Source organism: Equus przewalskii, chromosome 5 (genome assembly GCF_037783145.1).
Source record: "Equus przewalskii isolate Varuska chromosome 5, EquPr2, whole genome shotgun sequence".
NCBI classification, from domain to species: domain Eukaryota; kingdom Metazoa; phylum Chordata; class Mammalia; order Perissodactyla; family Equidae; genus Equus; species Equus przewalskii.
Genome location: NC_091835.1, coordinates 49,599,487 through 49,741,285, shown reverse-complemented (window position 1 = coordinate 49,741,285; position 141,799 = coordinate 49,599,487). Strand labels below are relative to the sequence as shown.

At 37.2% G+C, this 141,799-nt stretch overlaps 1 protein-coding gene and 1 pseudogene across 50 annotated transcripts; both read left to right on the top strand.

Moving 5' to 3' along the window:
• The first annotated feature begins 51,824 nt into the window (after positions 1-51,824).
• C2CD5 (C2 calcium dependent domain containing 5) lies at positions 51,825-140,664 on the top strand. 50 transcript variants are annotated; one of them, XM_070619268.1, is made up of 30 exons: positions 51,873-52,097; positions 52,251-52,369; positions 61,928-62,014; positions 68,427-68,598; positions 70,969-71,064; positions 73,402-73,557; positions 74,737-74,935; positions 80,822-80,973; positions 84,196-84,387; positions 85,998-86,083; positions 86,618-86,650; positions 92,127-92,235; positions 94,991-95,056; positions 103,175-103,289; positions 105,819-105,914; positions 108,974-109,165; positions 112,657-112,843; positions 116,277-116,441; positions 120,428-120,565; positions 122,549-122,612; positions 123,020-123,081; positions 123,303-123,401; positions 123,896-123,985; positions 124,483-124,570; positions 125,507-125,593; positions 134,290-134,340; positions 135,234-135,335; positions 136,639-136,829; positions 137,737-137,883; positions 139,356-140,664. In XM_070619268.1, the coding sequence occupies exons 2-30, from the start codon at positions 52,280-52,282 to the stop codon at positions 139,485-139,487; spliced, it is 3,444 nt and encodes a 1,147-aa protein (XP_070475369.1). In that variant the 5' UTR covers positions 51,873-52,097; positions 52,251-52,279; the 3' UTR covers positions 139,488-140,664. The 50 variants fall into 50 exon arrangements, with proteins under 50 accessions (XP_070475385.1, XP_070475409.1, XP_070475416.1 ...); XM_070619269.1 differs by having other exon boundaries at positions 120,425-120,565; positions 135,264-135,335; XM_070619267.1 differs by having other exon boundaries at positions 120,425-120,565.
• On the top strand, positions 71,469-72,490 carry LOC103563843 (leucine-rich repeat-containing protein 34-like; annotated as a pseudogene).
• Positions 140,665-141,799: the final 1,135 nt, after the last annotated feature.

Here is a 141,799-nt window from a genome sequence, read left to right as displayed (position 1 = left end):
CCTTTCCTCTTCTCTCCCATTTTATGAATCTGCATCTTTCAGTCTTCATTTCAAACATTTTATTTTGAAAATTTTCAAACATATAGAAAAGTTGAAAAATACTGAATAAATACCTATATACTCCCCACCTAGATTCAATAATTGTTAACATTTGCTTTCTCTCTCTTTATTTTACATTTATACATATATTTCTAAACAATTTGAATGTAAGTTACAGATATCATGGAACTTCATCCCTAGATACTTCAGCACATATCTCCTAAGAATTAGGATGTTCCCCACATAACTACAATATATTACCAATCTTAAGAAAATTAACCATTCTCTAATATCATCTAATATGCATTCCATATTAAAATTTCCCAATCATTTCAAAAATGTTTTATATAGCTAGTTTTTTTTCTAATGTGCATCTTTTAGTTTGGTAATAGATCTTTTCAATTTTAAAAGAAAGTCCTTTGTATCTAATAATATCTGTGTTTTTCTAGAACTGTTTCTGCTTGTGGAATAAAATGCTTTGTATCCAATTACCACAAGGGAAAGAGGGAAGAAAACTTGTTCATTTTTTCCATGTAATTAAGTGGATCTTTCATACTTAACATTAAATTAGAGCTAATGCTGGTGCTGAGAGTATATCGGCTTAGTGACTTTAGACAGGAAGGGGTGGATGACAGGGTATTCTGGGACTCCCTGTTCCCACCTTAGAACACAATTGACCCCTTTGATTTCTTTTCAATTTTTCAAGATTTTCTAGATTCTGCCAATGTTTATTGATTAGCTAATATGTGCTGGGGACATATAATTAAGATAGACATGGTCTCTGCCATCATGGGTGATAAATAGTTTCAATAAGAAGATAATCATCTTTATTGAGAATCTGCTATACGATAGGCCCAGAACTGGTATTCACTTAATCCTAGCCTTCAATCCTTTCATATTTTTCAGCTCTGAGATTCCCACATGTCAGACTCGGGTATCATTACCAATGCACCATCTCCCCTCTCCAGTGCCTTAGCCTGGTTGCCCCGAATTCTCCATTTCTCCTGCAGCATTGGTGTTACGTATTCACCCCTGAAGCACCAATATACAACCTCTAGGCACAAAGGTTCTGGTCCTTCAAACCGTTTGGTCTCAAGACTCCTGGATTATGACTGGGGTGAAGGCAGTGAGTGTCCAAATGTTTCAGTCAGCTATTGTTGCAATAATACTGTAGAATAAACTACCGCCAAATTCAGTGACTTAAAAATACAAGCACTCATTTTTCTTTCATAGGTCTGTGGGTTGCTTGCTCCTTGGCTATGCTAGGCAAGATTCTTATCTCTGGCCTCTGGGTTCCAAGTTCCACATTGCAGTTTGGGTTCAGGTACGCTCCATGTGTCTCTACAGCAGCCGCCCACATCAAATCGGCAAAGCACAAGAAGACAAGACAAACTTTATGAGCACATTTATAGCTAGTGCTCATATAATTTCCTGTCATATCATATTCTTTTGACCAGAGTAAATCACATGTCCACACCCCAAGTCAGTGGAGCAGAGAAATACAATCCATTCCAAGTTAGAAGGGGAGCTGAGTGAATATTTGTGTAACGTTAACCTATTACACCAAGATTTCCATGAAGAAGGACACAGAAGAGGGTAAAGAGGATAGGCTCCCCAGGGTAAGGCACAGAAGAGCTTACTTCTGGCCAAGTTTGGAGATGGAAAAGGAGGAATAGCGCCCCCTCCCCCCAAAACACCACCTATCAGGAAGTAATATGGAGGACCTATGGCAGTGGATGTGATGATAATAATGACGAAATGCTACAAGGTATCACAAAAAATCATAGACATTGATGCTGGTGAGAGAGATAAAGAATTAAATAAGAGGAAAAATTAAAACTTCTGTTGTTTTTTTTTCTTTCTTTCATTTTTTAGAAATTTTATGTGATTATATATGATGAATTACAGCTATTTGTGTGAGCTGCTTGCCTTTTATGATTCACAATCTCTAGGTACAGTAGCTACCACAAATATCATCAAATATGTCAAACTGTTATTTTAGTTATAGTAGAAAAGTGTATGTACTGAGTGTTTATAGATTTTTATCATGCAATCTGATTTTTTGCTCATGATTAGACAGATGCATGCTCTAAACTAGGGTGGAAGCTAAGAGAATAGAAATCAAAGAACATACTTAAAAGCTATTTTGCAGAAACTATGAACAGAAGGTAGTAAATAACTGGATTAGGTTTAAAGGTGATGGATGAATCCAAGATATTTCTGTACACAGCTTATGTGACTTCTCAAATCGTACAATCAACAGAAGCGAGTAAGTTGGGAGAAGTCTGAGAGAGAATCTCTGTGATATTGTGATTTATCATAAGAAATATATTTGGTCTTTCTCCCATTCCTGGCACAGAGCTTCTGAAATTCTTGTAATTTCCTAAGTGATGAGAGCATTAGGAGCATCTTTTGTTTTAATGAGGCAACTCTGAGTGGGATCTTGGGTGGTTCCTGGATGAGAGCTGGTCACCAGGAAGATCAAGCCACAATTACAAGCGTGGAATTTTCAGCCCCACACCCCATTCTCCAGAGATGGGAGAGAGGCTAGAAATGTTAATAATTAATCATGCCTGCTTGAGGAAGCTTCCATAAAATCCCAATAGTATGGGGTTTGGAGAGCTTCCAGGTTGGTGAACACATCCATGTACTGGGAGGATGACATACTCCTAACTCCACAGAGACAGAAGTTCCTGTGCTCAGGACCCTCCCACACCTTGCCCTACCTATCTCTTCATCTGCCTGTTCATTGGTATCCTTTATTATAAACTTTAGTAAACTGCTAAATGTAAGTAAGTGTTTCTCTGAGTTCTATGAGCAGCTCTAGCAAATTAATCACTGAGCAGGGGATCATGGGAATCTCGGATCAGAACCATTGGTCAGAAGCACAGGTGAAAATCTGGACTTGAGATTGCCATGTGAAGTGTGGTGGGGGCAGTCTTGTGGGACTTAAGCTGTGGGATCTGATGCTGTCTGCCGGTAGAGAGTGTCAGAATTGAACTGAATTGTGCTAAATTGTAGGATGTTCAGCTGGTGTTGGAGAATTGCTTGATGGGGGGAAATTCCCACACATTGGAATTGAATGTAGAATCTTAATCTCCAAAAATGACTGCTGGCATTTCCTCTCCATCTTGTGCAATACATGCAGCTCTTCTCATTCAGATTGCTTTGTGACTTGTTTTGACCAATGAAATATGGTTTACGTTATACTGCGCAGTTACAGACCTTTCTTTGGGGTCATTTTGAACATTGCAGTCCCAGATGAGCTCCCAACTGGATGTAGCCATAAGAGTGACCCGAGTCCACCTCATGTTGGCAGAGTTACCATTCAGTTGAGCCTAGTCAACTTACAGAGTCAGGAGAAATTATAAATAGTTGTTGTTTTAAGTCATTAAGTCTGGGGGTGGCTTGGTACTCAGTAATGGATAACTCAGAGAGAAATTGGTATTGGGCACAGAGTTCAGTCACAACAAAAATCTTAAAATATGCAGCCTTGGCTTTTGGACTGGGTAGCGGGAAGAGAATGCAAGGATGCAAGGAGACTGTTAGGGAAGGCTGGAAAAGCAGTGAGGAGGCTGTTGATAAAGACTGAAGAAATAGAAAAAATAACATTTAGTGAGACCGGAAAGGCAACGAGGAAATTATTGTTGGAGAATAGGAAAGAGGAACCCAAAGCATCTAGCGGTAATTAGCAAGCCTGCCATCTGCAGTAAGTTGGAAGAGAAGAAGTTCTCAGTGAACCTGTAGGTTTCTTTACAGAGATTTCCAGGGAGAACGTTGAAAGTGTCAATTGGTTTCTTTCAGCAACAACATGCGATAAGGCATTAAAAGAGAAGGCTGAGGGTAAAAAAGGGACTGTTCAGTTTCCAAGCTGAATGTAGAGGACATATAGAGGGCCTAGGACAGTCTTTCTAGCAAGCAAAACTTCTCAAAAGTCAGAAATATCCTCAGGCCAAAGTTAAAATCCAGAATTCTCCCAGTAAAACATAGTCAAGATCAAGCCAAGGGTGCAGCTATAAGACCCTTTGTCAAGACCTCAGAACAATTTATTGAAGTGTCTTGCAGATCCTTAGAGTTACAGGGAATGGCCTCTAAGAATCCTAAGGGCATTGTCCCATAGCAGCCTAACACGCTCCAAATACAGAGAGGGTTGTCTTGGAAAAAATTATCAATATATCTTTTGAGGCATAGAGCAAACCCCAAAAAGATTTATCTAAAGCTTCCAAAGTTGTTAAGAGAATTGCCCCGGCAAAAAAGTGACATCATCTTGCACTGAGAGACAAAGACAGTTAACATTGAAAGAAGCCTCTGGGCCCCCAATTTCTAATGGAAGAAAGCAGGTTGTGAGAATTACTTACGGAAAAAGGAAGGATGACTTACACGGCACAAAGATCCCACAGAAGCCAAAACCAAGAATCGATAGAACAATGAATTTGGAAATCTCCCAGAGAACAGAACTGGGACCTTTCTCTGGAGTTTGAGGAATGGGCCACACGCACTGGCCAGATTTCAGATTGCTATGACCCAGTGACTACTATGTGTCTTTCGTGTCCAACTTTTAGAACAAATGAGTTTCTCTTGCAATTATCCTATCCTTTTCTTACTATTGTATACTGGGTATGGTCAGGCGTGGTGGGGAGACAGCTCGTTTCAACTCACAGCTCTCTAGATAAAGATGAATGAGGCTGGCCCAGTGGTGCAGCGGTTAAGTGTGCACATTCTGCTTTGGCAGCCCAGGGTTCGCCAGTTCGGATCCCGGGTACGGACATGGCACCGCTTGGCACGTCATGCTGTGGTAGGCGTCCCACATATAAAGTAGAGGAAAATGGGCATGGATGTTAGCTCAGGGCCAGCAAAAAGAGGAGGATTGGCAGCACTTAGCTTAGGGCTAATCTTCCCCCCTCCCCCCCAAAAAAAGATGAACTGAATGAACCTAAGAATCTCCTCCACATCTGGACCTCATAAGCATGACAAGATCTTGGACTTTGAGCTAGCAGAGTAATGGCATGAGATTTGAGGGGGAGAAGGAGAGATGAATGTATTTCCCATGTAAGGGGAAGATAGATTCTAGAGAATAGACTGTGGTAGATTGTTTATAAAGACAGCTGCCAACAGTTCTTCCCATCTCTGCAGGTGCATGTCACTCCACCAATCAAAAGGTAGAATGTAATTCCCCTGGCCCCAGAATTTGGGCTGGATTGTGACTTGCTTTGACCTATAGAATGTGTTAGAAGTGACATTCTAGAACACCCAAGCACAGGTTTTAAGAAGCTTCTGCTTTTTTGGGATCCAGCTGCCGTATAAATAAGCTTGGGCTATACTACTAAATAGTGAGAGAGCAGAGACTTCAAAAGAGAAGTCCTGGCTTCCAGAGCTCCCTGCCAAGCCCCAGACATGTGAGGGAAGCCAGCCTGGATATTTCAGCCCAGCTTAGATCCCAGATGCATGAACGACTTCAGCTGACACCATATGAAACAGTGATATGCCATTGCCACCAAGCCCTGCAAAAAACTACAGAATCATGAACAAATAAATGCCCCTAATTATTTTTAAAAGCCCCTAATCATTGGAGTGGCTTACTACTCAACAACAATAAGTAAAACAGGGCGCTTGAGAATATTTTTGGGATGGTGGAATACATTTAGGGAAATAGAGAATGATTTAATAATTAGGGACTCAAATATGTGGAATTTGAGATCAGAGTGAGATATACAAACAGAAATGTGTTGCTGTCAGATTGATAACACCTTTCAGAGGAGTTAAAGAGGATTGTATGTTTATATAATACTTTAAGCATTGATTTATTCAACAACTGTTTACAGATAATCTGTTACGTGCCAGCCACTGTGCTAGGGGTTGAAAGGCAATGTGTTTCAAGATGACGAGTTAATTTGGCCAGTTAGCAATTTTCGGAATATTTCTGTAAATATTGGTAATTTCTAGCGATTAGAGGTAGGTGGGCTATTTCCCTACCCCCCCCACCCCCATTCCCAACAGCCTTGATATCAGTGATATCTTACAATAGATGTAAGTCATAAGTCACATTCTGACAAATGTACTAACGTTTATTAGAATGTCATTTTAACATATATAGTTCTTCCATGATGGGAGTGCAGAATTCCGTTAAGAAATACACATTAAGATAATGAAACAAACCACAATTGTAGTATTAATATTTTTATGAAGTTTTGGAATAAACTATTTTTCATTGGTATATTTTAATGTTTTATGTTTTAATGCTTTAAGGAGTTTGGTATATTTAACATTTTACAGATTATCCTTATAATTCCAGTATAAAAAGTTTCATTGATTTCGGTTTGCAATTTTAAGACATAAGACACATTGAAAGGCGTAAGAAAATGTTATTAGGTTTATAAATACCATTATAACTTTTAAAGTAATTTGAGATTCAATATAAATATATATACATATTTAATTTTCTAGATTTATGAGTTACGTAAATACTTGGGAAGTTTTGCCAATCGACAGTTGAAATATTTAACCAAAATTGTAAATGGGACCAAATATTAATCAAAGTTCTCTTAAAAGTAAATATTAAAAATTTGCAGATTTATAAATTAATAATTTGATCTATAAGTGAAGTTAAAAGCTTCAGAAGAAATGCTTTTAAATTTTTAACATTAATAAATCAAACATTAATTTTAATAACCTCCACTAATCTTTTCTTGTGTCATTGTCAAGGACAACAAAATATTCTCATTAACATAAAATGGATCAAGAGTTCATCAATGTTAGATATAGCTTTTGTTAAAAGGGAATAAAATGCTATCATGTATGTGTGTGCGTTCTTTTTCTTTGTTTTTCTATTTGTTTAATTTAATGGCTAAAATTTTTATTTCAATACTTAAATATTTTAAGTAATAAACTGCTAAGAGAAAGATTTTGTTTTTTCTTTTTTGAGTACTGCAAGGAGCAGAATTCTTCAAAAGTGGCCCAGAGAACTCACTGTTGGTTTCCCAGACAATAAGCAGCTCTATGTCCCAGGGGACAGGACTGTAATTGAACCCAGCTATCCGCTAGCTGGTGGCCTCTTCTACCAAGCCAGAGGATTACACTTTTCCCAAGATCTCTAGGAAGCGGTGGATCTAGGTTTTGTGGGGCCTGAAGTTTATATGTCTCCTTTTGCTGACTTTTTGTTTTTATTTACCAAATAAATCTTCTTCCTTAACCACACCATGTGACCCGGTGGAACGCACTTTTACCGTCTTCATCTCAGGTTCTACTGTTTGTGTTGCAACTCAGTGCTATTATTTTACATCTCTTTCAAACGCAGCTATGAGGGAATTAATTTGAAATTTTATCCTGATCAAATACAATGGAAGCGTAAGATATAGCCCTGCAGTCACAATTATGTGTAAAGGGAATATGAGAGACTTAGAAAGATAATTAAATTAGAAATTGTTGTTCTTATCAGCAAATTATGACAGATCTGAAAAATATCTTAAGAATAAAAGTGGCTATTGCTGCAAATTAGGTGTTTTTGCACTAGATAACCCTTTTTCATTTATGCAATTAGCTTGTCTTTATTATTAAATACAAGGTTTTCAAGAGTAAACCTATCTCGAGCTGGAAACAAAACCATCTAAGTATATGGGCTTTGGTTTCTACAAATGCCCTGGATGATAAGCAGTTTTAGAAAGAAAACTAATGAGAGTGGGTACTGGTCCTGGGTCCTGGCTCTGCCTTTTACCTGGTGTGTGACTACACTTTAGCCCCTCTTAAGTGGACATAGTACAGCTCACTCAGCCAACCTGATAAAGTTATTTCATAGCTGAACAAGTGGATGCGAAAGGATCTCTAAAGTTCACAGGAGAGGTACTACTGTACTCATCACTTAATTACAGTTCCATAATACCGAACACACAGCATCCCCTGTGCATGGGATACACTGCTCTCTCCTCTGCCTGTTGAAATTGCTCCTTCCCTGTAAGGCCGTGTTCAAGAGTTATTATCTCCTAGAGCTTTCACTGAACACCCCATCTGAAGTCTTCTTTAGTCTAAAAGCATTTACTGGTCACATGATTATTTAGCTCATGCGTTTTGCTATTTCGTTAGGTCAACTGTATTTTTTAAATATAGTATAAAGTCACATATTGAAGGGAGGAAGCACATGGTATTCAGTTTCACATGCTGAGAGGACATCTGCCTATCCTTTGCTAGGCAACGTCAGGATTCTAAGGTGAACATTCTTCCTAGTTTCAGAAGTATCATTATGTAGTAGCAGAGATGAGACATGTTGTTTATTAAGTATTCAGAGTTATTACTATTAAACACTACAAAATCATTAGCATCTAGATGGTACCTGAAGCCCAGCCGGCAAAGGAGCTTGATCTGAAAAGACAGTAGGGAGAAGAGGGCCTGGGGCAGAGCCTCAGAAATTCAATATGAAAGGGATAGGAGGAGGATGCCCAGAGTCCAGGGAAGGCTGTGAGCCTAACACTGCTCTAAAAAAAAAGTCTATTTAAAAAAATGAGCACTGAAAAAAATGCTCAAGACGATAAGTCATAAGGGAAATGCAAATTGAAACCACAATAAGATACCATTGCCCATCCATTAGAGTAGTTAGAATTTAAAAGACCTGAAAACATCAAATGTTGGGGAGAAAATAAAGCAACTGGAAATCATAGATTGCTGAGGGGAATGTAAATAGTGTGAGCATTTTGGAAAACAGTTTGGCAGTTTCTTATAAAGTTAAACATACACAGTGTACAGCCCAGGAATGCCGCTCCTCCGTTTTGATCCAAAGGAAATGAAAACACGTCTATACAAGGACTTGACCATGAATATTTATAGCAACTTTATTCATAGTAGCTCATAAACTGGATCCAACCTAAATGTCCATCAATAAGTGAATGAATAAGCAAATACATTTCTTTTTATTGCTAAGTAGTATTCCATTGTATGTACGTACCATTATTTGTTTTCTATTCATTAGCTAATAGATACTTGAGTTGTTTCTGATTTGGGACAATTATAAATAAAGCTACTATAAATATTCATGCAAAAGTCTTTGTATGGACACAAGTTTTCATCTCTCTTGGGAAAACATCTAGGAGTGGGATTGCTGGGTTATATGTTAAGAGTATGTTATTTGTGAAATTAATTAACTTTATAAGAAACTGCCAAACTGTTTTCTAAAATGGCTGAACAATTTGCATTCCAGTAGCAATGTATGAGAGTCCCAATTGCTCTGTATCCTAGCCGGCATTTGGTATTGTCTTTTTTAAATAAATGTAACGTTTCTGATAGGTATTATTATGGACTGAATTTGCCCCCCAAATTTTTATGTGGAAGCCCTGAGCCCCAACGAGACTGTGTTTAGAGATAGAGCTTTTAAGGAGGTAATTAAGGCTAAACGAGGTCATAAGGGTGGGGGCCTAATCCAGCAGGACTGGTGTCCTTCTAAGAAGAGGAAGAGATGCCAGGAGTGGAGTGCAGGCACACAGAGGAAAAGCCTAGCGAGGACACAGTGATACATGGCAGCCATCTGCAAGCCAGGAAGAGAGATCTCACAAGAAACCAACCCTGCCAGCCTCCAGGACTGTAAAAAAATAAATTTCTGTCGTTTAAGCCATCCAGTCTGCGGCATTCTGTTGTGGCAGCCGGAACAGACCAATACAAGTGTATAGTGGAATCTCATTGTGGTTTTAATCTGCATTTCCCTAGTGAATAACAAGATTGAACCTCTTTTCACGTACTTATTTGACATTCCCAGCTCTTCTTGTGAAGTATGAGTTTGTACATAATTATAAATATTAGTGTACCAAAACCACTTTTTGCTCCACAGACTTCTTAATTTAAGGTCATTGTTTTTGCCATGATTCTGTGATTCATCAGTATTTGTTTGAGTAATATTCGCAAAAATTAGGTTCCAATGCTGAGATTTTTAAATGGTATTCACAGCAGTTTCTACAATCTTGTTAGATATTTAGAAATTTCACCTTAGACAGAATGACCTTCCAAAAACTTTATTTTGATTCTAGGAATTGGATGAAAAAAACTATTATTGAAATGAACTGATTTTTGCTTTGAGGCACTGATAACGCTGACATAAAAACAGGCATCATTTAGGGAGGATTCCAAGATGGCGCCGTGAGTAGTCCTCTTTGTCTCTCGCCCTTCGAGTCTACAATTATTTGGACACTTATCGCTTGACAAAGGATATCCAGACAGCATCTCAGGACGTCTGAGACACCCACGCGACTATACATCGGAAGGCGGATGGACTTTCCTCCGGGAGGATGTGGAAATAGGTGAAAACTCTCCGACCCCGATGGGCAGCCTAGTACCCGCAAGCGGCTTTCTTCCAACGGACGCCCCCAGAGGATCCACACACATCTAGGGCAGGAGCGAGAACACAACAGAGGAGCGACGGTGGAAACAGGTGACCAGAACCCTACTTAAACCCCCTGCAATTACTCCTAAACGCAGAGGGAAACTTTGGAGTTGCACACCTGAGCCCGCGGGGAGAGTCTCTCCCCGCCCTTGGCGGGGAGACCCAGCCTGGTGCTCGGGGCGCCCGGAGGGTCCCAGAGAGACGCCTGCCCCGGGGGACTAGGGATTGCCGGAGATCTCGGAGAGGACTGGGGCGGGGGAACTTTCAAAGGCGGGTCTGGCGACCCGGTGGGGAAGCGCCGGAGCTCTGCCAGGCAGCAGACAAAACTCTCTGTCTGCTGGTAGCAGAGGGGCCACGCTGAGCATTCAGGGCTCCCGGCAGAGGCTCGGACAGAAGCCCAGAGGGCGGGGCGACCCCCAGCTGCCGTTGCCCACCCGGTGAGGCTAGGGATTGCCGGAGATCTCGGAGAGGACTGGGGCTGGAGAGAGTTCCAGAGACCCAGCTTAGTAGCCTAGGGGGAAACCCTACAGGCTCACAGAAGCCTTAGGGAAAGCCTCTGCACAGCGCCAGTAGAAGGCACCCAGCCGCCAGCCACAAGGCTGGAAGACCCCAGGGCAAAAGCAGCATAGCTAGGTGTACTAACCACAGACTGTAGAAGATGCCAATAGCTCTCCTGCGACCCATAGAGGACAAGTGAGATTTGGTGGGTGCCGACAGCAACGGAGCGACAAATATAAGTGATCCCACCCCTGGCCGCTGGAAAAGCCCATAACACCGTTGCAGACCCCAAGGAGAGAGCACATCTAGGTGGGCAACAACAGTAGGCACCTGCAGCCTGAAGCCCCCCGTGACGGCCCCCACGGCAGAGGAGGGAATCCAAAGGGCCACTGTGGCTACGAAGAGGGGCCCAGGCCCAGTTAGCAACTACGGACAGGGTTCCTGGTTGGTGAAGTATAAACAGCTGCTCCCCCCACCGCAGCAGCTGAAATAAGTGAAAGGAGCAACTAAACTCTATCTCCATGCGGAGGCACAAATCAACATCATCAAGCAATATGAAAAAATACATTAAATCTCCAGAACAGAAAGAAAGTAACAAATACACAGAAAACAATCCCAAAGAAAATGAGATATATAACCTAAATGATGATGACTTCAAAACAGCCATCATTAAAATACTCACTGAGTTAAGAGAGAATTCTGACCGACAACTCAACGAGTTCAGGAGCTATGTCACAAAAGAGTTTGATACGATAAAGAAGAACCAAACAGAAATATTGGAAATGAAGAACACAATAGAGGAGATTAAGAAAAATCTAGATGCTCTGAACAGTAGGGCCGATAATATGGAGGAAAGAATTAGCAATTTGGAAGATGGCAATATAGAATTGTTGCAGGCAGAGGAGGAGAGAGAAGCAAGACTTAAAAGAAATGAAGAAACTCTCCGAGAATTATCAGACACAATTAGGAGATGCAACGTAAGGATTATAGGTATACCAGAGGGAGAAGAGAAGGAGAAAGGGGCAGAAAACCTATTCAAAGAAATAATGGCTGAGAACTTCCCAAATCTGGTGAGGGAGATGGATCTTCAGGTGACAGAAGCCAATAGATCTCCAAACTTTATCAATGCAAGAAGACCAACTCCACGGCATATAGTAGTGAAGCTAGCAAAAGTCAATGACAAGGAGAAAATATTAAGGACAGCCAGGCAAAAGAAACTAACCTACAAAGGAACCCCCATCAGGCTATCAGCAGATTTCTCAGCAGAAACTTTACAGGCTAGAAGAGAGTGGAATGATATATTCAAAAATCTGAAGGACAAAAACCTACAGCCGAGAATTCTCTACCCAGCGAAAATATCCTTCAAATACGATGGAGAAATAAAAACTTTCCCAGATAAACAAAAATTAAGGGAGTTCATTGCCACAAAACCTCCTCTTCAGGAAATCCTCAGGAAAACCCTCACTCCTGAAAAATCCAAAAAAGGAAAGGGGCTACAAAACCAAGAGCAGAGGAGATAAGTAGAAGGACAACAACAGAGAGTAGCAGCTCTACATCAGAACAGATTAAACCATGGGACGAGAAACAAAGGAAACTGAAGAAAACCGGAAAACAAGACACAAAATGGTAGTGGTAGGCCCCCACGTCTCAATAATCACTCTAAATGTAAATGGATTGAACTCCCCAATCAAAAGACACAGAGTGGCAGGATGGATCAAAGAACAAGATCCAACAATATGCTGCCTCCAGGAAACACACCTCAGCCCCAAAGACAAACACAGACTCAGAGTGAAGGGATGGAGAACAATACTCCAAGCTAATAATGAACAAAAGAAAGCAGGTGTCGCTATACTAATATCAGACAAGGTAGATTTCAAAGCAAAACAGATAAAGAAAGACAAAGAGGGACAGTATATAATGATAAAAGGGACTCTCCACCAAGAAGACATAACACTTATAAATATATACGCACCCAACACAGGAGCACCAAAATTTGTAAAGCAACTCTTAATAGAACTAAAAGAAGACATCAACAACAATACAATAATAGTAGGGGACCTCAACACACCATTAACACCAATGGACAGAACATCCAGACAGAAAATCAACAAGGAAATAATAGAATTAAATGAAAAATTAGACCAGATGGACTTAATAGATATATATAGAACACTTCATCCAAAAACAGCAGGTTACACATTCTTCTCAAGTGCACATGGAACATTCTCAAGGATTGACCATATTTTGGGAACCAAAGCAAACATCAATAAATACAAGAGAGTTGAAATAATATCAAGCATCTTTTCTGATCATAACGCTATTAAACTAGAAATCAACTACAAGAAAAAAGCAGAGAAAGGTGCAAAAATGTGGAGACTAAACAACACGCTTCTCAACAAACAATGGATCATTGAAGAAATTAAAGAAGAAATCAAATATTATCTGGAGACAAATGAAAATGAGAACACGACATACCAAATCATTTGGGATGCAGCAAAAGCAGTCCTAAGAGGGAAATTCATCGCAATACAGGCTCACCTCACTAAACAAGAAAAAGCTCACGTAAGCAACCTCAAACGACACCTAACAGAACTAGAAAAAGAAGAACAAACAAGGCCCAGAGTCAGTAGAAGGAGGGAAATAATAAAAATAAGAGCAGAAATAAACGATATTGAAACAAAAAAGACAATAGAAAGGATCAATGAAACAAAGAGTTGGTTCTTCGAAAGAATTAACAAAATTGACAAACCCCTAGCCAGACTCACCAAGAAAAGAAGAGAGAAATCGCAAATTAATAAAATCAGGAATGACAGAGGAGAAATCACAACAGATACCAATGAAATACAAGAGATCATAAGAGAATACTATGAAAAACTATATGCCAACAAATTGAACAACCTGGAAGAAATGGACAAATTCCTAGACTCCTACAATCTCCCCAAACTGAATCAGGAAGAAATGGAGAATCTGAATAGACCAATCACAAGTAAGGAAATAGAAACGGTAATCAAAAACCTCCCCAAAAATAAGAGTCCAGGACCAGACGGCTTCTCTGGAGAATTCTACCAAACATTCAAAGAAGACTTAATACCTATTCTCCTCAAACTGTTCCAGAAAATTGAGAAAGATGGAGAACTCCCTAACACATTCTATGAAGCCAACATCACTCTGATCCCCAAACCTGACAAGGACAACACAAAGAAGGAGAACTACAGGCCAATATCACTGATGAACATAGATGCAAAAATCCTCAACAAAATTTTGGCTAACCGATTACAGCAATACATCAAAAAGATTATACACCATGATCAAGTGGGATTTATACCAGGGACACAGGGATGGTTCAACATCCGCAAGTCAATCAACGTGATACACTACATCAACAAAATGAAAACCAAAAACCACATGATCATCTCAATAGATGCAGAGAAAGCATTCGACAAGATCCAACACCCATTTATGATAAAAACCCTCAGTAAAATGGGTATAGAAGGAAAGTACCTCAACATAATAAAGGCCATATATGATAGACCCACAGCCAACATCATACTCAATGGACAAAAGCTGAAAGCCATCCCTCTGAGGACAGGAACAAGACAAGGGTGCCCACTTTCACCACTCCTATTCAACATAGTTCTGGAGGTGCTGGCCAGAGCAATTCGGCAGGAAAAAGAAATAAAAGGAATCCAAATAGGTAACGAAGAAGTAAAACTCTCGTTGTTTGCAGACGACATGATCTTATACATAGAAAACCCCAAAGAATCCACAGAAAAACTATTAGAAATAATCAACAACTACAGCAAAGTAGCAGGGTATAAAATTAACGTGCATAAATCAGTAGCATTTCTATACACTAACAATAAACTAACAGAAAAAGAACTCAAGAACTCTATCCCATTCACAATCGCAACGAAAAGAATAAAATACCTTGGGATAAACTTAACCAAGGAAGTGAAGGATCTATACAATGAAAACTACAAGACTTTCTTGAAAGAAATAGGCGATGACATAAAGAGATGGAAAAACATTCCTTGCACATGGATTGGAAGAATAAACATAGTTAAAATGTCCATACTACCTAAAGCAATATACAGGTTCAATGCTATCCCAATCAGAATCCCAAGAACATTCTTCACAGAAATTGAACAAACAATCCTAAAATTCATATGGGGCAACAAAAGACCGCGAATTGCTAAAGCAATCCTGAGCAAGAAAAACAAAGCCGGCGGAATCACAATCCCCGATTTCAAAACATACTACAAAGCTACAGTGATCAAAACAGCATGGTACTGGTACAAAAACAGGTCCACAGATCAATGGAACAGAATTGAAAGCCCAGAGATAAAACCACACATCTATGGACAGCTAATCTTCGACAAAGGAGCAGAGGGCCTACAATGGAGAAAAGAAAGTCTCTTCAACAAATGGTGCTGGGAAAACTGGACAGCCACATGCAAAAGATTGAAAATTGACCATTCTTTTTCACCACACACCAAAATAAACTCAAAATGGATCAAAGACCTAAAGATTAGGCCTGAGACAATAAGTCTTTTGGAAGAGAATATAGGCAGTACACTCTTTGACATCAGTTTCAAAAGAATCTTTTCGGACACTGTAACTCCTCAGTTGAGGGAAACAATAGAAAGAATAAACAAATGGGACTTCATCAGACTAAAGAGCTTCTTCAAGGCAAGGGAAAACAGGATTGAAACAAAAAAACAGCTCACTAATTGGGAAAAAATATTTACAAGCCACTTATCCGACAAAGGGTTAATCTCCATAATATACAAAGAACTCACACTGCTTAACAACAAAAAAACAAACAACCCGATCAAAAAATGGGCAGAGGACATGAACAGACATTTCTCAAAAGAAGATATGAATATGGCCAATAGACACATGAAAAGATGTTCATCATCGCTAATCATCAGGGAAATGCAAATCAAAACTACACTAAGATATCACCTTACCCCCGTTAGATTGGCAAAAACATCCAAAACCAAGAACGACAAATGTTGGAGAGGTTGTGGAGAAAGAGGAACCCTCATACACTGTTGGTGGGAATGCAAACTGGTACAGCCACTATGGAAAACAGTATGGAGATTTCTCAAAAAGTTAAAAATAGAAATACCCTATGACCCAGCCATCCCATTACTGGGTATCTATCCTAAGAACCTGATATCAGATATCTCAAGAGTCCATTGCACCCCTATGTTCATCGCAGCATTATTTACAATAGCCAAGACGTGGAACCAGCCTACATGCCCAGAAACTGATGATTGGATAAAGAAGATGTGGTATATATACACAATGGAATACTACTCAGCCATAAAAAAAGACGAAATTGGCCCATTCACAACAATGTGGATGGACCTCGAGGGCATTATGTTAAGCGAAATAAGTCAGTCAGAGAAAGACGAACTCTATATGACTCCACTCATAGGTGGAAATTAGCATATTGATAAGGAGATCTGATCGGTGGTTACCAGGGAAAAGGGGGGGTGGGGGGAGGGTACGGAGGGGGAAGTGGTGTACCCACAACATGACTAACAAAAATGTACAACTGAAATCTCACAAGGTTGTAATCTATCATAACATTAATAAAAAAAAAAAAAAAAAAAAAACAGGCATCATTTAACGGTTTGTAAAGCTCTTGTTCTGTTAATGGAGCCAACACATTAATAGCTATTACTCCACTTTTTGTAAGTGAACAAGAAAAGCTTCAACAAAAAATTGAGTGAAATTAGGGGCTGGCCCCATGGCCTAGTGGTTGGGTTCAGCTCCACTTCAGCAGCCCGGGTTCACAGATTCCAACCCCAGGCAGGGACCTACACCCTTGTCAGCCATGCTGTGGCGGCAACACACATACAAAATAGAGGAAGATTGGCACAGATGTTAGCTTAGGATGAATTTTCCTAAAGCAAACAGAGGAAGACTGGCAACAGATGTTAGTTCAAGGTGAATCTTTCTCACCAAAAAAAAAGAACTGAGTGAAATTAATTGAAATAGTCATTTGATTTAGTGAATCACAAAGTGATATGTAAATGGACTTTCTACACCTGCACATGTTAAGTTTTTGTCTTTGGACATAGTTCTTTTTAAATAAGTACTCGCATTTGAAGTAGAAGCCAATGCCGTTTCAACTAATTTGTGTCCTCTGGATTTTCAGTAGTCAGTGCCCTCACTATGGTCCCATGGTGGATCTAAATAGTGGCAAATGTGCCAGTTATACTTCTATGATCAATATTCTCAAGAAATGGAAAAATAATACTTAATTTCTCAATAAACATGTATGTTATGGGTTGAACTGTGCTGTGTTCCCCTCCAAAATTCATATAGGCTGAAGTCCTAGCCCCCAGCACCTCGGAATGTGACCTTATTTGGGAATAGGGTTGTTGCAGATTTAATTTGTTAAGATGAGGCCACACTGGAGTAGGGTGGGCCCCTAATCCAATATGGCTGACGTCCTTATAAAAAGGGTTAATTTGGATATAGAAACGCACACAGGGAGAATGCCATGTGAAGATGAAGGTGGAGATCGAGGTGACACTTCTACCAGCCAAGGACTTCCAAAGACAGCCAGCAAACCACCAGCAGCTGGGGAAGCGGCGTGGAACAGATTTTCCCTCACAGCCCTCAGAAGAACCCTACCTACCAAGACCTTGATCTTGGACTTCTAGCCTCCAGAACTGAGAGAGAATAAATTTCTCTGTTTAAGCCACCCAGTTTGTGGTACTCTGTTATTTCAGCTTTAGAAAACTAATCCATGAGTCCACGTGCGTTGGAGGTGACGATATAATTGGAAGTTCTCTTCACTTACTACCATGTAGAAAAAAACGATTAATTAAAAACTGACGAAAATGTGATATTCAAAGCTTACATATGCATTGTTACATCTCAACAGTATCTATAACAACAGTTTAAATAGTCAAACAACAAGAATTTTTCAGGGAGGAGTATTTTGTCGTTGCTACCGTCATGGTCCATATAAAAAATCAAACCAACTGGTAGTAGATTTTAGCATTGTTTTAAAATACCCACTTTGTGCCTGCTCCCAGGGTAGACTGCACCCACCATCCCACCCTCGGCACACCACTGATCTACACCCTTGCATAGTCCCCTTCTACACTGACTCTAGGCTTGACTCGATGATTTGCTTTGGCCAATGGTACATTATTAATCATGACACAAACAGAGGCTTAGAAAGGCCTTTGCACATTGAGGCTAGCTCTCTTTTATAGTCTTGAGATTGCCATGTGAAGAAGTCTGGGCTAGTCTGCTGCATGCGGGATCCTGTGGCCAACCAATGGATATGGCCAACCAGATATGAGAGTAAGGTCTTCTTATACTTCACCTCTAGGTAGGCTACCAGATGACTGCAGACACGTGAGTAACCCCAGGCAAGACCACCGAAGAGGGGTTGGCCCTGTGGCCTAGTGGTTAAGGTCACGTACTCCCCTTTGGCTGCCCAGGGTTCTCGGCTTTGCATCCGGGCACAGACCTACACACCACTCATCAGGCCATGCTGTGGTGGTCTCCCACATACAAAATAGAGGAATATTGGCACAGATGTTTGCTCAGGGCCTATCTTCCTCAGACACACACAAAAAAGAGCATCAGAGTGATCTTCCACTTAACCTGAGCCCAAATTGTCCTGATCCATGAATCATAAGCAAATAAAATGGATGTTGTTTTAAGCTGCTAAGTTTTGGGGTTGATTTTTATGCAACAATAGACAACTAGAGTACCATTGTAAGAATTTTGGCTTATACTCTGAGTGAGATGGTGCTATGGGCTGAATTGTGTCCCCCTGCCCAAACTCATATGTTGAAGTCCTAATCTACCATGTGACTGTATTGGAGATAGGGACTTTCTAAACGTAATCAAGGTTAAATGAGGTCATAAAGGTTGGACTCTAATCCAATACAATTAGTGTCCCTATAAGAAGAGACATCAGGTGCCAGCCCTGTGGCCAAGTGGTTAAGTTTGTGTGCTCTGCTTGGCGGCCCAGTGTTTTACTAGTTCAGATCCTGGGCACAGACCTAACACCACTCATCAAGCCATGCTGAGGAGGTATCCCACATAGCACAACCAGAGGACCTACAGCTAAAATATGCAACTATGTACTGGGTGGCTTTGTGGAGAAGAAGAAGAAGAAGAAGAAGAAAAAGAAGATTGGCAGCAGTTGTTAGCTCAGGCGCCAATCTTAAAAAAAAAAAAAAAAAGAAGAGACACAAGAGGGCTTGCTTGTTCTCTCTGGTGAGGACACAGGGAGAAGGCAGCCATCTTTAAGCCAGGAAGAGGGCTCTCACCAAAACCCAACCATTCTGGCACCCTGATCTTGGACTTCTAGTCTCCAAAACTGTGAGAAAATAAATTTCTGTTGTTTAAGCCACCTAGTCTATGGTATTTTTTATGGTGGCCCAAGCTAACTAATACAGAAAAGAGCACAGTAGAAGGTTTTGAGCCAAGGAATGACATGATCTGGACTTTCAAAGGATTATTCTGGCTTCTATGTTGAAAAAAACAAAACCATAGGTAGCCAAGGAAAGAAACAGGGAGACCGGTTAGAAAGGTGGTGGAATAATCTAGATGAGATATGATGATGGCTTGGACCACTTGGGTAGTAGCTGTGCAGATGATGAGAAATGGTAAGAATTGGGTTTCTGAATTTGCAAACAAGGGTTGCTGACAAACCGAATATTCAGTACAAAATAAAATGTCTCAAAGATTCTTTGCCTGAGCAAGTGGAGAGATGATGAGATCACCAGATGAGATGGGGAAAAATGGAAATAGCAATTTGGAGAAGGACCTAGTAAGATTAAGAATTCTTTTTTAAAATGCTTAGCTTGAAATACCTATACACATCGAGTCTACAGGAGAAAGATTCAGGCTGGAGATACATATTTAGGAGCTGTGAGCGTATAGACAACAGCTAAAGTTTGAGACTAGATTGAATTTTTTAGGGATTGAGAGTAAATTGAGAAAAGGAGATCCAAGGATTAAGTTTTGGGACACTTCAATGTTTAGAGGAGCTGTTCTCAAAGTATGGTCTGTAGCCCTATGACATTCCCTGAGACTCCTTCATGGGGTCCTGGAGGTCAAAACTATTTCTGTAATAATACACAGACATTACCTGCCTTTTTATTGTGTTTACAGTTGCACTGAAAATACAACAACAGTGGTGAGTAAATCTGCTGTCACTTTAGCACAAATCAAGACAGTGGCATCAAACTCTATTAGAAATTATTGTTGCCTTCACCATTGCTCTTTTCTTTTTGCTGAGAAAGATTAGTCCTGAGCTAACATCTGTGCCAATCTTCCTCCAATTTATATGTGAGTCGCTGCCACAGCATGGCTGAGGAGTGGTGTAGGTCTGTGCCCAGGATCCGAACCCATGAACCTGGGCTGCTGAAGCGGAGCACTCTGAACTTAACCACTATGCCATGGGGCTGGCCCCATTCACCCCTGCTCCTGTAGTTAAAAAAAGAGTGCCAGTTTCACTTAAGAATGTCCTCAAGGAGAGAGTAAACATTACTGACTTTATTAAATCTTGACCTTTCAGTACACATTTATTTAACATTCTATCAACATAGAAAGTCCTTATGAAGCATTTTTGCTATAAACCAAGATCTATGGTTGCCTTGAGGAAAGACACTTGTACCATTGTTTGAATTGCAAGTTGGACTAACTGCTTTTTATCATGGAACAAAATTTGTACTTGAAAAAATGACTAAGAAAAAACTATGCTTATTCAGACTGGGATTTCTGACAGACATTTTCTTGAAAATGAACCAAGTGACCTTGTCAATTTGAGGAAAACAACTGGCAGCATTTGTTGCCGGGATAAAATTTGAGCTTTCAAGCAAAAATTAGAATTTTGGAAAACTTATATCTGCCCCTGTGAGCTTGATACATTTCCAATACTTGTTTGATGAGATCAGTGGTGATAATAGCAAATATGGTATCATATAATGAGATATGTTAACATTTGGAATATCTGCATAATTCAGGGAAACAATATTTTCTAAATGACCAATGCATAATGTTACAATGGTAAGAGAGCCATTCCAAGTGCAAGATAGACCAATAGATTTCAATGTAATTGAGTATAAAAAGTTTATTGATAAAGTTTCAGATTGTACTTTACAACTAATCTTCAAGAAACTACCACTTGGAGTTCAGACATAGGATCAAAGGAGAAGATCCAGAATTAGCTCGAAAGGCCATTAAAATACTCCTTCCTTTTCCAAATACACATCTGTATGAGGTCAGATTTTTTTCAGATGCTTCAATCAAAACGACATATTACAATACATTGAATGAGAAGCAGAAATGAGAATCCAGCTGTCTTCCATTAAACTAGACCAGGAGTAGGCAAACATTTTCTATAAAAGTCCAGATAGCTAATATTCTAGAATTTGCAGGCCATATGGTCTCTGTCACAAAAAAGGCAACTCTTCCACTGTAATGAGAAAGCTGCCATAAACAGTATGAAAGTGAATGAGTATGTATGGCTGTGTTCCAATAAATCTGCATTTACAAAAATAAGCAGTGGACTGAATTTGGCCTGTAGGCCACAGTTTGTTGCCCCCTGGACCTCTAAACTGGAGGGTGAAGAGATTTTTCAAAAATGTAAAACAACATCAGTTGGATTCTTTCATAACAATATTATTTACGCCCTTGTTTACTGTTGGGGGGAAGGTAAATTGGTACAGCCACTATGGAAGACAGCATGGAGGGGCCTCAAAACATTAAAAATAGATGGGGCCGGCCCCGTGGCTGAGTGGTTAAGTTCGCCTGCTCTGCTTTGGCGGCCCAGGGTTTCGCCGGTTCGAATCCTGGGCGCAGACATAGCACCGCTCATCAAGCCGTGCTGAGGCAGCATCCCACATGCCACAACTAGAAGGACCCACAACTGAAAATACACAGCTGTGTACCAGGGGGCTTGGGGAGAAAAAGGAAAAATAAAATCTTTAAAAAAAAATTAAAAATAGAACTACCATTCCACTTCTGGGTATTTATCCAATAAAACCCCAAAAACACTAACTCAGAAAGATATATGCACCCTCCTGTTCATCACAGCATTATTTACAATACCCCAGATCTGGAAACAACCTAAGTGCTCATCAATGGATGAATGGATAAAGAAAATGTGGTGTGTGTGTGTGTGTGTGTGTGTGTATACAATGGAATATTATTCAGCCACAAAAAAAGAAAGAAATCTTGTCATTTGTGACCATATGAATGGACAGTGAGGAAAGCATTACACTAAGTGAAATGTCAAACATAGAGAGACAAATATCATATGATCTCACTTATATGTGGAATCTAAAACAAAAACCAAGCTCATAAGTACAGAGAACAGATTGGTGTTTGCCAGAGGCAGGGGGTGGGGGGACAAAATGAGTGAAGGGGGTCAAAAGGTACAAACTTCCATGTGACCTCATGGAGATGTAATGTACAGCATGGTGACTATAGTTAATAATACTGTATTACATACTTGAAAGTTGCTAAGAGAGAAAGTTCTCATCTCAAGAAAAAAAAATTATAACTATGTATGGTGCCGGATGTTAACTAGACTTATTGTGGTGACCATTTTTCAATATATACAAACATCAAATCATTTTGTTGTATACCTGAAACTAATATGATGTTATATGTCATTTATATCTCAATAAAAAAATTTAAAAATTTTAAAAATAGTATTTGTGTTAACATCTAATGGGTTTATAATTATTATTTTTTTAATGAATTAATAGATAATTTTTTAAACCCTCAATTTTAATTTCCAGTGGAATAAATATGAATAGATATAAGCTACATAACCAAAAGCTCTTTGAGGTTCTCAATAATTTTAAGATGCAAACGGAGTCCAAAAAGTTTGAGAACTACTGGTTTAGAAGTTGGAGACAGGAGAAGGAACCAGCAGATGAAACAGAAGAGGACCAGTTCATGAAGAAGCAAGAAAACTGGAAAGTCATGTCCTGACAGCCAAGTGAAGAAATTGCTTCAAGGAGGACGCTGTGAAGTTAACTGTGTCAACTGATAACAGTGTTGTCAACGTGCTAATGGCAAAGGACCAACAGGGAGACAGAGCTTCGAGGGAAAGGAGGGCTGATCATTTGCAGTAGGACACTGGAAAAGAGGAAGGTGGTGGCATCCAGAGCACTGGTTGAAGAATTTGCTTTAAATGAGTGAAAAGTCCTCACTTCTACTGAAAGAAGAGGTAGTAAACAAAGGACAAGGGCAACTGTAGGCAAATTTGTACATGCAAGAGCAGGAAACTGAGGGAGTGCCAATCTGATGGCTTCTATTTTTACTGAGATGTAGGTGAGGCATCTTTTGAGGTAAGTGGGTGAAGTGTGTGGAGGTTTAGAAGAGAGAAAAAATTGAAAGGAGACAAGAAAGAGCAGCCTACAGAAATTAGAGGATATTCAGGTAATGTTGAGTTTCTAGGTGGGGTTAGGAATCATAAATGTATGATCCAGTGCAGCAGTCTATAAAATTGATGGATTTTCTCTTGCAAATATTTAACAGCCCAGGTGTTGGTACAGGGAAGACAGACAACAGATCTGCTGGGCCAGGAGCAGGCAAGTTTTTCTTTAAAGAGCCGGACAGTACATATTTTAGGATTTGTGGGTCATCCAGTTTCTACCACAGCTATTCGACTCTGTCTCTGTAGTGTGAAATCAACCATAGATGATATGGAAATGAATAAGTATGACTCTATTCCAATAAAACTTTATTTACGGACACTAAAATTTGAATTTAATACAATTTTCATGTGTTGCAAAACATTACTCTACTTTTGATTTTTCTCAACCGTTTAAAATGTAAAAATAATTATTAGCTTGTGGGCCATACGAAAACAGGCAGCGGGTGAATTTGGTCTTTGGGGCCCATAGTTTGTGAACCTCCGCACTAGACTATGTGGCAGATTAGAAAAAGTTGTACTTTCTGGGAAGAACCAATCCAGGACTCTGAGTGGAACCTGGATTGCTTTCCATGTGTTACCTCTGCAGGGTGCTCTTGTGCAGTGCACAACATGCACTTATGTAAGGGATGATTCTCATAGAGTTAGAGTCTATCAGATGAGATGACAACAGGAAACAAAGCATGGGAATTGAGGATATTGGCACAAAAATGGCTGAAGTGATGTGCTACTGCAGTGTCAGCTGGATAGGAATAGAAGTGAAGATAGAAAGGGGATGATAGATACCCAGTTGAGTGGGTCAAGGACCATTAAGTCTTAATGAGCTCAAGGAACTGACATAATAGGAGTGACTGAAGGAAGAGTTGGGAGGGAAGATTAAAGTCTTAGAGTGGTGTGTTTGAATTTAAGATTTTTAGAGTGGAGGAGTTCCAGGTAATAAAAACAGGATGTGTTTGGCTCATTTAGGGGTCAAAGTCTTTGGTGAGAAAGAGGGAATGATAAAGTTGTCGATAAGTGACAGGATGACAAAGGTTAGAGGTTGATACAGCTGACAACATGAACAATAAAGGAACAGAGAGGGTGAAGGTGTAATGATCTGAAAATGGTTCAGAGACAGAGGGAGGATCCATTAGTCACTCTAACACACGCTTGACACTCCTTGGTCATCTCCTTTCCAAAAATTAGCTTCCAACTTTTTGCTCCTACACCCCAAAGAATTAGGTCCTTCAAGATCATTTTCTTTCTTCCCAAAGCACTGGTCTGGCAGGAAACAATAGTGAAGAAACTCAAAAGCCAACAGGCGAGGGAGTAGAAAAGTTGCAGTAACAATTTTTGCTTCATCCTATTCATATATTTCAATTGCCTACTGGAATCTACAGTTGAACGTGTCAGAGGCTTCTTAAACTCACTACGTCCAAAACAGAACTTAATGTCCTCCTTTACACACTCTATCATCTCCCCCATCTAAATTTTTCCCTCCTGTTGATTATATTCTCTTAGTAAAACACATCACCAACCCTCCCCCTGCTGCCGCTCCTTTCGTTGGTTTCCTTGATCCATCCACCTGTCTTCATATCAGTGCTACTCCTTTGCTTGAGGCTCTCTATTCTCTCACCTGGATGATTATAACATCTTTTCAATGATCTCCCTAATAATCCTGCCTTTATTTAAAATTTTCATAAGTCGTGCATTGTGGATTTTTTTGCATTACTTTTGATTTTTTAAAATATTGCATTAAGCTATCATTTATCTTGTTTACTGAGTCTTTTGGTGCCTCCTTAAATTGTGCATAAAGAAGTGCCTCACTCATTTCACCCTTGTCCCAGCCCTATTTACTACCTCTAGTCTTATTTTCTGTAGTTAGTTTTCCATTCAGGGAGGGCAATCAACTAAAATACAGGTGTAGGGGCTGGCCCAGTGGTGCAGCCATTAAGTGTGCACATTCCACTTCAGCGGCCCAGGGATCCCGGGTGCGGACATGGCACCGCTTGGCACGCCATGCTGTGGTGGGCGTCCCACGTATAAAGTAGAGGAAGATGGGCATGGATGTTAGCTCAGGGCCAGTCTTCCTCAGCAAAAAGAGGAGCATTGGCAGCAGACATTAGCTCAGGGCTAATCTTCCTCAAAAAAAATAAAATAAAATAAAATAATAAATAAATAAATAAATAACATACAGGTGTAATCATGCCATACTTCTGTTTAAAATTCCTCAATGGATCCCTTTCAGGCTAATTCAACAAGACCTCAATAAGATCAGCCTTTTTCCAGTCCCTGGTTACTAGTTTAGCCTCTTTTCTAGATTTCCTCCTCCTCCTTTACTCATCATCCATGACTAATATTATGTATGAGCACAGAATGAGCACACTGTTCTTAGAGATTTACATGTATTATCTCATATATGACGAAGTGGAGTAAATACTATTATTAGATGGGGTAAATAATATTTTTTTATTTCTGTATTATTTTATAGCCAAGACACTGAGCTATAAAGTTTCACAATTCCCCTCCTCTAGGTCTCAGAGTTTAACACGTGTTTCCACTGCCTGGAAGATTCTCCAATCTCTTCTGTGGTTACTTTCTGTGGTAGGCTGAATAATGGCTCCCCAAAGATGTTCACATCCTAATGCTCTGAACCTGGAACCTGTTACCTTACATGCTAAAAGAGACTTAATAGATGTGATTAGGTTAAGAATTTTGAGATGGGGAGATTATCCTACATTATCTGGCTGGGTCCAATATAATCACAGAGGCCCTTACAAGAGGGAGGCAGGAAGATCAGAGTGAGAGAGAAGTTGTGACATGGAAGTAGAGGTCAAAGTGTTGCTATTGCTGGAAGGTGGCATGAGCCAAGGAATGCTGGTGGCCTACAAAAGTAGGAAAGGGCATCCCACTACTGGGTATTCATCCAAAGAACTTGAAATCAACAGTACAAAGAGACTTACTTATCCCTGTGTTCATGGCAGCATTATTCACAATAGGCAAGATGTGGAAGCAACCCAAGTGCCCATCGACTGAAGACTGGATAAAGAAGATATAGTATACATAGAAAGTGGAATACTACTCAGCCATAAGAAAAGACGTAATCGTTGCCTTCACAGGCACAGGGATGGACCTTGAGGGCATCATGTTAAGCAAAATAAGCCAGACAGAGAAAGACAAACATCACATGATTTCAGTTATATGTGGAATATAAACACTAACGGACAAAGAGAACAATTTAGTGGTTACCAGAGGAAAGGGGGGGGAGGGTGGGCACAAGGGGTGCTGGGGCACATTTATATAGTGTTTGACAAATATTAATGTACAACTGAAATTTCACAGTGTTATAAACTATTTAGACAACAATAAATTTTTTTTTAAAAAAAAGTAGGAAAGGACAAGGAATGGATTGTCCCCTGGAGCATCTGGAAGGAGCACAACCCTGTGACATCTTGATTTTGGACCTCCAACATTCAGAACTGCAAGATAATAAATTTGTGTGTTTTTTAAATTGAGGTATAATCGGCATAACGTTATACTAATTTCAAGTGTACAACATAATGCTTCAATATTTGTAGATGTTGTGAAATGATGACCACAATAAGTCTGGTTAACATCTATCACCACACACAGTTAAAAATTTTTTTTCTTGTGATCTCTCTTAACAACTTTAAATATACAATACAGTATCGTTAACTATAGTCACCATGCGGTACAAATGTGTGTTGTTTTAAGCCACTAACTTTGTGGCAATTTCCTACAGCAGCAATAGGAAACACTTTCTCAGGGAAGCCTTTCTGATCCCCCCAAACTGGGTTAGATGCTCCTCCTCCATGCTGCCCCAACGCCCTGGCCTCGCCTCTCTCGTAGTACCTGCCTTGCTGCATTGCATTTCTCAGTTAGAAGCCTAGCTCTGCCTCTAGACTGTACGTTCCTTTGACAGGGATCATGTCGGTCCTCTGTCTTCCCAGAGTCTAACTTAAAGATACACAGCTGCCCCTCAATAGACATCTGCTGGGTGAGTGAATAAATGTGACTTCTCAATCAAAGAGGGCTGAGACTGTGTTCATGCTAAAATCACGTGTAGTGGCTATTAAGTTTAAAACGCAACTGAACTTGTCTTCTTGGCAAGAAAAAATAAAAATAAAAAAGGCACGGAGTGAGCTTTTCCCAAATGCCCCAGGAACACAGGTGGAGTGGTTACCTTGACACCAATGAGAGACCTGCTTTTCTCAGAGAAACCTATGAAGCAGCAAAGCAAGAGAGAGGGAAATAATTAAGAAATTTTGAGGTTTAACAGGGCCTTTTATGTTTTTTACAGAATAAGACACATACTTAGACCTGACATACGTGCCCTCTACCAGAAGTTTTTATTCAGGATAAGGGTGAACTGAATGTGGCTGTGCTGGGCTTGCTACTATTGGATATGACTCCAACATGAGTCAGGGCCACAGGACACTTTATTTATTCCTATTTTCATTTTGTTGTAAATCCTTGCTATGCTCTGGTTTTATGATGTAATTTAAGTATGTTGATTTTCAAAGGGAGAGGTCATTACAGAATTGTGAGGGGTCATGAGAGAGTCACCTGAGTTTCTCTCCCATCCTCTACCTCACCAATCTGTCACTGCAAAATAACCAATGACCATTCTATAGATGAGAGAGAAGGCGAGTTTTACTTGAGCCAACCTGAGGATTATAACCCAGGAAGGCAGTCTCCACAAAGGAAGAAAATGTTCTGGAGAAGCATGGTTTTCAGTACAGTTTTATATTGTTTTAGAACAAAGAACATACATTAAACACACTCAGGATACATATTCATCAAAGTTTCAAAGAGATATTCAGCTGCAAATTAGCAAGCTAACATAACACTGAATTCCAGGAAAGGGAATCTATCTTCAGGAGGACTAGTACCTGATACTGGCCAAAGTAGGAGAAGTAGGCATTCTTATCTAAAAGAGTACAATCTTTTACTTTGAGATAATGTTTAGGCATTCTTTACTTTAATGGTAAAAGCAGATGTATAGTGTATGTTTGATTGGCCACAAGTCAGGATTCTTTAGTTCAAGTCAAATCTGTTTTGAACCAGAATAGCTACCCCATACACCTCAATATGTGAAAATCTCTTGTCAAATTGTTGAGAAGTCTGGCATGGTGTGGCTGGGATCTCTGCTCAAGGCTGAAATCAAAGTGTCAGCTGGACGGAGTTTTTGTCTGGAGGCTCTTGGGAAAAATTCATTTCCAAGTTTACTGGGTAGTTTGCAGAATTCAGTTCCTTGCAGTTGTGGGACTGAAGTCCTGTTTACTCGCTGGCTGTCAGCTGGGAGCTGCTCTCAGCAAATAAAGGCTGCTCACAGGTCCTTTCCCCGTGGCCACCATCGTCACTTCACAACATCAGCGTCTGCTTTCTTCTAGGCAGTCAGAGCACAATTCTTGAACTTCCCCTTCTTCAACTAGCCAGGGAATACTCTTTACTTTTAAAGAGCTCATAAGATTAGGTCAGGCCCACCTAGATTATCTCCTTATCTGAAGGGCACCTCTCCCATGTAAAAACATAATTACAAGAGGAAAATTAATCCTATTCCCTATCCCAGGGATTATCAGGGCATGCACAACATGTGAGTGGAAAATTTGGGGGCCATTTTAGAATTGTGCCCACCATACCACTACCCATGAAAGTTTATCAGGATGAGGAAAGGGGGTGTATTTTGAAAACAAATAAACAAACAAAAAACACCTAAGGTTTTTCTTAATACTTTCCCCCACATTCCCATAGAGAACCACTCCTTTAATAGAATTAAACTTGAACTTACAATTATATAATTAGTTTCACTCGGTGTGACTAATCTAATTCTTCCAGCAAGACTCTTAACTTCAATTGATTACACAATGATGGTGGCGGGTAATTAGCCTATGCAGGCTACCCCTGCTGGCTGATGAATTCACATGAGTTAGCTAATCCATAAAACAACAACAAAACATTTTTTGGGAGAACTGACAATACCAGGTGATGGTTGTGTTATTGGACTAGAGTTTTGCAAGATGTTACTACTGGGGGAAACTGGGTAAAGGGTACATGGGATTTCTCTCTATATTACTTCTTACACCTGCACGTGAATCTACAAATTTCATCTCAAAATTAAAAGTTTAATTTAAAAAATATCTGGTTTCTAGTGACACATTAGATCCAGGTGCCACATGTCAGATATCTGGAATGCAGGCATTGGTTTTTCTCTTTCCAGAAAAAAAGAAGCATGAATGGAGGCAGGATAGAATTGGAAGCTTGAGGAGTGGAAAGAGGGTTTGTAACACCCTAAGTGAGGAATCTGATAAGAGCTCAATGAAAGATGAGCAAAAGTTCTAGACAGCCTCTTCCTCAGTTGACTTGGCAGTCTCCAGATTTTACAGAGTAGGTAAATTGACTATTCATTTTTTGGAATTTGTGCATTGTTTAGAAGATTAGAAATCCAAAGCTTTTCTAAGTTTCTATTATATTATGCAGAGAACCAGATATTTTAAGCAAAAATATTGTAACCTTTGTGACCACTTAATAGAGAAAGACAAGAAAAAACTTTTAAAGCCCCCAAGGAACAACATGCCTATTTTCTCCTGGACACTACTTCTCTGACTCCAGTCACCATTACCATGTGACAGAGGAAGCCCATCAATGTGTCCTTCTCTGTGGATAGGTTACACTCTGGGCAAGGTGAGATGAGAGCTGAAATGAGCCTTTGATTCAGTCAATTATGATTTCTACTACGAAATGTATTTAAACTATTAAATTTTGTTACATAATGAAACATCGAAATAAAAGTAGCATATTCTAAGACTGATTTCAATCTGCATAACATTTTTTCTATTTGACCCCAAGCAAAAACTTTTCAGGCAAGTTCCAGATGCCACCCATCAGCTTTTTCCTTACATCTTAGTTATTAAATCCATACGCATCGTTACTCCAAGCCTGTAATAATTGAGGTCATTGACGAAAGTGTCCTCACTCTGCTAATCTCTGCTTATTTTTCATAAAATTACTAAACTTCAGGGAATATCTGAAATCATCATTCCTATTTCTGAATCAGAAAAACAAAAAGTGGAGAAAGTTGCAGATGACAAGGACTCCTGGAACATTAACCTTCATCATGGGCCATGTGACAATCTCTATTTTACCTGGAAAGAAATAGATTTGATACACTGTCATTAGAAGTTGAAGGTGCCCCAAAGCTAGGATTATTTGATTCTCCATATGTAACTTTTAAAACTAAGACAAGGTCTAGGGAAACAGTATGAAGGATGGTTTTGTCTTTGTATCTTTGTTTCCTTTTTTGTTTTTTTGAGGAAGATTAGCCCTGAGCTAACATCTGCTGCCAATCCTCCTCTTTTTGCTGAGGAAGACTGGCCCTGAGCTAACATCTGTGCCCATCTCCCTCTACTTTATATGTGGGACGCTTACCACAGCATGGCTTGCCAAGTGGTGCCTTGTCCGCACCCGAGATCCGAACTTGTGAACCCTGGGCCGATGAAGCAGAACGCATGCACTTAACTGCTCCGCCACTGGGCCAGCCCCTTTGTATCTTTCCCTAAGTCTTGAGAATTTTTGTATGTGAAACTAGCAAACAGCCATTGATGATTAAATATCGAGGTACTAAAGTTTTTTCCTTTTTGCAATTACCAATTATAGCTTTTAGCTGTTTAACCCACCCATTGTTAACTGTGCTGCTTAGGCGATATGCTCTCTGATTCCCTCTAGGCTCCTATAGATAACATCTCCCTGGACTCTGGGCCACCACGGTAATGGGTATGTAAGCTGTTTTTCAGCAATTAGAACTCCTTGTCCACTTCAAGCTGGTTGAGACCACCAACTCATCAGCTGGGCCCAGGCAGATATCTGATAGGCGACCTTTTGAAGTCAAGAGGCTAAACACTCCACCCTCAGGCTAATGTCACCATTTGTGAACATGGGTCCTTTGAAGAGGCATGGAGTCTGACGACGCTTGTGCAGACCATCAATTACCTCACCTCTCCTCACCTCCAACTGCCGTTCTCTATACTTTAGACCACCTTGCCTCCCATCCCATAAATATCCCGGAGTCCCTATTTTCAGGGAAGCGAATTTGAGGCTCATGTTCTTGCTTCCTCTTGTGGCTGCCTTGTGAGTAAACTCTCTCTCTGCTGCAATCTTGTCATCTCGGTGTTTGGCTTTCTGGGTGGCAGGCAAAAACGAGCCTTCGGTAACAAATGGCGAGCCAGCCAGGAGCTAAGTCCAGATGGACCTTTTTGCCCGAGATTCGTGAGCCCCTTGCCAGGGCGAAGGACCTGTTGGCAAGTCCAGCAGCTGCCAGGAGTGTTTCTCCTGGGACTGTTCCTGGATTGTTTCCCGGTTTGGCATGGCTGACTGCTTGGCGCATATTTTCACTTTGCAGTAGAGAGATGGTTTCTGGGTTTGGAAGATGTCTTTTTGGTGAGTAACTTCGGTACAAGTGACTGCATTCTTATTTCTTCTTCCTTTAAGCCTGACTTCCAAAAGAAGCCTTGGTCTGGCCTTCATTGTGAGGGTCTTGGTTTCGAGGACGCTGGATAATAAGGAAGAATTAGGGGATCCACTCGCAGAAGTGCTCTTGGCTTGGTTGGTTTGGTTTTGAGATCTGGTTCTAACTGCAGCATAAGTATACTCTGACCAGCCGTGTCTAAATTATGCTAATTTGATTCCCACCTGCAGCCCCCTAGGCTGCACTCTTGAAAATGGGACAACTTTCTATTACGAGTCCATGAAAAAGAAAAAGATGGTATTTTTCTGTAACACGACATGGCCACAATCAGAGAGCTCTTAAAATGACTAGTCTTAAGAACTTAATCAAATTTGAAATCTCAGCTTCCGCTCCTGGTCTTACAGATGCTCATGAAAGCTCCACACCTCACCCCCATCCCGCCTTTGCCTGGTTTTGAAGAGTCCTCATTCCACCCAAGGAGCTCTCCTCTCCTGGTTTCACTGAGTCCTCATTCCACCCCTGGGAGCTCTCCTCTGCCTGGGTTCAGAGAGTCCTCATTCCACCCCTGGGGAGCTCTCCTCTGGTTTTTGGGCACCTGGAGTGATTCCAGGTTGGCCCTTTGGTCAATTCTTTGACTGACAATCTGGAACTCTCTTTTGGCTCCTGTGAAGAACTTGTTGAGGGGCCAACCCCGTGGCCAAGTGGTTGAGTTTGCACACTCCACTGCAGAGGCTCACGGTCTCGCCGGTTTGAACCCTGGGCATGGACATGGCACTGCTCATCATGCTATGCTGAGGTGGCATCCCACATGCCACAACTAGAAGGACCCACAACTAAGAATATACAACTATGTACTGGGGGACTTTGGGGAGAAAAAGAAAAAAAATCTTAAAAAAAAAAAAGAGCTTGTTGAGGATTTTAGGCACCTACTAAGTCAGTTGTGGGGATAGGAGACTGGTAACTTATTCTGTAAACTATCTTGCCCAGGAACTGTTGTTTGTTTGCCCTTTATCTTGATAACTCTTGGGAAGAGGCTGGCAGGGCGAGGTCTGATCACCTTTTTCCCTTCTTTGTCTGTCTCGTTTATCACCTTCTCTGTTGTCATCAAGTTGGGGTTCAGTTCAGGCTGGACCTGAGCAGAACCTAGACCTTCTGTAAAATCAAAACTTGAAAAACTTTCTGCTAGGGACTTAACTCTCAACCCTGGTATTGGGAGCCCACCCCGGCCAGCTCCAGGCCTTTGCCTCTTGCCTCCCTGGCTTGCCTTGTGCTGGCTCAGGGACTAAGTGCCTGGGCTGAATGGGACTTGACTAAATCTTATAACTATGTTGACACCTGCAGTTGGGTTCTGCACCCTTATCCAGCCCACTGTCACCCAGACACCAAGCATCCTGAGATTCACCCATTGGGTGCATTTTAAATAATTGGAAACACCTTCAACATTGGATGGATTATGACCCAGAAACTCCATCTTGGAGAAAACTTGAGTGGTTTCTCTGTGCTTTTATGTATGGTTAAACAGGTAGATCAACCCATAATGTCATTTGAGTTACAACCCAACTTATGAGAAATCAAGATCAAGTGTCCTAGGAAAATCCTTGTAAGACTGGAAATGCAGCTTTAGAGGCAGTTCCACCCATTTCCCTTACCTCTGAGAGCTTGAAAATCCTCTGCGGACTATCTAGCCCATGACTAATTCCTAAGATTGAAGGAAAATTAAAAGGAAAAAGGCCAAAAAAATGGCCAGGAGAGTGCCCTCACCAAAAATCTAGCATCTTGAGTGTTTTCTCCACAAATATTAGTAAAAAGGCTCAAAACAAAATTTGGATTCATAACTAGGGAGCCTTGTACCTGATTCATGGCAGTAATTTTAAAACAATAGCTGTGCAGTCTCTGTGTATGTGTGTCTATGTGTATGTTATATGTGTGTGATATTTTTACCTCGCGAGGTATGGCCAAAAATTAAGAGCTCTGTTTAATTGGCTTAAAGTAAGCACTTACCTAAGTTATTTCTAAATGGAAAAGAAATTAACGCAAATGTCTTTTAAGTTAACATGATATAAAATTAATCTTTGGTAAATGAAAGCTTATTTAAATTAGTTGGTTTGATTAAAATGGACATGTCCTCCAGAGTTAGCACTGGATATGATGCTGACATACAGCCTTTATTCTACATTGATTGGTCAAATAAGATGATGCTATCTCTATTATAAAACTGGTTAGCAAAAATAATAATTTAAAATGATGGCTAATTTTGTCTAATGTCTCGTGAAATTTTATAGGCAATCTAAATAATTATTGGGAATGAGTAAACTAAATAGATGTGAAAAAGATAAAAGTGCTGGGTGGACTTTTTAAGATAAATATGTCTTATGATATGCATATTTAAAATAACTTCCAAAATCTTTCTGGTAACTTGAAACTTTGAAGTGTTGCTAGGTAAAATTGAATGACAAAAAACTCACTGGGTCATTTTTCAAATAAGATAAAATACTGAAACATTATCATTAGACACATCTAGGTTTATCTACTTTTGGCTTCTTATTACAAAGAAACTAAAAGATGTTTGGGTCTATTAGTAAACATGTCTTGTATTTTATTAAGATCGTACCATGAAGTAGCATGTTTCTAGAAATTATAAAACGTATTTATAAATTTGCCAAGCCACAAGACGCTCATGTAAAGGACAGTTCATAATTGCTTAGTTTTTAGTCTTTACTAGGACCTGTAAGGATTAAAAATTCTAATTAATATATGTAATTAAAGCTACTAAAAATTAATGAGGCAAACAGCTCTGTATACGAGGAAATTAAAATGTATTTTTTCACTAAGAAAGTATAAAGAATGGCAGTATTTTTGTTTGTTGGGTTAAGAAAGATAAATTTGTCCTTAAGTACTAGGAGGAAGAAAGCAAGCATGGGACAAATTCTGAATGTAAAAAGAAAGTTATAGAAGGTTTGTGAAAGAGAAATTCTGAAAGGAGTTTTATGACTGGACAAGTTGGCTAAGATTAAAGTAAATCAAATTAAGTAAATGAGTTTTAATGTAAAAAAATATATGAGCTGGTGCAAAAATTAAAATTTGGTTTTCTCTCTTAAAAGGATAATTCTCTTGAACTTTTGGTCTGCTCTTGATAAAGAGGTTACAAAAGGTTTTTTCCTTTATTTTTGAGAAAGTCTACCTAAAAGACAGAAAATCTGTTTTGTTAAAATAATTTCCTATGTTCAGAAAGACTACTCTCTCTATTAAGATTTTTTGACTGTTTTAACTGTTTGCCCTTGACTGTTTCTATTGTCACTTTGAATAAATAACTGAGCATTGTTCCCTATCTGAGCAAGAGTTTTAAAACCTTTTCATATTTTTGACAAGCTCCCCCCTCCCCCCGCCAAAACATTCAAATCCTGAATAAAGGCTTTCTTTGGTCCTGGAAGAAGGAAGAGAATTTCTCTGAGGATTTTCAGAGGGCCCTTGAGAATTCTCAAAGAGATCTGCTCTCTCTTCCTCTAAGGAGGAAGATACTAAGCTAATTAGGCTTATTTGGTATGTTAAATTACATGGGAAGCATTGTCAAATAAGTGATGATAAACTTTCTTAGGTGGTACTATGTGGATAAATGTCATTGATATAAATGTTTTAAAAATTATATAACATTCCTAAGATTCTGATCAGTCCTGATTGTCAGCCATAATTCTGGTTATTATTTCAAAGTATTATATGTCAAAAAATTAACCAAGTTTCTTTGTGAGTTGCCATTTTGGAATCTTGTTGTTTACAGACAGTTGATGTTTTACTCTGATGCTTTTGCAAAATATGTTTCATCTTCAGAGAAATTTTTGGAAAGGACTCTGACACTCTACAGGTTTCTGATAAACTTTCAGATTTTAAAACTGAACTGGGTAAGAAATTATAGAGCTCTAACAGAGAAACTGATGACCTCATAAAACTGCCAACAGAACATTAAGATCAAGAATTGATTACATACAACTGAATGAACTGATGAGGATGGTTATGATTTATATGACTTTTCATTTGAGATATTGCTGATTGTTTGATGTTCTGTTTTGTTTCCATATTTAAGGAAGTCTTTTTCTCTCATGCTAACCATAACTTACATCAATTTGATAAATTATACCTTTTTAAGCAGATTTGAAACATTTATTTCTCTCCCTACCTGATCCCTCCAGGATTTGAAAACTCTTAATGAGTGAGTATTGTGGTTTTTCTTTTTAAAGATTGGCACCTGAGCTAAAACCTGTGGCCAATCTTCTTCTTTTTTTTTTTCTTTGCTTTTTACACCAACCCCCCCAGTACATAGCTGTATATTTTAGTTGTGGGTCCTTCTAGTTGTGGCATGCGGGACACCACCTCAACATGGCCTGATGAGTGGTGCCATGTCTGTGTCCAGGACCTGAACTGGTGAAACCCTGGGGTGCTGAAGTAGAGTGCGCTAACTTAACCACAGGGCTGGCCCCCGAGTATTGTTTTCATGGCAATATGGTTATTTGCATAAATTCAATAAGAATCTGTTCTCCTTATAACAGGACACAATTGGAAATACTGGTTATCTTACCAAAGCTTTGCCTGGAATGTCATATTTGAGAGAAATATACAGACTCAGGACAAGACAGATTTTGAGGAATAAAGGTTGACTTCCTGGAATAAAGCCACTTGGAAATATTGGCCTGGTACCTTGTTTACAAGGATTCCAGCAACCTGGGTAAGTAAGGAAGATCACTTATCTGGCAGTTGCCTGAAACCTTGAAATACTTTGGGGAACCTCAAGAGAAGAGAGGAACCCACCCAAATCTGTAGGTATTGCAGGCAAAATATGATGACAAGTCCTTGGCTTGGCTTTCCTGGCTTCAAGAAGCCTTTAAAGTTCAATCTGAGATTCCTCAGAAAGAGTTCTAGTAAAGCAGATTTGAAAGAACCTATATAATCAATTGCTATTCTTGCTGTACTTATGTAAATAATTGGGCCAAATTTATTGAAACTAAACTCATTTTGCAAACCGATTAGTCTTAATTTGGCTATCTTTGGTAAAAATGTGGGTGATTTTAGAGTGAAAAATTATGTTTCAATAAAAACTATAGTACACATTCACGGATATTAAGTTCTAGTTCTGATAATTGTCTTTGAGGTTTCTATTTTATATCTGTTAACTTGACTGGATCCTGAATTCTTCTGGCGTCTTGAAATCTCTGGCTACCAATCTCCAAATTAACGTTTTCAATTTTTTTCCATATCATTTTCATTTGGAATCATTGAGAACTGAACCTGCCCTTTTCCTGAAGCCTTGCAAACTGAAGCTGGACAATTTGATATAAACTTAATAGAGACTCATGTCTGTTGCTGTGTAAGACACTCAGTAAGATACCTGAACACCTAATGACATCATCAGAGACATTTCAAACTGCCAAAGATGCTTTGATCCTGACACCTAGAAATCTTTTGACTGGCTCCCACCTGGGCTCAGAAAGGTTTATAATTTGCTCCCACCATTAACTTTTTCTTTTTGTCTCTCTAGAAATACTTCTTATTAAATACCTGGTTACTTGCTAACACAATATAGGCTGAACTTTGGGAGCCCACCTGCATCACCATCTTCCTAAGAGAATGGTTCAATGAGATGCAACAACCTATGCCCCTCATCAACAGGATAACCCCTCAAGATTGAAGATGAACAACAAAAGGGGTGATTATACCAGTCAACACAAGGTTGACATAAGGGAAGCCATATTGTAAAAAAGAAACCATGTTGTAACTTTGAATGACTTCTGATTAACTAACCCAGAGAAGCACTGTAGATTTTATGGACCCTCTCAGCTGCTATAAGTTGATGACTTTGTTTTTTTGAGTTCCTTAGGAATGTGATGACCCCCAGGCAGAGAGTCTGTGCTGATGGCCATCATCAACGACAACTGAAAGATCAGGGTATAGGCCGTTGCTCTGGTCTCTGATGCATATGCAGTAAAACAAAAGACTATCAGGAACTGAGACCAGATGTCTGCCCCTACCTGGAGATCAGATGGAGGCCTCACTGGGATTAGGTCTATTTTTCAGGGACTTTTAAAATTTAGATGTTCTATACTTCTTATGCTTCTGTTAAGCCAGGAATAAGAGACTATTTCAAAATGAGTGCTAAACAGCTTCATTCCATTAACCCAGATCTATGCCACAATTCAGCAGGAAGTAGCTAGCTCAGTCATTACCCCGAATCCTTCAAGAATGAGGAATGGCCAAAGAATAGGGGGGATTGAAACCAGAAATCAGTCATTGATGATTAAGTATCTAGGTACTAAAGGTTTTTCCTTTTTGCAATTACCAATTATAGCTTTTAGCTATTTAACACACCCATTGTTAACTTGCTGCTTAGGCAATATGCTCTCTGATTCCCTCTAGGCTCCTATAGATAACATCTCCCTGGACTCTTGGTCACCATGGTAATGGCTGTGTGAGCTGTTTTTCAGGAATTAGAACTCCTTGTCCACTGCACGCCAGTTGAGACCACCAACTCATCAACTGGGCCTACACAGATGTCTGACAGGTGACCTTTTGACATCAAGAGGCTGAAATCGCCACCTCAGATCATGCTAAAGCCGCCATTTTGTGAACATGGGTCCTATGAAGAGGCATGAAATCTGACTACGCTTGTGCAGATCGTCAATTACCTCACCTCTCCTCACCTCCAATCACCAACCTCCACATTTCAGACCACCTTGCCCCCATCCCATAAATATCCCTGAGTCCCTGTTTTCAGGGAAATGAATTTGAGGGTCATGCTCTCGCTTCGTCACATGGCTGCCTTGTGATTAAACTCTTTTTCTGCTGCAATCTCGTCATCTTGGTGTTTGGCTTTCTCAGCGGTGGGCAAAAACGAACCTGGTTTGGTAACAAATGCATGTAACACATCAGTTAAAGGAAGCCCACCTTTCAAGACCCTAAATATAAAAAATAAAATGTTTTAATCTGATGTCATTTTAGACATGAAGTTCACTTTGCGAGGAAAGATGTGACTAGATATAACAATGGGTCCTGACTGTAGATACACTTTTCAAACTTTGGAAATAATTAAGGCAAGAAATTTCACCAGCAGATAGCTTTTGCCCTATTGGAATGCTGCCTGAAACCACTGTGTTAGACCCAATCTGTCCTACCCCAGGATAGCAGGCCATGCAGAGGAGACCTGAGACCCCAAGCTGACAGCCAGTGCCAAAGTGCCAGACCTGTAGGGCCACATTCCATCCTAGCCAACCTATATGCAGCTACATGAGTGGGCCCAGCAAAACCAACGGAGGAACCATCCAAGGAACCCACAGAACTCTGAGCATAATAAATTCTTGTTAAATCACCAAGTTTTGGGGTCGTCAAAACAGATTGGAATAGCTGAGGAAGACTTCATGGAACTCAACATGTACAGAACTAGCCTCATTTTTCTTGACTTGCAGACTTCACTTTTTCCAATAACAGTGCCACCATTTCTTTTACTCTGTTCTGAAACAGAGGCATGTTTTTTCTTTGTTTTCTCTATTTCCCTCCATGATATACAGTATCTAAATCTCATCAATTCTTCCTTAATGATTTCCTTCTCAATGCTCCCTTCTATTAATGCTGTCACTATGTTCATGTTTATTTAATAACTAAAGTACAGCAATGATTCTCTGCTTTTGGTCTTCAGCAGTTCAATTCATCCTGAATCCTCATGAAACTGTCATTGTAGTAAAGTGTTGCTCTAATTATGCTTCTTTCCAGCAAAAGTCCTTAAATGGCTTCCTTTGCCTACACAATAATGTTCTTGCTCCTTAGCCTTATCGGTTGAATCACCTCCTCCGAATTCTGCTTGTGATGTAACTTTCCAGGCATAAGCTATCTTTCTTCTGAGTTATCACTGTCAGAATTGACTTCAGCGGAGCATTTTTTAAAATGGACTCGGAGACGTCTTTCCAGAGAAACTGCCATGCTGTCTTGAACCTTGGACTGGGCCAAAACAACATCTGTTTTACAAGCAATTATTTGAGAAGCCAGCAGGAGAATGAGCATCGAGATCACAAAGACTGAGGATTGTGGACTTTCTGAAGACAGAATCAATAGTCAATCAATGTTTAACCAAGACTAGCTCTCTGAGTCCAACTCCAGTTAAAATTCTTTGTAATACAACCTCTTTTCTTTGACTTTAAAAGCCCCTGGCTTTTTTTTACCCCCTAGCAGGACACTATTTGGATTTCTACTCGAATCTGTTCTCCCCAAATTGCAATTCTTTGATCTGAAATAAATGCTTTGCTTCTTAATCTGGTTTTTGTTTTTGTAAATTATCACTTTTCTCCAAAAACCCCAATTCCAGCCACATTCGCCTAGTTATTGTTTCTAGACTATATTATAAGCATTCTTTCTTTAATACATTTGATCTTGGCTTTTTTCCCTCAAAAGAATCCCCACTATCTAGATCTTGCTCATCCAAAAATGTCCAACTCAAATTCTGCCTTCTATGTGAGGCTGCTTTCCTGACCATTCCCAGATTAATTTTTGAACTCCTTTAATATTTTATCGTCCAAGCCATTCAGTTAACACCCAGTATATAGTCATTTATTATAGTTACGTTTTTTATGAATAATAATGTTTTAGCCACACACCTAAACTGCATCCTTCTGGAGACGAAGATCCATATCTTATGCCTTGTATAAGTATAAAGTATTGTCAGTAAATATTAATTGCTGTTCAAGGAGGCAGTAAGATTTGGGAAGGTAGGGAGAGAAGGAGCATTCTGGAAGAAGAGGAACAAAGTGAGAAAATGCATGGTTTGTTCCAGAGATGGGAAAGATAACATCAAATAAAGGGTCAATTTAATTCCCTAACAATAATAACAACAACAAAAGCAGCATTCAGCTATGTTCCTCCCCTGGCTTACTTTTCTCCAAGGCACAATGGTGCTCATTTTTGCCTCAGGACTTTTACACTTGTGGTGGAAAATATGATCACCAAAATAGAATTTTAAAATTACTTTGTTGTTTGCAAGAACTGTCTTACAGGAAGGAAAGAGGGGGCGTGTTCACTAACCGTAGGCAAATTACCACCATACCCCAGTTCCTTAACATATGAAATTACAGGATCTATTTTATACCTATGCCCCTCCTCCATCTCCCCAGAGTTGCCTTGCGGTTAGCGAGGGAGGAAATGCCTTCTAACACCCAGCAGGATGGGGGAAGGGAGAGCCCCGTAGTCAAAAGTTCCTAAGAGCTCTTTAAAATGGGTGCTGTTTGCATATATTTGAAAGACTCTTATAGTTGGTCCAGTAAAACCCTGTGAAACTACTATTTATGCGAGACCTTAACTTCCTCTAACAACTGACACATAGTGCTGTCAGACAACAAACTCATTTATTCAACAAATACACTGAGTGCCCATTATGAGATAGGCACGATTTTGGGGGAAATATGCCTGACAAGAAACAAAAATTATTTATGCAAAAGTTGAAAAATTAGGAAAAAAACAGTCTATGACAATAGTGACCAAAAGAATGCTGGTTTAGCTATATTAACATAAAAGAAATACACTTTAAGGCAAAAATATTACTAGCAGGTCACTTTGTAGTCTTGAAACATCCAGTTCATCAGGAAGATGTCACAACTTTATTTCTGTATGCTCTGAATAATAGCCTCAATAATTATAAAGTAAAAAGATTGACAGAACAATAATGAAAATAAATACACCCACAATCATAGCAGATTATTATGGAGAAGCTAATTTCTTTACCATCCCTTTTCTCCTTACATCTTTGCATTGCATAGTCCCTTCCTTTTTTTCAGTTATTATCTCCTTAGAGAGTTATTTTCAAGTTATTCTATTTACTGTTTCCCTATCATTCTTTTTTGTTTTTTTGAGGAAGCTCAGCCCTGAGCTAAGTACTGCCAGTCATCCTCTTTTTGCTGAGGAAGCCTGGCCCTGAGCTAACATCTATGCCCATCTCCCTCTACTTTATATGTGGGACGCCTACCACAGCATGGCGTGCCAAGCGGTGCCATGTCCGCACCCAGGATCTGAACTGGTGAACCCCGGGCTGCCAAGAAGCAGAACGTGCACACTTAACCGCTGCGCCACCGGGCCGGCCCCTCTCTATCATTCTTTATTGTATATATATATTTGCCCAAAGTTATAGTATTCATTTACTTGTTTATTAACTTCTCGTTTACTAAAATGTATTCCATGAGGGCAGGGACATCATTTTTCTCATTCACCATAAAATTTCTGGTTCCCTGAACATTTCCTGCTACATAAAAATGTTTGTTGAATTAGAATAACTAAACAATAGAAAATAATTGTTGGACAATTCTGTGTACTAGAAACTTTAAATGCATTATCTTAATTCTCCCAACAATCCTTTATTTGACAGAAAGGGGTAAGTAACTTAATCTCACACAGTTAGCAAATGACAGTCAAGATTTGAATCCAGGGATCTTGACTCATGAGTCCTTGAAATTCCACTGGACTTGGGAATCCACCATAGGCTCATCTTACAGAGAGATGTGACATTTTATTCATTCAATAAAAGTGCATTAAAATACTTACTGTGTGCAACGTGCCAGAGATGCAATGGTGAGGCAGAAATGGACAGTGCCTGATTTCACGGGTCTTATATACCATTATGGCAGAAGAATTAAATAACTACCTACATAATTAATTATTTAGTTACAATTATTTTAGTATCAGCAGGGACAACTTAAAGTTCTATAAAAGTACATAACAGGAGAAACTGACCTAGTCTGGGGATTCAGGAAAGGTTTCTTTGAGGAAGTCCCATTTGTGTTGAAATTGATTTCTAATCGTCTTTCAGATTTTAACCTAAATGTCATGAGCGTCCTAGACACAGGGTGAGTAAAATACCTCATGGTAGAAGAAACTTTAAAAGAAAACTTTTATGGGGCTGGCCCCGTGGCCGAGTGGTTAAGTTTGTGCACTCTGCTGCAGGCGGCCCAGTGTTTCGTTGGTTCGAATCCTGGGCGCGGACATGGCACTGCTCATCAAACCACGCTGAGGCAGCGTCCCACATGCCACAACTAGAAGGACCCACAACGAAGAATATACAACTATGTACTGGGGGGCTTTGGGAAGAAAGAGGAAAAAAATAAAATCTTTAAAAAAAAAAAAGAAAACTTTTATTATTGTATGTATCTCTTGTAGGGAGATTTTTCCTTCTTCCCTTCTAGGTTCTTTGGCTGGTCTAATAACTACTTTGATATAAGACAGATTAACAGGAGAACAACAAATTTAATTATGTATGTATGGGTGCCCCACAAAGACAGGGAGACTCAAAAGGCAGTCAGGCAACTGAGGCTTACATGACATCCTGAGCTAAGGAATGGGATAGGGGCTTCAAAGGGCTGTAGGGCAATTCACAAAAAGATAAGAAAAGCAGATGTTTGGTAACCAGATGTTTGCCCTGCCATGCAGGTAAGTCTTTCAGATAAAAAGTTATCTCTGGCAATAGCTCGCTTTCTGGGCCAGGCCCCCTATCTACATTCTTTTAGGCAGTTAAGGGAGAGGTAAGTTTTCCCTGAGTCTGTTGGGTCTTGATTACCTTCAGTTCAAAATAACCCACATGCCAGAGTGGCACATTTTAGGGTGGCATATTCTGCTCCCCTTCACTCTAACATACAGAGTTAAACTATCTATAATCCTGTTATTATGCCTAAGAAACTTGATAATAAATATTATCAAATATCCAGTCAAAATTAAAATTTTTGTGATTGTTTCAGAAATGTTGATTTTTTAACACAAGGATCCAATCAGGATTCATACACTACATTTGGTAGAATTGTGTTTTAAATCTTTTAAAATATATACCATTTCACCATCTCTTTTGTTTTCTTGCAATATATTTGTTGAAGAAATTGGGTCATTTGTTTTATAGAATTGCCCTTATTTTGGACTGTCCTGATTGCATCCGCATGGTGTTATTTAACATGTTCCTCTGTCTCCTGTATTTTCTGTGAAACTGGTAATTAGGTATAGAGATTTAATCAGATTTGTCAACTCACAAAAACAGAAACCAGTTTAAGAGGCAAAGTGTTTACTTGGGATCAAAGAATTACAATTCAGGAGCACAGATTCATGTAGAGACCCAAACAGTGTCCCAATTACAGGAGAGGGTCTTGCTGTTTTTTATGGGAAAACGGGAAGATAAGGTGAGTTGTATTAAAGAAGAGATCATTGCTACTAGACGAGGTGGGGCCTAGATTTGTACTTCATAGATTGGTCTGAGTTCTAATCACCAGGCAAAAGGCTAGACTTGTACTTCATCGATTGCTTAACAATCCAGTCACCAGCAAGGTCCAGTTCCATCAGTCCTTATAGACAGGATATTCTTGCCCTTACTGATTTCTTGGAATGTTGGTGGTTTGGTCCAGTTCAGAAGATAAAAAAAACAATACTTTCAAGCCAATTCCTCTGGAATGGCAGTTCTGGCTCTCTTTTAATATGGCTCCACTCATGTCATCTTTCACAGACTCAGGTTCCACTTTTTTGACAGGAATATTTCATAGGTGTTGCATACATCCTCTTGTATCATATCAGGGGACATATTAACTTAACTGTCTCTCCTTTGTGATGTCAGCAGCCATTGATCTCCATTGCCTGAATCCAGGATTTCATGAGGGACGACAGATGGGCAATGTTTTAATTTTACCATTTCTTCTTCATTTATTAACTGGAAAATTTCTATATAGAGAAACTTTCTTTCATAAATTATTACGTCAGGTTACACTGAGGTGCAGTTCTCTGAGGAAAGGCAGGGTAAGTGCTCCATTCATTCTCTTTATTTAGTTTCTGTTTTCAGAATAATGTGTTGGTTTCCTAGCATTCTCCAAAGGGATCAATGAGGTTTTTTTTTCCCTGCTGTTCTAAATATCTTTATGGACTCTGGATTTTTACAAATTGTTTGTGTTCCTGTAAAAAAATATGTATTATTAAATTTGATGTATTCTGATAATATGTATGTATATAAATATAATTTCAGATATACAGCACCAATATTACTAAAATATGATTACCAAAACAGATTAATATTTCTTTGCAGGGCCAGCCCTGTGGCCAAGTGGTTAAGTTGGCGGGTTCCACTTCGGTGGCCCAGGATTTCGCTGGTTTGGATCCTGGGCGGGGACATTGCACTGCTCTTCAGGCCATGCTGAGGCGGCATCCCATATAGCACGACCAGAGGGATCCACAACTAAAATATACAACAATGCACCGGGAGGCTTTGGGGGGAAGAAGAAGAAAAGAAAAAGATTGGCAACAGATGTTAGCGCGGGTGACAATCTTAAAAAAAAAAAAGATTTCTTTTCAGTTATTTTTTCCTTAGGATATTTCTCAGTAGGGATGTATAGATAAATTCACGGTTCTACTGGCACTTGGAATAATTCTTTTCTATGTGGCTAATGTGCCATTTCTCTACATATTTAATTTTATTTATTTCATTTTGCTTTCAACTAAAATGTTTTGGGTTTTTTTTGCTTTATAATTATGTAAAACATTTACATGTTTCCAAAGTCTATGCTATAAAACAAGGTACTTTTCTGAAAAGTTTAGCTTTCCTATCTCACCCATCCTATCTTCTCTATGCCCCAATAGGTATCCATTTTTATTAGTTTTTGTTTACCCTTCATTTAAAAATAATATATGCAAATATGTTTCTCCATATTATTATTCCTCCCCTTTCTTAGATAAAAGATATTTGGGGGCCAGCCTGGTGGTGCAGCGGTTAAGTTCACACATTCTGCTTTGGCAGCCTGGGTTTTGCCGGTTTGGATCCCAGGTGTGGACACGGCACCACTCATCAAGCCATTCTGTGACAGGCATCCCACATATAAAGTGGAAGAAGATGGGCACGGATGTTAGCTCAGGGCCAGTCTTCCTCAGCAAAAAGAGGAGGATTGGCAGCAGTTAGCTCAGGGTTAATCTTCCTCAAAAAAAAAAAGAGATTTGCTTTTTTTTCTAAACATGCTTCTTTTTAATGCTTGCCCAGTATATCCCGGTGATTACTCCACAATAGTATATAGACATGGTCTTCATTCATTTTATAGTAGCATATTATTTAACTATGCAAAATAACATAGTTTATTCAACCAGTCTTTTTTATGATGGGCATATATGTTGTTCTTAGTCTTTTGCTGTTACAAAGAGTGCTGCCATTAATAGCCTTGTGCACTCAACTTTTTGTGCTTTTGTTATTGTTTCTTTGGCATAGGGTCCTGGAAGTGAGATGACTGGGTCAATTTGAAACTGTGCTGAATATTGCCAAATTCTTTTCCATATAGGTTATACGACTTTGCATTCCCACCAGCAATGTATGATGCCCATTTCCCCACAGCCTTGCCAACAGAGTATGTTGTCAAACTTTTGGATTTTTCCCTATCCAATGTGCAAGAAACAACAACTCATTATGGTATTAATTTGCATGTTTCTTATTATGAGCATCTTTTTATATGGTCAAGGACCATTCGATTTTCTTTTTCTGTGAACCATCTGTTTACTCTTCTTATCTATTTTTCAAAAGCTCTTTTAGAAGCTCTTTATATATCAAAGATGTTAATTTTTTGTCTGTGATATAAATTTCAATTATTATCTTGTGAGGAATACATTCAACTTTTCCTTTTTTCCATACAGCTTTCAGTTATCCCAACATCAATTATTAAGAAATGGAACATGGTGTTGCTTTGCAGTTGAAAAGAGACGAATGCAGTTGGAATAAGTCAGTGGCAGGGTCAATGAAAAATAAAGCTAGTAAAGTTGGCAGGGGCCAGATCACATAGAATCTCATAGTACAGATGAGAAATTTTGGTTTTTATCTTCATAGCAGTAGACAGACACTGAAGAGTAGTATGTGTCAGGGGATGTTTGAGCAAACCTCCCTTAGCTGGGGCTAGTGGTGGTGGGTCAGTTTCTTTACCCAAATGGGAGGAAAGACAAAGCCACAGGGGAGAAGTAGTGAGTTAGGTCCTAGGGTATGTGCTGAATTTATACTTGGAATATGTATTCAAGCCCCAACATCTTTAGTATTAAAAGACATGTAATTGACTTTTCTTGGTCCAATATGGTTCCCATAAGTATTGCTAAAATTTCAACCCACTTCATCTGAATTGCAATAGCTGTCTACATGTACGGTAGCTGTAATGTGTGAAACTACTTCCTCCTGTGGGAAGCAACAGAACCTACAGCAGGTTTAGAAATCCCTTAGGCAGCTGTCTGGAATAGAATGAATACGCATCATCTCACAGTGGGCTATGCAGGGACACTAGCCATAGATTCAGCTCGCTTTTGCTCTTCCCATCAATTGCAGTAATTAATAATTACTGCCACACTTGTTAGCACTCCTCCTTTAAATAACACTAGCCCACAGTGAGTTCAGTTTGGAAGTTAAATCTTGCTCTTGACAAATTTAGTAAATATATGTATCTATCTTTGCTTTGCAAGGTACACTAGATACATTACTGGACCAGTCCACTAACAACAGGAAAAGAATGGAAGTTAACAAAGGGGTCGGGAAAATAAGTATCAAAGTAATTAATTCAACTAATGTTACAGTTAGTGTCTCTGTGAAGATAATGGCTTATAGGATCATAAAAACTCTATTAGTGCTACCTAATTGGTCAAGGAAAAATGGTGTGCATAACAGGAAATACAGTGTCGAGTTAAAACTTCTAAGGGTCAAGTATGTAACTTGGATCCCATGAACTGAGGTGAATTGGGACCTACTTCAGTTTGTAGATACTGAAATTGAATAATTCATTCAAACAACAATTCCGTTGAAATAATCCAGCATAAGGTGATAGATTACCATGGTGAAGAGTTATAGTTTGACTTTAAACAAACCCAGCAAGGCAAAAATAAGATAAAAACCCACTTTTGACTGAGGTCTCTCCCTTTAAGTTCTGAACATTTTTACTTTCTTATAAAGAAAAGTGTCTGACAAGAATAATGGAGTGTCTCCTGATCTTGGACAAAAAATTTCCCTAAAACAGAGCAATACAAACACATTTGCTATTTAAAAAGATCACGTGGGCTGCTTTATGATGAATGGATTAGAAGCAAAAAGTGTAGAAGTGGGGATACCAGTCTTCCAGGTGATAAATAATGCAGGAAAGCAGACGGTTTTGAGAGATCCGTAGGAGTTATAAACAAGAAGACTTGGTGGTTAGTCGGATGTCAAGGGTAAGGAAGAGGAAGATTCAACCATAATGGTCAATTGTGGCTAGTTTTCCACAAAGGCCTTAAGTAGACATAAATGGAAAACTTGCAGGATTTGCAGTACAGGTACTAATAAAGGGAGCTTGTGCAGGTGCTGGCACCATAAGAAAGGCAAGGCCTAAAACCTGGTCATTACATGGGGGTGACATGGCTCACTGAGTGCGTTGACAGGAACTGATACAAAGCAATGTGTTTTGTTTCAAGAATCTTCCAATCTGGAGAACACTGTACTCAATGTGGCCACTATGCCCACTGTACATTAGACATGCCTTTATGAAATGTGAGGGAAACAACGGGAAGATGAGCCTACCTAGCTGCCTATTTGGTTCATTTTTACCCTTTACTCAACTGATTTGCTGCTTTAGAAGTAAATCAAAACAAATATAACTGAACTGAGTTCGAGCAGTTATCTGTATCCACCCCCAAACTTAAACCAGTGAGCTTCTGGCTTGGGCACTTGACTAAGAAGCTGGGATTGCTACTGTTTGAGATGGGGAACATAGTGGAGGAGGACCCGGCTTTTTATTCTGTTGTTGAAATTGCTGTTGTAGCTGCGGAGACGTAAAGAAAATAAGTTTAGTTTTGGATATGTTGACTTTAAGGTCACTTTGATATTCTAAGTGGAAATAGGAACTAGGCAGTTGCCTATGGGCACAGATCCTAGAAGAAAGTTGTGGGCTAAAGATAAAAATGTGAGAGGGGCCGGCCCCATGGCCGAGTGGTTAAGTTCGTGTGCCCTGCTGCGACGGCCCAGGGTTTCACTGGTTTGAATCTTGGGCATGGACATGGCACCGCTCATCAAGCCATGCTGAGGCGGCATCCCACATGCCACAACTAGAAGGACCCATAACTAAAAACATACAACTATGTACCGGGGGGCTTTGGGGAGAAAAAGGAAAAATAAAATCTTAAAAAAAAAAAGATAAAAATGTGAGACTCCTTTGCTAAACAGATAGAAATAGAAATTGAAATTATGGACATGAATGAGCTCACCTAGGGAGAGACTATAGTTAGAAGAGAAAAGGGCCAAGAGCTGAACCCCGAGAAAAACACCTATTTGTTAAGGACCGTGAACAGGCTGAGAAGACAGACGTATACAGCAGAATAGGTAGGAGAAGCATGGTAGCTGAATACCAAGAGAAAGAGTATTTCAAGGAAAGTGTGACCAACAGGGTCAAATGCTACTGAGAGTCATGTAAAATGAAAACTGTCCACTGAATTAAGCAATCAAAGGTTACTGCTGGCCTTGGAGAAAGCTGTTTTGGTAGAGTGATGGTAACTAAGCCCAGAAATAGTTTTAGGAGTGCCTGGGAGGTGAGGAGAGGGCACCCCTGACAAGTTTAACCTTGAAGGGATGGAGAGAGATAAAAGGAAGGTTTTAGGAAGCCAAGAAAGCAAGCCAAGAAAGACGAGAGAGTAAAGTGATAGTACGGGCGTTAAACGTTACTCAAATTTGAGGCCTCAAGCATTTGTGGATCACATGAAGGGTACAGGGCAAGGAACTGAGAAGTGAGAGATGAGTAGGAAAAGGTCCCCCCACTCAAGGTGCTCAAAGTTTAATAGAGGAGAGAGAGATGGATCAATAATTATGTATATGGTCAATGCAGTAACAGATGTACTTACTAGATTCAGCGGTAGCATATAGGTGAGAGTGGAGAGTATGTATGTTTATTAGTAATGAGATCAGGGAACACAATAGAAGTGACAGTTAAGCTGAGTTATGAATTCTTAAGTGTTTGCTAGGATGACTATGGGAATGCCATTCCAGGCAGAGAGAAAAACAGAGTTTATTGGAAAACTACACGTAGCCTTTAAAGACCATGGGTTCTTCCAATCACATTGTCTAGATACAAAACCTGACTTCAATCTTACCAGTTCCATGACTTTGGGTAATCACCATATCTTTGCCAAGCCTTGATTTCTGGTAATTCCTATCTTGTAGGATTTTAGGGAGGCTTCAAAGCTGTGAAGCACTGAATTCAGTAGCTGATACACAGCAAGTACTCAATACATGTTAACTCTTGTTATTACTGCAGGCTCTGAAATGCAAAAAGAGTGGCAAGGTCTTAAGCTAAAGAAGAAAATCAAGAACCAGATAATGACAGATTTGTCAGGAAAGTCAGCATTGTTCCCAGCAGTAATTAAAATAAACTAGTACAATTATTACAAAGCAAACTGGTCAGGCTTAATTCTACTAAAAAAAGTCTTCAGGAAGCATTTTAATTATAATCTCCTGCTGATGAAGCCTAAGGCAACAGGTATGTACAAGTACTTTACAGGCTACTAATTAGGAGCCCAACTGCTAACCTCTAATTGTGCAATTTGCAAATTTTTTTACTTAACAACATCTTGTAATACAGTGCATTACTTCCTATTGACTGTTGCTAAACTTCAGTTTTCTGATTTTTTTATGTTTCGGTATTAAAAAAAAAGAACTGCTAGTATGGTAATACTTTGACTTCAGTAAAAATGCTATTTTAACTCTACCACCAAAACAAAACAAAACAAAACACACCGGAATTAGCTGATAACATAGTGTGGCTGACCTTGAGAGTGTGGCTAAGAGTCTGCCTCCACAAACAGCTGCAGGTGGATCTAAGGAAATTTGCATGGGAACTTCAGTGGCTTCTTTCCTTTTGTCATAGTTTGAATGGATAAAGCTTTCTCTAGTCCAACAAGTCAGAGGTTTATATTTTAAATTCTTATTTTGAGGTAGCCTTTTTCTTTTCTTTTTGGGAACCCAACTTCTCACTTATGTGAACAAGACTTCCACAGGAGAAGGAATTTTTGCCTTGAAAAGAGAATTCTGCGCCACCAGTGCCTGGACCACTTAACCTGCTGAGTCATTGTTAGAGTTAAAAAGATCATCCTGATACCTTCATTCGGGAATTTTCCATTCCTGATGAATCCAGTGGCATAATCTTCCCACCGGAATTTTAATGCTGATTTTGGTATTTGATATGGCATGTATTGTTAATGCTGTTTTTGATATTCGGTATGGAGCGATTTGTGTTACGTCCTGTGTGTGTGCCTCAGTTTCCCTAATCTTTTTCTCACGGCCTGAGCCTACAGATTATGCCTCATTTTAGCCCTTTTATGTATATATATATATACTTGGGTCGATTCTTCAAGATGTTTAATTTAGCTCATCTGGTCCATTTCTTGTAGTTGACCATAATTTCCTGTAGTAGGAGATCCTGAACTCCTGCCAGCACCGCTGGTTTTTAACTAAAGATAAAGCTTGTAGACGCTTAATAAGCACACTGAGACCACCTAGGAGCACAGGGCAAACTCCTTTAAGCGGTGGCTCTGAAATTTCAAAGTTTTTGTTTTGCCCAAGCCCTACAGCAACATCTGTAACCCAGTGCACAGTACACGTGTATATGACTGAATACAAAATGTTACTCTAGAGCACTTATTCGACCATCCGAGATGTCCCTGAAATTTCTTCCTCTATTTCATATAAAAGAAAAACTCCACTCCTTCCAGGTAGAAAAGTTAAATTGATTTTAATAACCACTAATGGGTCGTGAAAGGCAGATTGAAATAGGTCCTCTAGCAGTCTCCACGGCTGCTTCTTCTGTCACAGCCCTTCGGAAACGCGTCGCTGGCGGGTGGCGTGGCAGCGGCCCGCGGAGAAATCACTGAGCCACACCAGCGCCTGGTCCCGGAGGACGGAGCACGTTTTCTGCAGGGCAGCAGGAGACTAAGCTACAGCCCCGACTCGGTGGATGATGCAGGGCTCGACCCATTTCCCTGTCCTCCAGCTTCCTCGAAGTCCGCCCCTCCCCCTAGCTCTTTTCTCCGCGCATTCCATTTCTCCCCCGCGAAGGGGGCCGAGCGCCGAATGATCGATGCTTCCTCCACGCCCCGAGAGCCGCCATCTTGGGGGGAGGAGAAACACTTGTCTGGGCGGCAGACGCTGAACGGGATGTTGACTGGCTTTTGCTTCTCTTGCCAGCATTGTGGGACCGGGGCAGAAGAATCCACCAGGGCCACTCGTCCGGCTGCCTCTCCGGAATGAGGCCTCGGCTCCCGCGCCGGACGTCCCCCTTCCTCCTCCGAGGGTGAGTGGCCGCCGCCGGCGCGGCGCGCCCCTGCGCGCCATCCGCTGTCAGTTACCCCGCGCGCTCCCGCCGGCGCGCGCCGCTCTCCGCGCGCTCCCGCCCCTCCCCCGCCCGCTTGTCGCTCGGCGCAGACTCGCTTGTTTGTTTCTGCAGGAGCCCGAGGAGAGGCCAAAGCCGAGACGATGCCCGGGAAGCTGAAGGTGAAAATCGTGGCCGGGCGCCATTTGCCCGTGATGGACCGAGCTAGTGACCTGACTGATGCCTTCGTGGAGGTTGGTGCAAAGTCCTGCCCCTCAAAACACCAGGAGCGCCAAGCCCTGTGAAGGATCCTACCCACCTGGCCCCAGCCCCTCAGCCCATTCCCCTTGACCGCCCCCCGTATGTGGTGCTTGTCCAGTCGTCCCTCGAGGGCTGCCTGCCGACACTGCAGCCCATGCGATGGGTGCACGGCTCGCAGGCGTCCGCGGCACTGTCCGCCCGCGGGGAGGCTGTTACTGCTCTGCATGCTGGGGTGACCCTGATGTCAGGACTCTTAACAGGCCACCTGCCAGTCAGGAGATCCCAAGGCGTGGCCACGCGGGCACTGAAACACACACACATCCACACGCCCTTCTTTTGGGGAGGGGCGGCGCTTCACGCTAGAGTGAAGGAGATGTTTAAGAATGTAGATCCAGTCCGTTATGGGCAGTTGGAAACCTACAAGGCGAGGAGATCCACGCTCTAGGATGATGTTTTCTGAATCATCAGTGCAAGTTCTAAAAGGCAACTGTAACACTTTCTGCTCTTGTATTGACTGGTGGGTCTGATGAGCTGTTTCAGTGTAATTTAGACCCTTGCGGTAGGAAGCCAATTAAGTGCCATGGATTTAAATTGCAAAATTGCTTTTTAAATCTAATGATTAGTTTAAGACTCATGCAAATTAGCGCATGCCTGGGGCCCGGAAAGTAATAATGTGGTCTTAAAGAAGCCAGGTAAAAATTGTAGTAAAAATTGACATGATGAGTCAGAGCATTAGAACAATAATCATTTGGGCTGTTAATGCTTAAAGTTGATAGATACGTGATAAGATATAGCCAGATTTCATCTCAATATAGAATATTCTTTATGTTCCCTAAGGGTTCTCTGACCTAAAAACTGAAGTTTTCCCCCCAAACATTTCCATGGTAATTCTTAGTCACAAGTTCATTGTCAGTTGAGAAACAGTTACTGGGTGGGTTCCTGGACCAGATGTTAGGTAATGTGGACACAGAGATTACCAAAGCATAGTCTTTGCGTTCAGGTAGATCAGAGACTGACCACACAGGTTAGGTTAATAACTAATAGCCAGCGTGCCTTGGTTCTCATTATTGCCAGGTATGTACTAAGTACTTTGTAAATCTTAGTCTCCACAACAGTTTTGCTATTGTGTTGTTATTATCCAGTATTACACTTGACGTAACTGAGGCCTAGGAACAGTAAATAATTTGCCTCAGGTTACTTAACCTTGTAAATTTCTATAGCCTTGTGGTCTGTTTTCTTAACCACTGTGCTAATACTGCCTTGCCAGACAAGAGGATGAATGGTGTTGTAGAATATGGAAGCTTAATTCTGTCTCTGAAGGTTTAGGGAGGCTTCCTAAAAAAGTGATATTTGAGCTGGGCCTCGAAGAACAGCCAGGGTTTTACCAGGCAGAGGGAACATCAAAGGCGCAGAAGGAAATACATGGTATATTTAGGAAACCATGTTAGTTTGGGATGTGTCTGGAGTCAAAGGGGATGTGTGGGTAGTGAAGGTTGTAGGGGATAAGGCTGGAAATGTAGGTTGGAACCAAACCTCCTTTTCTGTGCTAAAGAATTTCTCCTTCTATAAGCAGGAGTAAGACGGGGGAGCTTTTTAAATAGAAATGAAATAAGTGGTGTTTGTATTAGGCTGTTTCTTTATAGGATTACTTGAATGGTGACATTATTGACGGGCTGGACAGGTGAGAGATCCGACAGAGAGATCACTTCAGAAGGTGGTAAAATTATGCAGGTGATATGTGCACATTGAGCAGTGGCGTTGGCAACGGTTGAGAGGAGAAAAATTTGAGGGACGTTTCTTAGGTAAAATTGTTAGACCTTGGTATCAGATGGTTTTTGCTGGTGAAGGAGGGGTCGGATTCAAGAGTAACTCATTAATTCCTTCTTTGAACAAATAGTTACTGAATGTCTGCTATTTGCCAGGCCCAGTGCTAGTCACTGGTCTAGCCATGCATATACAATGGTGAACAAAATAGACTTGGTTCCCACTTTTATGGAGTTTATATTTTGATGGGTGAGACAGACCTTAAAATGTAAAGAAGTGATTAAATATATAATTACAAATTGTGGTGAATGCCATGAAAGAAAACAGTAGAAAGAGAGTAACAGGGAATATTTACTTTAGGTTGAGTAATCAGGGGAGGCCTCTGACGATGTGTCGGTGAAGGAAAGACCTGTTGGACAAGAAGGACCTGGCTGCTCAGGGAGTGTATTTGTGTGTGTAGGCCAGGGGTGGGGCAGACGAGAGGCTGGAAGAGGAGGAGTCTCAGCAGAGGGCAGATCCCGAGGAGATTTGCTCTGTTTTAGGAAGAGAAAGAAGACGTGTGTGGCTGGCAGGTAGTGAGTGAAGTGGTGTAAGATAAAGTGGGAGAGTTAGTCACGGAGCCAGTCGTGCAGGACCTCAGAGGCCTTGATTAGGAGTTTGGGTTTTATTCTGAATTGAGTGGGAAGCAGTTAAGATGAGCACGTCTGTTGCTCTCTGGAGAATGGACTGAAGAGGGGCAAGAGCTGAAGCAGGCAGCTAGTTACGAGATTCGATAACAGTTCAAAAAAGAGGTGGTGAGGGCCAAGGTCATGGTTTTGGTAATGGAGAGAAGCGGATGATTCCAGATACACTTTGCAGATAGACTCGAGGGGATTCGTTGGTAGTTTAGGATAGGGGACCAGGGAAAGGGAGACTAAAAGATGACTCTTAGTTTTCTGGAGTCTTTGGGGTAATTTCTGAGACTCCATGGGAGTGACAGACATTGATTGAGTAGATGGAGAATGAGTTTCCATTTGGGCATGTTAAGTTTAAGATGTCTTTAGGACCTTTAATTGGAGTTGGCAAGGAGGAAGTTTGGTTTGTGAGTATGGTGTTCAGAAATGGGGTGTGAGTTAAAAATGAACTCCTACAGGCCAGTGCTTCTCAACTTTGTGAGACCCAGTGTCCCCTTTATATAGCAGATATTTTGAAGTCTACCCTCTACTATCTTGGCATGTTATTCATAGCTAATATAAACCATCTATGCTCACAGTTTAAAAAAAATCAAATACTCTAGGGGCTGGCCTGGTGGTGTAGCGGTTGAGTTCGCATTCTCCGCTTCAGTGGCCTGGGGTTTGCCAGTTCAGATCCTGGGAGCAGACCTATGCACCGTTTATCAAGCCATGCTGTGGCAGGCGTGCCACGTATAAAGTAGAGGAAGATGGGCACAGATGTTAGCTCAGGACCAGTCTTCCTCAGCAAAAAGAGGAGGATTGGTGATGGATGTTAGCTCAGGGCTAATCTTCCTGAAAAAAAACAAAATCAAATACTCTAATTGTAATAAGGCAGAGAAAGGAAATTTTTTAAAGTTTTATTTATTTATTTTTTTGGTGAGTAAGGTTGACCCTGAGGTAACATCTGTGCCAGTCATCCTCTATTTTATGTGGGATGCCACCACAGTGTAGCTTGGCAAGTGGTGCTAGGACTGCACCCGGGATCTGAACCTGTGAACCCCAGGCTGCCAAAGCGGAGCACTTGAACTTAACCACCATGCCCCTGGGCTGGCCCTGAAAGTATTTTTTTAATATGTATTTCAGTATGGAAGCACTTGCTCATGACCGTAGTAGAAGATATGAAGTAATCAGATTGAATCCATGCATACGTATTCAGCCTTTGTGCATGTCAGGCACTGTACTGGATATAGTACAGTATGCTGGGCATATAGCAATGAATAAAACAAAGATTTCTGTAGTTATGGAACTTAGATTTTCATGCGAGGAGGGAGTTCATAAAGAAGAAAATTAAGTAAAAGATAAAGTATACTAGATGGTGAGAAGTGCTCTCTGGGGAGAAAATAAAGCAGGGGACCGGGGTAGGGAGTGCCTCACCTAGCTGTCAAATCACGTGAATACGACTAGTCTTACACAAAGGGAGCCAGTAGTTCTGGCATCTCAGGTGGGTCCTCATTGTCATCGGCTATCTGATTGTCCAATATAGTCAACTTACGGGAAAGAAACAGAGTTGCCCCTTACTTTACATAATGGTTGCATTTCTTGACAATTATGTATTTTAAAACCCCATCACAACACTTTTGTCTGTAAAACTGAGTTAAGTTCTAGGTAGGTTTTTTACCCATGTGACTGGTCGGACTTTTGAAAGTCATGACATGGGATAACTTTGCATTGCTGGGGCCTGTCTCTTGCATTGCAGGACACCTAGCATCTCTGGCCCTTCCTCACTAAATACTACTACGATTCCCCCAAAAAACGCCCCTAGAAATTTCTAAAGCTTCCTTAGGACCTGCTTCTTTCCTTTCTGCAAACCTCTGGCTTAGGGGGAGAGAGAGAAGAGGGATGGATCCTTGAAAAAACTTGACAGTAAGAGGTCTGTTAGAGGAAGAGGGGAAGGAAACTGAGATTGTCAGCTAAAAGGGGGCAGAAAAATCAGGAAAGTAATTTCTCTGAAGGCAAGAGAGGAAGTTTCTAGAAAGAGGAAACCCTCAACTATAAAATGACACTGAAAGGTCAAGTAAGAGGACAGAAGAATCACTGTATTGGGCAACATGGAAGTTGTTACTGATCTTGAGGAGAGGAGTGATAAGGACAGAGGCCCATAGGAGTGAGTTAAAGAGGGTTAAAGTACACGGGAGGCGAGGAACCACAGGAATAGCTGTTTCAGGAAATAGGGCTCTGAAGGGCAGGGGAGAAATAGTGTGGTATTTGGGGAATATGTAGCTTTTAGTACTTTAAAAAAAATATGTTAGAAGCTATTAGAACATATTTGTGTGCTAATAGGAATAGTCCAGCAGAAAGGGAAAGATTGATGCAGGAAAAAGGGCATAATGGAGGATTACAATATAACAAAGGGATAAATTGTGTGATGGAGACGGTGAGTACTGTGGAGGCTCACAGGAGAGGGACATGGTGAAGCCTGGGCTAGTCAGGAGAAATCTTTGTGCCAAGCTTGAAGGATGGTAACAGTTCCATAGGCAGAGAGGAAAAAGGGGCATTTTTCAGATGAATAGGACAAACTTGGTAAAAGCAAGAGAAAGGATAGAGCATTTGTAATTGAAGGGAGGGTTCTTGTTGAATAGAAGTGGGAAGCAAAATTTGACTAGGTAAGGGGGCGTTACAGATTACCAAGTGGTCTGAAAAGCAGGGGGAGAAGTCTGTACAGTAGAAGCTCTTAACCAACTTTCATTAACTGACTCGTTACAGTCCCTGGGGCTCTGCATTCCTTCCCTCAGCACAGTCCTGAATTCCTCATGTCTTTAGATTATTTTCCAGTGTGCCTGAGTGGCTGCTTCTCCTGTCAGTTGGCCATTATACTTCACCAAGAGGCAGTTGTGTTTATTCCGAACTTGTTTATGCCAACTGTTTGTTACTGTAATTTGTTTAAACCTTATATAAGTTGGTGAAATAAGCATGAAACTGAAGTTGATAATGCTATGTAAAGACTTTTGGATACACTCACTAAAAATGACTCTTCAATTAGATGAAGATTGTAAAAAATCTAGGATTCTATGTTCATAGTTTTTTACAAGTGATTTTGAGTTCTGCCACCACATTTTAAAGAAACCCAAAGTGGCAATCACAGATGATACATTATGGGCATGTGGTTTACACAAAAAAGATGATGCAGCACTCTACAGAGTGCCCCTTTACTCAAAGAAGAGGCCTTAGTCTTTCATTAAAAGATAGAGGGATCAATATTTGTTTATATCTTTTATCTTAAAATGTTTACTGTTTGTATCATTTTTAATGATTTCTCTGATTTAACCAAATGACTTGATTATCTGATCAAATACTGGTCCTGATTGCATTGGTTGAGGGAATTTCTACTGTATGTGATGTGAGGCGTTTAGGAAGCCATTGAAGATGACCAAGTAGTATTTGAAGATGCTTATTCTTGCAGGAATCTCCGGGATGAATGGGATGGGATTCCGTACAAGGGAAGTACTAATGGCAATATATCTCCATATTAATGTGCATGTTACAAACTCTTGCCGCTAACCTACATTTTCATTTTGTGTTTATCCGGGAGCCTTTGAGGGAACGGGGAGAAGAAAAGAAATTAATATTTAATGAGTATTTTCTATGTACCAGCCATTTTGCTGGGTCTCTACATGCATTAATCTCTTGTAAGGCTCACAGCAGCCCTGCTCTTCAGAGAGGAAGCAGCCTTAAATAACAGGTTAAATAACTTTCTCAAGGTAATTTAGCTAATGAGTGGGGAGCAAGAATGCTTTTACTTTACTAGGGAATCTCATTAAAATCCCTGGTGTTTAACAAAGTTGTAAGGCATTCATTTAATTGCTGAGTAATAAAATCTCCTTTGAATTAAATCAGACTAAATGAACAGTGACTCTTGTTTAGAAGGAGAATCACCACAGTGTTGGCAAAATACACACTCCAGCCTTTTTCTTTTTCTAAAATCTTGTTTCTCTTTGTTTAATGCAGTGTGGAGACTATCAGGTATTTACTCTATCTAGAATGGACAGTTGACCAAAAAAAGAAAAAAAGGCACAATATGGCACTGCAATATAGTGGGACAAAACTGAAGAGGGCTCTGAAATCATAACCTGAAAAATGGTATGCTGTTTTTAGCAGTTGAGCCAAAACCCTTAAGTACATTTGGCTTTTGAATGGTTTTAAGTTTTATAAATACTAACAATATTTTACTTCAAATTAGGCAATTTTTAGGTAAATTAAACAGTATTTCTTTGATACTTTGAATATTGAAATGTAGTGAAAATTAGGTTAGTAAATGAGCAGTAGCCTCTATTCTCAAATTTCTTTTCCCTCATTAAATTTTCTTATTTTCTTTTTTTTTTTAAGGAAGATTAGCCCTGAGCTAATTGCTGCCAATCCTCCTCTTTTTGCTGAGGAAGACTGGCCCTGAGCTAACATCCGTGCCCGTCTTCCTCTACTTTATATGTGGGATGCCTACCACAGCATGGTGTGCCAACTGGTGCTATGTCCACTCCTGGGATCTGAACCGGTGAACCCCGGGCCGCCGAAGCGGAACCTGTGCACTTGACTGCTGCGCCATTGGGCTGGCCCCTAAATTTTGTTTCTTTAACATCTATGATTTAAAATAAAAAGAAATGGGGCTGACCCTGTGGCCAAGTGGTTAAGTTTGCTTGCTCCGCTTCTGCAGCCCAGGGTTTCGCGGGTTTGGATCCTGGATGTGGACCTAGCACTGCTCATTAAGCCGTACTGAGGCGGTGTCCCACATGGCAGAGCCAGAAGGACCTACAACTAGAATATACAACTATGTCCTGGGGGCGTTGGGGAGATGAAGAAGAACAAGAAGAAGAAGAAAAAAAAACGATTGGCAACAGATGTTAGCTCAGGGCTGATCTTTAAAGAAAATAAAAAAATTATGCAAGTAATCCATGAATAGCTTCCATTACAAAAGATTTGAATACTTAGAAATATAACTTGAAAACCCCACTTCTTACTTTCTACACTGTATGGTATTGCTTAACCCTGTCAGTCTTCTTCAGAGACAATTGTCAGTTTCTTGGCGTGTGTTCATCTACTCTTTCTCCCCTCTTTTAAAAAAAAAATTTGCGTATCATATTTTTAGAAACAGATGTAATCTTACATTATATATTCTGCTACTTGGTGTTTTCAGCTATTATGTCACTGAGATCTTCCCCTAACAGTACGTCTGACTGACTTCCTTCTTTAGTAGGAGCATGTCATTTATTCACTTTCCTGTTGAATGACTATTTCGGTTTTTGTATATTTTTGGGGAGGGGGCCTTATGTGAAAGTGCTTTTCTTAGGATAAATTCCCAGAAGTAAATTGAGAATTTTATAATTTGAATCAAAATAAAGTTTTTGCCATTTGAATTTTGTTTTAGTTTTTGATGTTTTTGAATTTTAAAATAATATATTTAAAAAATAGTTAATATATATGCATGGTTCAAAATTCAAAAGGTATAAAATGAATCAGGCTCTCATGGCCTTTCCTTTAACCAAGCTGTTCTGTTCTTTGTCATGGCCACTGTTAACAGTTCTTGTCGGGGCCGGCCCCATGCCCGAGTGGTCAAGTTTCCTTGCTCCGCATTGGCAGCCTGGGGTTTGCTGGTTCGGATCCTGGGAGCAGACCTATACACTGTTCATCAAACCACATTGTGGTAGCATCCCACATAGAAGAACTAGAATGACCTCTAACTAGGATATACAATTATGTACTGGGGCTTTGGGGAGAAGAGGAAAGAAAGAAAAAAAAACAGAGGAAGATTTGCAACAGATGTTAGCTCAGGGCCAATTTTCGTGACCAAAAAAAAAAATTTCTTGTATATCCTTCTACAAATAATCTGTGCATATATAGGCATTTGTTATATACCTTATAACATTTTGTCCTTTTTTTTTTTTGCCGCGAAGAATGGCATACACACTGTTCTGTAGTAGAAAGATGTATCTTGGATGCTGTTCCACCCTAGTGCATGGAGAACTGCTTCAGTCTTCTCTTTAGCACTTCGTTGTGTGGCTTTATTTACTGCATTTAACCAGTTCCAAACTGATGGACATCTGGGTTGTTTCCAGTCTTTTGCTACCATAATGCTGCTTATATATGTCTTGACCATCTCTGTATGAACTTAAGAGATATAGGCATTTAAAATTTTAATATGTATTGTCAAACTGCACTCTATAGAAATTGTTCTAATTTACACTCCTACCAACAGAGTATGAAAGTGCTTCCCTAACATTGTGGTTTCAAACTTGTTGATCTTTGCCAACCTGATAAGTAAAAATGTTGGTTTAATTTGCATTTCTCTTGCCATGAATGAGGTCGATCATTTCTCACTATATTTAAAAGACATCTTTATTTCCATTTCTTTGAATTGTCTGTTCATGGCTTTTGCCCTTTATTTTGTTGGTTTGTTGATCTTTTTCTTATTGCTTTGTACGAACTTGTTAGAAATGGAGGAAATTAGCTCTTAAGCTTCCTGACCACTTCTCAAATCGAGTCTGAGGTTTCACAATCTCCATTCGCTGTTGGAAGCGAGTCCCAGGGATTAGCCTGCTCTCTGCCTTTCTTTCTTTCTGATTTACGTAGTTTTGGGTCTTCATGATTTAGTGCTTGCCAAGACTGGCTATGAAATAAGATAGTCTGCCCATCCATCCCCTTTCTTGCCCCCGAAGGTAGAAACATAAAACCGCTAATGATCCTAGTTTCGTGCTGGTCACCGTGCACTGTAAGAGTAGAGTAAGAGTCAGCTGGCCTTTTACCTTCTGATTTTGTTTTTGCTGGTCATCTGCTCTTAAGACTTTCTGCTTTCGTTTGAGGTTGTGTTTAGTAAAGGCCATACCGACTCCTTCCTCCGTGCTGACATAATGGTCTCTGTTTTTAATTTCCCTGTGGAGCTAGTCAAGCAGAACAGTGGGTAATCTCTTGTTCCAGATGTATTCTATAAACTTACCTGGACCCATCCATACTTTCTTCCCTTTGGTCTCAGGATAGTTGTCTTTTTTCCCCTCCGTGGCTAATCCTCCCATTGGTGGCTGACATTAAATTTTATTTTTATTCACATTTTGGATATTTATATTTGAATTGTTTCTTATTTGTTTTTAGGTAAAATTTGGTAATACCACCTTTAAAACAGACGTGTATCCGAAATCCCTCAACCCTCAGTGGAACTCTGAATGGTTTAAATTTGAGGTAAGTTTTTAAATGTCAGCATTTGTGAGTGTATTTTTTTGAGTGACCCTTTTCCCCAGGAACGATGAGTACCTTTTATTTCAAGTATAGGAGTTTTTCTACAACATAAAAATATTTCCTAGGAATATTGAGTTTTTAAGAAATTGTGTTGCAGTTAAGAAAATATAATAGATGAATATGGGAACCCAGATTTAAAAAAATAGAATTCCTCAAAAGTATTATTACTATAGCAATTTTCTCTGGGCTTACTTATACCAAAAATCGCTTAAGAACAATGTACAGATTTAAAAAAATTTTTTTAATTGTGGTAAAAAATATATATCATAAATATTGCCATTTTAACCTTTTTTTTCTTTTCTAAAGATTTACTCTTAGCAAACAGCTGTTGCCAGTCTTCTTTCTTTTTTTGCCTGCCCAAAGCCCCAGTACATAGTTGTATATTCTAGTTGTAAGTCCGTCTAGTTCTTCTGTGTGAGCCACCACCATAGCATGGCTACTGACAGAAGAATGGTGTGGTTCTGCACCCTAGAACCAAATCTGGGCTGCTGAAGCGGAGCACACTAAACTTAACCACTAGGCCATCAGGGCCCGCTCAACCATTTTTAAGTGTACAATTCAGTAGCATTAATTACATTTATAATGTTGTGCAGTCACCACTATTTCCAATTTTTTTTTGATATCACTGTATTAAATGGTTTTTAAAAATTTTTTTAAAATTATTTATTTATTTATTTATTTTTGAGGAAGATTCGCCCTGAGCTAACGTCTGCTGCCAATCCTCCTCTTTTTGCTGAGGAAGACTGGCCCTGAGATAACATCTGTGCCCATCTTCCTCTACTTTATATGTGGGACCCCTACCACAGCATGGCTTGCCAAGCAGTGCCATGTCCTCACCCAGGATCTGAACCGGTGAACCCTGGGCCACCAAAGTGGAATGTGTGCACTTAACCACTGTGCCAGTGGGCCGGCCCCTATTTCCAAAATTTTTTTATCACTCCAAACAGAAACTATTCATTCAGCAGTAAGTCCCCACTCTCTCCTCTCCCCAGCCCCTGGAAACCTTTAATCTACTTTGTATATCTTTGAATTTACCTATGTTAAATATTTCATATAAGTGGAATTATAAGTATTTGTCCTTTTGAGTTTGGCTTCTTTCATTTAGCATAACATTTGCAAGGTTCATCCATGTTGTAGCATGTATCAGAATTTCGTTCCTTTTTATGATTGAATAATATTCCTTTGTTTGTATATACCACATTTTGTTTATCATATTTATCTATTGATGGACACTTGGGTTGTTTCTGCCTTTTGGCTATTGTGAATAATGCTGCAATGAACATTGCTATACAGGTATCTGTTTGAGTCCTGTTTTCGCTTCTTTTGGGTGTGTACCTAGAAGTGGAATGGCTGGGTGTTATGGCAAATTCTATGTTTAACTTTTTGAGAAACTGCCAAACTGTTTTCTGCAAGTGGCTTTACCATTGTGCATTCCCACTGGCATGTATGAGAGTTCCAATTTTTCCATATCCTAGTCAACACTTGTTATTTGTTTTTTTAAAAGATGTAAGCCATCCTAGTAGGTCTGAAGTGATAGTCATGTATAATTTTAATTACGAATGAGGCGTTTTTGTTTTGAATGAGACAACTTATGACTTCTGTGTGCATTTCTTTTACTTTGAACTATCTCCTCGTATTTTTAACCTTCCAAAGAAGACATTTAGAGATGACATTATGGTGGTAGACTTACCAGGACTTGGTGGCCAGCTTAATATGAAGAAAGTAGATGTGAGGTGGTATCTCATTGGTTTTAATTTGTGTTCCCCTAATTAATAATGTTGAGTATCTTTTTATGTGCTTATTGGCCATTTGTATATCTTCTTTAGAAAACTATCTGTTCAAGTCCTTTGCCCATTTTTAAGTTGGGTTGTTTATCTTTTTGTTGTTGAGTTGTACAAGTTCTTTTTATATATTCTGAATGTTAAACCCTTATCAGATATATGATTTACAAATATTTTCTCGTGTTCAGTAGGTTGTCTTTACTTTCTTGATAATTTCCTTTGATACACAAAACTTTTTAATTTTGTTGAAATGCAGTTTATCAATTTTTCTTTTACTGCTCATGCTTTTGGTGTCAATTCAGAGAATCCATTGCCAAATCTGAGGTCATGAAGATTTACGCCTGTGTTTTCTCCTAAGAGTTTTATGGTTTTAGCTCTTACCTTTAGGTCATAGATCCATTTTGGCCTAATTTTTGTAATGGTTTGAGGTAAGCATCCACCTTCATTCTTTTGCATGTGGAAATCCAGTTGTTTCAGTACTGTTTGTTGAAGAGACTTTTTTCCCCATTGAATCGTCTTGGCACCCTTGTCAGTAGTCAGTTAGACATAGATGTATGGGTTAATTTTTGGACTCTCAATTCTATTCCATTGGTCTATATGTCTGTCCTTATGCCATTACCATACTTCTTGATTACTGTAACTTTATAGTAAGTTTTGAAATCAGTAAGTGTGAATCCTACAACTTTGTTCTTCTTTTGGGTTGATTTTTTTGTCATGGGGCATTTCGATTCCCTTTTTGTTTTCTTTTCTGTATATATAAATTTTTTTTAGTTGTTTCCAAAAGGACATGTATTTTGAAAGACCCATAAATTATTGCACATGTATTAAATCTGTTGTGCTATTAGTGTAAAAATGTGAAATATATGAGTCACACATGTAATTAAAGTAACTTGCTTAGCTCATTTCAGATGGAATTAGAATTATGAAGTACATCTTCATTACCCGAGAAAAACAGTTAAATACTTATATAGCTTCATTTTCATGGCTTTTTCTTTTTTCCATAACCTAGAAATGGCTAAAAACGAATGCTCTTGGTCAATTACATTGTTATTGGAATGGTAGGAGGGGCAGGCTTTATGAATTAGTAATTTTCATGATAATAGGACATTACTATTTAAGAAAATGGATATTTCATTTTATTGATGACACAGTACTAATAAGTTTGAAAGCTACAAAGTACTCAAGTAGCTTAAATAACTTTAAAAAATAATATATTTGTACTTCTCTGAAATGAGATTTTTATAATATTAATGAACTTTATTAACTAAAGTTACCAGCCATTTCCCTTAACATTTACTATTTTGGCTAGTACTTGTAATAGTAGTATATATTGTGTGAAAAATGTTCTGAAATTTTACATTTAGAGTTAACAGTAATTATATACTTCTTTTTTGACCCTGTTTATCAGCTGTCAGTTGCATTTAGTTATATATGTTGTAAACTCTCAAATAATATCTTAAGTGAAATAGATGTTTACTTTTCTTTCATGTAGAAGAAATGTTGAGCAAGGCAGTGTAAGGGTCTTTTGGTAGCTCCATGCAGTCATTTGGGACACAGGATCCTTCTGTCTTTCTCCTGTGTCATCCATAGCCTATGGTTTCCATACTCAAGGTCACTTTAGCCTCCAAGTTAACAGCTGGAGTTATAGTTCACGTCAGTGTTCCAGGCTGAAGAAGGAGCTGGAGTGAAGGGGGGTATAGGAGGAATGGTGGTGAATTAACATACGCTTTTCAGCTAAGCAAGCCCTGTTTAAGTTTTTCCCCACCCTATCTAGCTACGTAATGACTTACACTTGTATCTCATTAGTTGCAAAGGAGGCTAGGAAATGTAGTCTTTTAGCTGGGCATCTTGCTGTGCAGCTAAAATTTTTAAACACTTGAAACATCTCTGAGAAACTCTTAATTTATAATATTTTATGATTGAAATTGGTTCAGTTTATTGGTTTGAAATTGGTTCATTTACTCTATTAGATGTATATGTATATTTTTTGAGGAAGATTGGCCCTGAGCTTATGTCTGTTCTCAATCCTCCCCTTTTCCTTGAGGAAGACTGTCCCTGAGCTAACAACATCTGTGTCAGTCTTCCTCTCTTTTGTATGTGGGATGCTGCCACAGCATGGTTTGATGAGCGGTATATAGGTCCGTGCCTGGGATCCGAACCCATGAACCCCAGGCTGCTGAAGTGGAATGCGTGAACCTAACCACTATGCCACTGGGCTCGCTCCTCAAATATTCATAATTAAAATTAATTCCTAAACTTCTCTATTCAGATTTTTCATATAATTAGTTATCTATATGTATCATGAACTATTTCTAGTCACCCAATCGGTATGGAGCCCTATAATATCAGGGAAGGGATACCGTAGTGTCTCATGAGATAAGAATGGTAGTACTCATAGGTGGATGTGTAGTGGCTGGATAAATGTACACAAAAATATTATTAATGGAGTTAGAAATTGGAGGGACATCTTTGGAGGAATGGTTAATGACTTAGTTTATGACCCCCTTTTGTTAAGCATATAGTAGTGCAGTAGTGGTAGAATGCCGTTGATGACGGATGATTCAGAATGGATTGGAATTCAAAAGAATTGTTTTATTTTAACATTTCATTATGGAAATTTTAAAAAATGCACGCAAGTAGACAGATGAGTATGTTGAACCATCTCATGGATCTGTTACCTACTTTTTACCTTTACCTCCCAAAGTTGTTTACATTCTTCTGCACTTGTTTCATCTGCTACCCTATCCCGCATTTTTTGTGGGGGGAGGCAGGAATATTTTAAGGCAAAGTAAAGATACTATGTAATTTTATCTAGAAAATTTTAATTATATCTCTTTTATAGAGAAAGACCCCTTTTTTAAATCATCCATTATGTTATCACATCAATGATATCAACAATAATTCCATTATGCACTTTAATTCTTAAAATAATCTTCAGGGGGCTGGCCCCATGGCCAAGTAGTTAAGTTTGCATGCTCTGCTTCGGTGGCCCAGGGTTTCACTAGTTCAGATCCTGGGTGTAGACATGGCACCTCTCATCAAGCCATGCTGAGGCGGCGTCCCACACAGCACAACCAGAAGGACCTACAACTAGAATATACAACTATGTACTGGGGGGCTCTGGGGAGAAGAAGAAGAAAAAGGGAAAAAAAAGAAGATTGGCAATGGATGTTAGCTCAGGTGCCAGTCTTTAAAAAAAAAATTCTTCAGAGGCTGGTTGTTAGCCTAAAATCAACAAGAAATTAAACAGGGAATGGGGAAAGGCATAATGTTTCAAAATTCAGTTAAAAAAATTTAACCAAAGTGTAAGGATTACAGAGATACCACTTGACCAAAGCATATGTAAGGAAGATAGAGAGATTTTAGTTAACCACAAACTCAGTCTTAGTTAACAGTGTGGTATGTCTGCTGTAATGGCAAACATTCATAGACTGCATTTAAAAAGTATAATATTTTAGTTAGAGGAAAAAATAATCCTTTTGTATTCTGTCCTTGTCTTATTGCTGTCTATCATGTTGTGTTCCATCTAGCCGTTATATTTGATAAGGAGAACTGGCAAATTAGAGGATGGCATGGTATGCAGAGGATGGCCGCCAAAATAGTGAACGTGTCTTCAATGAGGCAGCAATCTTTTTTTTGCCTTGTTCTTTGTCTCAGTCAATTTGGGTTGCTGTAACAGAATACCAGAGACTGGTGGCTTAAACAATAGCAATTTATTTCTCACTGTTCCGGATGCTAGGAAGTCTGAGATCAGGGTACCATCATGGTTGGGTTCTGGTGAGGACCCTCTTTTTGGTTTGCAGACGGCTGTCTTCTTGCTGTGTCCTCACATGGTGAGAAGAGAGATTATCTCTCCCTGTCTCTTCTTAAAGGATACTAATCCCGTTCATGAGGTCTCCAGCTTCATGACCTAATTACCTCTTAAAGGCTCCGTCTCCAAATACCATCCTATTGCGGATTAGGGCTTCAATATATGAATTTTGGGGGGACACAGACATTCAGTCCATTGCAGTCTCTCTTTTGCACAGTGCTTGGCACATGGTAAGTACTTGATAATAAGTAAATAAAAGGAGAGAGGGTAGACATTTATTTCATGGACTTAAATTGTTTTCTCTTACAAATAGTATGTTAGTTTTGCTTACAGTTTTATTGTCTGACATTGTCCTTAGAAATTATGGTGTCATTGTGCTTATTAGCATCCTTATTCTCTGTATATGATATGTGGACTCTATTATGACATTCCTTAAGCATTTTTGCTGGATACCATTGGTAGAGTAGTAAAACACAGGATTATATGTAGAAAAAGGAATTAAAACCTAATACTTTTTGTGTGTTCATCGTCTTAATTTTGTGCTTGGAGGTAAACTATAGCTTTTTTTTTTATAGCTTTAACTGTAGCAAAGAGTTATAACTTTTTCTATGTATATTAATCCCTCTACCTTTGTGCTTAGAGATAAATCTATAAGGTTTTCTTTTTTCCAGAAATAAGTAATCCTTTACATTTGGTGTGTGTATACATTTATGGTAGCGAAGATTTTTAAATGATAAGATTTAATGTTAAGGTATACTTTTAGGTGGATGATGAAGATTTACAGGACGAGCCTCTACAGATCACAGTTCTTGACCATGATACCTACAGTGCGAATGATGCCATTGGTAAAGTCTACATTGATATCGATCCTTTACTCTACAGTGAAGCTGCAACTGTCATCTCGGGATGGTTTCCAATTTATGACACCATACATGGTAAGGAGTGTATTTTAAGAAGATAAATCACCACCTTTTAAATTTATCCTAAGACTTTTGTGTTACGCTTAGTGGTTTTGAAGTATGTATCTTTAAAAGATGTTGTCTTTTTAATAGACATGTAGTAGTAAAATATCATTGGTAGAATTGTTGCACTTCTCAACATAATTTGAAATAATGCCTGCTAAATTTGTACAATATAGTAAGTGAATCCATTATTTAAAAATGATCTAGTATTGGTACTCTGTGTTTGTAAAACACATTTTCAAATAGACAATATTGATATTTCTCTGCTTAAAATTCTTCAAAGGCTTTTTGTTACCTGAAGCAGGGTTTTCAAAGTGTGGTCTGGGGATACCCATGGGTCCCTGAGATACTTGCACATATTCTGTGAGGTGAAATGAGAACTGTTTTCAGCAGAATACTTATATGTCATTTGCCACTCTTACAAGTGTACAATGGAGTTTTCTAGAACTTTTATGATGTATGTTACCATACACTGAATGTAGAACAGAAATGAGAATCTAACTGTATTCCATTAAGCTAGACATTATAGAGATTTGCAAAAAGGTAACACAGTGCCACTCTTATCACTATTATCACTAAATTTCTTTTTGTTTTTCAAAATAGTTTTTATTAAAAAATATTATTTATATTAACATAAATGGATTTATTTAAATTAAGTAGTAAGTAAATATTTTTTTCAATTTCAATTTTAATTTATAATATGGTAAATATTGATAGATATCATCCACATAAACAAAAACTCTTTGAAGTCCTCAGTCATTTTTAGGATTGTAAAGGGGTCCTGCGATCAAAACGTTTGAGAACAGCTAGGCTAAAAATATGCTGTCTCTTTAGAATGGCACATGGACCCATAAGGAACAGGCAGGCGCTTCTCTCTACAGTCTTGCATCTTTCTGCCTATTTTACATTTTTGACCTGGCAATTCCATTGATAGTAGTTTTTTATAAGAAAATAAGATATTTGCTGAGATTTATGTATATTTATTGTGACATTATTTACCTTCTGTTATTATTTACTAATGTCTAAAATGGAAAGCAAGATTTACTTACATTAGAGCATATATTGACCATAAATTATACAGCCAGAGCAAAAAGCATATTTTCAGAATACAGTGGCATCAGGAAATGTGCATGATAAATTAAGAATTGCAAAATTCAGATTATAAAACATCATAAGATGATCCCGAATTGTTTAGAAACAAAAGAATTGCATGTATATGATGTTATTGGGTAAATGGGCAGAACACATACTGAGATGTTTATCCTTGGATAGTTTCATTTCTGGACTGTAATACTAATTTTCCTCTTTTGCTTTTTTCCATATTTTCTATGGTATATGTATTATAATATATGTATTATCTTTGTAATCAGGAAATAAAATCCAGTCAAATGTTACATTACCAGTAAAAAAAAGCCACTGGAGAATTAATCTGGGCTTGGATTAAAGGCAGTGGCTATAAGAGTGAATGAATTTTCTGAACCTTTTATATTAAATATTGTTTATAGTTGGTTTAATATGTTATATGGGCCCCTTGTTAGTAACATAATTTTCTTGTATTATTTCAGTGGGTAAATGAACAGGTCACTCTTCTTATAAGATCTTCCTTCATAAGCATGAATCTGACATGAAGTCAGGATGGTCAAGCGAAAATGTTTAGTAAATGTTTAGAGATAGGGCCTGGGTCATTTTTATTTGTTAGGATATTTTCTGATAAACTTTTATTCTTGGAATTTCTTAGTTAGCTTACTTTAACTGATTATATTTGTTGTAAAGAATAAAACCTCTTTTGTGTTAAATTGGGTTCTTACATTAGTTGTGAAGAATATTTACTCTGGGATAATAAAGATCTGACTTTTAATCCTGGCTCCACCACTTACTAGCTAATGATACTATGTAAATTAGTTATCTTTTATTAAACTTTAATTTCTTCCTCTATAAAATGGGGATAATACTACTACAGAAATTCCCTTCCTGGGTTGTGTGAGCACTGTGAGATACTAGTGTAAAGCACTTAGAACATCATCAGTGCTCAGCAAATGTCATTGTCATCGTCATCATCATCCTCCTCAATTTAAATGGGACTCCTTTCCGGTTAGTCTTGGTTCAAATAATTGGAGACTTGTTGTAAAAATGAAAATTATTCATTCTCTAATGCATACATGTTCTTCAGAAAATGTAATAAAGAAACCCACTTAGAATCAAAGTAACTGGGAAGCAAGTTGAGCATTGCTGTTATGATTGATCCATTATTTTGAAATCATTAATTGGCACTTATTTGCTTGGTTATTTAATTGTACTTTATTTTCTAACAGTAGAAACTTGATTTTCCTTTTGTAATTATAGGTATCCGTGGAGAAATCAATGTAGTTGTCAAAGTAGACCTCTTTAATGATTTAAATCGATTTAGGCAGTCGTCCTGTGGAGTCAAATTCTTTTGCAGTAAGTAAATACATTTTATTACTCACTTAGAAATTTAATAATTGTTAAATATGGAAAATCAAATTAATATTTCAGAAGGCTAATGGAAAACCTATTATACTTTGGTTTTAATGCCAAAGAGAAAATTGTTAATTTTTCAGAAACAATTACTGTAGCTCTAGGGACCATTTATCTGATTTTAAAGTAAATGATATCTAATTTTTTACAAGTTTATAGAAATTTTTCTTAGAAAAATCCAATGGGGCATGCATGCATGTGGTTGTCATGACAACACCACCAGAGGCCAGGAGGAGGCTGTGCCAGGCTGGCCTTTCCCCCTCCTGCCCCTGGTGCTGCCCCTTCTCCAGCCCCTGCTGCAGCCTCCATCCCACCTATGAACGTGACTGGAAAGAATCCCATGAAACGTTGCTGGTAACAGTCGCTTAATGCCAGTAGAAAGAGTAAGAAGTGGCGATTTTTGGATTCTTTCCAGGCTTTTATAGAAGAGTCTGTATATTAATAAAACAACTTAATCTCATTTACTTAAACCTTCTGTTTAATATTATTGGGTCTGAAGCTGGAGAATTGATTAAAAATTAAAGCATTCCTTAAGAATACCATTCTGAAATACCCATGAATGACTGGAAACAAAATGAAAAATAAAGGTGGGATTTTTTTTTCCCTGTAGTGCTACAAATTAATTCATCCTTAGAGAAATGACGTGTCTGGGTGACTGTGATCTGGGAATGGAAAGTGTGATAGCATTTGCTACAGTCCTAACTCAAAACCAAACAATTAAGGGCATAAACCTAACCTACCTATACTATGTGGCAAACAAGAAGAGCCCAGTGTTCATCTAGGCCACATGTTGAAAGAAAATCACTGCCTTGTGGAGCTACACGTGTGTAAGCATGATATAAAAAATTGTGGTACGAAACAGGTGATGTCCTGTATCTGAACAGTGGCGGGCACTGTCTTGATGTCAGCTGGTCGTCAGTCATCAGCCACAACAGAGAGGGAGGAGGACTTGTTGCACTTTCTTAATCAACGGAAACAAATCCCACACTCTCTAATGTCTACATTTGGGGAAACAGATTTGTTGAGGCTACGTTTGTAGCAAATTTAGACTTAATTCAAGTGGGCTGTCTAAAACCAGACAGTACAGGTGTGGAGCCGTTTGTGGTGGATGGGTTTGTAACTTGCAGAAGTCTCCGGTGGCCTTAAAAAAGCAGAATTATTGGGCACCAACTTACGGAGAAGCTTTACTCATCTAATGCAAACTTCACTTCTGTACCAGTAGATCAACAGCAATGAAAAACAAGCTCTAAGACAATTTTCACATATTTGTCGTATTACTTTCACAGAGATTAATATTTTATTACTATTAAATTTTTCGTTCATAAATTAGAACAAACTACTTTTGTCAAATATGTAAAAGATGTAACTATATTAAACTTTGTGTGGCTATCAAAAAAAGAGAAAAATCCAGTGGTATATCCTCTAGTATAGGACACTGAAAGGTAGGAGCAGAGCATGATAGCCAGGCACTGTGGTGCTATCCAAAATGACATAAGCTCCTACAGGTATGGAGTCCCGAGAATGCTGTGAAATACGGGTCAGAATTGGGCAGATCTGGGCAATTCATAGCCAGCCTGGATTAATAGGGTTGCAGACTCCTAGGTAGTTGAGTTAGCTTCAAGGCACGAATGTCTATTATAAGAGACTAGTTTGGTGTAGGTGTTCTCGGGTTCTCCTCTTTTTGAATCTGACCAGATCTTATATAAATCCAGTGACATTTGGGGTTTTTTTGTGTTAAATGAGTCTGTTAAGTAGTAACGGCTGAACCAGTTGGCCATATACCATGGATTATTAGAAACTGAGGGCTGTATGGCTCCTCAGATATGTCAGAAAGGTCATTTGATTTTTGAGGCTGCAGTACGTGGTGTACCGAAGAACTTTTTCAAAGCGCTTTGAATAATTAAAGTTTTTTGTATGCATTATCTGCCTTCTACCTATTTATGTAATAATCATCTAGCTGACTGATTTCTTAAACTTTGTGTTGAAAGGTATTTAACATAGTCTATAGCTGTTTTCTAAATTATAAACATGCAATTTATGTCTACTATGCTTACATGAGAAAGGTGAGAGTCTCCATGAGAGAAAATGATTATTTCTAAGAATAAAATGGAACTTAGACGACTGTTTGATTGGAAGTATTATAATTATATTGAGATTATCACAGTAAAAGATGTTCTTGTAACTTGTATCCTAAAGGTAAGAGCTTAATTGTACATTTCTTAAAAATTGAATTTCACCTTGTGATAAGTAGAAGCATAACAGACTTTTTTTTCTTAACAGCAACATCTATTCCAAAGTGCTATAGAGCTGTGATAATTCATGGGTTTGTAGAAGAACTTGTAGTCAATGAAGACCCGGAATATCAATGGATTGATCGAATTCGTACACCAAGGGCGTCAAATGAGGCCAGACAGAGACTCATTTCTTTAATGTCAGGTATTTAAAAAAGATAGTGTCATTACTGATCGACTTAATGTTCCCAAATTTTTCGCTTCCTTTTGACATGCCACCTGAAATTTGACAACGAAGACTGAATTGTAAGCGACTGATTCCTTACTTCTGGCCCCATCCCCCTGAATTGCCATTTTAGAACAAGAAGAAATCTGAATCAGCATCTTATAGTTCCTCTTAACTAGGTAGTAAAGGAAGTTGTGCTCATGAAGTGGCCTAGTGGAAAGTGCCCAGAGCAAGGAGGTTGGAAATGGGCTCTAGTTTTCTCCTCTCTAGCATTTATTTGTGATCAGAACTCAGGTCATCACTCTAATGCTTTTTGTTCTAATGTTGTCTTTTCATGGTCCTTCTCTGACAAGTTGTAGCTCCTTCTACCCTTCCCGCCACTCTTACCTCATTACTTTTCTTTGTTTGTCTTTGAAGAACTTATTTACCATGTAAAATTTATATTTATATATATGTGAGTGTGTATATATGCACACACACTCTCACACATATATATCAGACAATAAATAAGTGTAAATGTTATATTTAATAAGTATAGATGTATTTATATATAATAAATTTATATATTTTAAATAGAAAAATATAAATATCTTAATACTTATATTAATTATATTTAATATTTATAAGTCATTATAATGTCATTTAATATGGTATATTTAATTATATGTTATGTTTGTAGTCTACATATTTGTATTATGTGATATCATATATAATGTATTATATATTACAATTAGAATATATTATATGCTATATATTCTATATGTTATATTTATATTATATGTACTATTTATATTGTTTACTTGTTTTTTGTCTGTTTCTCCAACTGTTATGTAAACTCCACTAGAATTGGGGCTGTATCTTTCTTGTTCATCTCTGCATCTCTAGCACTTAGAAAGGAAGAATGCCAGGTACAAAGTACACATCCAAAAATGACTTGGTAAATGAACGCATGAATGAGTGAACCTTACTTGCCACATTGGTAAAATGTTGCTCATAGTCTTACCTCCCTAAAAGTAGAAGGCAGATCATCTTTTAGCTTCCTTTCATGTTCTAAAAACCTATGATTTTTTGGACTCTTTTCTGTTACTGCCATTTCCAGCTTTGTATTATGTTATGTGGCAATATGAAGCAGAATGAATTTTCTTCCCTTTTTTGCAGGTGAACTGCAGAGGAAGATTGGCTTGAAAGTGCTTGAAATGAGAGGAAATGCGGTTGTTGGGTACTTACAGTGTTTTGATCTGGAAGGCGAATCTGGGTTAGTGGTACGAGCCATAGGAACAGCGTGTACACTGGATAAATTAAGTAGCCCAGCAGCGTTTCTTCCTGCATGTAATTCCCCATCCAAAGAAATGAAGGAGTAAGTATGAATCAATGAATTGTTCTTATGGAGCTTTTTATCTTTTAACCTATACATTTTCATTGGATTTGAAACATTTTAGTAGATTTGTTCAATGTACATTTGGTTCTCTGGTGATTGTTCTTATCAGAGATGACTGTCAAAACTGAAAGCTTAAAATTATTTAGATATTCCTAATATTTTATTTATACTGTCTTGATAATGAAATTCAAATTAAGCAATGTAAAATTAAACTCATTCCAGATCTTTAGAACTGTATATCTAAGGCATAAATGAATGTTTATGCATTGTGTGGAATTTTACTAATTCTCTTGGAGAATGCTTAAAACTCTATACCTGATAATCCAGTTAGGCTTATTATTAGCAACATAGTATAGAAGGCCGGAAAGATTGACTTGTGCAGGGGTTTCATTCTCAGATGTCTACAGAGGCCAAGCTGTTTATATAAATAAAATAGTGGGGTATAATTAAATAGGGAATACTGGAGACTGAGTAAAGCTGGTTTTACAGACGTTTCTATAAAAGGCCAGATGGTAAATATTTCAGGTACTGATCATATATATAATCTCTATCTCTGTTGACTAAAATAAGCAGTTTGCTACTCTTGATCTAAAGGAATTTAGACTCATACATTTTTTATTTTTATTTATTTACTTATTTATTTATTTTGTGAGGAAGAGTCGCCCTTAGCTAACATCCATTGCCAATCCTCTTTTTTTTGCTTGAGGAAGATTAGCCCTGAGCTAACATCTGTGGCAATCTTCCTGTGCTTTGTATGTGGGATGCCTCCACAGCATGGCTGATGAGTGGTATAGGTCTGCACCCAGGATCCAAACCTGGGCCCTCGAAGTGGAGCACACAGAACTTTAACCACTCGGCCACAGGGGTGGCCGCTGACTCATACATTTTTTTTAAAAAGTATGTGTGATCCAACAGAACACTTCTGTTGACTGGATTTGGCTTATGTGTCATCATTTGTGTCTAAGGCAGGAATTCTAAACGTGGTGGTACTGTCAACAGGGAATGTTTGAAACGAAGATTTTCTGTCATGAGTGAGATGAGAGGGACAATCCTGCTGGGGACTGGAAGTGCTGACTATCCTATACAGCAAGGGACAACTCTGTATGGTCATGCACCGCATAGCAACATTTTAGTCAACGATGGACCGTGTATACAATGGTGGTCCCATAAGATTAGTACCATAAAGCCTAGGTGTGTAGTAGGCTATACCATCTCGGTTTGTGTAAGTACACTCTGTGATGTTCCCACAATGACGATATAGCCTAATGACATTTCTGGGAACGTATCCCTGTGGTTAAGTGATGCTTGACTGCATAAGACGACTTGTTCCATACTCAGTGCCATTAATACTTTCATTAAGAACCGTTGATCTGGAGATTCTTCTAGATCAGAAGTCAACAAACATTCTGTAAATGACTAGAAGGTACAGGTAAAATAATTGTCTTTGCTAACAGCAACTACTCAACTCTGCTGTTGTGTGAAAGCAGCCATCAGCAGTATGCAAATAAGAGTGTGGCTGTGTTCCAGTAAGACTTATTTACAAAACATGGCAGGATGGATTTGGCCTGTACTGTGTAGTTTGCTGACCCCTGCTCTGTATCATCAGAGAGTCAGAATTCTGTAGTCAGAAAACCAGAAATGTTTCCCACTTCAGCAGTAGTCAGGAGAGGTTGACTAGAAAGCAATCACCATCTTTTTTTTAAAACAATCTTTTTTTTTTTTAATAGCACTAAACCAGTGATCTTAATTAACAAAGGAAATACAGGATTCTTGGCCATGGAATGTTTACAAGACAACCCTTTTTTTTTTTTTTAAAAAAGATTGACATCTGAGCTAACAACTGTTACCAATCTTTTTTTTTTCCCCTGCTTTTTTCTCCCCAAATCCCCCCAGTACACAGTTGTATATTTTAGTTGTGGGTCGCTGTAGTTGTGGCATGTGGGACACCGCCTCAGTGTGGCCTGATGAGCAGTGCCATGTCCGTGCCCAGGATCCGAACCAGTGAAACCCTGGGCTGCCGAAGCAGAGCGTACAAACTTAACCACTCCGCCACGGGGCCGGTCCCATTAAACAATCTTTTTTAGAATGAATTTTTTCTGTTTGTCTTAAGCTTTTTGTTTTTGTTTAATTATTTCCTTTCTGCTGGCTTTAGTTATTTGGATTAAATTTTAGTCGCAAGAAGGAGTACAGGGTTACATATGTTGCCTAATTTTATTTGGAAATACATTGACAAGTGAAATAATTTTTTAAATAAATTGAAGAGTGAATTTGCTTTATATTCCATTTAAAATATGTCTTAAAAAGATATGAACTGCCTGCTGCTGTGGGTAAAGTCAGATTGCAGGTAACTTTTTGAGGGATTCAGATTTTTTTTCTCTTAGCATAGCAAATTTAAGTAAAGGCCTGGGTTCCTCCTTCTCCTGCCCACCTCCAGCTTTATCTGCACTGCCTCAAGGGGCCTGGCTTTTGCAGCTGTGTTGTCTGAAGTTTTCCTCTTTTCACAAAATTACTTAGCAGAAAGAGAAAGCTATATTACGTGTTGGTGTCTCAGAATGCTGTGTGGATAGTAGGGGAATACATTTTGCCTGCATTCAGGAAGAGTTCCATTAATGTAAATCTTCTGAGATTGTGTAAGTTTTCTCCTTTTTCATTTTGTTGTAGCCATTGCCTTAAACTGTCAAAGATTCACACCGTGAAGCATTTAAGTTGCTTCATTAAGATTTTCTGAATGGCAGCTTACTATCTAAGTCATGTTATTAAAAAAAAACAAACCCTCAATACTCAGGCTGCTTTATTTCAACCAGCTTCTTTGTATTGTTGATAATGAATCAATTTGGGTGCTAGTTTAAAATTGTTTTATGATTCAGCTGATTATAATTATTCTGGTATTTAATTATAACATTGTTGATTCTAGACAGAGATTTGATAAAAGGTAGTCTGGATTATGTTCCCATCTGAATGGATTTAATATTAGAAATACCACTAGGGTATTATTGTAAGGCAACCTTTCCTGCAAGGTTGATGAGAACTAGAACTCCAAGAATTCATTATGGTGATGCTCCAGTGTATTTGGATTTTAATTTGATATCATAATGTGAACAATTTACAATGTTCATTTTATTTTACCTTTATTAATGGTACGTTCTACTCTATCAGTTTGTTTTTTTTCTTTTAGATGTTTAGTAATGCATAGTATAAATCTCTTGGGTGTTTCGTAGCTGAACTATCTTGATGGTAGAAGTGCTTTTAAATATGATTTATTGCTTCTCTACTTTAAAAAGAAAAGTTCTTCCTAATAGACATTAGGCGTAATTTCTCTTTTCTACAGCATTGGTCCTTAGACTTTTTAGAAACTCCATTAGTCACTTCAACAGAGAAAGAAAAAACAAAAATGAAAACCTCACTCAGTTGTTTGAATATAAATGTCACCAATGAGATATTTGACTTTCATCAGTTATATTAAGCACATTTTTAATTTAAACTAGCAGCAAAAGCAGAAACATTTGTCCTATGTAAAATCAGTGATATTTTCAGAAAGTAGTCTGTGGACTCTATGAAAGACCATTACTGCCAATTAATGATAGCTTATGTTTGAACCTTGACCAATTGTGATTGTTGGAAATGGCCACTGGGAATAGAAAAGAAAAGGCCAAGAAGAGTTGGGCTCTTGGCCTGCTTTTAATTTGAATTCTAAAAAAATGGGGATATGGTAGTTTTTCAGAATGTATTCACATGTGATTCTTTCCCCCTCCTTGTATGTAAGCAAAGGCATTGCACAGTGAAATAACTGCTAATATGAAGTCCAGGATTCTTAGTTATATAATTGACCTTTTTTTTTCCCTCCAATGTAACTATGCCCTTTAGCCAGATTTCTTTGTGAAAAATTTAAATGTTGTGTATGAATATTTATTAGTGTATCTGATCCAAATATATCTACATGTGCGTAGATATGGTCCTTGTAGGATGTGTAAGTTGTATCTTACAAAATTTCAGTTCAGAATGTAGTTTAAATGGTAAGTTCTATTTATGTTTAAATAATATATTCTGTTTGAGAGCTGGACAAAAAACATGTACATTGGTATTGGTGTGTTTTTAAAGCAGTGTCCCCTTGCTTTGTTTTGTTCCCAGTGTAACCTGGTTTTGAGCTAAGTACTTGGTGTCCGGAAATACTGGAATGTTTCTGTCTGCTTATATCCATTCAGTTCACTCATCTCTCTTTATGCTGTCATTTTTCATATTGTTAAGTGCCCCTGTGTTGAGATTCTAGACAGAAACAGTCCTGTTAGTTAAACTTTCTTCATTGAAAAATATAATTAATTATATCAGCAATTATTCATATCTCAGTTTCAAAGGTAATATAAGAACTTTATATGTGGCTTTTCCCCTTTATGAGTGTTTTCTCTCTAAAATACCATCTAGAAGCTCTATGGTGATCAAAATAATAACATTTTAAAGCAACTTAAAATCCGAATCTTAGTCTTTTTCTTATTTAATTCCACTGACTATTCTGCTTGCTCTTTTTCTTACAGTCCTAATTTATTAATCTGGTCCTTTAAAACTATAACTCTATCCTAACAAATTAATATTGAGCTATTCTTTTTTAATTGCAACTTGTTTTTTGCATGCTAGGGATTGAGAAATAATTCCTCTTCCTTAACTAAAGGTCCTTTGAAATTATTTTAACATAACTTTGCTCTCTGTTGTATGTATTGTGTTCTTTTCTTCCACTTTGACCACAAATTCCCTCAGGTCTCCGCTGGTTCACCCTCCAAGCCATGGATGCCGCTCGACTCACAACAGCCCAATTCACACTGCTACTGGCTCACGACTTACTCAGAACTTCTCTGTGTCTGTTCCCACTCTCATCTATACTGGTACGAGACTGCTCAGACTCCCGAGCTGGGGAAGGCAGACCACGGGCAGAGTGGCTGCCGAGGGCAGGCAGGCAGGTAGTGCAGGCAGATACCACGAGTCTTTGCTTCCTCCTTTTCTCACTTGAAGTCCAGCCGCAGTGAAGAAACACTGTATTTAGGTGCCACAGAGGCTCTAACTACGTGGAAGTGAAAGTGTTCTTCTGGCTTCCAAAGTCTCTTCCATAGACCCTCTAAGGACCCTATCTTGTGTACGTGTACTGTGAGTTTTTAGGAGACTCCTCCAGTGTGTGTTTCTGCCATTATTTCTGCATTTGGCTAGAAATGAAATTGATCATTGGATTCTAAATGAAGTAGATCCCAAAGCTTCTGATTTGCTCATTTTCTTTATGTACAAAACCTATTGCAGTAGGGTCTGTTTGATTCTGTGGAAGAGAACTATTGGAAAACAGGTAAGCGACTATTCTGCATCAAATGCAGTTGTTTCTGTGTAGCTGTATTCATTTTCCACTCTGCTCTGTTTTTAGCTGTGGCACTCTTGTTGCTATAGGATAAGGAAACATATTTTTCTTTGGAAGATTATGTGTGTGTGCAAATATAAAAACGATTGTGAATATTTACACACACCATTTACAGTCATCATTTTTTCTTTCGTAACTTAAAAGAGCATTGTTTATTTGAAAATGTTTTTAGTCACGTATTTATTCTTTTTGTTTATTTCTCCTTTTAATATTTTTTACCCCCTTAGTCTGTCATTTCATGCTTTTTTGCTTTTTAACTTGGCTTATTAACTGTTTCAATGCAGATAATTATTTATCTGGAGAATGATGAATGGTTAAACAGCATTTGGTTGTCTTTGGCCTCAGACCCAGCTCCACACTTAAGAAATGACTGCTGGCCCTGCCCCAATACTTTCCTGGTGTTTGGATCATGCTGCCTTCTGTCAAGTCCTTGGCACATGATTGCTTAATATTTCTCCACCTTCTTCTGGCAGGATTCCCTTCAATGAAGATCCCAATCCCAATACTCACTCATCAGGACCCTCAACCCCTCTGAAAAACCAAACCTATTCCTTTTCACCTTCCAAGTCCTACAGTCGACAGTCCTCTTCTTCTGACACAGATTTGAGTTTGACACCCAAAACTGGTAAGGCGCTTCCACCCATCTTTTTTTTTGTCTTTTCTTTTCAAATTTGTTTCTGTTCCTTATTGGCTTTCCATCCAAGCCTTTCTTCCTGTTTTTGGCATTTAAGTTAAAAGATAATGTAAATGCTGATCATTTTCAGTTACTACAATTAAAATATGAACATTTTGTACAGTTCAGAGATTTCCTTGCTCAGAGATCTACATTTGTTGTTTTAATGGTAGGGTAGATGTAAAGTCAAAGATGTTTTTTTGCATGTAGACGTTTTTCATTTCATGCTCACATTAAAAGGAATAACGTCTTAAAGCATTTGAATAGAAAGTAACACTGGTAGCTTGCAATCCGCTTCCTCATACAGTATAAGCATTTTTGAGTTCATTGTTTCTTTCCATTTCTGAATTTAATTCTAAGATTTTATTATGAAAAAAATCTTAAGAACTACTGAAATGGTTATATTGAAGTACATATATCTATTTATTTACTAACTTCTTGTTATTTAAAATGTTTGGTTTTGCTAGGCTTACTCTCTAGGTTATAAAATAGCATTTTTACTTATTCTTGCATATTTCTCAGTGTATTAAATTTATAATTTTCCCTTTCTTATTTGTATTTTGATAATCTCTGTGAGTTTTTATGTTTTATGATAAAAAAATTGATAAAAAAGTCAAATTAGTTTCCTACTCCTGAAAGCAGAATTAGCTTATTTAAATCAATAAATTATTATTCTTAAGAAAAAATAAATAAAATGTTTAAAAATTAATAGTTTGCAATTTTTGTAAATGATTTTGTCTGGCAGTTTCCTCTCCAGATTGATGAAAACATTTTGCATAGTTCTTGTTTGTGTTATTTTTAATTTATCATCTTTAATAACCTTATTTTTGTGCTAGACAAGAAGTTTATAAAATGACTCCAGATTTTATGAAAATAATAAAAAGAAATCTAATTCTAGAACCAGTGTTACTTCCAAAGTAAAGAAAGGATGTTAAAAAAAAGCCTGTAGATTTAATATCTATTTTTATAAATGTCACAAAATATAAAGAAGATAATTATGAATACCTAATTCTTTGAAGAGAAAAGCTTTATTTTTACATATACGTGATTATGAATAACATCTAAAAATAATGTGATATTTGATAGTAATGGATGCTTTGGAATGTGGCATCTTAACCATATTCATGTCATAAAAACTGAACCATTCAAATTGTAGTGAAGTGTTTGTTTTTTTTAAATAAAGAATGAGATTCTGGCCTTGAAATTCATGACAATCGAAACAAGAAAGACAGGATAGTATTTGAAGAATAATTTTTCTTGAAAATATTTTTGAGACTTTGTGCACTGGCTGTTTATTTGTATATTCCAGGCCACTTTCCAATATTCTTGCCTTTATTTTTCATTGCTATAGCACAGACAAATTTTTGAAAGTATTTCCTTGGTCTTTCTATTTCTTTTTCTTTAATTCACCAAAAAGGCCAAACCTAAAGAAGATTGTCAAGTAATAAATTAACTCAACCAGATGTTTCTTCCCTTAGCTTTCTAGTAGGCAATCAGTTGTATTATCAGTGAAAACTTCTTTGCATTTTATTTTGTAGCTCCAGATTTTTAGTTTTTAAAAATTCCTTTAGGGGGCTGGCCCTGTGGCCGAGTGGTTAGGTCTGTGCGCTCCGCTTCGGCGGCCCAGGGTTTCACCGGTTTGGATCCTGGGTGCGGACATGGTGCTGCTCATCGGGCCACGCTGAGGTGGCGTCCCACATGCCACAACTAGAAGGACCCACAACTAAAAATACACAACTATGTACCGGGGGGCTTTGGGGAGAAAAAAGGAACAATAAAATCTAAAAAAAGAAAAGAAAAGTTCCTTTACAATAGAAGCATTATTCTCATGTATTTCTGTATTTATAAGCTGCCTCTAATAATTATTATTATTAATTAATTAATAAATATTATTAATTAATAATAAAATAAATTATTTTGTTTTGCCTGTAATTATTCACTACCTCAGTAGCATATTTATAGGATATTAGCAATTTTTAGTCCTTTGACCTTGTCATGAGTCCCTAAATATCTTTGAATACTCCTGAGCAGCATTCCTATTTCTTGTAGAGATTTAAAATGGCAAAATTATGATTGTTCTAAAATTTCTCAAACTGTAATTCATCATATGTTTCATGATTCTCTGCCTTCTAATTTACCTGTGTACGAAATCAGTCTCTTGAGAAATCCTGAGAATAGAGAAGCTGTGTATGATTGATTTATTATGTGTAAACTGGGGAGCCAAAAATAGAATAAACTTAATCAAGCTGAGACTGAGAAAGTTTTTCTATTTGTGGTTAAAACTATCACTTGTTTTTTAACTAGGTCTCGTTTTTAAAAAATTTCATACTGAGTTATTTCTGTAGATTTTAGTTTTTGCCGTTTTACAGGGTTTTACTTTCCTTTTTTTTCCCCAAGTACTCAACTAGTAGAAGTAGGATTTTAGAATGCTCGTGTTAGGATATTGTTTTGACACCTGACTCAAGCTAATTTTTACTTTTTTTAGTCAGGCTTTTAGCCATGTATAGTTTTTGTGATCCAAAGGGTATTTGACCCTTAAGTACTCAAATCTGTGTAAAATGCAGTCAGTACTGTGTCAGATTTGAGTATTGAAAATGTTAGAGAAAAGAGAAAAGTATTAACATATTATCTCGAAGCTGAACAGAAAGAAGTTAATATTTTATTTATTTAAAATTAATAATAACAACTGCTTAATGTGGTACTGTTTGTTTTTTTGTTGTGGATATTCAGTTAAAATACTCATAAGTGATATGTGTTTTACCAGTTCAAATAAGTGTTGATATTTGAGGCAACAAGTTTCTAGCCTTAAAAATGTGTAAAATGTGTTACATTTTAATCTTACACATTCTTAAGCAAAAAAAGGAGGGTAATTTAAGTGTTTTTAAGAAATCAGCTAGAAGTGATTAGAATTGAATAAAATCCTATTTAGTAATTTAAAAATTTTTAATGAATGCAAAATTTGTAAAGGTTTTGTTAAATTTTAGACTGTGCCTTTTATTTATATTATGCTGAATAGATGGTCTTGCTAATGACTTCATATGCTTAGTGTAATTTGTGTATGCATTTTAAAATTCATTTTTACTGTTATGTTTTGCTTCATCATTGCTTTCCTTATCCTGCATTTTCTGGTCATCTTCTGAATCTGCATCTTTTCTCTGCTACTTTCCTCCACAGCACCTTACCCACAAGGGCCTAGGATTTACCTGTGTCCCAGCTCCCCCTCTCTCTCTTGTGGGTCCCTTCATCTTAAAAAGTCCTGTCTCCTCCTCTCGGAATCTAGCCTCCCCCCTCATCATTCTAGCCTTGTCAGCCCAGTTCTGAGGAAAAGTGTTTCTTTCAGTGAAGAGCTGTTCCTGGCTGCTTCTGGTAGGATTACATTATGTCAGCTTTTTAATCCCTGTATTTTAAGTCATCTTAAAAGAAATTAATTAGTTCATACTATAAAGAAATATTGGGTATTTTACACAAGATGTACTCTTGTTTTCTTATTGGCAGACAGAGTTAAATGATTAGAATTATCATGAAGACATGATTGAGGATTACTTGATGGATAATTATGAATATTTTGCTAAAATTATTTTATGTATTAAAAAATTATATATCTGAGAACATAAAGCTGTATATTTCCATTAATTATTAACTTTTTATTACTAGAGTTTCTGTTTTAGATACTTTACTTTCTTTCCCTTCACACCGGCTCCATTCACGTTGGACCTGTACCATTATGTTGCTAAACCATACGGTTACGTTAGTAAATTATTCTGTTTGAATCAGTTTAAGTCTCATTTTTGTGATATTCTTTCATTTTTCATTTTTTTATGCCCATTACCTTAATTTACAAATTATTCTGCTGTATTTTCTGATATTTCATTTATCTCTGCCAAACTACATTTTATTTTACGGCTTTCAATATGCTTCATATGAAGATCTTAGTTTCATTTCTGTTTAGTATTGTATAGTCTCTAAAAATCATGTGTAGGTTACTACAAGAAAAATTTCTTTTTTATTTTTAAAGAACAGAATGAGACTATACACATGCTAACCTTTGTTTCCTTATCCAAGAACAGCTAAAAATGTAAAAGTAAATTAGTTCCTTTTTTAAGCCACTGTAGTAAATCTGACTGTATGTAGCTTCAGTTTCGAAAGGGTGGGATTGAACTGTTAACTCTAGTCTGTGGAGCACTGACTTCTCACCTGTCCCCTGCTTTCTATAATCCTTTGACCATAGTTGGTCTATTGGTATTATCAAAAGAATAAAATAAGGTAGGGAAAGAAATTTAAAATCAAGACTTTAAAAAATACATCTAAGAGCTTGGGAAATATAATTCTTTCATCCATAACTTTGTACATTTGTGGTGTGTCTTATCTGTCCGTGATTTTTAGTTTTTTAAAAAAATTTTATGTTGATTTTTGCAAATGAGTGTTGAAAACTATGAAAATGAATACTGTTTTTCATGAATCTTACGTGTAGGGATGGGAAGTTATCAGAAAATAGGTTTGACTATATTTCACACTTGCCTAAAATTCATGCTATTTAGAGAATTTTAGAATATTTTAAGAAAGCACAATTAATGTTTTCCTTTCTATATTTACTTGTAAAAGAACATTTAATATTTCTCTTATTCTTAAATTGTTAGCATAGTAAGTAATTGGTGTTATCTTGATTATTTTTTGTTAGAAGACTCAACTTTCAAAAACTGAATATTATACAAAAATAATATACAACATAATTTTTAAAATAACTTTTAGACTAAGTCTAAAACTAGCTGCAATCAGTAAGACTTTGACGTCTTGCTTCTAAAGAAAACTTTGTGAATAAAATAGAGTAAAATATGTGTTTAGTTGTATCCCGGATGTTTTAAATGTTTGGATTATAGGAACAGATTTTGACTCATGATATTTGTGAAGATGAATGCAATTCAACTTTGTTTCTATAGTTGTTTTTTGGTTGTTCTTTATGTACTGATGTTCTGTAGGAATGGGAAGTGGTAGTGCTGGAAAAGAAGGGGGGCCATTTAAAGCCCTTTTAAGACAACAGACCCAGTCAGCATTGGAACAGAGGGTAAGAGTCTCTCAACCTTCTTTATTCTTACACTGTTAATAGGATTTTATTATCACGCTTCCGTGTTATTTATTGATGAATATTTTATTATGAATCATTATTTTTAATTTGGAGTAATTCTATAATCATTTTTGTTTTGTCCTCCAATCTTATTATCTATTATTATCTATTATCTATTATTAGAAACAGTTTATTTGGAAATATCCTGTGCATAGTAAAATCATTTCTAATTTTACATTAACGTTATATAAAAGGAGATACTTTTTCCAGAAAAACATTTTAGTTGTAATATATTAAAAATAATTCCTTACTTTATTAATATACTTATTTGCTGAGATTATTGTCATCACTGGCCAAGAAATGCACAGATTCCATATTTCTACAGATTAACATAAATAATAAGTTATTCAGTATGTGAATAAATCTCTTTTAATTATTGCAAGTTTAATGTTTAGTTAAATATGTTACATGGGAAATGAATAAAGTTTTTGGATGATTTTTCTTTTTTTTTTTTGTATAAACTTCATTGCTAAGGGAGGATCACCTCATAGGTTCTGTAGAAGGCGGGTATGTTTCTGAACATGTGTGAAAGCCTGTTGTATTGGTAGCTTTTCTAGTTTTAATCTTGATCATTTAAGTTTTATTTAAGCTTTTAACAAATGTTGCCAGCTTTTTTTCTTTTCGTAATGTGTTTTTTTTTTTTTAATTTAGTAGCTCTATGAGGCTCGTTTTCTTTTTTCTACTTAACTAATACAGTGCATGATTTTATATGTCATGTTAGTTATTTTAAGGCACAGTTCCATAGCTTTCATTATGTCTCATTTGGAAGTTATAAGCGTTTACAGAATTTTATTTTACATACTGCATTTTACACTAGCATTTACAAAAAAAGATGAAACATAGCAAGTACCTGTAAAAGAAGGCATTTCATAAAACAAAAGTATTTCTTTTCTAGAGGTTGGCTTTTGAGAATAGTGTTTTTCAGATCCTATTATTATAAATAATACAACCATTTTTTTTATTAGACTTTCTTTCCTTCTGCTCAAAGTATCTGTGTATGCACTCCTGGCCTTCTAGACAAGGCTGGGGAGAGCAGAGCTGAACTCAGCAGAGTGATGATTTAGCTGGTCCCAGGTCTTTGCTTTAGACCCTATCAAGCAGTAACTGCCTTTCATCTGCTCTCGCACTTGCAGGCATGCCAACTACTGCCATCAAAAAGCCCCGCTAAGCATTCAAACCCTCCATTGAACTCAAATACAGAGAAAGACTAAAAACATGAAGAAGAGGGTAGAGTGAAAGTGTGTGTGTCCAGTTATTTTTTAGGTCAGAATGCTCTTATCTCCTCCCTCCTCCCAGTTTTACATTTTCTACAGAGTCCCTTATACTAGGAATATTTCCTGTAATCTAATTAGATTGTTCGAATTCACATGAACAGGAAAACTTGGGTTGTCTTAACGTTTGATAGAATGAGATTTTGCCTGTATGTTGTGCCTGTGACTTTACTCTCTGTACTAAGAACTTTTAAAAGCATCCAGCTTTAAAAGGAAAAAATACTAATCAGTGGAAATTGTTTTGGATTTAGTATGGATAAAGTTTATACTTTCAAATATGCTTTTAAACGTTCTTAAAAGTTTGGACATGTTAACGCATTGGGCATACATTACCAGATAATCTTCATGGAATTAACAGCAGAGGTGTGGCAAACTACAGTTTCCACTTACAACTTGTAAAACCTGAGTGGGCAATACATGTAAGTTACCTAACCTTGCAGCAGCAGTTAGCTGAGTTTCTGGGACCACCTCTCTACCCTGTGTACATAATAAATGGAAAAAGCATTATCATCTTTGGCTTCCCCATTCGCCTACGGCTGCCATTAGTATGGCTTTGTTTTGGAAAAATTTTGTACAGAACTATGAAGAATTCTTCTCATATATATTCAGATATCCCTTATCTCTGCCAAGTTGAACACTAGATCCAGCTGAACACATGATCTACTTATATCATTTAAAAATATTTATATTAATTTTTTAAATATTTATATTCATTTTTAAAATACTCATTTCTACCCCTTGTCACCCTTAATAAAATTCTTTGGCTTTTTCTTCCTGAGGAAAAGAGAAACTATTTGTCCAACATCTTTTATTTAAATGGGTTATTCACGTAGCAGTTCTCAAAAATAAATTTTTTTTTTTCTTTCACAAAAACATTAAAAAATAAATTGACAAGATCTTGGTAATAGGTGTTAGATTATTGGGAGATGAGAAATGGAGATAAAAGTTTTATTTAGATTTAGGTTCTGCCTATGAACTATTTAATGTAAAGCAAATAGATTTACTTTTCAATGATTCTTCTTTCACCTGTAAGAAAAATGAAGTTACTTTTTAAATTCTGGGATGTATATTTTTCTTCAAGAGAGAAACCCAATTGACATAATTTAATCTAGTATTTTCCAAATGTATTTTACCAGGGAGTTTTCCATTTAAAAAACCTGTTAGTAAGGAACACACTTTGGCAAACATTGATGTAAAGCAAACTCTTGATAAATTATGAACTTTTTTAGAAGTGGGGTAAAATTATACAATAAATCATGGTAGGAATCTGGCATGGAGTTTCTTATCTAGGAAGTTTACTCTGGTCTCTTGGGATAATAAAAAGAATATTTGATTAAAAAATAAACTAAGTATCTTTGAGAAAAATCCTATTTAAACCTTAAAAAAAATATTCTCATTGTGCTCTCAGATTTTTGTGTTTTTTTTTTTTGAGGAAGATTAGCTCTGAGCTAACATCTGCCACCAATCCTCCTCTTTTTTGCCAAGGAAGACTGGCCCTCAGCTAACATCCATGCCCATCTTCCTCTACTTTATATGTGGGACTCCTGCCACAGCATGGCTTGCCAAGCGGTGTATAGGTCCGTGCCCGGGATCCAAACCAGCAAACCCCCGGATCGCCAAAGCGGAACGTGCAAACCTAACTGCTGTGCCACCTGGCCAGCCCCTCAGATTTTTCAACTAGCCTGTCTCTGAGCACATGCTATTAAATGGATTTATGCTGCATGCACTTGGCTTAATGTCAAAGCATCAAGTTATGAAGTCTTACCTTGGTAGCAGAAGGCAAGGTACTTTAAATATAAGGACTTCCCAGAGAAAATGTCTTCTACAGTTCCTGAAATTCTCATCTAGGCATTGAAAGTAGTGTGTGCTTGGGCTGATCTTAAGGAAGCTGTCCTTTTCAATGGAAGAGAACCTATGGATTCATCAGGGATAGTAATAGACTAGAGATTAAAATTGACTTAACTCAGTGTTTTCACCAGATGATAAGTTTATTGCTGAGAAAGACTCTAGGCCCTCTTGACCTCATTTTTTCACCTAAAACGTGGAGATAATAGTACCTCCCTCTCAGCGTATGGTAAAGATTATGAAGGATAGTTTCAAGACACTGCACAGGGCCTGGCACATTGTAAGTATACCATAGTAGTTGCTGGTGTTGATAGTGGAGATGGTAGGAGTTTGAACAGTGGGCTGTAGGTGTCGGTAGTAGCCCTTCTGAGAGCGTTGTCTGAAGCCGTAGTTTTGGTTGAATAACTGCTGTTTTTATTTACTCCAGGTTAAATTTTGAGTGTTAAAGTGTGTGGGTGAGCTGTTAGATAAACTGGGGACATGTAGGGCAGAGTTGAAGTTGGCAGAGTGGGCTGCTGGCTCTTTTTCTGTTACTTCTACCCCCAGTGGGATGCTTCCGCTCTCGTCCCTTTATCCCATCTTCTCAGATTTGGGGAGAGGAGTCAAGGATTCCCAATAGAGAGATCATTTAGATTTGATTTTTCATACTTACCTAAAGTCTTATATGAGGATATTTTCCAATATCTAATTTTACCTAATTTATTTCTCAGTTTTAGAAGGAGGTACTGCTTTCCATTTAGCTTTAAAGAGTTTTATTTTCAGTGACTTTTGTCCAGAATATTTAAAATGTTTAAGTATAAAGATTAAATGTAAAATGCTTTTTTATAGTATGCTTCAGTATTTTGAGGAACTTTTAAAACTTGTGTTCTTAAAATTGAAAAAAAACTTAAAGACCAGACTTATTAATACTTAACTTTCTGAGAAGATAAGCTTACCTGTACATTTCTCATTTAAAACTTATATTTAAAAAGTTCACATGGAAATAAGGAGGCATTTTGACTAAACATTTTATAATACATCTAAGTGAAATTCCCCTCCCGTCCTCTCCCTTCTCCTCCTTTCCCTCTGCCTATCAGCTGGACCAAACTTAACCTTTTTTTTTTTTTTTTAACTGGGGAAGATTCACCCTGAGCTACCATCTGTGGCCGATCTTCCTCATTTTTCTTTTTGTTTGGCTTTTCCTCCCCAAAGCCCCAGTGCATAGTTGTATATTCTAGTTGTAAGTCCTTCTCTGTCAGCCACCACCACAGCATGGCTACTGACAGACAAGTGGTGTGGTTCTGTGACTGGGAACCAAACCTGGGCTACAGCACCAAACTTTAACCACTAGGCCATCAGGGCTGGCTCTGCCTATCCACTTTCATAGACTGCTTTTTTACTTTTTTTCACATAGCCTAGGTTTTTCTTGCCCTTGTTAATTTAAAGATTACTTTTAAATTCTAACTGAATTTATTTCTAAATATATGTGTGTGTATATATTTATACACATATACGTATATATATTTTATAGTGTATCTTCATGGGTTACTGAGGTGTGCAGGACTGTTTGCTTTTGTGTTAAATGGCTCCAAGTTGCTATGCTTTGTGAACTATGCTTTGGTGAGTTCGTATTCTCCATGCTTTAAGCAGCCAGTCAGTAATCTTGCTGCTTTTAATGTGCCTGCTTCTAGTACTATTCAGTATCTCTTTATCTCCCAGCTTTTATTTGCTGCATTTAATCTGCTGTGGTCCAGAAAAAAAGATAATGATAGATTTTAGAATATGTTCCTAAAGCTATATATTTATAATTACTATATATAATTGTATGAATATGATCTGTGGGGATCTTTTATGAATGAAGTACATAAACTTTAGTACTTGGAACTGTAACAGTTCTTTTGACTGCTGAGAGCCCTGTTTTGCTTATTTTCCAGTTCTCAGTTATGTTCTGAATAGCTGAGGCTACTGGTAAGTGACTTCTGGTTAAGTGGGCTACATTAATCTTGCAGCCAGACAAGTCAGATACTAAGTTTCCCTTACTTGCACCCAATTTGTGTAATTTGAGAGGCCTCTATATTTGTACAGCCACAGGAGCTCCCCTTTCTTCCTGGCTGCTATTTCAGTAAATTTCCTTTCTCTACCATTTCTCTCTTGCATGCTTGTCTTTGTCTTTAAATTGATGGGATTGATGTCCTTGAGAGAAAAGGGGAGAATAAGCTTGGAAGAACTTGTGGAATTGTATTCCCTCTCCCCTTCTTAATATACATTTGTGTGCTTACATTTTCTCCTGCTGGCCTGATGTTGATAGAGTAAATAATCCACACAGCGATTCTCTACCCACCTCAACTTGGTATTTGCCCTTAGCTTCACCTTTCTACACATCTCCTAACCCACAGTGCTCATCCTCCCCCCTTCACTCCCTCCGTCCCACATTCTTTTAGATCTCTTGCCCCAGGCCTTCAGAGTCTTTACCAGTAGCCTGGAGTTGGGTGTGTATGTGAGGGGGAGTCTACCCCATTGAGAAGTAGATATGGGGTAGGGGGCTGGGAATCCCTCATCTCATTGTTAAGTTGCGTCAGAGTAGGACTTTGAGAGAGGAAAGAGGAGTGTGTTCAGATATCTCAAACTGGAACTCTGAGAACTTTTTTTCTCATTGAGAATTGATAAAAAGAGTGTTCGGATTTTGAATAACATGATTATATATGGGAAAATGGATTTAGAATTCTCAACATCCAAAGAAACTTTTAATTACAGAGCATGTATAATATATAATTGGTCACCTATTGTTAAGGGATAGAATTCGTTTCGTTATGACAAGGTTTTTAATAAGCATATTTTTTGTACTCTGCACATGGTGAGTTGTATTTTTCCCTCGTTCTTTCTACTAGGAATTTCCATTTTTTACCTTGACGGCGTTTCCCCCTGGATTTCTCGTGCACGTTGGGGGCGTTGTTAGTGCACGCTCTGTGAAGCTTTTGGATCGTATCCACAATCCTGGTATGTTCTTTAGAAGTTTGTTTTCCGTGTTTCATTTACGTAAATGGTGATTATTAAACATGATTTTTATAATGTTGTTTTTTTAAGCCAAATCTATCTGAAAAGAGAAATGAAAAAGAAGATATAAACTGGCACATGTTGCTTTAAAACATTTGCAGTAATCTTAATTAAAAATAATCAAACTAAGTAGAAGTAGATTTTAGTTACTTTTTTATACAAAACAAATTTTCATTCGTTTTTGGCTAGGGTATCACTTTGAGGGATCCTTAAGAAACTTTTGGGTCAGCTGTTTTCTTTGACCCAGGCAGATAACAAATATTATAATTTGACCATTGTGGCCATTAAGATGTTAAGTTAATTTGTTTTGCTAGCAGTAACTCTTTATAGATTATTTGAGTAACTTCCTTGTTCCTAAAAGAAGCATTCTTTTAAAATGTAATTGTAAACATTGTGTAGAATATCAAAGAATTTTTTAAAAAGCTGCTGTCTGTGGTTCCTCAGTTTCTTTTATGTAGCTGTGTGTTCTATATAAGTGGACAAGTAAAAATAGTGGCTCTCTTCTTTAAAACAGGCTCTCTTCTTTAAAACATGGGGCCATGTTTGTAAAGGAGGAAAGGCATCAAAGTCCCAATAATTTCAGGCCCTTGGATGAGAAATGCTTTGGTGATTTTTCTAAATCTAAAATAAGCGTGATAAGTGTAGTAGGAACTTGCTGTATGGAATGTGCTCTTGTATCTCTCATTGATTAGATGCCCAGTAACTTGCTCCGGTCACTTACTATTTTCATGACATACCTTAAACCTGAAGTTATATTAGTATTCTTATTTGGCATAGATACATATATACATATACACACATATATATTTAGTTTTTAAAATTTTAAATTGTCACTTCCAGTAACCTCTTCCTGAAGCTTGTACTAACAGCTATAAGAAGAGTAAAATGCTTTGAAATTACTGTATGCAAAACATTGCGGATAGTGATTTTGAGGATACAGAGCGTTACCATTTAAAAGACTTAAAAAAATTTAATCTATGCCCTGTGGTTTGATGTCATTTGAGTTAATAATTACAGAGAAACAGAATGGAATTTTTCTAGACCCTGAATGGGATTTCAGAAAAGCGGTACTAGCTAGGATTATTTCACTGAAGCTGAGCAAATGCATCTTGTGAGCATCAGTCTTCTCTTTTTCTTCTGTGGTTTATTATTTTTTTTCCCTGTTCCTTATTTTTCTGGTCAATTTAAGATCTTTTCTTCATGTAGTATTTGTATATTCTGTAGTAATTAAAGACAAATTTACACTGTTCGCAGTTTAATGTATTGAGACCTTGAAGGCTATACCAAGTTCCACAGCTTTGTGTTTAGGAACTTGAATTATTTGGAAAGTGCAAGGAAATACTGCTTTAAGATACCTGACATTAACTGTGTGACCCAAGGCTAGTTACCCATGTTTCCGTGGACCATTGACTCAAATATTTTGATAGATGACACCCACTGGTATAATAGCTCCAACAATAGTTTCACAAATATATTCAATTGTTGGTGATGTCTTCTGTTTCCTGAAAGCATTTCACTTTTATTGTTGCTTCCATGTACTCTGAGTAAGCTGTAGAGTCTGGGAGAACAAGTGAAGGTTACTTAAATAAGTTTAAGTAGAGAGCTGTATTTAAAGTTGCCTTACTTTTTTAAAAGCGACTTTTGGGTGTTATTCATATTTGCCAGTTTATTCTAGCTGTGTAAGAAATGTAAGAATCCAGGCCTGGGAAGAAAATAGGAATCCTTATTACAAACTACGTTTGTGTATTGTAATTACCAGCTTTTCCATTCTCTTCCTTTCTTCCCCTTTCAGAATATTTTTTCACTTCACCTGTAGAAATTCTCAGTTACTAATGGACTATTTCCCAAAAGATTATGGTCATATACATGTAAATGCTTGTAATGGTGTATAAGTTATATTTTAGTTTTGTTTTATTTTCAGTTAAATACAAATCAATTTATATGTTCTAATGGTTCCGACATTGCATTATTTTGATATAAATATCACATTCTTTAGATTGTTTTATATATGTATTATGCATTAAAAAGGAACATTTTCTTAAGGACATTTTATTAATCTACAAGCCCCTTAAAAATTATTTGTGGAAAAATTTCAATTTGTTGAGAAAAGTTGAACATTAAAACAAAACAAAGCTCTCGATTAGCATCTACCATACTGATAATGTGTTGACTTTATGCCACCGAGTTAACTCTGCTGAGAGAAACTTATGGACTGAGATGCATGTGCTAATGTTAAAAGAGCTGTATGTGCACTTTCAAATGAATCTTACAGCTATTTTTTGACTACTGAATATGGGAAACTTTCATTTCACACTGAGTGTAGAAGGAAAAAAAGTCTTATTTTAAAACCACTACCACCTGCTAACTCTATGGATTATTATTTTGGAGTTATTTGTTTTAGAACTTCCTTTTTTGTTAAGTATTAAGCCAACAGGATCATATAATAAGGGAAAGAATGGGGTAGTTTTAAAAATCAAGGTAATTTATCTTAAATAATAGACTTTAGTTAATGTTAGATTATGATAGCATGCTCCTCCTTTCCTTTCTATTTCTACTTCTTATTAACTCTGCTGTCTGTGTCTTTCCAGTTCCTGTCGAGTGGTGTTGTCAATTGTGTTCTTGTTTGTAGTGCTTTTTGTTTTTTTTCCTACTATTCTGCACCTAAAACTGATCTACTAATTTGCTGTTTTGAACTCAGCCTTTGTCGGAATTATGGGTAACACAAGATCTTACAAACTGCTAGACTGGAATAGTTTCAATTCAGGTATTTTAATGGTCATTCAGTACTACATATGCTGACAAAAATTATGGCAGCTCAGTGAAGTTTTTAGAAATGTTGTAGATTAAATAGTTTTAATGTCAATTCAGTTATACAGCTACATTCTGCAATACATGTAATTTGTAATTTCCATGGAAATGCAAATATTAAAATGTGTTAACTAAAGTGAACTAATCAAAACCATAGAAATATCCTAAATTACAAATGGCTTTTGTTAGATGATTAACTTTCAGAATGATAATTTTAAATAGTTTTGGACAGTTTTTTCGTGTCAGGAAAATGACATAGGCATTAGCTTTACGATTAAGGAAATACTAGTTGTTAAATGTATTATAAGTATTAAATAACTCGTTTGATAATCTTAAAGTATACTTAAACTTCACTTTAGATTTGAATATAATGCATTTAGTGTTCTATAAATACTCTAAAAGCATAACTATTAGAATTTTGTGTATAATTCTAGAAGTGTTCCAAAATTTGGTAAGTAAAAACGACTTTTGGGAGATTAATAGTTTTCATAAGCTTTCTTCCTTCCCCTTCCACACGAAAATACAATTATTCTTTTTTAGTAATTTCATATGGATATAGTTTGTAGCTTTTAAGGAAACTAAACTAAGATAATGTTACAGCTGATGATGTGGTTTAGAGTCAAAGCCAATTCTTTTTTTGATAAAAGCATATTCTCTTAATAATATAAATGTCTGAACTTTTACGTTATTTGCATTTTAGAATTTAGAACTTTTTCAGTTCTTTGTGTCAGAAAGTATATCTATTTACAGAAAAACAAGAACAGAAACTCCAAGAGGCTCTGCGTTTTAGATAATATCTCATAATCTTTTCAATATTATAAACTTTTTGTTCTTAGGAGTCCAGGATGTAAGTTCTGATGTAAGTAATGCATGCTTGACTATGAAGTAACTCATGTTCATCATGCAGATTTACCTGAATTCAGTCTAGTAAACACTTGCATCAGGCCCCAACTTGGCAGATTTAGACCAACATCAATTGGTAAATCTTTAGGGAAATCACCTCTATTTCCTATCCAAGTTTTTGCCAGCGTGTATCACATTGCTTAGAAGGAAAATAATCCTTTTTTTCCAAGGAAGATAAGCCGTGAGCTAACAACATCTTCCAATCCTCCTCTTTTTGCTGAAGAAGACTGCCACTGAGCTAACATCCGTGCCCATCTTCCTCTACTTTATATGTGGGACGCCTACCACAGCATGGCTTGCCACACGGCGCCATGTCCTCACCCGGGATCCGAACCCATGAACCCCCGGCCGCCAAAGCAGAACGTGCGCACTTAACCGCTGCACCACCAGGACGGCCCCAAAAGAATCATTTTTAATGTAATGCTTTATACTTGATTTTTAGTGATAAATTGAAAATACCTTACTGGATTCATTTAATAAAAATAAATATACTTTTAAAACATAGGCGGATTATTGTAGTGGGAAGAGAAAAGTAATTATATAGAAAAAGGACATTGAGGGCAGATTGATCATTAATAATTTAAGGAGTTGAAACCTTGATCATTAATAGTTTAAGGAGTTGAAACCTTGTTATTTTAAATGATGGCAAGATATACTACTTCCTCAACTATGTTTCTCCTTGCCAAATTCTGTACTTCTGCTTACGTGGACAAAGTCTTTACTATGTCTATAAGGTTTAACTTTTGCCTTTTCCACTTTCCAAGATTGTTCTATCATCTGACTAACACACATCTCACTCTAAACCTTTTCTTATCTTACTTCTTAGGTTTCAGGCCTGGTGACAGGCTTTGAGAAAGATAAGATGAGTCTTGCTGCTAGGAAGGAGGGTGCAGGTGCAGCATTTACAAATATCGTGTGTGACATGGCAGGCGTTGGAGGGGCATAGGAATAAGACCGATAGCCCGTTGTCACATTTGCATTAGATCATTGACTATAGGATAGAGAATGGATTTAAAGGCAGCAATACTAGAGACAAGGAGACTAGTTAGTAGACTGCAGTAGTCCTGGCCAGATAAGTGACCTAGGATTTGGTGGTGATAGGAGAGCTAACGTTTATAGAGCACTTGCTGTGTGCCAGGCACTTTTCTAAGTGTTCTGTGGTACTAGGTCATTTAATTGTCAGAACACAACTCTAAGGTACACCCTGTTCCTATTTTGTAGATTAGCAAAACAAAACAGCAATTTTCCCAAGGTAAATTAGGAAATGGCTGAGCCAAAATTTGAACCTTACTACTCTGGCTTCAGGGCTTACAGTCTTAACCATAAATTTGCAAAATATTTAGAATGTAAAATCGACAGGTAATTACTTGGTAATTACTGGAATGTGGCGAGTGAAACAGGCTATTGGCAACTTTGAGCTGAGAGAGAGAGAAAGATCATGATTATTCCACATATTCAAAAGTTTAAAATCCCAGCGAGCAATCGAGTCCTCTCTTTTGGAAACTCAAGTCTCTTTGAAAGTGGAGTTGTAAGAAATATTTTAAGAGTAAATTTTAATAATGCTAGCTCATTGTTTTCCACATGGCTATGATCTTCTTTTTTTCCCTGAGTTTATCAGTAAAAATATTTCTGAATGGCTCGTACATAGATTTTTTAGTTAGCAGTAGTCTCAGTGTAGTTGAGGAAAATTTGTTGTTCTTTCTTTGTATAGGATGCTTGTCAACTTAGATATTTTTTCAGGAAGTGACAAGGGGCAATATAAAGTAGTTATATAATACAGTTTGAAAAGCACTGGTTTGAAATAGCTTCCAAACTCAGACAATATTTTTAAGAGTGAATGTTTGAAGTCCCAAGTTAGTAAAACAGGTTGTTTAAAACTGGATAACTTTTCTTTTGTTTTTGAGAGTATTTTAAAAAGTTTTTGTATATGTTTTAGACAGATTGTAGATTTTATGACACATACTTAAGATTTTCTCAATCTTATAATAAACTTTTGCTAGTGATAAAGCAAACTTTAGATTAGTGGTCCGAATTTAGAAAATATTCCTCCTTTTAGTTAGTTATCAGAATTATAGTTGTTTAGAAAATTCAAATTATTTGGGGGACAAAAATTAATAGCTAAAACCTAGAAAAATGAATATAATTATTACTTTAAAATATTTAGTTTTAACAAAATGTGTCAGGTGATGTGTAAGGAAATATTTATAGAATATACATATCAATCTGAATGTCCAAGGTGGGGTTTTTTTCTAGTTTTAAGTAAAAACCTTTTATTCGGTGGATGTTTGTGGCATGCCTACCATGTGTTGAGCACAGTGTCGGGGATCGGGAACACCACTGGTCAGCCAGGCAGACACTCTGTGTACATCCCCAGTCTAGACTATTTGTTACATGATTTTGCAGTGTTTGTGTGTGTGTATTAGTTAAATGGAGATAAGCTTCCTTGGAACTTGAATTCTACTGATGATCTCAGCAATTGTTTTTACTCCATCTGAGAGGTACTCATGAGAGATGTGCAAAACTAAGCCTAAAGTAGTTAAGCAGTTTTTGGTTTTCAGCATTTTAATAAGGTTTTCAGGAAGTAGATACATAGAATTCAAGAAGGCATAAATGTAGCATATATGATATGTGAGCTTTTCTTTCTATAAAATATAACATGTAAATGTAATATATAATTTTCTCTCTTTATATAATGTAACTGGATATTCATTACTACCCATTCTTTACTATCTGTACAAAGAAGTCAGATATGTAATCTTCTTAATTGTGAAATTTCACTCTTTATTATATATAAAATGTAACTGGATATTCATTGCATTATTATAACGTAACATGTAAATGTAATATATAATTTTCTCTCTGTCATGTAACTGGTCTCCAGATACATCATATATATATAAAGAGTGAAATTTCACAATTAAGGAGTAGATTACATATCTTACTTTTTTCCTAAATAGTGAAGACTCCAGTTTGATCCAACGTGGATTATATTCCAGCTACCATCCTAACATCCCAAATTACTTTGTCTTGATGTCTGTTCTGAATTTGCACGTCACTCCCTCTGTGATGAAGCTCTTCTTCCTGGTTCTGGTACTGAACCCCCACCCAGTTTGAGGTTGTATACTCCCTTGAACCTGAACTGTCTAATTTCTATTTCATTAGGGGAAATTTATCTTCTTCAAAAGGTTGTTTTGGGCTAGAACAGTACTTTCAGGTATTTGAGAATGTAACTTTTTATGCTGTCCATTAACTAGATAGACTGTCATTGTGTTAAAAACCTTCATTTGATCCTGGTTAACACTTTATCTCCTTGTTCCTTTGAAAATTAGATTGAATAACTATCCATTTCCTTTTTTTCTTTCACAGATTTACAGATTCTCGAGGGCAGAGTTATTCTCTCCCAGAGCTATTTAAAAATAGAACTAAATTTAACACTTCAGGTAGTCAGTGTTTCTTAGTGACAAGTGTGTGATTGCCTAAAATCTCAACGGGATTAAGTTTTATAAAGGCATATTATGTTGAGTTGTTTACTTCTTTACTTTCTGAGATATAGACTATTACAGTCCTTTTAGGCATCTTTACCAGTTCTACATGTATTTCAGAAGCAAGATAAAATGCTAAAAAGATGGCAAGATATCAAGCTATGGCCATGCTCTAGAAAAGTAACAGTAGTAAAATAAGTTAATTGTGATGTCAACCCAAGCATGCTGATGTTACCCCTAAAAGAGGCACCAGTGAGGTATTGATGGAGATCTCAGTTCATGCCTACAATTAAAAAGAATATATTAAAAGATTTGTGATATTATCTAAGAAGAGTTTTGACCCATAGAAGAAAAACATAAAATAGTGTGAAATATAATTTGTATAAAATAAATTTTAATCTATCCTAAAATATCTTTTTATAATTATAAATAATTCTATAGGTTATTGGGAGGAGCATGGTATTTTAAAGGGAAGATATTTTTTTCTTGACGTCTCTGAAATATTTATTAATTGGGACCCTCACATCTCAGCTGTCTATCTTTCAAATGACTAAATTGTATCCAGTTTCATTATGGCATGGACTGTTGCCATAAATTTTTAAGCCAGACTCTTTGTTTTGCCTTTTATATAAGTGTCGTAGATCCTCAGTTTTGACTTTGTAGGGTGAATAAAACAATTCAAATTCACTCATGCGTCTCCTATAAGATGTGGTTAGCAGTTTTTAAGGTTCAGAAGTTCCATTATGGAGATTAAATGCTGTGATATTTCTGAATTTTCAGTTGTAACGAGTTAGTCTGAATCATAATTACTACTTGAATGTTCTCTGGCTCAGCTCTGGCCTAAGTATAATAAGGATTTGAAGATAAATTTAATTTTTCTTTAATATTAAATAAATTGATTAATCTTAATTTTTTTTAATTAAGCCCTAAATTTAATAGCCAAAAAATTCATCCTTTGGCTTCTTGCTTACAGTTGTAGATAATTATTGTTAATCCAATTCCTAGTTTGTGATCCAGTGCTCCCTACTGTATGCTTGCCTTGCTTTCACCTAGAATCTAGGGCCATTACTTTCTGTAACTCATTTCAGTGAGCTGCCATAGTTTTCAGTCTGTACTGTCACCTGATCCAAGCATGCGCCCGAATATCCACTGTTTCTGGCTCTTGTCTGCTGAATCTGCTTTGCAAAACCCTTTGTTCTTTGAGCTTTTGCTTTAGCCAAAAACCAAATTTAAGAAATTCTTCAGAGTGTGGACATATGCCATTTGCTTCCCTAGCTGCCATGTTATGTAACTCTTTAGCTTTTATTAATCTTGTAAATACTTTATTACTATAACGATGGCATCCCCATGTGCGGTGTGTGGCTCACGTGTCAAAGGCTGCTTGTGAACTTGTCAGAAGAATATGAATGCTCCACTTGCGCTGCATTCAGCTTTTTTTTTTTTTAATCAGCCACTTATTCTTTCATAGTGTTTGGTTTAATTATCTGATTATTTTATGTGTTATACCAAGGTAAGTTTGATGTAAGTAAACTTTGTATTGTATGTGGTTACATGTATCTCATAGTAATTATTATTACATACTTTTCCATTTAGAACATGCTGGCCATTTCTAAATAAGTATATCTTGAACTTAAAATAACTAGCTTCCTCCATTTTTTTGCTAACTTAAAAAATAATGTTATGGATTACTTCCTGTAAAATTCGTTTTAAAACAGAAAAGCTACCATGTATTACTTGTGGCACAGATGTAGGCAGACCTAACGTGAGAAAAATCTACTTTTATATAAACATAGTATACAGTTATTTGCTTTAGCAAATACTATTTTAAACTTCCAGAACAGTGTAAAAAGTAAATAGCAGGTTTTACTAGTGAATTTAAGAAAAGTTAGACTGCTTATTTTACAGTTTTTCAGGATAGTAATTATTTTCTAAACTGAGATATGTTTCTATTATTTTTTTATGTCTCTTTTCAAAGGATCATAAATAATTTCATAGATTTAGCAACTACTTAAATGAAAGTTTGCTTTATGATATAAAAATTCCCTATTAGGAAAGGATGATGTTAAATAGATGTCCGAATTGGTCTGGAAACATGTATGTCCTAAAAGAAACAGAGAGCATGGATTTGCAAGTGTATTTGTGCTGTTAATGTCTATATTTCAGTTAGGAATATGAAGAAATGCTTTAACTTGAGCGAGTATGTGCAAAATAGGGCCACTTAATTGCCTCACACATTTCTTAATTCATAATATTGATTGCTAACACCGTATTGTAGTCTTTTCTATTTCTCTCTCTTCATTTTATCTCATACTTTGATCTTTTCCTCAGTTTCCTGGAGTCTGCATTTCTTTCTTTTCTTCTGAAAGAAAGTTTTAGGGTAGCTCTGTCTTGGATCCAAAACTTTAATTCAAGAACTGGCTGGCGTCATTTGTAGTTCTGGCTTTTATCTGCTCAATTCTCCCTTTTGCTGATCTCCTCCTTGTGGGGGAAACAAAATCACATCATAGGAATGTGAGCTATCACAAGCCTTGTAACTTTTCTTTACTTTGCTGTCTGCAGTATTTTCCTAGTGAGTATAATTCTACTTATTCTACTTATTTTGGAAAACATATTTGTAAGTGGATATATACTGAAATTCAAAAAAGGAAGTTTTTGGATTGATTTTCAGTTTTAATAGTGCCTTTTATGTGGAAAATTTACAATAAGAACTTAGCATCCTGTATAGAGTCGAGTAAGTTTTTTTAATCTCAGATTCTTCCCAGACGGAATTGGCCACAAAAAAACCAAATTATGATATGCTGATTATAGACTGCTTCTGTTTTTAGCATCTTTGCACATAAAAAGTTACTATAATTTGCAGCTGCTGTTCACCAGTAATTTGCAGCCAAATGCGAGTGATTAGGAAGTATATGTGACAGATGCTCCATTTATAATGCTCCATTACAAGCAATATTGGACTCCTCTATGACAATCTAATACAATTCTGTGATGCTAAGGCATTTTCTTCATTACAGAGCCATACATAGAGTTATAGTCTTCTATCTGAAATTTGTCCTTACATACATTAACCAAAATATTTGTATTAATCTTTTAAATGTATTTGCTTTCTTTATTTTGAATTGGTTAGTCCCTTTATTTCTTGTCACTTTGCTTTAGGACCCACATTTCTTTAGAAGGTTGGGTCCTATAGATGGCTTCTCTTCTTTAACATCGACAAATCTTTGCCTTGGAAAGAACCCAGAATATAGTGGGTTATAAAAAATAGGTACCAGGAAATGAAATCAGAATTTAAATTAAATTATGAATATGACTCATAAAGTCTTCACTCAGTGAGGTGAGACATAAGATATCCTCTCACTTTAAGCTTAAAATCTGGAAACTCTGGGTCTCCATTTTAAGTTGTATTTACTAAAATACATCCCTGTTGGTGTCCCTTAAAGTAATAAAGCAAATAGAACTAGGTGATTTATTTTCTGGCAATCAAGTTTAAAACGTTAAACATTTTGAGAAGTAGCATTACATTAAGATGTTGAAATTTTTGAGAAGGAGCATTTTAAAGTTGTGAAGTTTTAAAATCTGCTGTAGAACAGTATTTCTTTGTCTTCCGGAGTATATTTATTTTAAGCATTTCTTGTTTTTCCAGACAATGTGCTGTTGAGTAGTGAACTGATTTAAAATTTATTTTTCAGATGAACCAGAAACTCGAGATGCGTGGTGGGCAGAAATCAGACAAGAAATAAAGTCACATGCTAAAGCTTTAGGCTGTCATGCTGTAGTGGGCTACAGTGAATCAACTAGCATCTGGTAAATGATAATAACAACTTGATTTTCTAGATGGTGTAATTTACAGATTGTCAACTGAAAGAGGAAAAGCTTTGTGCAAATATAGAGAAAAGAAGAATAGTAGAGTGATCCAGGAGCATGGATTTTAAAGTACATCAGACTGAGGTTCATACGCCATTTTTGCCACTTAATTGCTGTGAAACTTTGGGAAAGTTGGTCTACTTCTCTGAGCCTCAATGTATACATTGAAATGGAGATAATAGCCACCTGTCAATTAAGGTTATTGAGGGATTAAGTGAGAATATAATACTGACTCTTCTGACTTCTTCCTTTCAGATCTTTAAAACCCTTGATCTACTGTAAATGAATTGCCATGTGTCTTTAAAGTTTGTCTGTAAACTCTTTTTGCCTTCCTTTACTAATTGTGACTTAACTTTCTCCTGCCAACAAGTCATCCTTCCTAACTTTGTGAAATTAGGAAGAGACCTCATACTCTTAGTTCTCGACTCCTGTTTTTCCTACCTTTCATTTGAACAACCTCTCTGCCTTTAAAGTCCATGCATTCCACAGTTCAGACTTTTCTACCTCCAAAACATTCTCCTGCCTTCCTTAATTACTTCTCTGCCATCTCCTCCAGTTACACGATTCTCTTCTGACATCCTGGCATTGTGCTTTCTCATTCTCAAGTCCTCTGTCCTCACTTGACTTTCAACCATATTTTGTACTTCGTTATTTCTTGAAATAACTGTTCCTCTTTAAAAATTTGGAACTATGAAATTTCACTCTCGGATCACAACTTAGTATTTTTTCACCCATCCTATTTGCTTATTTACAGTTGGTTTGTTTTGGCCCTTAACTTAACCAAGAGGTTTCCCAGTTCCTTACTTGGGTTCTGACTTGATTTGCTCTCTGCCATCCTTGAACCCTACTTTCAGCCTCTTCAAAAGTTTATAACAGATGTCATCTAGAAACAGTAAGAAGATAATTCTTACTGCCAGCTATTACATGGATAATTCTCTTGCACTTGTGTTGATCATTATTGTTAGAGAAAAATGATTTGACTGTAGTAAATGTGGACATTACAGAGCCAAGCTATTTCATCTTCTGAGGGCCCTTTGTTTCCTTTGCAGACCATGTATTATACTCTTGAACTGTTCTGTTCCCATTGTAGCTGTTCTACTCTTGTTAAACTACTACCTTTGTTATGCTTATCCTCAGTACATAGTCTGGTCACATTCATGGATTTAATGTCATACACTTTCAGGTCCTAGAGATATGGGCCATCAGATTCACATTCTACTGGAAAATTATGACAAGTGTAATACATTATATGATAGAGATATCCCAAGATGTTTTGGGATCCCAGAGGGTTGGAGGTTAGAAGTAAGGTTGGAAGAAAGGATTAATGAAGTAACTGAAGCTTGAACTGAGTCTCGGGGATGAGTCGGGATGTATAAAGGAAGAGGCATAGGGAGAGTGTCAAGGCTAAAAGAATAGCACCTGGAGCAGCCAGAGCTGTAGGTTCAGTGTTGCTGGAGATGAGTCACAGATGCAGGAGTCCACAGAGATGAATCCAATTAATTTCACTTAGAAGTGTCAATTAATCTGACACAAACTCCTTTTTTTCCTCTAGACTTCAAAAAATCTTTGTCTTTAAATCCAGTCTTCACTATTTTTTTCTGTTCTAACCCATCCTACATACTATTACTGGATTAAACTTCTTAAAATTCACTTCTGCTCTTACAGCTCCTCGATTCCACGCCTTCAGTGGCTCCCTGCTATTCCTCCTCATGTTCTCAGTGCCCACTTAAACGTTTTCAGCCTGGCCTCTCTCTATTCAGTTACAGATCAAGTGTCCATTTCCTTCATGCCCTCTTAGGCTTCTGGTCCATTTGCACTTTGTTTCCAGCATTTCATCCCTAGGCCCCTACTTTTCTCATTTGCTTTGGGTGATCTCATTCAATAATTGTGTTGATTGTTTAATTTTTTGGCTTTCGGATTGGGTGATATATCATAAAGAGTTTCAAAGAATTCTTTTCAAAATCAGTTTTTATCATATGTATAATAACGTAAACTCCATTTAGTATATTTTGGATATTATTTGTTTCAGATACCTTTTCATTATTGTTTAAATTCAGCTATAGCAATATAGATAAGTGCATAGTTGTGCTTTTAGAATAATTTTAATAAAATTTAATATGAGTATCAAATGGGTTATTGCTGGATTCAACAATGTTGTTTGTAACTAGTTTTATTTGGAAACATTCCAGTCTTTATCAGCTTTACCAATTTTAAAGGAATCTATTGTCATTAATATTATACTTTATCTTTTACAATTTTTAAGTACTAAAGAATTCTTACCCTCCCCATTTTAATAACGTTACATTACTTCTATTTTCTAGGTTTAGGAGGTAAGCCTGTGATATTATTAATATTTAGTACAGTCTAACTTGAAGTTAAATTGTCACCCTTGTAACACTTTGATATTTAACATTTGCCACAGTTGGATTGCCTGAAATTGTTAACGTGTTTACGTTTTTTCTCTTGTAGTGAAGAGGTCTGTATTTTGTCTGCGTCCGGCACGGCGGCGGTCCTGAACCCTAGATTCCTGCAGGATGGCACCGTGGAGGGCTGTTTGGAACAGAGGTTGTCATGGCAGCCTGGCTTGTTGTCCATAAGAGCAGAGAAGGGAGAGGGTGACTGTTTTTCTCCAGAGCTGGGCTAGTTCTTCTCTCGGAGGGTGGGTTCCAGTGGTGCAGGGTAGAAATCAGGACCAGGCGCTTTGCTGGTTTTCACCTAACCCACAGCAACAGAGACGGATTGGGTTCTGCACCGTATGACACACAGTTTGACTTCTGGTATCTTGATAAGTGACATGTATGACTACCAATTGAAGAATTTGAAGTATGCATCTTTTGTTTGTTACACTATAGAAATAATTTCTTTTATTTGCTTTTTCTCTTACTTTCCTTTCCCTTTGTCTTACCTCCAAAACAGAAAAAGCCCATGAAACAATTTTTATAGAGAAAATTCTTAATTTGCAAAACAATCAAAACACTATTTTGTACCGAAATGACATATAAAAAGCTTCATGGAAAGTGAAGTGTGACTTTAATGTTTGGAAAGAGAGCGAGAAAGTGAAAGCATTAGATAAAATGAGATTACTTTTTGATTTGATTATTGGTCCCTTTAATCTGTTAGCTTCTATAAATGTCAAAAATGCTTTCCATAAACAGGTGAAATTATCAAATATATAGACAGAAAACCATTAGTTTGGTACAAGACTCCACCCAGATAATATAAATTTTAATTACTCCTTATCCCACAGTATGCATGTTTGCTTTTTTTCCCAGTATTACTATATTAATATACATTAAGGAAGAAAGCAAAAAAAATTCTCTATGTGATCAAATTTAGTATAAGTTTGCAAGTCTCTATATAAAAAAGATCTTTTAGGTCTGGTAGGCACATAGAAGACATTGGTCAGTTTCTTCTTTTGTCAGTATTAAAAAGTGGATTTTGATCATAATATATTCCAGAACATTAAAAGTCATCATGAATAGGAAAGCGAAGGTGGGACGTTTTCAAGAATATTAAACAATTGGAATGTTCTCTTGAGAAAACTGACTTTGCCAGTGAGTTACCCCGGTGCCACAATGTAGTTCTCAGCCATATCAGTAGATTTCATTCTTGAGTAGATAGAAATGACCTTTCCCAGGCAGCTATTTCGGTATTGTGCTTGAATGGGTACAGTGAACTCTCTTCCATGGCAGTCTGATGCCGCAGATACCATCCCTATTTGTAAAAGAGGAAAATGTCCTTTTTTTTCCTGCTGTAAAATGATTAGGGCTTACTAGAGAAAATTTGAAAAATACAGGAGAGTAGAAGGAAGAGAGAATTCCCTATGATCTCACTCTTCAGAGGCAATCCCTTTTGTACATTTCACATTTCGAATGCTTTCATACATTTTGATACTTTTATTTTTTAAGCCTTATGATGTCGCACCACTTACGTCCAAATTTCCATGAGGTGTTTAGTTAAAAATTGCCCCAGTTTTCATCCTTTTGTGCTCCCTTGTAACACATGGGCTTTGGATTCAAACAAACTGGCATTAAGATCTGAGGTGTGCTACTTAGTACTTAATGTGACTGAGCAAGTTACTTCGTGTCTCTGGTTGGTTTCAGGTCACGTGGACCTGGTGTTTGTTGTTGTCTGCTGGCATTAGATTGGGAGGGGGGTGTGTGTTAAGCCATAGTTTTCTTACTTAACCTCACAAAAAAACCCTATAAAATTGTGATTCCAGTTTTGTAGAAGAGGCTCTGAGAGGTTAAATAACTTACTCAGGGTCACACAGCTCTACTCAGATCTGTCTGATTTCCCTGTTACTTCTAATATATCAGAATGCCATCTCAACAATAAAAGAGTAATATTTGGGAGTAATTTAATTTGATTTAGAAGGTTATTGTGAAAATTCAGTGAAATAATGTATATAAAGACTCTGCAGAAAGCCTGACTCCTAGTAGGTATGGGGTGAGTTTCCTTTCTCCTCTTTAATTTGTCTGCTTGCCGTGTTTCAGCTTCTAAAGGATTGCTTTAGGTTAGAGAGAACTGAGAACCCACATCTTCCAGAACCCTAGGACTTGTGATTGTGTGAAAATCTGGAGTTCTCCATGGAGCTTCCTTCTATTTGCATTCTTATTCTCCCGATTTCCTCAGATTTAATGAGTGAAAAAATGCTTAATCATTCTAAAAGGAATTCATGAACAGCATGTTAACAACAAACATTTTACAATGAAGGGGAAGGTTGTGGGTTGTTCATTTGTGGTTTAATTATGATATGTGTGTCGTTTATGAAACAGGTGTTTTGGTTTCTAAGAAATATTAAAACAGTCATTGGAAATTAGAAATTTTAGAGTATATCTGTATTTGACTTACTTTTTTGTATTCTTAAAGGATTTATTTTTTAATGATAAATTTTTTTCAAATTGTTAGGTTGTGTAGTTGAAAAATTTTTTTTCATGGGCATTTTTTTGTGATTATATTTGTGGTATATTGGTCAGACAGTAGGAAAATGTCACCCTTATTGTCTAACCATTTCTTTTTGTGTTATATCCCAAAGAAAAAAACCGGGATAATAGTAGTTTTTATCAGGTGCTAAGTCATCAAACATATGAATTGATGCAAGATGACTTTCTCCTTGTATAAGCCTTTTCTCTCATAGGAAAGCGTATGGTTCTGATTTTATGGTCGTTGGTAATTCTTTTTTTTTTTTTTTCAAGTATGCTTTTTTTGGTAAGGAAGATTGGCCCTGAACTAACATCTGTTGCCAATCTTTCTCTCTCTCTTTTTTTTTTCCCCAAAGCCCAGTACATAGTTGTATATTCTAGTTGTAGGTCATTCTAGTTCTTTTATGTGGGATGCTGCCACAGCATGGCTTGATGAGTGGTGTGTAGGTCTGTGCCCAAGATCCAAACTGGTGAACCCCAGGCTGCCAAAGCAGAGTGTGAGAACTTAACCACTCGGCCATGGAGCCAGACCCTGATGGTCATTGGTAATTTTTATCAGTCACAATAGTACTCTTAGAACCTGCTGTGGTAGAAGTTGTGTCAATTGTATACAAGTACTGTATACGCAATCTCTGTTTTTGAAGAAATGCATAGAATTTTCAAGAATGCTGTATTTTTTTTCTTCATGTATTCATATAGGCTAGAAGAAAATTTGCCTGCAGGCTGTGGATTTTGCCATATCCCATATGATGAACTGAACATGCCATTTCCAGCTCATCTCACATATTGCTATAACTGCAGGAAACAAAAAGTTCCTGATGTTCTCTTTACAACTATAGACCTTCCGACAGATGCAACAGTTATTGGAAAAGGTTGTCTTATTCAAGCAAGGTATGTTTGTGGAAGCAACATCTGGGGTCCCTGGAAGAGGATGGGTAATGGAGTCAAGCAGACGTATTTTCAAATATCTGCTCCACAGTTTCCTACCTGTGACCCTGGGCAGGTTGGACAGTTCCAGCTGAACCTTGCATTTTACTGTACAGAAAATTGGGAGGAAAAATATCCTCTTTATAAAACTCAAGTTTATAACAAATTTATAACAAAGGCAGTTTTAAACATTTAAATTCTGTACAAATGTTTATTATTATGAGGATCATTAATTAACCTGTTGCAGGCTAGAATGTGACTCAGTATGCTTTAATGACATTGAATACGCAAGACGTTTTGGAAATTGACTTTTTTTCTTTTAAAGAACAATGCTATGTAGTGTTTCTTTTACTACTTCATTTAGCTGTTGAGTTCCTTTTAAAATGTACTAAAGTAGGAAACGCTAAATTGTGGTAGGCATACAGGAAACAGCTATAGCTGTCTAGGTCACTAACCACTGCCAGGTTACCAAGTCCATTGAGTATTTCTGTCCTCATCTTACTTGGCATCTCAGCAGTAGTCACATAGTTGATGGTTTTCTCCTTCCTGAACTTCCTTTGACTTCAAATTCTACACTTTCTGCTTTTTCCTGCCTTTATGTATAATCTTCAGTCTCCCTGTTGATTCCTCCTCATTTCTTGATCCTTGAGCACCATGGATCTGGACGTCTTCTCAAAGCTCTTTCCCTAGTTGAACTCATCAATTCCTATAGGTCTGTCTGCTATCTATATGTCTGTGAGTCCCAAATTTATAACTCCAGTCTAGAACTTTCTTCTGAGCTTCAGACCCATATACTTACCTGTCTATTTCATATCCCATTTTGATGTGTCATAGGCATGTCATACTTGTTCCAAATCTAATTGCTGATTTTCCCCACTTCTTTCATATTAGCCTTCTCTATTTTAATAAATAGTACCTTGCTTTATCCAGTTCGTCATTCCAAATATGGTATTCTTTGATACTGTCCTCTTTCCTAACCTCCCCACATCAAATCTATTACAAAGTCGTACTGAATTTTATTCAAAAATATATTTCTAATCCATTTATTTTGCTTTCATTCCCTCTTGCATCTTAGACCTTCCATTTGGGGTGGTTTTCCTTTTGCCTGAGGTATATTCTTTAGTATTTCTTTTGGTGGATCTGCTGGTGGTGAACTATTTTTGCTTGTCTGAAAATGTATTTGTTTTATCTTTAAAAGATATTTTGGGCTGGCAGTTATTTTCTTTCAGCATGTTGAAGATATGCTTCCACTGCCTTTTGCCTTTCTTTGCTACTGTTGAAAAGTAACCTATTAGACTAACTGATGTTCCTTTGAAGATAGCTTATTTTTTTCCTTAGGCTGTGTGTGAGCTATTCTATTTGTCTTTGGTTTCCTGCAGTTTCATTATGAAGTGTTAGGTATGGAGTTCTCTTTATCCTAATTGTTATATATTTGAATATATATAACAATTAAATATTCTTTGAATATATAATTGAAGGTTTCTTAAATCTGTAAATTGGTATTTTTCATGTGTTTTAGGAAATTTTTATATATTAGTTTTCCTGTGTTTCATGTCCTCTCTTCTTGATACTCCGATTTAAAATATGTTAGACTTTCTCACTGCCTCCCCTATGTCTGTTACTCTCTTTTCTGTATTTTCTGTCTTTTTGTTTCTCTGTGCTGTATTTTGGATACTTTATATCTATATTTCAAATCTTTAATTCTCTCTTCAGCTGTTTCTAATAAGCTATTAAGCCTAATAATTGGGGTTTTTAATTTTTGGCAATCTGTTTTTTATTTCTAGAAGTTTTATTTTGTTCTTTTTCAAATCTAATATCATGTGACTGATTCTGTAACTGATGATTTTAATATCTGAAATCTCTTTGTTTTCTGTTGTTTCTGCTGGTTTTTGTTTGTCATTTTGTTTCCTTTGACTCTGATAGGCTCACAGGAAGTTGCAAAAATGGTACAAAGAGTCCTATGTACCCTTCACCCAGCTTTCCCCATTGGTGACATCTCATACAGCTGTAGTTGAGTATCAACTAGAAATTGACATTGGTATAATTCTGTTAACTATACTACAGACTTTATTCAGTTTTTACAATTTTTTAAATTTGCATTCATTTATGTATTTGCGTGTACATGTATAGTACTATGCAGTTTTATCCCACAAATAGATTTGTGTAACCACCACTACAGTCAAGACACAGAACTGTTCCCCACCACAGAAGAACTTCCTCATACTCCCTCCTTATGTTTATACCCCTTTGCCCTTGTCTGTGATGCTTTTGGGAAGATTTTTAAAAATATATAATTAATTTAATTTATTTCTGTTTTAGGGAGGATGAGGTTAGCTCCATCAGCGGTTCTCAGAGTGTGGTCCCTAGACCAATAGCATCACCATCCTCATGGGAATTTATAGAAATGCAAATTCTCCTGCCTCACCTCAGACCTATTGAATCAAAAATTCAGGGGATGGTGCCCAGTAATTGTTTTTTAACAAGCCCTCTGGGTGATTCTGATGTAAGCTAAAGTTTGAGAACTACTACTAGCTCTCATTGTCTCTCACCTAAATAGCCTCTTGTCTACCATCCCCACACCATATTTGTCATTTTATTTCATTCTCTTTGTAGCAATATAAATGATGTCCTAAGATATATATTGGATCATGTTACTACTTGAAACCTATCTGGGGTTTCCCATTGCTGGTAGATTAAGATCAAACTGCTTACCATGACCCATATGACCCTATCATGGTCGTGCCCCTTAGCTGCACTCTCACCCTTGTTCTCTTCACTTTAGCTACGTCTCCTTTTGGTTCTTCTAATGTGTGAGCTGCATTCTGTAATTGTCTTTCTCCAACTCTCCCAGTTCCATCATGTCATTAAGACCCCAGCTCACCTGTGAGGCCTTCTCGCTAGTTTATCCCTCACTTTTCCTGGTTTATTTTCTTCAGACACCTGATTCTTAAACACACTCTGAGCTTACTTCATGTCTTTGTTCATTCCCACCCCACTCTCCTCCACTGGAATGTAACCATGAGAACAGGCACTTGGTGTTTTGTTCATTGCTTAGTACCCACCACCCACACCATGCCTGGCATGTGGTAGATGCTCAAGTAAGTTTCTATTCTTTTAATGAGTAAATTAACTTTTTTTTCCTGCTATCCATCCATTATATGATCACATGGAGTTATGAAACCTAAGATTTTAAATTATATTCTCTAGTAATTTTGATCAGTATTTATTTCATTTCTAGAGATTTTGAGATTTTTTTCCTTTTTGTTTATTGAAATAGAACTTTTAGCAAAAGTATAGACAGTAAAAAAATGGAAGATTGTTGATATAACTTAATAAGCCCATTTGAAATAACGAAATGTTTTATCAAGCACACTTTTGGAAAGCTTTATAAATTGGACATTTCTTAAGATGGTACCAAGAACACCATTCACTGTCTAAATTATTTTCCTTAACAGATTGTGTCGCTTAAAAAAGAAAGCACAGGCAGAAGCAAATGCCACAGCTATCAGTAATCTGTTGCCATTTATGGAATATGAAGTGCATACTCAGCTAATGAATAAACTAAAACTCAAAGGAATGAACGCTTTATTTGGACTGAGAATTCAGATCACAGTGGGTGAAAATATGTTGATGGGCTTAGCGGTAAGTTTAGATGTTTCGGTTTTGTTTTGCAATTCCTGTAGTTGTAGTAGATTCGATTTCATTTAATTCACAGTGTTTTCAAAAGACTTACCTAAAGAAACTGGCATCAAGACCTTTAAGGATTGGAGACATTTTAGGAAGTAAAAAATCTGATGATAGGCTTTCAGATATTTTATTTTTATATTTATTATAAAAGTATTATCAATTATATTATTTTAAATTAATTATTATATGAAATTATTTATTTACATTTATATTATTATTATATTTTTATATTCTGACCGTAACCTCAATAGTCAGATTTCTAAAAATTATCATGTATGGTTTGTTTAGTAAGTTGACCTCCATTGTTCTGGACTTGATTATTGTTTATACATTGCTAAGACAGGGTTTCTCCTTGGCACTGTTGACATTTAGGGCTGGGTAACTCTTTGTTGTAGGGGCTGCCTTGTTCATTGTAGGATGTTTAGCAGCATCCTTGGCCTCTGTCCGCTGGGTGCTAATAGCTTCCCTCCAGTGTGACAACCAAAAATGTCTGCAGACATTACCAGATGTCCTGAGGGGGCAAAATCACTCCTGAGGGGGTGGACCACTGTGCTAAAACAATCTTTAGTTTTAATGGAGAAAATAAAGCAATACATGTGAGACACTGTCTACTGTTGGACAGAGAGTTAAGTTTCATCATAACGGGCACCTGTGGTCCGTAATGGAATGTGCAATATGATACCATGTTTCTTAAGTGCTGATAAATTGTGAGGCAGTGAAAAGCTCTTTATCTCAGCTTCATGTTCACCTTAGCTTGTTAGAAAATAAGTTCTGACTTAAGAAAGTTGTCAATGGGGAAAGTGAGATTTGCCTTTATAAGTAGCCTGAAACCTGGGGAACTAGATGCCTGCAAAATAGATATCGATCAGAATATTTATGGAAATCTTCTCATATTCTAGACACTTTGCTAGCCAACATTTTTGTCTATGTCACTCGCACTTTTCCACTTGAAATTCTCTGCCATCTTTCTGAGACATGTGTAGAAATTTCATTTTAAGAAATTTATAGGGAGCTGCCCCGTGGCTGAGTGGTTAAGTTCCCGGGCTCCGCTTCCTTGGCCCAGGATTTCGCCGGTTTGGATCCTGGGCGAGGACATAGCACGGCTCATCAGGTCATGTTGAGGCGGTGTCCCACATGCCACAACTAGAAGGACCCACAACTAAAAAAAATATACAAATGTGTACTGGGGGGATTTGGGGAGAAAAAGCAAAAAAAATTTATGGAACTTGGATTCTTTTTCTCGGTATGCATTTGTAGTATGCTAATATGTAGTATTTTTCTCGGTATGCTAAATTGTTTCCTGCTTCATCTGTTTCTTTCTATAAGAGCAGATATGTAAATTTCTATATGTGTGATGATGATAAACTAATTTGGTAATCACAGTTTTTTAACAGGAGAAATTTGTGATAATTAATGAAAGTAATCTGATTTATATTAAGGTATTTGATATTTAGATTAACTTGTGGGAAAATAGTGTTCATTATAATTCATTCATCTAAAAACTTGCTTAAGTGAGGACATAATATAAATATGTAATTTGGGATGAATATAAAATGATACTTATTGGTAGGTGTCTATGGGAACTAAGAGCTTGATTCAAACTCAGAGGTTTAAAAAACACTGTGCCAACTGTATCAAACTCTTCTGAGGGTTGAGTCCCAGGAAGCTAGTTTGTGATCCTGGTATAATTCTTCCTGCCTGCCTCAAATGCCACCTTTTCTGATTCTTACTAATCTTTTCCTTCTTGATCACTAGTGACACTAATTACAGCTGTTTGAGATTTGGATCTTTGTGCTCTGTTTTAGCTTGTGCACTTAAATCTCAGAGTCCCAAGAGTAGCTTCCATGATGGTTAATCTCTGATGAGTGCCCACTGGGTATCCGGCACATGCTACTTCGGAAGGAATGTAATATCTTCACTTTACAAGAGGAGAAAATGGGTGCTGTGACAGGTTAAGACCTGTCCAGAGTGATATGGTTACATGTACTGGAACTTAATTTCAAACCCAGGCTTATCTAGTCCCAGAGTCTGTGTTCTCAGCCATTCTGGGTTGTTGCCTCTAGTGAATGCAGTTGAGAAAGTGTTGGAGATGGTGCACTAAGGCTTCATGTGGTGCAGAGGGCATTCTGAGGATGGGCATCAGAGACTGGGTCATTGGTGCAGTCAGGGACACTAAAAAACAAACCAAGAGAGAGCGTCTGAGGATCACTTTCATCTACTGTGCAGACTTCATCATAGAGTATCATACCCTTTTTAGGATGAACTTTTACAAAATTGGCAGTTGATTAATTTAAAAATAATAATAACTCAAACAATTCAAAATACACAAATATCTAGAATTAGGAGAATCATCTTCTCTTTTCCCTGTTCCACTCCTTTGATGTTCACAATTTGATGTTTATGCTTCTATATATATTTTTTGCTTTGCTGGGATAAACATATTTATACATAAGCGCACATAAGTCTGTGTATGTGTGTGTTATCTTGTTTTGTATTTCCCCTAATAGTTTTCAAGCACTAATGGCATGCAGTACTATTACAGAGTCAGAAATTAATAGTCATTTGATTAAATATTTAAAAGAAATCTGTATCAAGTAAAGTTTTCTTCCTTGGTCATTATGGAGGTAGGGTGAGATAGTGAAAAGTTCTTGTGTTTTGGAGTGAGAAACAAGTTCACATCTCTTCTCCACCTTTACTGACAGTGTAATCTTGAGTAAGTTTCCTATCTCCTGAACTTCAGTTTATTTACTTGCTTTGCAAAAAGTTTCCCTTTTATGGGGCCGGCCCGGTGGCGCAGCGGTTAAGTTCGCACGTTCCGCTTCTCGGCGGCCCGGGGTTCGCTGGTTCGGATCCCGGGTGCGGACATGGCACTGCTTGGCAGCCATGCTGTGGTAGGCGTCCCACGTATAAACTAGAGGAAGATGGGCACGGATGTTAGCTCAGAGCCAGGCTTCCTCAGCAAAAAGAGGAGGACTGGCAGTAGTTAGCTGAGGGCTAATCTTCCTCCAAAAAAAAAAAAAAAGTTTCCCTTTTACTTCTGCATTTTAAAGGTAAATTACTCATTCATGAAAAATTTACTTTCTAACAACTTTTTATCTTTTTTTCTAAGCTGTTTTTTCAATGTAATTTATTTTTTACAATCATGAGTAAACATTTTAAAGTGCAGTTGGCTATGCAGTGAAAAGTAAATCTACCTGGGCTTCTAGCCGGAAGCAACTAACCCCGTTCCTGGTTAATGTTTCTCTGTGCCCTTCCACATGTGACCTATGCTTACACTGATGCTAACTCTTTTTCCTATAGGGCAAAGACCACATTAATAAATATGAAAACTTCAGGACTGTTATTCTTCAGATATTTTTTCTGATTATTTCCCCATTATTTTTACAAGTCGGCTACAGGTGTCTATTTAGCAGCTTTACCAACTCCTGGTGGTATTCAGATTGCTGGGAAGACTCCTAATGATGGTTCATATGAACAGCATATATCTCATATGCAAAAGAAGATAAATGACACGATTGCTAAGAATAAAGAGTTATATGAAATCAATCCTCCGGTAAGTAAGATAAGTCTACGTTATGAATACGTAAGTTATTGTTTAGATGTTAGTGTATTTTTAGTTTATCTTATTTGGGACATAAAAGATATTTTTTTACTGTTTAGATTTGCTCTTCTCATTACTCATTCTCTCACCTCCCTCTACGTCTGTGCTCAAATGTCTCTTTTAGGGAGACTGACTCTGACCATCCTATTTAAAAGTTGTAGCTCTCCCATCAATTTTTGATACTTCCTATCCCCCTTCAGTGTTTTATTATTTTCTGTTTCTCTTATCTCTGTATGTGTGTGTACACAGAGATATGTTTTTGCTTTTCGTCTGTTGCTTGTTACACCCAGTAGAATGAAGCTCCATCAAAGCTGTATATTCCTAATGCCCAGAACAGTTCCTCTTAGTAGTAGCCTCTTGATAAATACTATGACTAAATAAATGGCTTAAAATGTTCTTTTTTAGTAAAAAGGAAGATTGCTTATCTATGGTAAAAATGTGATAGAATACAGAGTTTTTCAGTTTCAGCTGTTTTCTTACAATATTCCTACCAGTCATTTCCATAGTCAGTCTCTGCCCAAGTGTCCAGTTGGTATAACAATGCCTCTTACCCTACGGATGCCTTAGAGGTGTGGTCTGAATTGAAAGAAAGATGTGTTAGAGTGAGAAAGAAACTATTTGTTTTAGGAGTCTCTGATAATGAAGTACTTCTGAAACAGTATTTCAAAAGGAAATATTATACAAAAGGAAAGTGTTTGAATAACGTTGTTTATTTTATTTTATATATACTATTGAATTTTGGTCTTCTGGAACAGTGGATCTGAGTTCTAGCTTCAGATTTATAGCTTTCTAGCAAAGTTGTTAAGCTGGGAGGAATTTTAAGGATATAACCTAGAGCTACACTGTTCTGTGTGGTAGACACTGGCTACATGTAGCTATTGAGCACTCGATATGCGCCTGGTCTCAATTGAGATGTGCTGTAAGTAAAATACTGTATACACCGGATTTTGAAGACTTAATATGAAAAAGAATGTAAAATGCCACATGAATATTTTTTATATTGATTACATGTTGAAAATGTAATATTTTGGATATATTGAGTTAAATGAAATATTTTATTGAAATTTATTCTGTTTCTTTTTTTATTTTATTACTTATGAGGCTTGCTTTGTATTTCTATTGTGCTGATATAGAACATCTGAAAAAGTTGATGTGGGGGCCGGCCTGGTGGCACAGTGGTTAAGTGTGCACGTTCTGCTTTGGCGGCCCAGGGTTTGCCGGTTCAGATCCCAGGTGTGGACCTGTGCACTGCTTGTCAAGCCATGCTGTGGCAGGCGTCCCACATGAAATAGGGGAAGATGGGCATGGATGTTAGCTCAGGGCCAGTCTTCCTCAGCAAAAAGAGGAGGATTGGCGGCAGATGTTAGCTCAGGGCTAATCTTCCTCAAAAAAAAAAAAGTCGATGTGTTAATATATTAATACTTAAATAGTCTTCGTAAAAGCTTTTCACACAACACAGTAGACTGTTTGCAGTACGTTGTTTGCAATACATTGTTTTTCTTGTTTAATTATGTTTTGATATTTGAACATCTACTAACAGTGTTTATGCCTGTTGGGGAGAAGAATTTGCAAAGCTATGTGTTAGGGCTCCATTTATCTGTTCTATTGATATGAGCCGAATGCTTTTGCTCAACAGTGTTTATCAGCTCTCTTCTTCCCTCCTGGCTTCCCAAAGGAAGAATTGACCCTGTTCCATTGTGTTGCTGTTGTAGCTGTATGTGCTTCTGTTTAGTACCTATTACATATTATTGTGCTTGTTTTTTACATGTCTGTCTTCCTTTACTATAGTGTGAGCCCCTTGAAGACAGAGACGTATTTAAATCAGAATGTGAGTTAAATTACTTCATCCAGTAATTTATTTGAACTTCTCCTATTTTAGTAGTACATTTCAGAGGAGGGAATAAATCTGTTATGATTTTTAAGATTTCAGCGTATATGGATTTCATGTGTTGATTATATGACTGTATTTCCGCAAAAAGGACTAATCAACTTATGAACCTGCTACTGTCTTTCCTTATTTCGATACTGACTTATTACAGTCTTTTAGCTTAACATCTCAGAATTTGTTTGACAAAGTCAGTGTACCAGGCCACTACTCAGATTACAGTTCTGTCTTTTCAATTTTCTAAAACAACATATTCTCACCTTGAAAATGTGGGTCAGAGTGTTCCTTCTCTTAGGAAGGTGCCCCAGCTGAAGTGAATGCTATTGCTTGATTATTTTTCTCAATACATTGAAAGATATTTCTTTTTTTTTTTAAAGATCGGCACCTGAGCTAACAACTGTTGCCAATCTTTTTTTTTTTTTCCTGCTTTATCTCCCCAAATACCCCCGGTACACAGTTGTATACCTTAGTTGTAGGTCCTTCAGTTGTGGCACGTGGGACGCCGCCTCAACGTGACGAGCAGTGCCATGTCCACACCCAGGATCTGAACCAGCGAAACCCTGGGCCGCCACAGCAGAGCGCGCAAACTTAACCACTCGGCCACGGGGCTGGCCCCCCAAGATGTTTCTAATGCAGTAGTGTAGTACCACTTAAATGGAGATAATTCTGTCAAGCAGAGGTATCAAAATAAGGTGCAGAACTTTTAGAATAACAGTATCAGAGATAAAACCTCGGTATGAATCTAAAATATATTAAATACCAGAAAGTTAATTTATTAGGTCCATGATACAGTCAACAGAGGCATAACTGAATTTTAAACTACTGTAAAGTTACAAAAAGAAAGGTGAAATCTAGTGGGAAGGACATTTCACTCAGAGTCAAAAGAAGTGCTCTAGACAGGTTCCTCACTTGCTAGTTTTCAAACCCAGCAAACTGCTTTCCCTCTGAACTGCAGTTCTTTCTCATTTTATAGTCATTATAGTAGGCTCCCTGTCAAATTTGTGTAGGGCAAGTTAATTTGGAGTGCAAATAAAACAAATGGATGTGAAAGGAATGCATAGATAGCTGTTATGAAACTCGTGGTAGTCTTTTGTAATGTGTGTACTAGCAGTGAACATTTAAAGCTATGTTTTTGAAAAACGTTTTCTTATAATTTCCTTGTTTTTTAAAAAGATAGCTTTGTTACGCCAACAATAGGCTATGCCTTTAGCATTTGTGCTCACATATCCACATTCTCCCGATATTCCTTGTGGCCAACAGATATTTAGAACCTCTAGTTAGCTCTACTCTTTGGCTGTGGAATAGGTGAAAGCTCACAGACCCATATAAGATTTCATCATACACTTACCTCTAAAAGATTATTATTGTAACTGCCAAAGTTTGTTTAGCTTAGTAAGTTGCACAGCAAATACATGCATAATATATGTATTATGTATACATACATACATATACATACATTTATCATGTTCTATATTTTACTATGTGGAGCTTTGAAAAGTTACCGCTGGATAAGGAAAGATATAAAAGAGTAGAATCCTATTTGGGGACATAAATCTTTAGTTCTTTATGAGCTATTAGGACTTTTAAACACTGAGTAGAAAATACTTCAGAGCTGGAAGGACTGCCGATTCCCTATTCATTTTAGTGTCTTCTCTGTACACTAGATGTCAGTATTGCCTTCTGTGTCTGTGACAGTATGAAGTTTCTGGATTAGTGTTTCAAGGCTGCTATTATCAATCAAAGGAAATTCCTATGTACTCTATAAAAAGTTAGTTAGAGTTATAAAGGTTATCATTATAGACAGTGAATATATTTTACAAACTTTTTTCCCCCACGGGTAATTGTCTATTAATATAAAAATTTAAAACCAAACTGAAGTATACAAATATCGAATCATTTTGTTGTACACCTGAAACTAATATAATGTTATATGTCACTTATACCTCAATGAAAAAAATGAAAAGATTGCAGTTTACCAAAAAGAAAAACCCCAAAAAACAAACTAAAAAAGACAGTCTTATATGGTACAGAGCAATTACATGTCTTTCAGGAGATATCTGAAGAGATTATAGGATCACCCATCCCAGAACCTAGACAACGCTCAAGACTTTTAAGATCTCAATCAGAAAGCTCTGATGAAGTTACGGAATTGGACCTTTCACATGGGAAAAAAGATGCTTTTGTTTTGGAGGTATTATTGCATTGGACTAATTTCTTAGAGTTTTTGGGAGATAAGGTGTACATTTTTACCATCAAATCCTAAATTGATGTGATACTTTTGTATCATTATAACTGCTATAAATATCAAAGAATATTTTATTATAGAAGTTACAGCAAACCTGAAAATATCGATCTTGGTAATATTTTTTTGTAATACCAGTAATTTTTTGTAATATTAGTAATACCAGATTACTGATACAATAATGGAGATGGTTCTGGAAAAAATAATGTATGGGTTGAAACAAAATTAAAATAATGTTAAACTCTTGGAGCTATTTTCGTAAGCCTGAATGAATTTAAATAAATTAAAGTATGCTTCTTTCACTTACTATAATTATTACCTGCTTTATATGTTATAACATGTTACTATAATTATAACATTTTTACATGTATTATAATAATGTAAGCACTGTGACTTCTGGGTGTAACGTTTTCTGAATTCGGAAGCTATAAATGAACTTGCATTATAAAAACACACTCAGAACTAACGTCTCTGGAGAAGAAATGTGGCATGAAAGGTTTATGGAGCCTGCCTGCTCCCTCCCAGATCGGCTCCCCTCCCCTCCCCTGTAGAATGGTGAGCTTTGAAAGAGATAGATGATCTTCCTTTGATATTGAAGGAAAAGAAAATAAATGAGGATACTCAGAAATGTTGTGGTAAGGTAGCAGTTGAGAGAAGAAATCAGATGCTTTGATCTCAGTAAAGCAGGAACTAATGGTAGAATTATATTGGGATGGGATTGGAGGTTGGAAGAGTCTAGAACGGTGCCCATGAATGTGATCAGGATGTCAGCCATGGGAGATACACAGGGCTTAACTGAGATGAGGGTGTTAATTTGTAAAAAAATCTCAAACTGTATGGATTTGTGCCTTCTCATGTTTTTCTACAGACTGAGAATGGAAGGAAGTGGAGGTTGGGGAAAGAATACGTCAGGTTCAGGAGGTAAAGAGTTCCGGGTTACTTGGCTACTTAAAGTGTGCTGTGACTACCTGTAGCCTCAGCACGGTCTGGGAGCTTGTAGGAAATGCAAATTCTGGGGCCCCTACTTCAGACCTAGTAAATGAAAATTTCAGGGTAGGGCCCAGGAATCTGTTTGACAAACTCTCCAGGTGATTTTTAGCATTACCAGAAGTTTGATCTAGAGCATTATTGGTTATTTCTGATCCTGGGATCCTGGCTAAGTAGAGAACAGAAGTGCTGCAGATGTGGGTGAAAGACTGAGGGCAAGGTGCACATTCAGTAAGAGAAGGGACTGTAGTTGAGTATACTTGACATCTGGGTGTGGAGTGTTTTGGGGAATAGTGGGTTGAGGTATGGCTGTGACTGTGGGTAGCTAAAGTGAAGTGGAAGTGGTTCTGGAACATCCAAGGGTGATGTGGGGGGGATGCTTAGAGTGTGTGAGTCAGGACTTAGACCCCCAGTGTACAGATGAATGTCAATAATGTCCAGTTGGATATTTTCACTATTTATTATTCACGATGGAATATTGTGATGTAAGAAATAGAGGATTTGGACTTACCGTTTTTAGACATGCTTTTAAATTTATCCCTACTCAATTCTAGTTTAAAGCAGTTCTGTATTTAGTCAAAAGATTTTTTTTTAAATTGTACGCCTTTAATTTAACAAATAGAGATAATGATTGCTTATGGTATCTTTGTTAAGTCTTTTGAAACATACCCTCATAACAGCTTGAGAAAAGGCTTGGTTTTTTTTTTTCCCAACTCAGTATACTTCATAATGTAAAATATTTCATTTAGAAGTGTTTATAATTATTACTGTGGAGAAATGTACAGATGTTAAAAAAATTTTTTTCAAGTTTTATACTTAGGGGAAAATGGCTCTACTTTTCCTTGACTCTTATGTTTTCTATATAGTAACTAAAAATTATTTTTAAAAACTTGAAATGATTATATATTTACTACTTATGTAGTGGTTTAATCCTTTTATTTTCAGATTGATGACACAGATGCTATGGAAGATGTACATTCTCTGCTCACTGACGTTCCTCCTCCTTCAGGTGAACAGAAGAAAATTATCTTTGAGATGAGACTAGTTTTGCATATCAGTATTTTAGTTCATAATTATTATAGTACTTACTTTATAGACTTTACTTTAAAGACTTTATCAGTGTCACATCCTGTTAGGTGCTTTGCTGCTCCAAGGCTGAGAACATACAGTTTAAAAATATTTATGTTAGAACTTAGATGAACTGATTTTTAATAAATCCTTTTCTGTTTATACATTTAAAAAAACCTGATAATTTAATAAGATGGTCTAAAGTTTCCTGAAGTTATAGAGTTTTAGGGAAAAAGAATGAATGGATCTTACAGTTAGAACTTCATGTAGTAATTGAAAAATGTTATTCTTTAACACAAAACCAAATGAAATATTATCATATATTTTAACTATAATTTATTTTGGCAGGCTTTTATAGTTGTAATACAGAAATTATGCCTGGTATAAATAATTGGACATCTGAAATACAGGTAAACATGTCATTCTTAATTTTAAGCAAATAAAACATACTTGACTTTAGCAAGTTCCTTCTTAATATGTGTTTTCTTTTTGACCTCCTTATTGCAACTGAAATGTTATCCTTTTTCATACCACATTAGTTATTATTTTTCGTTCTTGGCAGTTCTATTAACTGTTACAGTTTTCAGTTAAAAATAATAAAATAACTGCTATTATGTCTCTCTGTATTTAGATGTTCACATCAGTAAGAGTAATCCGGTTAAGCAGCCTTAACCTGACTAATCATGCCCTCAATAAGAACTTTAATGACCTCTGTGAAAATTTGCTCAAGGTAGGAACCTTCTGAATAACTATATTTTGGTTAAAACTCTAAGAATCATGAAATTAAAAGAAGAAAAGTGTATATATTGTCTGGACTACCTTACAGAGTTGTGGGCTGGATTATTTTTATTTGCATGTCAATCTTAACTCTGCTATCAGGTAAAATGCTAAAGTTGTCCTCTCCATGTTAATATAGCATACTGTAAAAGAAATATATTTTAAGTGTTATAGCTTTAAACTTCAGAAACATCTATTGCATATGTATGTATGAAAAAACCTTTTTCTTAGATTATTTTTTATGACTTAGTGATAAATATGATTTAATCTTATTGTCTGCTTAAATATGAAAAATGTATTCTTAATATGAGAATAGACAAAACAGAAGTGGACCAGCTTTGTTTTGATCTTTTCAACTTCCATTTTCTAGAATGTGCATTAAAAAATTAGTTTTTATAAATTTTTAAATTAACAGAAGTGATAATACTAATATTTTCTATTGTCTAGAGCCTGTATTTTAAACTACGGTCGATGATCCCCTGCTGCCTTTGCCATGTAAATTTTACAGTATCCCTGCCTGAAGATGAGTTAATTCAGGTAATTAAGATTCAGTCTACCATTAAGGAAGATTTTAGCTTTTATCTGATCTGTTTTAATATTATAAATTTACTGTAATTAAATAAGTATAAGCTGTTTTACTTCAAAATCTTTTTAACTGTATTAGTGTGAATCAGACCGTATGTGTTTCATCTTTCTGAACTCCGGTTATCTGAAGGTGGAGTGACATGTGTGCTCTAGCAAATGTATACATAGGTATACACACAGAACTGCATGTGTCCTCCTGTGGGGTTCCTCGAGTCCCATTGTTTAGAGAAGGTTCTTGAGCTCTTTCTGGAATATCTAGATTCAGGTGTAAATATTGGACTTAGTTGTAGTCTGAATATCTGAGTTTATGTGTCGTTCTCCTTGAGAATCTTAAGCAGGAAGGGCAAATTAGCCAATTAGTCTAAGTTGTTCCATGGTGCTGAAGAAGATTTGCGGGAAACTTCTTTGGGCAATGGTTGTTTTGCTGATCATTGTTTCTCTGATTCTAGGTTACGGTCACAGCAGTTGCAATAACTTTTGACAAAAATCAGGCTTTACAGACCACTAAAGCACATGTTGAGAAGTCACTGCAAAGAGGTAAATCTGTGATGGTTGGGAGCATAGTTCATGTCTATCTACATTTATCGTTCAGTGATAACATATAGAGGATAGTGTTTCTTGAAGAGATACTGCCACTTTTCTGCTTATCTTTGTCGAAATAACTGTGTGGATATGCATATGGCTGACTCGATATTTTTCACACATGAATACGTAGTTGACTGGTATATTTACATAGAGAATGCTACTGGTTTTTAGACTTAGATTATAGCTTAATTCTGCAGTAATTTAGAGGTTCCTATCCTAGGATCTCTGAGGAGGTCCTTAAGGCATTTGAGAACCTACTAATGTATCATGTATTTTTCTCGGGAAAGTTCCCTTAATATTCAGCAGATTCTCAGAGTTGTCCTTTATCCAGTAAGATTTAGGAAGTGCCATTCTTAATATATTCCAAAGAAACCCAAATTATTAGGAACCATTTATCTGTTTTGAAAAAAAGGAGAGGGAAATAGTGTATTTGGCTAAATAGAATATTCATGATTGATCTGAAATTTTTTAAGTTGATTACATTCTAGATGTATAGCATTGAATTACTGTCAGATAGGTGTATTAAATGATTATGTGTTAGGATATTTATCAAAAAAGATAGATAATAACTGATTTAAGTATCATAGAAACTAGTATGGTACCAAGAGTAGGATAATAATAATAATTATTGGGTGCTTATTATTTGCAAGGCACTGTGCTAAGAGATTTACACATTATCCTTTCTAAATCTCACAACAGTCTTGCCAGGGAAGATAGCATCACTCTCAACACCATACAGGTGAGGGGTCCCCATGGAGAGACCAAAGAGAAAATAACCAGAATAAATTGGATTTGGGGGGGAATATGTCTGTTATCCCAGATTCTTAATTTTTAAAAAATTAATAATAGATCATTACTAAATAACTAGTGTTTTTCTTGCCTCCCAAGCCTCTACAGATAATGAAGAACTTCTGCAGTTTCCACTGGAACTCTGTTCAGATTCACTTCCTTCTCATCCTTTTCCACCAGCTAAAGGTTGGTTAAGCAAGGGAAATGCAAACACAAATCCTAGTGTCTGGTTCCTTGCACTTGCTTCTTCATCGTAGGCAGTCTTACTTAATCTTGGGATGAGGATTTCTTCTTCATTTCCTCATTGTATATTTCTTCATGTTCATAACGGGGGGAGAGTAATGTTCGTCTCATTTTAGTTTCTTGAGTAATCTCATCATAATAAGGTGATTTTTCATATGATATTCCCTTCTTCTTCCTCAAATGTGTTAAATTTTATTTTCAAAGGTTTGGATTTCCCAAAGTTCCTGTTCCCACATGGTATAGTTTATATTTACATTCTATTCAGTAAATTTTTTTCCAGCAACAATCAAACCTTTACAAAAATTTTTGGGTTTTCGTAGACAATACTTATTTTCTTCAGAAGATATGTAGACAGGTTTTGGGTGGGGGCAGTACAATGAGAAAAGGATGAACTTTCTGTCTTTTGGTGCCTTGGTTATAATTGAGAAACATTGTTATGTACTTACAGGATGCTGCCATTTTTTCAAATGCAAAATAATTGTCCCTTAACTGAATAGCAGTAAATTTACTTAGATCTGTACAATCTTTCGAGAAAAATGGGAGGTAGTTTTTTCCATTTCTTTTCTTATTTCAGTACAGTTTTTATTATGAAAATTTCCAGAATTGCTGTACCTTGTTTTATAGCATCACATATATAATAAATGTAATTTGTGTTTTTTCCTAAATTCTTTATTCTGAGAAATGATGTATTTGTTATTTAAAATCAAATTAGCTTTTCTAAGTTTTACATTTTATAATACAAGTGAAATTATGATTTCTACTTGTTAATTATTTTATCTTTCTAAGTTATAACCAAATTAGTTATAATACAGAATTGTTTTATATTCACATTGCATATATGTCAATAGAGTCTTTACTAAATCAGCGCAAGGCTCGTCTGTGTAGATAAAGATCCTGTTTCATGTTTTCAAGAAGAAAAGATAAGCTACTTTCAGATTCTGAGCTTTCTAACTTGGTAACCTCTTTCCTTTTCTTCTGAGTTAAAATTCTAGTTTAGAACTCCATAGAGAACTTTAGCATACCTCAATTCCTTGAAAGAATGAATAGAGAGGAAAAATCAAATCCAAAGATAATCTCAGTTCAGATTTATGAATTAAAAATAACTTCCAGAATAAAAAGCAGAACTGTCAAGATCTTCCTTGAACTGACTAGACAGAATTTTTTTTCTTTTTTAAAACACCGGCTTTATACAGAAACTTCTGTTTCACACAGAGTTAGTTCCAAACCACTTTTAGGTATCATTGCATGTGTCCTTACCCTGCAAGGGACAGGGCTGGGTGGAGGGGGAGGTCAGGGTTGAGGGTGGAGGCAGGGGGGAAAAAGTTAAAACCAAAAACCCAATTAGCAACAAAAAAGATTTGGTCAATTGCCAAGCCATAGGAATATGTATTTGTGGATTTGGAGCCCCTATTAGCTCAGTTTTACCGTGTTGTTAATAGCTACTGAATTCTGTAGAAGATTAGATTTAAACTCTTACAGTTGATAATTTATAGTTTCTCCAGTAGCTTTCAAAATGTTTTCCAAGGTTATTATAACAAGTGCTTATTGTGGTCATGAGTGTATTTTGTACAAATGATACTCTGTGATCTGAGGAACAAGGAAAGAAGAATTTGAGAGGAATAAGTCGTATGTGAACAATAGTAAAATATTTGCAATTCATTGAAGGAGCGTGGAGAGGGGCCCTGAGCTGGCGTAATAAAGCAACAGACCTGGGTTCTCTTCTCAGTTCTACTACTGATAAAGTCGGAGAACTTGGCCCAATTAGCCTCTAATTAAGCCAGTTAAGCCTCGGTTCCTCATCTGTAAAATTCAAAAGGATTAAGATTCTCTGTGGTCTTTAAAATTCTCTGGTTCCTTGGGTTTCTATAGTTCATGGTCCTTCAATTATTAACATGTTCCTGTTATTAAAAACATAAAAGCTAAATTATACCTGAGACATACTGAGCTTCTGTTAATTAAATTGATAAAATTTTCCCAATAGCTTCAAATCAGTTAAACCAATAATTTGTGAACTCTGCTCCTCCAAGCCATAGAGTTTCTTCAGAGGTGCCTCATGGTCTTCTAGGAGGAAGGGTGGGAAGGGAGCGGAGGAGGGTGGGGAAGTGCCAGGACAGGTCTTTGGGCCCCTGCCCCAGAGCTAGAGCAGCTTCGATTCAGTGTGCTTTTGCTTGTTGGTCTCTATCCAGCATGTGATTTTGTTGGAAGGAGGGATTTTAAAAAGTTTGAAAACCGCTGAATCAGATCATGCCGCCTTTATCCTCATCATTGCCATCATCTTCATAACGATCAACATCGTCACATCTAATATTAATAGATATGAAACTTTTCATCCTCAGTGTTGAACTACAAAACCCATGTGCTTTTCCTTGACTATTGCATAAACACTCAACAGTTGATCTGTACCTTTTCGTAAATAGTTTTGTAAATTGTTGTTTATGTTGCATGCTTATTTATTGTCTTTGCTCCCTCAAGTCTTTTCAGGAGGACATGGGCTATACTAAATATATATGAAAAGTTATCTCAAAGTGTTTCAGAAGGTTTGACAATAGAATGGGGTTTGAAAATGTCTGAAGAATGTAGTAATAGAATGTTTTAGTATCAATGTAGTAATTAAGCATTGTAACATGAAGGGAGGCTGTGAATAGAGAATAGAAATATTTGGAAAAAGTTAAGCTTAGCACTTTAGAGGCAACAGACAGGAGAGAGGAAGGTAAGAGTGTTAGGAATAAATATTCAAAAAACTTCTCTGCTTTCTTATATGCAACCACAAGAGGCTTAAAAGTCAACTACTGATACTAAGTAAATAAATATATAGTTTTTATAGTTTTGTTAGGTCACTTAGCTAAGTTGATAGACCCTTTTCTTTTTTTAATTCTGAAAACTTTGAATTCAAATTCTTTTTAATGTTCTTATGACAAGCAGGATGATTTATTAAAATTTTTCATTTCCTTTCATGTTGACAGAGAGGTTTCAAGAGCCATGCACAGTATGTTTAATACTTCCATCTTTTCACTTGTAGATAAACCTTTCCTTATCTTTTCATGTTATTGAAAATGAATGACTATTACATGAAGAAAAGATGCTTCAATTACATGAATCCTAATTAACTGTGTAGAGTAAGCCTGGGCCTGAATTGTCCATCCACGTTCAATTTTTTCCTTCCATCTTTTGTTATATTTGGTTTTGTTTCTCAAGGTAACAAAATAGTTTGATGTATGTCTCAAATTTATGGTTGGTTTGGTGTTACCTTGCTAGTTAGCTTAATTTTTCTGATTTGAAATATTAAAAGATGCTGAGCCTGAGTGATTTCTTAAAGAACAGTATCATGTGAAGGTCATCAAAATTCTTTGATGAATACTATGAGGAACATAGGTGATGTGGCATCAACATAAATTACTTATTTTCATATGAGGCTGTGTTATGAGAAAAAAGGTGGCTATAATAGACTTTATGTAGCACTTCCATGCTTTTTCCTCATCATTAATGTCTACACTTCAGTTTTCTGAGTATCTACCACTTTATTCTGAAGTGGTGTTCAAGAGACTTTAAAAAAAATAGAGACCAAAAGAGATATAGCAAATATAGTAAAAATAGGGAATCTGAGTGAATATAATCTGATTAAGAAAATCAGTGTGATTTTTCTCATAGACTGTAGTTAATTTCCAAATAGATTTTATGCATGTAATTGTTATAAAAGGTTAGTATATTACTTTAGATACATGTCTAAAGACCTAAATCTCGAGATAATAGACACCATATTGTGGGGCTTAAGAACTTATATTAGGCAAAGGTGTGTCAATCATATACCCTTATAAATATATATCAAATACTTTATAAATCTAATCTATAATAGGATAATAGTTTTCATTAAGATTCTGAGAATTTAAGGCTTTAAAAAGGCTTAGTTAAGGCAATTTTAGTTTTATATACTGTTGAATGAAACTGTATAGAAGACAAGTTTTTTTTACCCAGCTTGTTCCTCTTTCATTTGCTGTACGCTGGGCTGATAGCCTGACGTTCAATGGCGTAAGCTGTAGGCTGGCAGGAGTACTCTTTTCATTAAGCAGCTGCTGACTGATGTGACAAGCGTAGGTCAAATTCTGGGTTTCAGTATAAAAGAAAACAAATTGGCTTATCCCCTCAATGCATTGTAGTACATAATTAGGTATCTACATTTGAAGTTTTTTATCTTTATTTTTATTGTAGGTGATATGAGTTACTTTTTGTTAAACCAAATTTGATTTTAAAAGATAGTTTAACTTGTTAAATTACAGTGACTTGCCTCAAATTTTAAACTAGCAATTAGAAATATAAATCTATAGAAACTACAAAAGTTAGTTTTTATTTTTTCCTGCCAACTAATGATTCTGAATTCTTACAAGTATATATAATTCTTTATACTGACTAAAAATATCTTTGTGTATTAACAGTTCATTGCATGTCTGTTTTCTCTCTCTCTCTTTTGTTTTAATATATTTATTTAGTCCTATGGCCAAATGGTAGTGACAATAAGAAATGCTAAAGTTCTCCATGTTATTGACGGCCACAACAAACACTAGGAGGTCCTGAAAGGAGGGAGATGCCAAGGGGAAGGAGAATGAGAGGAAAACAGAAACTGAAGAGTGGGAAATGATTGAAAAACTCATCCAAGAAATGGGAAGGAAGGAGGGAAAGAGAATTGATGGGGAAGTAGGAATAAGGAATCCTCGCTTCTCCAAGGCAGCTTGGAGACAGTGAAATCCAGAGTCAGAGGAAGAGGGAGTAAAAAGCAAAGAAAATTGAATGGGGTTACTGGGAGAAAACAGGGATGATTTGAAAGAGAAGATAGAAAGAATGGGAGTGAGAGGAGGAGTGGCTGCCTGGAACCAGACAGGGAAACACAGGTAGGGATTGAAGAAGAGAGACAAGCGGCTTAGGAGGTTGTACACCTTTAGTTGGAAGCTTTAATGATCCAAATAGAGAAGCTAATTGTCTTTGTCATCTAAGGTATATATTATCTGTGTATTATAGTTGAATTTTTTCCCCTAGTAGACTATCCAAATTGAAGCTATTTATATCTTTTATCTATGCCTTAATTATTTTTAACTATAATATTGTATTTTAATCTACCAGAGAATCTTTTCAGAATTTGCAGGAATTTTTTTAGTTTTAGTAATTTTCTTAAGATGACCAAATAAGATTGTCTCAAATATTTTTTATTTACAGTCATGCGTTGCTTAATAATGGGGATACATTCTGAGAAATGCTTTGTTGGGCGATTTCTTCGTTGTGTGAACATCCTAGAGTGTGCTTACACAAACCTAAATGGTAGAACCTTCTACACACCTAGGCTGTATGGTACTAATCTTAGAGGACCACCATCATATATGCAGTCCATCATTGACCGAAATGTCATTATGTGTCGCATGACTGTGTTCAGAGCAAAGATTATCTGTAAATGCTAATGCTACACAGTGAATAAGTTGTCAGAAGAGTTAGTGGTCAGTGTAGAACTTTCTCATAGCTTGATAATACCTTTGTCATTGGTTATGACAAATGATTTAGGAGAATGGAGAGGTCTCAAACTTTAGAAGCGTAGGAGCATGTATAATTGAGGGAGGAAGAATCCTTGCCACATTTTTTTTCTGTTTGTCATCAATATGCTCATTGCCACCAAACTGACTTTAACCTAGGTTAGTCCATCTCCCCACACCACTAGGACTTGTTAAGTATTGCTAGAATATACTAAGAGAATAAACTGCATATTCTGTTTGCCTCGCTCACTTTCTAGGGTTCTTTGTTTGGGGATAACAGGGTTATCACTTACTGGTGACTTAAAAAAGCACAATCGTGTTTTTCCTGTGTTCAGTGGGAAAGGGGATCGTCAGAGGAGTGGGCTGCTGTGTGGCTTGGTCTAGATACTTTGCAGTCCGAATGGGGACCTACCATAAGAAGTGTTTGAACTCTTCCACATAGATACGCAAATGGCCCACACTGAGCGTTAGCTCCTCAACGAAGCCCGAAAGACTTTCAATGAGCTTTTTGCCTCGAGTATGAAATAGGTTGTCTTTTTTTCAGTATTGGCTTAGAGATTGTGTTTGCATTTGTTTATTTCTTTTTAACTGGAATTACTAATTTGTCAGTGAGCTAGACGGCTTGTATCTGTAGTACCTTCTCTTTTGAAAAGCCTATTACCTGGGAAGCCAGACAGTAATCAGAAGGAGCTGACAGTCGGAGGTCGTTAGATGGTTGAGGTATTCAGACGAGTATGAGGTGCCGATGCTCATCTGCTGCCAGGACCAGCTCATCTTGGGCCTTTTCTCTGAGAGGAAAGTTGAGATTATAGCAGGCATGTTAGAAGATGACCCTGGTCTCCTTAAGTGAGGTAAAAAATCTTCTCCCTTCAACTTTCTCTTAAATATGTCTCCAATTTAAAAACTTGGTTTTTTCGGATTTTAATTCCAATACATGCATATTTGAGGGCAGGGGATAAACATTTTCCCTCACTTTTTCCCCTCTGTGCTCCACCCTTTGTAAAATTTTTCGGGAAAAGTAATAAATGTACATTATGAAAAATTCAAATCTTACAAAAAAAATCGAATAGTCCAAAATAAAGCTCCCTTCATTTCCCTTCCCAAGAAAGAGCTATTTTTAACAGCTTATTGTCTACTCTGCAAAGATAGTCTGTTTAGCCTTTTTTTTTTTTTAAAAAAACACAGATATTTGGAGCTGACCTGGTGGTGTAGTGGCCAAGTTCACACACTCTGCTTTGGTGGCCTGGGTTTGTGGATTCAGATCACAGGTGTGGACCTACACCACTCATCAAGCCATGCTGTGGCAGGTGTCCCACATAAAAAATAGAGGAAGACTGGCGCAGATGTTAGCTCAGGGCCAATCTTCTTCACCAAAAAAACCCATAAAAAACAACAAACAAGCAAAATACAAATATTTTGTGGATCATTGTGTACCTTTGTTTTTTCACTTGATATATTTATACATGGGAGCAGATTCTTTCTACATATTTCAGCTCTTTTTGTGGGCATTCGCCATTATATACAGCTGCTACTGGGGAATTCCATGTTATCTAGGTAATATGGAAGTGTAGAAGATAATTTCATTTTAGTAATTTTCACTTTTTTTTTTAGCTTTTCCCTTCTATCCCTGCATTTTTTAAATCTTTACAGAATTCCTAATGCTGACTGTATTTTCTATAAGTCTGTACTCACCAAGCCTAATACTGCTCAGGAGAGCCCTGGGACCCTCCTGGGATTTGTAAGCCTAGGGTAGGCCATTTGCTCTCCCAGCTTCTGCACTGGGTCTCTTTCGGTGCTGAGGTTGCTAGAGATCTGGTAAACCTTGGAATGTCGGTTCTCTTTTGGTCTTCTTCCTGTAGGTTCTATCTCCTTTTAGGCTTCCAGTGCCCCTCAGGATCCTGAATTAGGAAGACTCTCCCATCTAAATGTACAGTGTGAGGGCATGATGGTCAGGGCATGTCCACAGCATGGTACCCTTACATTTTATGGACCCTACCTAGTGATCCCTTTTTATTCAACAACTCTGTGTATGTAAGAGGAATATTAACCATTGTACGCTCTCCAGTGTTGGCTTATGGTCACTTGCTTTATAAAAATGGGGAGGGGGTGTGGGACATACTTCCATTGTACCCAAGTAGCAGAAACGTTCTGTACAAATTTTATTTTTGAAAAGTATAATTTTTATTCATTTAAGACTATTACCGAAAGATCAACACATTAGGCAGACAAAAATATATATTTACTTAGTTGATAAATTTTTTAGAAAACTGGCTGACTCAAGTTATTCTCAGTGTTTTTTATGAGTTGTTTCTAACTTGGTAACTATTCCTTCAGTTAAAAAATTCTTTGAAACAAACATTCAAATATGCTTGTGTGGGTAGAGCCTGAGCATTAGAAATAGATTATGAAATTTTTTTATAGTACTGTTTAAATTTGTACAATACCTCAGGTATCTATAATAAAAATATAAAATACAGGGAAAATTCTGGATGCTGCTTTGATGAGGTTGCTGGAGAGGGAGTGATTCTAGTTGGGATTCCTGGTTATTTCTGTGGAGAGCAGTTGCTTTTTAGTTCCATAAAGTCTTGATACCACCAGAGGGAGCTGTTGGTAGTGAAGTCCTTGAATGAAGAGGTTGGTGGTGAGGGAGGGTACAGTTAGTAAGCAGCTTGTGTTCATCTCTGAGACACAGGTCATTGCCTTGTCTAATTTTTAATCTCACTGGCTCTTCTCCCCACAAGTATTGCCCTTCCGTGTTTCATTTCAGATTTTCTTCCCAATACATTGACCCTTTTCTCTGTTCAGTTTTCCCACATCCTGCTTTCATCCTACTAACAATTGTTCCTGTGTTTATTTTCTCGTGTCTGTAAAGTTTCTGAAACTCTCTTTGTGTTAGAGTAACAAGTAGTCTTCCTTGGCATGGTATTTGTTAACCGAGCTAGTTGTTGTATTTCGATAGAAACTGCATTTGAAACCTAAATACTTCTGTTTGGTTTGCTTTTATAATGAAGCTGTAAAGATTTCCGTCTGTTCATCTGGGTTATAGAGAGTATTAACAAACAGCAAAGAAGAGATACTGGCTTGTCCTTAGCATCCAAGCTAATGTTGTTCATATTGTCTTATTAGAACACCTGGAGAGTGCAAGTTCTAACTCAGGTATACCAGCTGCACAGAGAGGTGAGTTTGTCTCATTAAGCAAATAGTCACCAAAGGTGTGAAATTCTAGTGTGGTGGTGCATAAACATACAGACATTGGAGAAATGCACTGGACAGTGGAATAGACACCAAACTGTGGCTTTATTGTAGTTAGAATGTGTCTTAAAAATATTTATTAAAGTAATATTCAAATTTTTTAGGATTTTAATAGTTTCAAAGTTTCTAAAAATAAAATTTAGCTCTTTATTTTTTCAGCTTAGTAGTAGTAAAAGTTCTTTTTAAAAGGAAAACTTATGAGGCTCACCCCCCACCTCCCCATCTCCATATTATCAGAAGCTTTGGTGCCAGTCTGGCATGGAAACAGAACATTGAAAAAAAGGACCCTTTGGCTTTCCTGTTACTGATGGTAGAAAGAAGGTATTTTAAAAAAGATAAGTCAACTGGTGGTTTTTTTTTTCATATGTTCTTCCACATTTGATTCGCATTATTTTTATTTTTGATTTTAGGGTAAAACTAGGGAAGGGAATTATTCACAAAGTTTGGATTGTAAATTAAAGTCCTGAAATATAAGCAGCTAAAACATTCTAAAGTAAAAAGAATGGGAAATAAAGTTGGTTAAAATACAGTGTATGGTCCTTTCACTATTTCCATTAGACCCCACTTTGATTCCCTGTCAGAGAGCACACCACTGTGACATCACCAAAAGCGCTCAGCCACTAACTGAGAACCTGGTTTTGGACAAATCAGTGTCTAAAGCTTGACTCTTTACTATCTCTCTTACCTGACTTGAAAAGGACCATTCTTTTTCTAAGTTACAGTTAAATTACATCATCAAAAGGAGTGTTATGACGAGTAAGAGACGTCATCCATATTTTTTCTTTGTTTTTTCTTTTGTTTTCTGTCTGTGTTTTCAGCAACGTCAGTTGATTACAGTTCCTTTGCAGACAGATGCAGCAGCTGGATAGAGCTCATTAAACTGAAAGCTCAGACCATAAGGCGCGGATCAATTAAGACAAGTAGGCGGATGTTTCTACCACGTTATGATCTGAGAAGCGTATCCCTGATTTCCCAGTGGGGAAGGCTAGACCTTACTCCCAGTAATAACATTGCCAATCAGCCATGTATTGGAGTGTGAAAGCTGCAGACTCTAATGGTCACTTAGCAAAAGTTACTGAAGGGCCTTTAGATTTGTTCATTTTAACGGTAGAATTGTGTTCTAAAATTTTACTTTTTGTGAAGGTATTCTTAAAAGTATATAAATAGATATTATGTCCTTCTAATGGAAGGAAATTATGAGCTATCTTGTTGAAGAGACTTCCAGGACCCAAGGTACATGTAGTATATGGCATGTCAGTTTCCTGAGAGTGATACCAGAAGGCTAAGAAAACGAGAGATTTCCAGAGAGAAAGTGCTTAACTCTTATCTCACGGCTAGAATCAGGATCATTACTTATATGTTCTTTATACTCCATGTGTTTTGGTAGACTTTGAGGTAAACGTATTTGAGTGAAAGAGTTTACAGTATATTAAAAGGGAAAGAGCTATGTTTTAGAGGAAAGACTCACAGGATATGGAACCAGCCAGATCTGGTTTTGAATCCTAGAAGTGCCATTTTAACAGCTGTGTGACCTTGGGCAAGTTATTTAACTTCTCTGCCCCTCAGTTTCCTCATGTGCAAAATGGGGATGATAATACCTATGTTGCTGCGTTGTTGTAAGAATTAGATATATATATTCTGGCTTATAGTAGTTCTTTGACAAGCAGTAGCTATTATTATTTATGTTATTTTATAAACAACTTTTAGACAGCCAGGATCATTTGTTAAGTTTTTAAAATTATGAGTTTGATCAAAAAGGTTTGGGAAAGGAACCTATTGTAACTAGTTAACATAAGGTTTATCTACAAGTTGACAATGATGAAGTCTTCTGAAAAAGATGGAAAAAACTGCACTGGGAAATGTAACAACTTTCACACTCTCTTTGTAATAATTTGTTCCTCCAGCAGATAATTTTGAATGCTGTACCGCTTTTTCTTTGTCTTCACTTTGTAACGATCATTGTGTGTGTGGCTACACGGCATCAACATTTTCTTTTGCAGGAATGCCATTTTTCTTCCAAAAGACTTCCATACCAGCATCTCCTCTTCTGTTTTTCTTTCTCTCTTTTTAATTGCATGCGGTGCATGAGCATTTCTTTTCTTTCGTGACATGGCTTAGCCTCACAGAGAGCTGAATGTTGTCACCACTTCTTTGGAAACCTTAGGGAGTAACTGAGTTATCCACGTCTGATCTTGAGGCTTTTCTCTCTTTCTCTGATTTTAGCTGTGACAGTTGAAAAAACAAGTCCAATGGGTGAAGGAAATTTCCGGAATCGTTCTGCCGCACCTTGTGCAAATTCTACAGTTGGGGTGGTTAAGATGACACCTCTTTCTTTCATTCCGGGAGCAAAAATAACTAAATATCTTGGGATAATCAACATGTTTTTTATTCGGGAAACCACTTCTCTTCGTGAGGTAATTTTATACATGTTATTTCATTGTTTTTGTGAATTTTCTCTGATTGAAGATATTAGTAACAAAACCAAACAGGTTTCAAATTGTTAGTTTTTACTAAAAGTAACACGCAATTTTTTTCAGTAATCTGGATTGATTCTAGATTACACTTATCAAATTTGATATAGTAGCTAGTATTATCACAAGAATTATGTTGGGTTTAAACCCATTTATTATTAGAAATTCCACATCCTTATCGTATGGTAAATAAAACAGATTTATTTACGTTTGATTCGAGGTTTCAAATAGCCCTGAAAGAACAGCTTTGTTTTCTCAGTAGTTATTTGCCTGAGATATATTTAAATAGCAATTTTTAAAAGTTTACATTTATAAACAGTAAGGGACTATATTATAGATAGATGTCTATGAGGATAGTTTATGTAATTTAGCTCTATCATTTTCTCCCTCTGAAAAACAGTGAACCAAATGTGACTGGAACATGGTTCAGAATGGCAGATGTGGATACAGAGAAGTTTCATTGTTTATATTTCCCATCAGTTTATCTGAATGATGATGGGAACAATTTGATAGAGGGAGACGGTGAAGATGGAGGAACAATTTGAATTCTTCCCCTGCCGTTTATTTACTAGCTCTGTGATCATAGCTAGTCATGGGCGTATTACAGATTCTCTGAGCTTCAATTTCATCATCTGTAGAGTAAGGATAGTAATCTGTATCATAGATACCTGCTCAGTAAAGCTTGGTTGGTTTGTTCATTCATTCAGCAAATCTCCGTTATGAAGGAAATTAAAATTATCATCCATTATATTAAGACCATTTAAGCTGTTTTAATACATATTCTTTGACATGTTATCTACATTCATGTGCACATGTGCATAGTTTGATTTTCTTGTGCATTACTGTTTAGGAGGGAGGAGTCAGTGGGTTTCTCCATGCTTTCATTGCTGAAGTGTTTGCAATGGTGCGAGCTCATGTCGCTGCGTTAGGAGGGAATGCTGTTGTCTCCTACATAATGAAGCAGTGTGTCTTCATGGAGAATCCAAATAAAAACCAGGTGAGATGTAGTTAAAAATCTCTGGTGGGGGAGGCTTTGAATTTCTCCCGTGCTCTTTCCACCTCCACCCTCCTTCCCAAAAGAGAATTACTCTTCAGAGGTCTTTGATTCTAGATTCTTAAAACATGTTAATGAATTTATTAATAACCATGGTCATACATAGGTCAGATGCTGTTTTTACATCCCAGGTGACTAGTTATTATTCTTAAATGCCTCTGGAAGTTACTGTTTCCACCATCTTCTTGGTGGGTCTTTGGAATACAGTCATACGTCACACAACAACTTTTCGGGCAGTGACGGACCACGTATGTGACAGTGGTCCCATAAGATTAGTACCATAAGGCCCAGGTGTTTAGTAGGCTATACCATCTAGTTTGTGTAAGTACTGTAGGAAAGGAAGAAATTTTCCTTTTCCCTTCTAGTTTCTTCTGGCTCATCTAAGCATTAAATTGACATGAGACAGATTAACAAGAGGAAACCAACAAAAGTTTGATAACATATGTACATGGGAGAAACCCAGGAAACCTGAGTTACTCTCCAAAAATGGCTGAAGCTCTCACTTTACATATCATCCTCTCTAAAGACAAAAGATGTTGGGAGTGGGGAGAGTCAAGGACTTCAAAGGGAAGGAAGGCAATTCACAGAAGATGAAAAGGAGCAGACTTTGGGAAAACAAGTGTTTGACCACACAGAAACAGAAGAACACAGAGGGGAGCCCCAACAAACAGGCTTCTCTAGGTTCCTCCCTGTGTACCATCTAGTTCTTGGTATGCTAAGGTGATAGCTCACTTCTTGAGACAGACTTTTTTTAATCTGAATTCTTTTAGGCAGTTAAGGGGGAGGTAACAAGAAAAACTTTGTGAGTCTTTTGTTACTTAAAAATAATCAGCCTAAAATAATCCTCATGTTAAGGAGACACATTTTGGGGTGGCAAATTTTGTTCCTCTTCAGTACACTCTGTAATGTTTGCACAATGGTGAAGTCACCTAACAAAACATTTCTCAGAACGTGTGCCCGTGGTTAAGCCATGCTTGACTGTGCAGTGATGGCTGACGAGGAGAGTTAGATGCTCTCTAGTTTGGACTGTGATGCTCTCCAGTTCCAAGTGCCATGATGGGACCACACTGTTTATTTCTAATTAATATAATTCTGTTAATGGGGGCAAAGGAGTGTTGCTTAGGTTAAATTTTAGGATACATTTCTTTTATCAGTTTTGTTAACATAATAACTTACTTAAAATTGTTAAAGATTCCTTTACGAAATTAAACAACTGTATTAATGGTTTTTTGAGTTTTCTTTCCTATGAATTACCTTCTAATCCTTTGCTCATTGTTTCTATTGGTTTGTCTATCTTTTCTCTAATGACTTATAAGCCTGTGCTTTTACGGCTATACAGGACCGCACCTAGTCTAACAGAAGAATACGAGCATATTGTTGAGTTTGTGACGGAACATGTCCTGTCGTTCTTATAGGCACAGTGTCTGATAAACGTAAGTGGTGATGCAGTGGTCTTTGCTCGTGAATCTGAGTTAGAAGTGGTGTCAACGCAGCAGCCCGCTGCCAACTGCCAGCCAGCGTGTACCGGAGGAGAAGTTACGACCTGAAGAAAATGAGAAAGAGCTCAGCTAAATGAAATCCATCTGTCTCCATGGTTTTGTCATTAATTTTCTTACTAGAAAAATGAGCTTTATTGGAGATAATTAAGAAAGAATTATGGGTGGATTTGATTTGTCTGGAATCTCTTGGAGGCATAGAATTTTCGAATCTTGATGTTTTCTTTGCCAAGCCTAGACAGTCAGGCCCCATGGAATCTCGACCCTGCAATAAGGTCAGATAAATTTCTCAGAGAACCATAGCAAAGATGGAAGCTATTTGTAATTTATGTTGATTTTAATAACATCCTAATTTAAAAGATGAAATGGTAAGATTATCAGCAAATTAGGATAGCTACCCTAGTGTAATTTAGACAAACCAAGCAAGAAATTCACAAATTGTTAATAAATAAATAATCTGATTTGAGGAATGTGTGGGGAAAATGGAGAAAAGTTTTCAGAAGAGTATGTGGGTTTTCAAACGTGTTTTCTTTTGATGAGGAATTTGGTAACAACTGGAAGGGAAAGTGGTTCAGCAAAAGAAGTGAAAATTCTGCAGTTTATATCTGTAATATGTCCTAACTACTGTAAACGGAAAAGTAATTTATCAGAGCCAGTGTCCCTCTGTTCAAAGTTTTAATAATGTCTCTAAGGAGGCAAGAAAAAAATTACCGTGTAACTTTGTTACTGGCCAAACTTCAGTTAGTGTTTCATTGTCTAGAAGAGGCTTGACTTCAGCTGGGAAGAAAAGGTCAGTGAATTTTGTTGAAGTAGTTAAAATATAAGTGATCTGGTAGGAATATAAAATTATTTTCTAATAAAATCATACTGCACTCCCATCAAATAAGCAGAATTCTAGTAATATCTTAGGGATTTTTGAAGGTGAGTTAGACTGTATTTGGCATAGAATTTGAAAACGTAACTTGAATGTAAATATGCTACAAAATGATGAATGTATACTTAGAAATACTTTTTTGGTCAATGCCAAATACCTGTTATAAATGAACCTTGAAAAGTACATTCCTCCTTTGCACAATAAAATTTCTTTATAAAACTCATGGTTTTGCTCTTCCACGATAACAAACTGCTCTAAAGATTAGGAGTCATTTCCTTGTTATCACAGGTGTCAATATTTTTCTGTATTTTGTTTATAATTTTATTTTTTAAATAAAAAGTTTATAAAGATGAAGTGGAATGTACCTAAATCGCTTTTTTGCCTCCTCGATGTGGTACTCTCTGTAGTCTGAAATCACTTTCCATCTGTTCATCTCCATTCATTCCTTCAGTCAACAAATGTCTGTGGTGTAGCTACTGTTTGCAAGGCCCTGTCTTAATTTTGAGGAAAAAAAAAAGATACATATTTATATGTAATTGTGGCATTTTGGTAGGTAGGTATTCATTCAACAACCATTTATTGAATGCCAGGGCACAGTTATAGGCAGTGAACAGAACATGCCTAAGTTCCTGCTCTCATGGAGCTTATTTTCAATGGCTACACAAGTAAATAATTTGTAAAATGTGGTATATAGTATTAGAACAATTGCTAATGTTTATTGAATGCTTACTATGTGCCAGGCAGTCTAATAAATATATTTTTGTGCTAACCCTTTTAATCTGTACAGAAACCCTGTGAGATAGGTACTATTGTAAAGCCCCATTTTATAGTTGAGGAAGCTGAGTAGAGAGTTTATGCGATTTGCCCAAAGGTACAGGGAGTAGTCGAGTGGAAATTCAAGCACAGGCAATCTGGCTCTAAAACCTCTACTATTAAGTGAGAAAATGCTTGTAGCCTGGGATGAAGGTAGCTTTCCAGAGGAAAGGATGTTTAAGCTCTGTCCAGGGAAAATAGATAGTTCACTGGAATTGACTATTTGTTCATAGTTTTATTCATCCGTCCGTCCATCCATCCATCCGTTCGTCTATTCATCCATCCAACAGCTATTTTGTGATTGCCTAGTATGTTTCAGAGTCCTATCTAGGCAGGGGAATAATTATATAACTGTATCACTCACTGAGTACGTGTTTTGTGCCATATTCTGTGCGTATACATTATTACTAATTAAAACTAGCCAGGTGGCACTATCTTCATTTTGGTACGAACAGTTGTATACTCAACAGTGGCCCAGGCTGACTTCCAGAAAAGCTGGAGTTTCTTTAACCACTCAGGCTTGCTGGCTGTCTGCTCACACGGGCCATTTGTTCCTGCGGGCTGCATTTGAAACACAATCAGCCCATGTCAAGACTGGCTTCTTCCAGAAAAACCAGTGTCACCCTCTGTTGCCCCAAGAGCTGCTGCTGTTCCCCTATGTGTGGATTCTCTCAGA

What these genes read in the sequence shown, in the direction of transcription:
- C2CD5 (XM_070619267.1), top strand. Translation starts at nt 52,280, where the DNA reads ATGCCCGGGAAGCTGAAGGTGAAAATCGTGGCCGGGCGCCATTTGCCC. An exon ending in GAGTTTGACACCCAAAACTG is followed by an intron (nt 80,974 to 84,195) that starts GTAAGGCGCTTC and finishes TTTCCTCCACAG; the next exon opens with CACCTTACCCACAAGGGCCT. An exon ending in GCGCGGATCAATTAAGACAA is followed by an intron (nt 135,336 to 136,638) that starts GTAGGCGGATGT and finishes CTCTGATTTTAG; the next exon opens with CTGTGACAGTTGAAAAAACA.